The 143815-nt window shown below is 41.2% G+C and overlaps 6 protein-coding genes and 1 long non-coding RNA gene across 11 annotated transcripts in view; 3 read left to right on the top strand and 4 right to left on the bottom strand.

Moving 5' to 3' along the window:
- ddx11 (DEAD/H (Asp-Glu-Ala-Asp/His) box helicase 11) overlaps positions 1-4192 on the top strand; it is a 15655-nt gene extending 11463 nt beyond the window's left edge. For all 4 annotated transcript variants that reach the window (XM_080304716.1, XM_080304712.1, XM_080304714.1 and 1 more), the window contains exons 21-28: positions 100-203; positions 299-448; positions 563-631; positions 733-833; positions 1422-1506; positions 1615-1690; positions 1774-1928; positions 3567-4192. In XM_080304716.1, coding sequence (XP_080160842.1) covers positions 100-203; positions 299-448; positions 563-631; positions 733-833; positions 1422-1506; positions 1615-1690; positions 1774-1928; positions 3567-3599 — 773 coding nt within the window. In that variant the 3' untranslated portion in view covers positions 3600-4192. The remainder of the gene's footprint in view (positions 1-99; positions 204-298; positions 449-562; positions 632-732; positions 834-1421; positions 1507-1614; positions 1691-1773; positions 1929-3566) is intronic.
- Positions 3798-9831, bottom strand: wash1 (WAS protein family homolog 1). The gene is made up of 11 exons (XM_026176044.2): positions 9693-9831; positions 9056-9196; positions 7961-8072; positions 7717-7863; positions 6279-6415; positions 6041-6176; positions 5762-5957; positions 5453-5617; positions 5093-5251; positions 4537-4608; positions 3798-4450 (listed from the first exon to the last, which is right to left on the bottom strand). Exons 1-11 carry the CDS (start codon positions 9698-9700, stop codon positions 4305-4307), a joined length of 1419 nt encoding a protein of 472 aa, XP_026031829.1. The 5' UTR covers positions 9701-9831; the 3' UTR covers positions 3798-4304.
- A 4490-nt stretch (positions 9832-14321) lies between these two features.
- On the top strand, positions 14322-46474 carry iqsec3b (IQ motif and Sec7 domain ArfGEF 3b). 2 transcript variants are annotated; one of them, XM_026176042.2, is made up of 15 exons: positions 14322-15117; positions 20495-20569; positions 25065-25182; positions 26215-26649; positions 27658-28385; positions 29193-29354; positions 31576-31698; positions 40232-40398; positions 42355-42494; positions 42666-42797; positions 42906-43005; positions 43613-43771; positions 43869-43961; positions 44882-44925; positions 45901-46474. In XM_026176042.2, exons 1-15 carry the CDS (start codon positions 14594-14596, stop codon positions 46318-46320), a joined length of 3420 nt encoding a protein of 1139 aa, XP_026031827.2. In that variant the 5' UTR covers positions 14322-14593; the 3' UTR covers positions 46321-46474. The 2 variants fall into 2 exon arrangements, with proteins under 2 accessions (XP_026031827.2, XP_026031828.2); XM_026176043.2 differs by having other exon boundaries at positions 45918-46094.
- A 5171-nt stretch (positions 46475-51645) lies between these two features.
- On the bottom strand, positions 51646-96497 carry ptprq (protein tyrosine phosphatase receptor type Q). Its single transcript, XM_080303303.1, has 64 exons — positions 96478-96497; positions 96342-96426; positions 95498-95617; positions 95247-95391; positions 94866-95150; positions 94535-94752; positions 93739-93919; positions 93150-93518; positions 92759-93061; positions 91750-92046; positions 91343-91642; positions 89681-89811; positions 89254-89383; positions 89026-89179; positions 88797-88903; positions 86458-86555; positions 85907-86075; positions 85555-85815; positions 85266-85426; positions 83642-83753; positions 82853-82961; positions 81899-82013; positions 79718-79787; positions 79399-79598; positions 78987-79215; positions 78763-78891; positions 78518-78664; positions 78176-78333; positions 77228-77744; positions 76931-77092; positions 76638-76817; positions 76432-76539; positions 75420-75701; positions 75031-75312; positions 74467-74587; positions 74239-74393; positions 73964-74109; positions 73494-73665; positions 71904-72224; positions 71539-71814; positions 71299-71450; positions 70899-71040; positions 69029-69304; positions 68581-68949; positions 67628-67737; positions 67238-67424; positions 66910-67148; positions 66059-66128; positions 65567-65725; positions 65090-65351; positions 64908-64978; positions 64615-64720; positions 64336-64464; positions 60760-60804; positions 60068-60094; positions 59799-59880; positions 56916-57006; positions 56690-56766; positions 56461-56595; positions 56184-56309; positions 54588-54733; positions 54217-54352; positions 52276-52399; positions 51646-52194 (listed from the first exon to the last, which is right to left on the bottom strand). The coding sequence occupies exons 1-64, from the start codon at positions 96495-96497 to the stop codon at positions 52157-52159; spliced, it is 10824 nt and encodes a 3607-aa protein (XP_080159429.1). The 3' UTR covers positions 51646-52156.
- Positions 96498-96903: 406 nt separating this feature from the next.
- On the bottom strand, positions 96904-126687 carry otogl (otogelin-like). The gene is made up of 57 exons (XM_026176037.2): positions 125440-126687; positions 125091-125133; positions 124709-124754; positions 124367-124445; positions 124171-124263; positions 122912-123066; positions 122260-122381; positions 121848-122053; positions 121183-121307; positions 120911-121017; positions 120695-120801; positions 120451-120576; positions 120269-120377; positions 120143-120189; positions 119910-120055; positions 119686-119812; positions 119332-119509; positions 119132-119256; positions 118674-118883; positions 118323-118491; positions 118091-118165; positions 117810-117853; positions 117356-117521; positions 116539-116646; positions 116222-116360; positions 115290-115424; positions 115048-115194; positions 114849-114968; positions 114527-114643; positions 111482-111638; positions 111259-111285; positions 110981-111160; positions 110609-110887; positions 109713-109830; positions 109545-109624; positions 107978-108843; positions 106358-106535; positions 106127-106269; positions 106025-106048; positions 105828-105920; positions 105550-105739; positions 105042-105259; positions 103722-103863; positions 103449-103634; positions 103144-103356; positions 101853-101957; positions 101651-101758; positions 101450-101551; positions 101253-101357; positions 101023-101063; positions 100849-100912; positions 100498-100676; positions 99791-99895; positions 99595-99714; positions 99416-99461; positions 97754-97833; positions 96904-97633 (listed from the first exon to the last, which is right to left on the bottom strand). Exons 1-57 carry the CDS (start codon positions 125510-125512, stop codon positions 97433-97435), a joined length of 7794 nt encoding a protein of 2597 aa, XP_026031822.2. The 5' UTR covers positions 125513-126687; the 3' UTR covers positions 96904-97432.
- Positions 125556-132256, top strand: LOC113026846 (uncharacterized). The gene is made up of 4 exons (XR_013910617.1): positions 125556-125695; positions 130296-130342; positions 130968-131000; positions 131416-132256. It is a non-coding gene; the product is annotated as an uncharacterized LOC113026846 (long non-coding RNA).
- Positions 128963-137104, bottom strand: syt1b (synaptotagmin Ib). Its single transcript, XM_026176040.2, has 9 exons — positions 136833-137104; positions 135466-135624; positions 131317-131498; positions 130857-130970; positions 130546-130713; positions 130272-130439; positions 129951-130068; positions 129481-129614; positions 128963-129398 (listed from the first exon to the last, which is right to left on the bottom strand). Exons 2-9 carry the CDS (start codon positions 135599-135601, stop codon positions 129192-129194), a joined length of 1227 nt encoding a protein of 408 aa, XP_026031825.1. The 5' UTR covers positions 135602-135624; positions 136833-137104; the 3' UTR covers positions 128963-129191.
- Between the last annotated feature and the right edge of the window lie 6711 nt (positions 137105-143815).

Here is a 143815-nt window from a genome sequence, read left to right as displayed (position 1 = left end):
TAGGTTGACTGAAGTGTATTAGTGCACGAAAATAACATAAGAATATTAGTTTGCATTAATGCATTTAACATGATAAATAACAGAAATTTTGCCCTCTAGGTCACGTAATTCCTCCGGAGAACATCCTTCCCCTCGTGTTGTGTAGTGGCCCGTCTGGTCAGGAGCTCGAGTTCACTTTCCAAAACAGAGACACGCCTCGAATGGTAACTCACACATGCAGAATACTGAATGAAGTTTGCGTTGTTATTCATTGGTTACAGTGGTGTCATTTGACTGATGCACATTTGTTTGTTTGCAGATGGATGAGACCGGGCGCATTCTCTCCAACATTTGCAACGTGGTTCCCGGGGGCGTGGTGTGCTTCTTCCCTTCTTACGACTACTCGAAGAGGATCATTTCTCACTGGGAGGCCAGCGGTACACTTACTCGATTGGCTAATAAGAAGAAGGTACATTAGCTTTATATATTACTGGAAACTACTTAGTAAATACTCAAGTCACTAAAAAGAGTCAAAAGACATCTTGTCCTATAGTCTCTTAATTATCTAATCACACCTCTTCAGATCTTTCAGGAGCCAAAGAAGGCCAACCAGGTAGAGCAGGTGCTGAATGAGTTTTCCCGTTGTATCCAGGTAAAACTGCACTCTTGACACAACCGATCTCATAACTAAACTGATGATCATTAGGATTGTGTTTTACCACTGCCAAGCAATGATTGTCTTTTTTACTTTAGAGGTGTTCTGCGGACTGCAGTGGACTCACAGGAGCATTGTTGTTCTCTGTGGTTGGGGGAAAGATGAGTGAGGGAATCAATTTCTCCGATGATTTGGGCAGGTAATTGAAGGGCGCCGAACAAGCAGTTGTACACCGTTTTAAAGCAGGGAAAGTCAAAGTCATTTTACATCATGGGCCACATTCAGCCCATTTTGATCTCAAGTGGGCTGGACCATTGAAACTGGCCTTTCAGTCAGTGAAAAGAACTACACTTTTAGCTGAGATGTGTTAATATAAGAAAAAGACAGAATTATTTCCATTACCCAGACTGTGCTGTAATTATAAAACATGAAGTTTCTGTTCTCAGAAAAAATTTCCTATTTTTTTTAATTTTATTTTATTTAAAAAAAAAGACATTTCTAGCTGATAGTGGGGAAAAAAACAAGAACTTTTATGTCATTTAATTGTTTGTCTATTACTTAATTACTTCAATGTAGTTTGAATGGCCATGGGGGGAGGTCTTTATCAGCAAGAGAAGCAGGAAAATGTATTAAAATACAGTTAAAATATAAAATGTATTCCCTCCTTCACATTTTCTAAAACCGTGCAGTGAGCCAGATTGGAGTTTGGCCACTGGGTCTTAAATTTGAAACCCCTGGTTTAAAGTATATCACACTAATCAGTGTGGGTTTGTGCTTTTGATAACAGGTGTGTAGTGATGGTGGGAATGCCCTATCCAAACATCAAGTCCCCAGAGCTGCAAGAAAAGATGTCATATCTGGACAAACACCTGGTGAGACTCTTTACCAGCAGCTTCTACTGTGACTTCATTGTAAATAGAAGATTAGAGGGAAGGCGACATGCAGCTTAGTATCAAATCTCATCTTTTTTTCTATTTCAGCCTCACAGTCAGGGGAGGAGTCCAGGACAAGCTCTAATAGAAAACATCTGCATGAAGGCTGTCAATCAGTCTATAGGTACAGATAATGAAGTCATATTAATACATATCAATATCAAAATACAGTTTTATTAACTTGTGCGTGATATCCTCTGTTCAAAGGAAGAGCTATTCGTCATCGGGGCGATTATTCCTCCGTTGTGCTGTGTGACAGGCGTTACTCCCGGCCTGCTACGCTCTCTAAACTTCCCACATGGATTAAAGATCGCACTACCACGCACACGACGTTTGGGCCTGCTTTTGCTGCCTTACGAAAGGTGAGGAACATTACAGGGAGTGCAGAATTATTAGGCAAGTTGTATTTTTGAGGAATAATGTTATTATTGAACAACAACCATGTTCTCAATGAACCCAAAAAACTCATTAATATCAAATCTGAATGTTTTTGGAAGTAGTTTTTAGTTTGTTTTTAGTTGTAGCTATTTTAGGGGGATATCTGTGTGTGCAGGTGACTATTACTGTGCATAATTATTAGGCAACTTAACAAAAAACAAATATATACCCATTTCAATTATTTATTTTTACCAGTGAAACCAATATAACATCTCCACATTCACAAATATACATTTCTGACATTCAAAAACAAAACAAAAACAAAGCGACCAATATAGCCACCTTTCTTTGCAAGGACACTCAAAAGCCTGCCATCCATGGATTCTGTCAGTGTTTTGATCTGTTCACCATCAACATTGCGTGCAGCAGCAACCACAGCCTCCCAGACACTGTTCAGAGAGGTGTACTGTTTTCCCTCCTTGTAAATCTCACATTTGATGATGGACCACAGGTTCTCAATGGGGTTCAGATCAGGTGAACAAGGTGGCCATGTCATTAGTTTTTCTTCTTTTATACCCTTTCTTGCCAGCCACGCTGTGGAGTACTTGGATGCGTGTGATGGAGCATTGTCCTGCATGAAAATCATGTTTTTCTTGAAGGGTGCAGACTTCTTCCTGTACCACTGCTTGAAGAAGGTGTCTTCCAGGAACTGGCAGTAGGACTGGGAGTTGAGCTTGACTCCATCCTCAACCCGAAAAGGCCCCACAAGCTCATCTTTGATGATACCAGTACTCCACCTCCACCTTGCTGGCGTCTGAGTCGGACTGGAGCGCTCTGCCCTTTACCAATCCAGCCACGGGCCCATCCATCTGGCCCATCAAGACTCACTCTCATTTCATCAGTCCATAAAACCTTAGAAAAATCAGTCTTGAGATATTTCTTGGCCCAGTCTTGACGTTTCAGCTTGTGTGTCTTGTTCAGTGGTGGTCGTCTTTCAGCCTTTCTTACCTTGGCCCTGTCTCTGAGTATTGCACACCTTGTGCTTTTGGGCACTCCAGTGATGTTGCAGCTCTGAAATATGGCCAAACTGGTGGCAAGTGGCATCTTGGCAGCTGCACGCTTGACTTTTCTCAGTTCATGGGCAGTTATTTTGCGCCTTGGTTTTTCCACACGCTTCTTGCGACCCTGTTGACTATTTTGAATGAAACACTTGATTGTTCGATGATCACGCTTCAGAAGCTTTGCAATTTTGAGACTGCTGCATCCCTCTGCAAGATATCTCACTATTTTTTTACTTTTCTGTGCCTGTCAAGTCCTTCTTTTGACCCATTTTGCCAAAGGAAAGGACGTTGCCTAATAATTATGCACACCTGATATAGGGTGTTGATGTCATTAGACCACACCCCTTCTCATTACAGAGATGCACATCACCTAATATGCTTAATTGGTAGTAGGCTTTCGAGCCTATACAGCTTGGAGTAAGACAACATGCATGAAGAGGATGATGTGGACAAAATACTCATTTGCCTAATAATTCTGCGCTCCCTGTATTGTTAAAAACGTCCCCTTCATGATTGACATTTTAAATTTTCATATTGTGTCTGAATGTTCTTCTTTCCTAGTTCTTCCTGGAAAAGAAGCAGAAAAAAGCATAGTTCCTCTCCCAAAGGACCCAACTAACATCTCCCTAATATTCACGGAGACTTGTGTTAGGATGATAAGAAAATGATGTGCAACTGCAAGAGGGGAGGGGGGGGAAGAGACACAAAGTTCAATATCACACCACAGGCTTTTGAACATCTTGCACCCTTGTGAGTGCTGCTGGTTAAAAAAAAAAAAAATCAGTCAGGCAGTTTTTCAGTTTTCATATTTATTATATATTTCATTTTTTGTACACTCTCTACATCTCGTTTTATTTAATGGTTGGAGAATGATGAATTTGATGGCACGATGCAAACAAAGGCTAACGGGGCAATTAACACTTCTAGTCAGGGTTATCCGTCTGAATCTCATAAAAGAAAATAACTTCTCTATTTTTAAGTTTGGCTTGTTAAAAACTACTTACTGAACAGCTACCACACATATCAGGCACAGCGCTGGCATAGCAAATACATGTGACTGATTTACTCCTGAAGTTTGAAATATTCGTAGAATTCAAAGCAATGTGTTATGTAATGCAAAGCCTGCAGATCCGTTCCATCATCATCGTTTAACATGTTCTGCTTAAATTAAACATCAGTAAATTGTTTGATCATTTGCATTTTCCTTTTTTTTTTTTTTAAATAGTATTTCTGTGTTAGAAGGAAATTAAATCATTTTAAATAACTGTATCAAAGGGCATCGAATGTGGTGTTTGTCCATTACGCTTCCCAGTCGTCATCGTCTGTTGTCGCTGTATGTGGGGCAGGAAGTGGAGGGATGACATCTGACATCCTCGCAAATGCCCCAGAAGGACCGGCCGGAGCATCACCTGACTCTCCACCAGCTGGACCCTTACCAGATATTCCTGAACAGAGGATAGAAGACATTATGCAAATTCAATCACTAATATCAGTATTTTCAATTTCATTTGACATAAAACGGGCCTCTAACCTTTTCGTCGCATAGCAAGTTTGTTGAAGAGATCAGACATAAAGTCTCCACCACCGGCGGCCGCTCCCACTGCTATTTTAGAAGGAAAAAAAAGAGTAAATAAATAATCATGCTACCAGTATTTTTTTAAATTTGCAATTGGAAGAGATTATGGTCTCACTAATTCCCCAGTGCTGCACTTCAAAGTGAAGCATATAATTACAAGACTTTTTTTTTCTTAATCTAGTTATTCAGTCAAGGCAGTTCTCTTGAAAAAAGAAAGAAATGTAAGGTCATGACCTGGCGAGAAAATGAAAGGGCCAGAGATATGCTGTCTAATATTAGGTAAAACAGTTTTTAAGTACAATCGTTGGTTGGTATGAAACTGAAGTCACACAGTTAAGCATATGTGATAGTCAAAAACGATCTCATCTTAACATTCAGTGTGAAATACTGTATAAACTCCTGGTTGAATACTAATTAGGGGCTGGTCACGCTCCACTTTGCCTGGATGACTGCCGTGTGCTCATTAATAAAACATGGGCAGAACCACATCCACGCTCAAACCATCTGACACCTTGTTCTTGCTCCTTTTGTTTCTTCTTCTCCAGCTTGCGTTCCTTAACGTTGCGTAACTTGGCTTTGCCGATGCCCCCGGCGTTGCGGATAGACTCCAGCAGGCTGGCACGGCCATCTGACGGCTGGACCACCTCGCTGGGTGCACCCGACACAGGACCTGTATTTAGAGGAGCCAGTGAGTCAGTGTGGTCTGGGTTTACATCACTGAGGTCAATCTAATTTATGAGGACAAACATCATTTAGTCCGTGTGTGCGTGTGCATAACTGAGGGAACAGGCTTTAAGACACTGTCAGGTTCGCTCCAAGTCAGCAGTGTAGAGCCTGTACGAGACTACTGACGTGCATAAATGTGACAAACCTGAACTTGGCACTTGGGAAACTTCTGCGGAGCTGTCTGCAGGAGGGGGTGGTGGAGGTGGCGGAGGAGGAGCTGACGCCGGAGCTGCGGGAGGGAGGGAAGGCTCCGGAGGAGGGGGCGGGGGAGGTGGCGGAGGTGGTGTGCCATCAAGCTGGAGCTGAGTTCCTGAAACAAGCAGATGAAATACTGTATAACACTGGAAGAAAATTTGATCTATTTATGTAGCATCTTTTCAGATATCACAAAAAGCTTCACAGTAAAAGACAAATGGGCACAAAATGATTGAGGTTCACAACATAAGACATCTACCTGGTGCACTGCTCTCCTCAGAGAAGCAGGGCAGCTCGGGGATGTTGTGTGTGGGTCCCGAGGGGGCAAATCCAGGTCCGAGGTCTGCGCTGTAAGACAGGTCGTCTGCAATACCTGGCAGGTCTGGCAGGTAGGACGGCACATCTATCTCAGGCACTTGACCCAGGTCTGGCACATAGAAATAACTCTCTGCTATCTGTTAAGAGAAAAAGAAAACCATGATTAAGTTTTAACAGATCTGATCCTTCACAGAAAAAAAAAGGAAAAGTCAGAAGGTACCTGTCTCTCCAGTTGCTCTCTCTTTGTAATGGACAGAGGAGCATCGAATGGTTTATCTTCTTTTTCCGTCTCTAGTGTTGTGTGCGTTTTTGTCACTGCTCCCGCCAAAGGATCAAGAAACACATATTTCTTATATCTTTAAAAAAATAAGACACAAATTAAAACATACGAGAGAACATTGAAATCAGTCAGTGTTTACAATAAACATCTGTGTCTGTGCTGGCGTGTGCAGACTCACAGATTTTCTGTGGTATTAAAGAGCAAAAGAGAGCTGACAGATGAGATGTTACGCGGCAGACTGCCCAATCCTTCTTCTGTCTCATCCTCAGTCTTCTTCTTATTTCTCACGCACACAGGGAAATACATTAACTTCTCCTGAAAGGAAGAAAGCAGGACTTGGAGTGAGAAGGAGATCAAGAAAATGTTAACGAAATCTTTAGCAACGCATATCGTAAATGTCATCAAAGTGCTCCTGCGCATAGATGCACACAAACTACAACACCAAGTTATATGTTAGGGGGTATTGCTTCTATTGAGGGGGGTACTGAATAATGCATTTCTGCATCAGAGACAAATGCCAGCTCTATTTTCTTTTTTGTTCCCTTCCCAAGCCGACAAATACACACAGATACACAAACACGTGCAAGCACAGGCAGGAAAAAATATTATTTTTATATTTTTTCCTGTTAAGTTTTCTGTAACGGTGAAGGAAAAACAGTGGTGTTTGCTATAAATAATGCAGGAACTTGTGCTGAGCAGAGCATGTACACACAAGAACCACTTGGGGGAAAAAAAACACATCTCTTGTCACTGTGCGGTGACACAAATACAGCTGGGTTCTGATATCCCATTTACATACATCACATACAGTATGTGACAACTTCAACTGTGACTCATGTGTAGTTAAATCTACAGAAAAGAAGGGACATGCCTGTTGCGGCTTTCGATACATGATTGACAAGCTGCATTTGTCTACAAGTCTATGTTGTTTTCACCTCCATTTTACCTCCTGAATAAGTACTAAATTGCAAGTAAAAGCAACAGAGTGCACATACAATTGGCTGCTGTGTACTACTTTGCAGTATTTTTTAAACAGACAACATAACCTACTTGGCCTGAAAATGTTTACTTAGCAAAACAGGAAATACGCAGGCCGAGTGGAGATTTATGCATAAACATGTTTCACAAGGTTTACAGGGCATTCACATCCAGTCAAGCATTCACTTGAAATATCAAAGTTTTAAATCAGGTCAAAATAAAATGTGTGTAATTTAAGGTATTACCCACATCACTATGGATATATCCAAGACCAAGACTCCTGCAAATGCTCTAAAGCTTTAAAGTGGTTTGCCCAGCAGTCTGCATAAATATGACCAGTGTGCGCAGAGTCCCCATGCCCTCATTTGACTAGAACGTGAGGTGTGGATAAAAGCTATGTAAATAAAGTTAACCGTGTCCATATTCCTGTTTTCTACCTGCTGTTTTAGCAGCATGAGCTGAACAAAGAAGCAGCAACACTAACTAGTCAGCAAACTCTTTTAAGACATCAGCTTTGCGAAAATAAAATATGCAATGTGGCTCTTAGCAAGTCACAGTCATCATTTTCATAATTTTGAAAATTGCTTTTCAAAACCTTTGCTCTTTTCCCCCCCAACATTTTAATGTGTTGATCTCACCTGCAAAGCCTTTTCATCAAAGGGTCGCAGTTTATTCTGTATTCTGTGTCGGGGCCGTGTTTGTGAAGAGGGGTCTGTAGCTCCAGCGAAGATAGACAAGTAGTCCTGAAGTTGATCTGGGGCTGGGTACTTGGCACTGGAGAAAACCTATATGCACATAAAATAACATTTTTACTCTTTTTTTCTCCTATATTCTGTATCAGAACTTAAAAAGCTGCCTTCTAGGGTGAAGATTCAGTGTTACCTTGGTGGCTTTCTTGCTGCCTTTAATCTTGTCGACACGGGCCTGAGCTAGTCTGATCCGGTCAGTGATGCTCTTGAGCTGGTGACGGTTTTTCTCGACACTGTCTGACACCCTGCAAGCAACAACAACTGAATATGGGCATATGCACATCTACACACAAAGGATAACCGTATGTCAAGGATACTGCACAATCCAGTTCTTTATTATATATCCTGCAGAGTCCCGAAACCCCCCAAAAGGAACTGAAGACTCCTACAATTCATTGAGATTATGTATAAGTATCAAATGCCACTCTCATGTTTTATCAGTGATCTACTTATAAAAAGCTCATGTTTCAAAAGTTTACATGGCCAAAACTGTTCTGTTCATAAATGTTATTGTTTCCATGCTGTCACAGGCAACACCTCCTCTGTTTTCAGGGTGCCAGACAGGACCATCTGTCCTCAAGCAGCTGCTGTTTGTTAACGGTGCAATCTATTAAATATGACAAAGCTTTTTGGCCCATGAGCAAACTTGCAACAGCTGCTGTTATATCTGCTACCAATTCATTTTGTGCGTTATTAAAACCTGTTCTTTTGTTGTTAAACACTCTTTGCTACCTAGCCTGAGCAAATGCAGAGATCACTACTGTTGAGTTTTTTTAAAAACTCTGTAGCTTTAAAACTTTTTGCTATTTTGAAAATCTGATAAGCTAAAATTGATCAAAGTAACCTTTAAATAAATGACACTAAAAATGAAACAATCCCTGAAACAGGCTCTGGAATAACATCTGGCTCACTCCTACCCTGAATAAAATGTAGTGGTATAAACTGAAGGAATAAAACAATATCAATAATAATGAATTTGTATAATACATTGTATTACTACAATGTAACCACAAACAACAATGTAATTTCCCTATTAATTTCATATTCATCCCGTATTTGCAACCATGAAAATGTAAACAAAGAAAAAGACTGCAGACCCAGTGATTCAGTTTACAACCAAGAGTCAAACACTGCGAGACCAACCTGGAAACTGTAAACTGTGTGTGTGTGTGTGTGTGTGTGTGTGTGTGTGTGTGTGTGTGTGTGTGTGTGTGTGTGGTGGGCTTGCCTTCTGAAGATGTCTGTAGAAATGTTCTCCAAGTACATCAGTGCGTCTGCTATCTGATGAACAGCCTCCTCCCTCCTCAGGTCGGGCTGGATGAGAGGCACAGAGTACACCTGGCCCTCCAGGCAGTGCTTCTGTGTCATCCTGCAAAGCAAGAGAGCAACAAAGTTGAATCAAACTGTACCACTGTGTTGTAATGGCATATTCTCATAGTAAGGATTGCATTCCTGATAAACAATATTGTTAAAAATACCATGCTGAGTATCAAATTTATGAGGGCTTATGTCATATGGCAATCTCTCTCGCTGTCTCTGACTGACACTGACACACACACACACACACACACACACACTTCACGTCTGACTCTCACATGACGGCGCAGGAATATTATATCATTTCTTTAACCACAGCACTATGTGGACTCTTTTTATCGTCTTCAGCTGGTCAGAATTTTCTAAAAGCTAATAGCTCGAACGGTAAATAAATCTGCACCCAAATTGCTGAAGATATTATATTTCAAACAGCTGATCTCCGTAATGAAATAACCCGACATCTGACACCTCTTAATCCTAAATGCAGAATATCCGTGAGCATAGCCATACCCGTTTAAAGACTTGTTTTACTAGAAAGACAGTCTCACCTGACCATGAGTGTTGTTTACGACCACAAAAACAGTATAATGGGGAAAAAACGTGTCGACGATAGCCACTCGTTTAGCAAAACAACAGTTTCGCACTTCCGCATCCGTGTAGCACGTGACGACTCAGCAATTATTGTGTTGCTTTCAGGAACACTCGGAAATCTCTCGTTTAGTGCAGCCTACGCTTGAACTACGTCAGTAAACCGAAGTATTGGCTAAGAGCAGAAGTAAATGGCAAGAGCACTTCTCAGAAAATGTGTAGGCTTTCCTGCAGAATTCTAGAAAGAATTCTGGACGATTCTAGCACCAGTTTTTTACAGAACGTTGTTGGAAATCAAAGAAAAGGGCAGACTTCCATCAAATATGAATTCTGCAAACATTAATCTCCTGCTAAAACCAGGCAAAGACCCTGTATATCCCTCAAGCTATCGTCCAATATCCCTTATAAATGTAGACCTTAAAATAATCTGCAAAGCTCTCTCAAAGAGATTAGAGAAAATAACCCCCCTCTTAATTCATCCTGACCAAACTGGTTTCATAAAAGGTAGGCACTCATCAACAAATACACGTAGATTACTTAATTTGATGGACTACTTATACAGTAAAAACCTTGAAACGACAATATTTTCTTTAGATGCAGAAAAAGCATTTGACAGAGTAAATTGGAAATTTCTATTTGCAACTTTACACAAATTTGGTTTTGGAACCTCTTTCATTAACTGGTTAAAAATATTATACAATTTCCCAACAGCTTGTGTCAAAACAAATGACCAAGCATCCTCCAGCTTCTGTCTCCTGAGGGGCACCAGGCAAGATGCCCACTCTCTCCTTCACTGTTTGCAATTTTTATTGAACCACTAGCAGCAGCAGTTAGACAGAATTCAGTAATTAAGGGCATAAAATGCAAGAACGTGGAACATAAAATCAGCCTTTATGCGGATGATGTGTTACTTTTTCTCCAAAACTCACAAACCAATATCTCTGGGGTGATTGAATTGATAAACTCTTTTGCAAGAATATCAGATTACTCAATTAACTGATCAAAATCTACAGTCCTCCCGATTAATTGCTCCTTCCATAATTCTTCTTCTACACCACTGCAATTGGGAAATATAAAATATTTAGGTATTAATGTTTCTCCCAAGCTTGTAGATCTGACTAAATTAAACCATATCCCACTTTTAAAGACAGTAGAAGGCGATCTGGCTAGATGGAAATGTTTACCCATATTACTCATGGGAAGGGTTGCCGCTATAAAAATGATGGTCTTACCAAAAATAAATTATTTCTTCTCAATGATCACAACTACCAACTTTCAGCACTACTAGCCAAAAGGCTTCAGTTTATCTCAGGATGGCTAAAACATACCCTCTTAGATGAACCTTGGCTAGATGTAGAACAAGCACTTCGCAATAATCTAGAGATCTCAGACCTACCATTTATCAGCTCAAACATCCAACGACATCAATGCTTCAAAAGCATCAGCATCAGCTCTTCTCTGACAGCATGGTGGGAGTTTCTAAAATTGACGGAGTCTTCATTAATCCCATGCAAACGTACACCTATCTGGAACAACCCTGACATATTACAAAACAATAATATGATAAACTTTCCAGATTGGAGTGGTAAAGGAATCAAATACTTAGAACATATATTAGAAGGATCAGAATTTATTCCATTTGATAGACCAAAACTTCTGGACTCAGATTTGCTTAAAAACCTTTCATTTAATTAGAAATCCCAGTCTTCAATTAATTCAATACAAAATATTACATAGAGTGCACTATACAGGTCATTGGATGTTCAAGATGGGCTTTACGTCTACCAACAACTGCTCACACTGCCAAACCAATTCACCGGACAATTATATCCACGCTCTTTGGTTCTGTCCACCAGTTCAGAAGTTTTGGCGCGAGATATGTGAAGACTTATCGAAGTGTCTGAAATGTAACATTCCAACTTCCCCTTTAGTGAGTTTGTTGGGCAGCTTAGATAATGTCACTACAGAAAAGAATATAGCCCATATGGTTTTCACTGCCCTATGCATAGCCAAGAAAACAGTCCTCATGAACTGGAAAAATAAAAATAATCTTAATAATAATATAGAAATGATCTATTAGATTACATTAGTCTTGATACAGCCTCTGCCACCACATCAGATCAATTACTCTAGGCTCCTTTGATCAGCTCCATCACCTAGTGGGGGTGGGGGGTCATAGTTTGGTCCCACCTTTGCTGTTGTGATTGGTGTGGGGGCAGGGATAGGCTTGGGGCGTCGGGGGATTCCCCAGGAGCATCTTCCTTGGAGGGCTCAACCCGGGGTTGCGGTCATGGCCTATTAAGGGCTCTGTTGGCTCTTAGGTGACGGTTTCCTCGTGGTTGCGTGCAGCGGGGCTAGGGGAGGGTCTGTGCTGATGGACGCGGGTTACTGACTGGTAGCCTGGCTGCCCCTGGGTGGGTCCGGGACGGGCGTGGGGTTCTGGGGGTGCTCCGTCTTTGGGCTGGGGCCCTGGCTGGGCCTTGAGGGCTTGGGTCCTGGTTGGTGTGTTGCTGGGGTTGTGGGCGGGTGGGTGTATGGGGGCCAGTGCATCGAGCCACCTGGGGGGCTCTTCTACTGGTGGGGGAGGCTGTTACATCTTGCAGGAGGTCTCCTCTTCCTTCAGGAACTCACTCTGCAGGAGGGGGAGATACAGGAGAGGTGGAGGAAGATCTCAGCCTGGGCGTCTATTATCCTGTGTAGTCTGGAAGATGAGTGGATGACGGGGTGGGAGGAGGAGTTGGCCGTCTGATTGGGGTCTGGAATGTGGGGCCTCCCTGCTGCTGCCGAGTCGGGGCAGTCTGCTTCTCTCCACCCCAGGGAAAAGGGTAACACTACCTGGGTCTGGGTGCAGTTTCCCCCTCCAGGGGCAAGGGTACCTATGTCTGTCTCCACGTTGGATGAGTGTTGAGTAATTGCATATGAGAGCATGAGGGTGGGAATGGATGTCTGTATCTGTGTGTGCCTGTATGGCTGTGTCTATATGTCAGGTTGGGTATCAGACGCCACCTCTCTGGGGACATCTCAGGCCCTCCAAGGTATGGAGGCCTATCTCCCCCCACCACTTCCCCTGCCAGTAGCAGACGCCCTCAGACATCGGTGCGTTGGTGGTTCTTTGTGTCCGGGGGTGGGCGTCCAGGACACAAAGAACCTCACTTCTTGGTGGCTGCTTGTCGGGGCCTGGAGCCTGGGGCTCGCTCGGGCCACTTCGGGGGTGGGGTGCCCTCAGCCTCTCGGCCTGGGGCTCGGTCACTCTGGCACAGCTGGCTGCCGACGGAGCTCACGGGCGCGTCACTGCAACCCCCCCCCCCGGCTTCTGGCTGCCCCTCTGTTGGTCTTCCTTGGTCTCTTGTGTTCTGAGGGCCTCTGGATGTCTGGAGTTTTGATCTCTTCCATACCTGCTTCATGCCCTGGAGGACAGGGCTGTGGCCCCCCACACCCTCTTGCACTTCATTACATGAAGGAACCTTTTAAAAACAAGTGCGACCATGCTCACAGGTGTACACACGGGTTCTCACACACACACACTACACCCTTTTTGGCTCCTACCTCAAAGCACACTGTGTGCTGTCGATCTTACGTGCTGCACAATAATGTTTAACATTTAGTATTTACTGTTATATTCCCATAGATCATCGTGATGTTGTTTATTATGTTGCTCTTTTTTTTTCTTCTGCTTGTTTTCTCTTTTTTCTTTCTCAACAGGTGATCCAGGTGATTGATACATGTATTTTTTGTCTGCTTAATTCGTTGGTTTTTGTTTTTTGCCCTTTATCCCCGTCCCTCTTCCCCGCTGTTTTTCTTTCCCTCTTTTTTTCTCCCCTTTCTTTTCCCCAGTCAAGTCTGTCCCATATTTAGCAAGTGAAAATAAAATAAAATAAACAATAAAAGGTGAATCAAATAGACCATTACGGCAAGGCTGGGATGGTCCATTTGGCAAAGTAAATCCGTTGGGCATCTTTCTTCGCCTTTAGACAACAATTCTGATGGCAAAGAGACAAACGGGACAGGCCAAAAAAAAAAAAGTATAGGCAACGCAAACATAAATAAGCAAACAATAATATAAAAGTCTCTAAGTTTTGTATTATTTGACTTTTGTGAATGAGTGTTTAGGTCAAGGCACCATGAGACGTTCAATTGTCTTTGCATGTAATACATCCCCCCCCCCCCCCCCCCCTTTTTTTTTGTTCCGTATTGTTTATTTCTATATAGACAATTTCGTACGAACTAATTTCACATTCTGGAGCATTTATAGTTTTAACTTAGTTTTTATGGGCCTTTAAATTACATACAAAGCTCAGGGGCAAGATGCATCGTAAGATGCACATGCTACACAAATACACCGCCTTGCGATTGTTTAACCAAATTCTTAGATTTAAAAGAAAAAAGGATTTTGTGTGCAATAAATCAGCTTCACATACTAGTCCACAAACTAAAGATGCTCCGTAGAACTCCTTGTAGCTACCTATAGGGCGCGTGCTAGGACCGTGCTCGTGTCTGTGCGTGCAGTGACGCATCCATCCTCGAGCACCTCCCCTCCTCCCTGCTGTCACATCTGGAGCTGGCTGCTCTCATCAGCACCACTCAGCGCAGTGTATGTGTGTGTTTGAGAGAGAGCGAGAGCGAGTGAGAGAGAGTGAGGGAGGGAGTAAACGACTGGAGAAGTGGAGACTGACTTGGTCGGCGTAGCCTCATCCACAGCCGAACAGAATCAAGGAGAGGAGAGCGGAAGGACATCCCACGCCACCTTCTCATCCGCACTCACAAATAGGCTGTTTTGCATCTCCTCTGTCCTCCATCCGCGCGTCCAGGTTCTTTCCCCCCTCTCTCTCTTTCTCTTCCTTCCTCTTGCTGTGGGTAGCGTATGATGAGCTCCAGCCTGCTAGAAAACCCGGTGCAGGCGATTCTGTACCTGCGGGAGCTTACCACCATCGTCCAGAATCAGCAGAGTCTCATCCAGACCCAGCGTGCAAGAATAGAAGAGCTGGACCGGAGGGTAGATGAGCTGATCGGCGAGAACAGACACCTGCGGGACGTCAGGATACAACAACAGCATCCTTATCACCACCATCACCACCATCACCACCCCGACCCCAGCTGCCTTCATCATCACCACCACCATCCCCAGGACCCCCCGCTCAAGACTAGTCCGGGGTCTTTGCCAGATGCGGCTTCACCAGCACAAGTCGAGGCGGCTCCGGCTGTCCAGTCCTCGCCCACCCAACCTATGGACCCAGGAGACATGCAGCTGGTCCCAGCCGAGCCATCCACAATTTCGCCGGTTGAAAGTGAGTCCGAAAACGGTGGAAGTTGCCACAGCTGCCGCTCTTTGGTTCCGATGACCCCGACAACCCTTTGTCGGTCTCTGGCCCTGGCCAGGAAATCCGAGTGAGTAGAAAATATTAGAGCCTTTGATTGTTTGCATGTATGCGTGTGCGCCAAAACGCTCCAGATGCCTATATACATAGCCTAGTGGCTTTTCAAAAAGTAGCTCTATAGCCCATAATTTCAAACCTCTCGCGTTAACCTGACTTATTCGGCTGTATCAACTTCAAGCCAAAACAAATTTCATATCTTCCATATTACGGGCTAGCCTGTTGTCGAATCCAGCTTTTGTCTGAAACTGTGTAATTAGGCGCATCCACGTGTGCGTGCGCGTGCTCTGCAGATTGAGAGGCGTTTAATTAAAGAAGAGGGCGCTTGCAAATTTCCAATTTTCAGCTCTGTGTATGTGTGTGCCGACCAAGGACCGTGCCAGGAGAGGAAGAGGTGGATTATTTAAATGAGAAACTGGATCACGATCACTGGATCATTACATAACAAACAGCTGGAGGCCTGTACGTGTGTTCGTGCGCGGGCGCGCGTGTGTGAGCGAGAAACACACTCAGCGCAGCGGTCAGAGTCAGCAGGAGACAGAAGCAGCTTCACGTGTGACGATGACACACCTCGAGCCGCTGTCCGTGTTTGCTGGCTTTCCTTGTCAATTACCACCAGGGATCTACAAGCTCCCACGGGATCTCAATTCCTCTGATGTTCCCCTGGTAGATGAGATACACAGCTACACACCACAAACCACACACACACACACACACACACACACACACACACACACACACACACACACACACACACACACACACACACACACACACACACACACACACACACACACACACACACACACAGTACCGCCTCCTGCTTGTCACCAGAGCTTCACAGAATATCACCCTAATGAGGGAAGACCCATGTTTCTCTCTTTGCCAGAGTGTGTGTGGTGTTCTTTCTGTTCATAAGTTTTCTATCAGCAGGAGCCCTTATTGGTCTCTCTGGGACTCCACCCCCACTGAGGGGAGCAACACAGAATGAAGTTGTGATGAGAGGTGCAGAGGAGCACATATTAACATTAGTGATATTAATCCAAAAGTGCACATGATCATGCATCTTACAGTCGCAGCTCCATGTGCATGAGTGTGTGTGTGCAGAGTCCCTGTTGCTCCTCTGGACCCTGTTGCACTGCGTTGACCCCAAGTTGTTCCTGAACGTCTTACTCTGCAACGACAATTTATTGCTCAAGAAACAGTATTACACAGATTCTTAATTATAATTAAGAAGAGGGGAAGAAATTACAATAACAATAATTTTTTGTTATTAAAAGAGCTCAGAGCTTGGAGCAGAACATCCCCCAGATGAGCAGGCTGCTGCAGAGCAGTTGGCTAAATAGCCCTCTTGCTCCTGTGGGTACTGATGTATGTCCTTGAATGCAACCTTACGCCTCTGCTCCCTCAGTGATTTTAAGTCTTTTGGATTAGACCAGTAGCCTAACACCTAATGTCTACTTTTGCTTTTGGCAAGCCAAGCAGGAGAGGAGGAGAAAAGCTTTTCACCTCCCTGCTCCATCCTGTCTGCAGCTAACTGGAAATCAGATCTCTGCTCCATTAGTCCTGTTGCCAGCTAATTAACCTGTATAAGTTGTGTGATTGTGCATATGCATATGTGCTGGCATGCCTTCGTTCACACATCCCACTCTATCAGTTAATTTGAAGATTTATTTTAACTCACTATCGACTTTTGTGACAAACAGAGACATGTGGACTAGAGTTCTACATTGGGTTGGCTGTGAGTGTATTTATGTTTGCATTGTCATTGTTGCAGAAACCAATGGATATGCCTATGGGGGAGAGGCAGGATCCTCTCCTCCACTCATTCTCAGTCTTTCTTTCCAGCTGAGCCTTCTATCTGCCCCACTTAGCCCATGGAGCGAACAGTAATCAGCCATTCTCAGGAGAGGGAAAGGCAGAGAGATATAAAGAGAAAGAGAGACATGCATGCCCAGTTGTTGTCTTTGATGGAGCCCTTGGAGGTGTCTAGAGGAAGGAGCTTGAGGCTGACACTGTGAATGGACCACTGAAAGAGAGGGGAGTTGAGAGAGATGGGAGGGTGGTTAAAAGAGGAAGAGGAGGCAAAGAGAAGCACATTCATTGTACAAAAATTGAGACAGGTACAAAGAGAGAGTAAAACACACACAGAAAAAAAGAGCTGTCTCCACGATCTATCCGTCTGGCAAACAAATGCAAAGGCTGAACAACACTTTGCTATCCTGTGGCGGCATGAAATGTGCATACAAAGAACTGGTAATGTTTTTGAGTCCAAATGGAGCTGATCTTGTTGCATGCCAACCCTCCTCCATCGCTCCTCTCGCCTTACACTTTGTACTGGGTACTGGCTGATGAAAGGCATTGCGTTTTAAGTGCTCTTACAAAACAGGGAAGAGGAGAGGGGAGGTGCAAGAGAGAGGACAGAGCTCACAGAGAGAGAAAGAGAGAGAGCCAGAGAGAACATAGGCCAACAGCAGGAGGCATGTCCTGTTAAAATATTCACCTGTTCTCTTTGTAAGTGTTGTTGCAGACGAATGGCCGTTACGTGTGTGCCTTGTACAGACAGATGGACCCGCTGAGTGTTTGTGTGCGAGTGTGTATATGAGTAGCCTATGTGTGTCTGCTCAGGCTGGCCTCTTCTTCCCTGTATGACCAAATAAAACTGAGCAGAGCTGAACTGTTTTATATTAGCCTGACAAAAACTTCCAACTCTCATCATGATGGACAAACTGGAGTTGACTTTGGGAGTTGAGGTCTTACAACAACTGCCTGAACAGTCAGCTCCTATTTAAACCAGTATAGTTAAAAATAGGCTATATTGTATTTGCTTTCCTTTGGAGAGTTAGAGGATGAATGATCTTTATCTTATCATTTTGATACGTTAAACACGAAGCTATAGCCTAGCAGGAGTAGATGAAAAATAAAAGTGAAAAAGCAAACCCACCCCCCTGCATATTTTAAAGTTCCTAAATTAAAATGTCATATTGCTTTATTTAATCTGTGCAAACCCCAAAGTGCAAGCAAGAAAATTTGTAGTTTTACACTGTAGTATTTCTCGGCCAGATTAATTAATTCACTGGACTCAAAGCAAGTAGTCTGGGACAAAAAAATACCATGGTCAGCAACCCCTCTGCAATCTAGTCGTAACTTTAAACTCTTCTCGAGATGTGGCTTCGTGCTGTGCGTCTCCTCTTCTAAACTTGATGAAAGCGAATTAATTTACTTTCCAAAATGGAAAAAGGGTTCCATGTTTTCTTTCAATTGCTGATGTGGTAACAGTATCAGTCATATGGCTCTCCATTTCATCGAGGTTGTGGCCTCAGAAATAGTTTCACCCTGCAATTTAGTGTAAAGACACTCTTTTATATTTGATGACAAAGATCCGTGACTGAGCTGTGTCTTCCATAAACTCTGAGCTTTCACACAATTTCATTTTTCTGCTCACCTGTCAGTCAGATGTGCATTAGACAAAGTATATTTTGGCATCATCTCATCCAAAACCAAAATAGACGGTGAATGGCACAGGGAATGTAGTTTACAGGCTTACGGGGATGTTTAAACTCCTTCAGTTGTTGAGCCAGTGATCGATTCCTGGCTCCTCCAGTTCACGCACTGAAGAGCCTTTGAGCAAGACACTAAATCCCACATACGACCCGTTTACATCCATAACTGATAAAGCATCGTACCCGCAGAATAATACAGTCTACAGTATAAACAGATTTGAATCAGATTTTTAATGCAAAGCATTTTGAGTGCTTACTAAGATTAAGAAATACTAAGAAATTGGCTTTTTAAATGACAATTTACAGCATCAAAACCTCATCAAGTGTAAAATTAATAAAAAGCAGATCAAATTACTTTAAAAACATGGAAACGTCTCAAACTACAAAAAGGTTTGTGGCTATATAGAGTAGATCAGGTGTTAAAAAGTAAGATTTATTCAAGTGTGTAGACTTGTTTTAACCTGCAGGAAAACTAGAGGGGGACCGTGTTACTGTTTATTAAACATCTATCTGCGTACTAAAAAAAAGGGGGGAAAGGGAATATTCTTTGACAAGCATGTTTGAAAATTACTTGTTTCAGATGTATGACAGAGCAGTTTATGTTTTTAGCTCCAGTGATTTCAGAAAGTCCTCTTAGCTTGATATATTCCCTTTTTTGCCCCGCTTTACCTGATGTTTAAAGCGGATCAACGGCACAACAAAGACAACAACTACAATGGAAAAATTTATATTCAGATCTAACATGATTGTTTTGGAAATTTTTTGAACCTCCTGGGATCAAGCTGTTAACAGAAGAGTGTGAAAATTACTGCAAAACCTGCAAAACAAAACCCAAAAAAGATGAATCCAGGTATAATAACTAGTCTATAAATTCCACAAAAAGCAGTTCTTTGTGTCAGAGGTGTCACTGGGGGGCTTAGGTGTTGCAACAGATGAAGCAGTATTATTCATACCAAATAAATATGAATAATTTTTGCCATGCATCTTTTAAAAAAATGAAGACAAAAAACCCCACAGTGTCCCTTTATGTCTGTGGAAGTTGCTGTGAAACGATAGCTTTTTATAGCTCAGACTGTCATTCCTAGTCTTGCACTGACTCTGACTGCCTGTCACTGTGGGTCTGTGTCATGAGCAATATGCCCAGGTCAGAAGACTTGCTGTAGCGTAGCCAAGAAATTCACTGTCAGCCGAATCCTTTCAGCTCAGCATGAAAAGACCAATACTACACCAAGACCTCACAAAAACTTAGCTGGATGGACAGTGATGATCATGCTAATTTTCAAGCCTCTGGTAGTGGAAGGTGTCCAGCATTCGGAAGGTGAAAAGGTCGAACGGCAACAGCTTCCACGTGATGCATGGGATTTTTTTGTCCGTTGTTCTCCTCGGTTGTAATCTGCCCCAGATAAAAGGACTAGCAAAGTGCTTAAAATATGAATGTAAATGCAAAATGTATGAGAGAGAAATGAAAATGAGAACTTAAGAAAAACACAGGAAGCAGAGCCAGAATAACCATCTGTCCAGATTGGGTTAGGGGAATTCTGCTAAATCACCACTGATCTGCTGAATTGGAGAGGAGGGGAGAGGACGAGCACATCCGGATACACAAACACATAAGTGCTCCCACTCTATCTAAGCTTTCTCAGCCTTGAATTGACCTACATAGGGTATTTACCCCGGGATCAGTGGCAAGTTGTGTAATGCAATGTTACAATAATCCAGCATCCAAGAAGCACTTCTTCAGGATCTTTTGTGATGTCGGGAATGGGCGCAGAGAAGCGTATTAGCACAAGGCAATCCAACAACTGAACCAATAACAACCTGAAAGACATGCTTTCCCTTCAAGTCTATCCACCCCACTGCTTTCCTCACCTGTCTCTTCTGCTGCAGGAGCGAGACTGTGCTGCATCAGTTTTGCTGCCCCGCCCCTGAGCATCCAGAGACTGAGACCACTAGCTCGTCCAGGTAAGCCAAAGATACTTTAATGGACTTTTTTTTTTCTCTCACAGTGTGCTCTTGCAACAATGTAAAACATCCAGTCTGCATACATACACTCTGTGCATTAGTGCCAGCTGAGCCATTTCAACACCCAGGCCTTTAAGCATGCCTGATAGCCTGCTTGCTCTTTATTGAACCACATGTGAGTGTGAATTGGTGCATTTATAGACCTATTGTGCATGGATTTCATAAAGATAGTTAAATGTTCTGTGACTAAACTACACCTCTGACAGCCTCAAGGGTAACTCACATATTCATAGGCATATAAATGGGAAGTGTGGGTAACCGAACTGATATTCCCACTATGAAAGCGCCTATGGCAACTCTGACGCAACCCTCGCCACTACCATAGTAACTGGAGAATCTACTGTAGTGACTTTTACCGTGTGACTGTGCGTGGGCAGTGCTGTCTGTTTGTGATGTGAGTTGTTTGTGAGTATGTAGAAAGTATTGTGTATGAGGATGTGTGGGAATGCATGACATTTCACTTGGATTTTTGAATGAGCCGTTAAAACTGTGAAAAGCTGATTTTGTCATGTTTCTCAATGATTATTGTTTTTCCACCCTCCTCCCGAATGTCTCCCATCTTCTAATCCTCTGTGCTCTGTTTCTAAATCCAGTCGTTCCCGGTCTATTTCTTTTCCTCCAGTCTCTTCATCTGCTATGGCGTAGTTTTCCTCCCTGTGTTGTTTATTTCTTCTCATTATTTATCTGTCTGTTGGAAGACTCTTCTAATCAGCTCACTGCAATTATTTCTATCTCATCCCTCCTTATCAAGTCTCTCACTTATTCTGCTTTTATTAATATCACCATCTGTCTGTCTGGAATCCCTCTCTTCTCTCTGATCTGATGACTTTACTCCTACACCCACATATCCCTGATTGGATGGGCTAATGGCACAGCGGCAGTGGACAGCCAGCTGAGATGATGATGAGATGTAGCGGAGATGTGTAACACCGTAGCTCATTATTATCATCGTTACACAAAGTTTTGTGCTCTCGGTGGCTGCTAACCTGCACCCACGTCTACGCGCTGATGTTCACTGAATCCATCAGAACACACAAACCTCCCAAGAGATGCTACGAGATCTGCCTCTAGCTTAAACTGGTGTGCCTTTTCTCCTTTACTCAGCCTTTTCGCGTGTGAGCGAGTTCTCCCCTGGCTGTACAGTACTTTAGGTCTCCGTGGGACTGTGAGCAATGCGTTTTGACAGATGTTCAAATCTTGCCACCTTGTCACACAAAAGCAAAGGCAGGAGTCTATGTTTGCGAGCGTGTACGAGAGGAAGAGAGGGTGCCCATATCATTACAGAGGCTTTTGCTGTCCAGATGCATTAATAGCTGACTCTTGCTTTTAAATCCTCTAATGTATTCTAATGTACTCTAATGTATTCTGATGCAGTACTGGGGCATGGCAGTGTTTTAATAGAGTTTTTGATATAGACAGCCTCCAGCATGCACACCCCAACACACAGTCTCAACCTTCCTGTTTCCTCTCTATTTTCCTATCGCACTCTTTCCTCTGGTCCCACGCTCTCTTTTTCCATCTATTTTCGCTAACTTTATCTCATTTAATGATAAGAGCAAGCGTCTCTGGCCCTATCTGTGACTTTTAGCTCGGTACTCAGAATAGTTGCTTTCACAGCAATCAAAGAAAACAAAGAGGAAATTTAGTGATGCAGTCATTATTTAACCATGAGCGGGCTTTTTGTTCTCCCTGGTCCCGTTTAGCACTGGTCCTCTTCGTGTAAAAATTATTAGAGTAAGCCTTATCTGGGAGGAAGAAAGAGTGAACAAGCACACAACGTCATGCGCACACATTCAAGGAGGTTTCTGGTTTTGACTATGAGAAAAAAATTATTATAAAGAAATGGTGCTGCTAAATTCCAAACAGTATTTTCCATGAATATGTAGACAAAGTGTCTTAAAATGCCTGTTTGTGTATTTTGGACATTTTCTCATGACTTGTCTGGAAAAAGACATCTTATGGAAATAAAATAACCCAAAATTTCAAAATTGACCTCCGTATGAAAAAAAAAACATGCCTTCACCTGTAGTTTCTTTTCATAATCAATACACATACTCACCTGCTACTTTATTAGTTTTAGTAATTATCTAATCAGTCAATTACAATGCAGCAATTTAATGCATGTAAACATGGTGAAGATAACCTGCTGAAGTTTAACCTGAGCATCGTGGTTGTTTGTACCAGACTGGCCTGATTATGTCAAAAAACAGACAACGATCTGAAAAAGAGAAAACATTCCATGACAAAAATGCCTTGTTGTAATCAGAGGTCAGATGATAATTACAAGAGGCATCAGTAACTCAGAGAATGCAGAAGAGCATCTCTGGACAGGCTTATAGCAGCAGAAGACCACACCAGACTCCTCTCCTGTCAGCTTGGAACAGAAAATGGAGACAATTGTTCACACTGGCACAAAAAAAAAATTTGTTTGGTCTGATGAGTTTCATTTTCTGCTGCAATATTTGGCTCTAGGCTCTAAATTTGGCATAAACAACAGGAAAGTTTGGATCCACCCTGCCTTTTATTAACAGTTCAGGTTGTCGTTGGTGGAATAATCAATCATTTCTTGGTACACTGAGCCTCTTAGTGCCACTTGAGCATTGTTTAAATGTCACAGTATTGAGTATTGTTGCTGTCCATGTCCATCCCTTTATGACCAAACTGTATCCATCTTCAGGATGGATAGGATGGAGCAGGTCAGCCACTAATCAGAAGGTCGGTGGTTCGATCCCAGGCTGCCTCCTGGCTGCATGCCAAATATCCTTGGGCAAGATGCTAACCTCATGTTTGCCTACTGGTGGCGGTCAGAGGGCTCGGTGGCGCCAGTGTCTGGCAGCCTCGCCTCTGTCAGTGCGCCCCAGGGCAGCTGTGGCTACAATGTAGCTTGCCATCGCCAGTGTGTGAATGTGTGTGTGAATGGGTGAATGACTGAATGTAGTGTGAAGCGCTTTGGGGTCCTTAGGGACTAGAAAAGCGCTATACAAATGCAGGCCATTTACCATTCCAGCAGGATAATGTACCATGTCACAAAACTCAACATGACAATGGTCTCCAGAGTCCTCGGATCTCAATCTGATAGAGGATGTGCAGCCAACGAATCTGAAACGGGCGTGTGATGCTGTCATGTCAATATGGACCAAAATCTCAGAGGAATGTTTCCAGCACCTTTTTGAAGCTATGCCACAAATAATTAAGACAGTTCTGAAGGGAAAAGGGAAGTGAAGTGGTGGTGTCAGTCTGTTCATGCAATACTCTGGAACAAATCTGAGCAAACTTGACAAAATATGTCCCTCAGATCTCAGTACACAACATGTAATGAACATCAACAAATAAAAAGAAACATTCAAACTTCTCACATAGTAATAGAAGGAGGCCTGGAGAGATCGACAGATGTTTGGTAAATATGCATGAGCGGAGAATTGCTGAATATTTTGTCAGATGGTCATCAAGAAGACTTATAAGGAGGGCAAATATGAGAGTGGCTGCATGTCTAAACTAAACTAAACAATCTTCCATTTATATAACACTACAGTGCGAGCTAACCGCAAAGAGGTGATCATTTATGCTTTATATATAACATTTTAATTTACCGATTGAATAGGAGGAACAATCTATTGATAAACCAGTTACTGGTCAAGTGTGAGCTAGTCACCACTGAGGAATATAGGAAAACGTTCACTTCTATTACAGCTGATTCTTACCTCCTTAAGAGAGAGTCAGAGAATAAAGAATCAGTCTTTGACTGCTCACAGTTTATAGACATGCATCCTGCGATGATGGATCACAAGAAGATATTGATTCACATTACCGGCTCACAAGCAAAAAGGGTTGGGAACAACTGGATCAGCACACTAAAGGGAAATGAATCAATATTAACTGAATAGTAATTTAGGTTATTTTGGCTATTAATGGAAAAACAAAATGCTTTCACTGTTTGTCATAGTGTGAGGACTTGTGCATTTTCTCTATGTTGTATTATTGTGATAGAAATGAATATTGCTTGTGGATTGTTCATTTAATGAGTCATTTTTGGGTCCAAGAAATTATGATTTTTAAAAACATTTTTTTTTCATCACATTGACAAACAGCTGATGTGCTGTTTCTTTTCTGCAGAACACAATAAGAAAAAGCTGAGTTTTATGTTTGAAACAGCAAATAAGAGGTGGAGATTATAATTTTTACATAGTTTTACACTGTTACATATTCAGAGTTGCACACTTGCAACTTGCACTCGAGCCACAAATCTGACCAAATAGGACTGGGCACATAAAGCCAGTCAACCTCACCCTGGGCCGCCACAGCTACACATCACTGTCTGCGTGCTGCTCCCCTTATAAGTCTCTTCACATTTCACATACTTGATGACCAGCCACTGACATCAGAGTTTTACTCCGTCAGAAGGACTGATATCTTTCCGCTCTTATTTCTGTGTCAGTGGACAGATGCTGAGCCTGGAGGATGGCACCTCCTCTGGGGACAGACAGGAAACAGAGGGTACCAAAAGGGAGGGACCCAGTGAGTACGAGAGCACCCTGGAGAATAAAAACAAACAGGTATGTCTTTTAGCAGGTGTATGTGGGCTCATGAGCATATTTTGGGTGCTGAGGCAGAGCTGGTTGTTCTACCTGTCTTTGCACGAGAAGGTGTGCATGTGAAGGTTGCTCACTTGACACAGAGTTGGGTGACAAAAAAATAAAAACAGATTCCCATTCAGATCTATTTCTGTCTATGTTCACATGAAAAAAGAGCACCCAGGATACCACTGCCACAGAGACAGGAGCATGAACGATGCTAAGTTGTCATGGTAACAGCTAATAACTGCTTCTGGCGGCTGGAGATGTCTTTATTCCTCATAGGAAACTGCTGAAGGGTCCGCTGTTACTGCTAGCGCTGTTGCATGGATTCACTTATATGAGCGTGTCTGTGTGTACTTTTGGTATGATCAAATCCACGCACACACAGAAACACACACAAATGAGTGGCTGTCCTCCTTTTTCCCTCCCTTTTTGTCTCTTCTCCCCCTGCCTCCCACTTCTCCTTCGATTCCCTCTCGCCGAAAATGTAAGAGAGCAAAAAATTGTGGAGGACAGTGAGATTTTAAGCTGAGCTGCTCTGCCAACAAATGGAACAGAAATAAGCTTGTGCGGGTGTTTACTTTTCTATTCATTTTCTCAACAGCACCTTTGTCACAGCCCATCCATCCTCTTTTTCATGCCCCTTCAGCCAGTATTAGCAGCTGAATGATGATAGATGATGTTTACTTTGGTTCTAATAACACAAACACCCACCAGTTTTAAAAAGAGTGGACTGATAAGTAAGACCCAAGCGGGCGCTAGCAGACTCATGGACTAGTGGAAAGTATAATCAAGGCTTAAGAAGGGTGTGAGTGGGAATTTCATGATTCAAGTCAGCTCTTTTGATCTTTTGCAGGCATTGGCGCAAAATTGTAACATGTTTGCTTACTGCTGGATGAATAAGTATCTTTCATTAGATTTTGTGTGCTTTGCAGTACTATTCCTGAAATGTCTTAAAGTCTCAGAGTCCTGTCAACAAATTTAATATACTCGCTCTCTCCCTTTTCCCAGATAGAAGAGTTGGAGCAGAAGTATGGAGGCCATCTCATAGCAAGGCGGGCAGCCCGTCGTATCCAGACAGCCTTCCGTCAGTACCAGCTCAGCAAAAACTTCCAGAAGATCCGCAACTCATTGTCAGAAAGTAAGCTTCCTCGTCGGATCTCTCTACGGCATCCCAGCCCTTCGGGCAGAAACCGGAACGCAGCTCAGAGACACAGCTACACTCTGCATCCTGGAGGAGGACAGATACCTTTACGCTCTAAAACCCCCCCTCCACCCCCTTGCCGCTCCACGTCTCTGCCCCCATCGTCTCCTGCGTCAGCCCCGGCACCTCCCCCAACTCCTGCCCCAGGCTCAGGCCCAGGACCTGGACCAGGCCCAGCACCACCCACACCTCAAACCCCAGGACCCTCACTCACACAACTGGAAGACTGCTTCTCTGAACAAGTGAGGTTTTTGTTTTTTGTTTTAATCTTGTGTTGTAGGAATGCAAAACTGTATGATTTTATAAATGTTTTATAAACTTTTTATAAACTCCAGATAGCAATATCTGGAAAACCACTGAATGAATTATAACAATTTTTGGTACATTTTAGACATTGACCTTTCCATGACTGTGAATCCCAGTGACTTCTTTAACCCTCTAGTCAAATATTTTGACAGGTACAGAGCATATTACTATTAAATTCGATAGATACACCATGTCCTCATCATTCAGAAGATACATTTTTAACAACGTCTTGACTTTTGTGTCATTTTCTAGTAAATGTATTGGCAGAAAATTTGGTGTAGACATTCATAATCTCCTCGGGATCTTTTATAACTTTGATCATTCTTTGATGTCCTCAGGTCAAGATGTGAATGTGTCTGATACTGAGGTTTATGATGAAACATCTGCAAAACTGATGACATTCTTATTATTCTCTGACTTACTTTGTGTTTTAATGCAAATCAGCAAATGTCTGCATGGCATTATGACTTCATTAAAGCCAAGGAGCCCTACGAGCGTGTAGTCATGTTAAATAAGATTTTACCATATTCGTGAGGCACGCTGTCAGTATCAGTCTGTCCCATCATAAATCTACTGATCTCCGTGACAATATTCTCTTACCCTGACTGAACTTATCTTTAAATTCTCTTTAAATCTTGCACTACTTATCCAAGAACAGAGCTGACCCTCAGTGTCCTTGCATCTACACTTTATCTTACTTAGCTAAACTAAACTGACTGGCTCTAGTGACTTGATAGAAATGAGTTTAATCTTAATGCCAGTGGCCCACTCAGTAGTCCAGCTGCTGTCATTGTTAATTTAGTTCCACTAGTCTTACTAAAAGCCACTAATGAGCAACCCTGCGACTATCATAAGCTTTTACATACATGAATCATGGCCCTTGACCTGATTAAATCACGAGTTGTGATGTGAATTTTTATATTTTTTTGTGATCATACTTTCAGCTGCACTCCTTGGCGCAGTCAATTGATGAGGCCCTTCGTGGCTGGAGCTTGTCTGAGGGTGGAGAGGGCAAGGGACTGCTAATGGACCCCGGGGCGCTTCGTGCAGCTGCTGAGAGTGCTTGTCTGCCACGTAGTGCCAGCTCGCTGCTCATGGCGTTCAGGGATGTTACAGTTCATATTGACAGCAATAGCTCCTATACCATCTCCTCTGCCACCACCACAACCACCACCACCTCTTTGGGCAATGCAGGTGGGGGACAACCAGGTAGCAGGAAGACTTCTGTGAGTGGAATGGCTGGGGGAGGAGACAACCAGTCAGTGGAGGAGCCAGAGTTTCCTGCACCTCCGCCTAGTGAAGAGCTGGAAATGGTTGATCTAGGATCCAGGAGGGGTTCAGCAGTGCCAACTGCAGGGGGAGGAGGAATGGAAGGGGAGAACAGCACAGACAGACTGGGATCCTCCTCCACTTCTACCTCTACTTCCACTTCCATCTCCACCTCAGCCCAGACTAACCAACAGCCTGCCCAGATTTATACCCAGTACCAGCAGTACCACTACACTCATCCCCAGCAGATCTCCGGGGGGCCGAGCCCCGAGGCCCTGCAGGCTCTGGTCGTCTCTCTGCCGAGGGACCGCTGCCAGGATCCAGCCTCTTGCCGCTCACCCACCCTGTCTACTGACACACACCGCAAACGCCTCTATCGTATAGGACTCAACCTCTTCAATGTGTGAGTAGACCACCACACACACACACACACACACACACACACACACACACACACACACACACACACACACACACACACACACACACCGAGCACTCTCTCAGAAAATATATAATAAATATTTCTGCACCCTCTGGCTCAGGGTTCAAAGTACTCTTACTGCTGTTTGTGTCTCCAACACATCTCCAACAGCCATGCAAAACCGCTTTAGGCAGCTGCTCATTAGCGTTTGTGATTGTTGGGAGGAGCTGCCTGTTCAGTGTTATCTTCTGATGATCTGATGTCCATGGCAAAAAAAAGACATCAAGAGGAAGGCAGGGATGGGAATGAGAGAGAGAGACAGATGCAAAGAGAATAAATGCGGTGGAACATTAGAGGCAGTCAAGGAGGTCATGAACAATGCGAGAGCCACAGAGTTCCTACAAATAGTGTCCACGGTTGGACTGCACTTATTATTAGCTAATACAAATTAATGTAAATTAACCCATATGCATCAGTAACACTTGGTCTCTTTCTAAAGTCCACAGCTAACAGCTTTTGCGCACGGATGCGCCTCTCTTTTCCCTCTTTTTCCTAGTGCCTCCTCTGACACACACACACACACACACACACACACACACACACACACACACACACACACACACACACACACACACACACATATTAGGCACCCTTTCTCTTAAATATAGTGTAAGAGATTTTGTTTCGCGCTCAGCTCAACACACCTCTCTGCTTGAATGCACAAAACTTCTTACACGCACCATTCCCTCTAACGCTATGTGCTTTTCTCTATTTGTTATGTGCGGACAGGAATCCAGAGAGAGGCATCCACTTCCTGATTACGCGTGGTTTCGTCCCAGACACGGCCATCGGAGTGGCTCACTTTCTGCTGCAGAGGAAGGGCCTAAGTCGGCAGATGATTGGGGAGTTTCTGGGGAACAGCAAACTGCAGTTCAACAGAGATGTCCTTGAGTGAGTTCATGTCATTTCTCTGTCATCAGTCATCATTTAGGTTTATTTGATTAGGAAAAGATATAACTGACTTTATGGTGATAATAAGGCACCCCTTTTCTTATATTCTGATCATTCAAACGTTGTACTTCCAGTTAGAAATATAGGCTTCTTACAAATTTATAGCGTCAGTGCACAAACTTGTATGAACATGATGACATTTTGGGGGTTATTTTGTCAGATTTGACAAAGGTAATCCCCATAGTAATGAACCAATGACATTTATAAAACTGGTTTAAGTGCACCTCACTTTTTGAGTTTCCGATCATAAAATATTCTCTCACTCACTTTGACACTTTTTTCTTATCTTATGTCAAGCACCTTAGATCAGTGAAACAGAAACTGCGCTGCAGTCCAGCATCTGGACTGACAGCAATAGATCTTATTAACATTTACAGCTACATTGTTTAGGAGCGGATGTGAGTTAAGAGGTACAGTGGGTCATCTACCAACTGTAGGGTCAGTAGCTCAGCTACTGCTGTCTGCCTATTGAAGTACCCTTGGGCAAGATACTGAACCCCAAACTGCTCCTGAAGGATCCATGGGAGTATGAACATGTCCATGAATGTTAGACGAGGTGCTTAGGTATAGAAAAAAGTGCTTGTATGTCTGGGTGATTGAGGCTCGTAGAGCTTTGAGTGTTTAGTACCAGTCTATTTAGCATTTACTCATTATAAAGTGAAAAAGTTTTTTTTGCTATTTGCCTATTTAATTTTCTCAATTTGAGTTAATAATCTTAACACAGTATTCATTTTGAAAATTTAAACCTTATTACACGGTTCTCTTCACCAGATTTAGATTGCTTCGTTGCTGCAAAACTGTAAATGCTCACATTTTCAGTCGTTTCACTTCTCATTGAATCGGGCTTTAAGATTAGAATTCCTTCCTGACCTTGGAAAAAAACAAACTCATTCACATGTAGCTGAGGAGCTGACCCCGCTATTTGTGAGGGTGCCCCTATTTTGAGGAGACCTGAAAGAATCAGGCTGTATAGAGGCTTTTTTAGGCACTGAGTTCTTTGTGGTTTCTTTTTTTTCTGCCTCTACAAAGGTTTCAAGGACAAACTGGCTGCTTGTTGATATTGCAGAAAATCACTGTGATACCTTATTTGAGAAATGTCTGCAAATGATAACAATTTAATGATGATCAAAGCTCCTGCACATGTGTGCTTATCTCTCTTCTCCTTGCCAGTATTCTCACAGGAAAAGTCATTTCTATACATACTTTGCATCCATATGGACCTCTTTAAAGACTTTTTCTTTTTCAGGAAAACCTAATCTCACTAATATTCTCATTTAGGTCCTTTAGTAGAGTTTCAATCATACATCATAGTACAAAGTCCGATGGTACTGTTGCTTTATATGGCTAAGAAACTGAGGTAAATAAAGTAAAACATCTGTTAAATTTGGACTTTCAAACTTCAGTTATTTTAAAAGCTATCTCAAACTGAGCTGGTTTTCGAAAGCAATTACCTTATAAATGAGCATACGCGCAAAACTCACTTGACATGTGGCACCAGTTTGCGGAAATGGAAGACATCCATGAAAACATGCTTTTTCTTAATGCTTTGACACTCACCCCTTTTTGCATCCTCCCAGTGTAGGCTGCAGACTGAGAACCAGCGTAGCGAGGTTTTCTGCTGATGTTGTTGTACAGACTGTAGAAATAGGTCACTGCACTGAACACACACTTAAGCACACACCCTCACTTTCTTTCAAAGAGACACACTTGTATAGACACAAATACACCCATGCACCTAAATGTACATGCGCAATCTTGTACGTACTACTCCCATTACCGCAGTCTGTCCTCAGCCTTTCATGTTACCTCTCTCTTTCCCATTCCCTCTTTTCTTTTCATTTTTTGCCATCTCATCCCTCTTTTCCCACTATTTTCGGACTCTTTCTTCTCCACTGATATTTGCACAGCACGTGGGTATATGTGTGTGCACGTGCAAGCATGTTGTCTCTATGTGCAACATTCAGGTCAGTGGTTCTGTAATGGAACTATGACTGTAATGACGAGATTTGCCGTCAGCACTTGGGTACAGATAGTTTGTCTCAGATCCACTCGCACACTCACTCTGTTACCTTCTCACTACAGTGAAGTACTGAAACTAAACCCAGCTTCATTTTGCCTTTTTTTCTTGTCTTTCCCCCCCTCCCTCTCTGTCTCTTTATAGCTGTGTTGTGGACGAGATGGATTTCTCAGGCATGGAGCTTGACGAAGCCCTGAGAAAGTTCCAGGCCCATGTCCGTGTTCAGGGAGAAGCACAGAAAGTGGAGAGACTCATCGAAGCCTTTAGGTGAGACTGTCAGCTTGATCACAACCCAACCTCACTGACTAACGGGCTCTGGCTTTGATTTTTAACAATGTGCAACACAAAAACAGTGCATCATGTGACCGAGCAGGGCTGGGTAGTGCACTCTGAAGATTTTAACAGGAATGGGCCTTTTGCTTGTGGCCACCAATACAAATCAGAAAAACAATGGCACACAACCAAGAACACACACTTTGGAATAAAATTGAAGCAAAAAGCTTTTTCTGATCTCGCAGCCTTGGGGTAGCAGAATGCGTCCAAGATGGCATACTAATCAGCTCACTGTATAGACATAGAAGAATCGGCTGTTTTTGCTGGCTTACTGCGACAGGCTGTGATGACAGCAAAGCTCTGTGTCATTAATAAGTTACACTGATTTCCTGTAACCTTTGAATAAACTCAACAGTGTTTGATCATCAGCCAATCACAATAGGGATTTACACTGCAGCAAAATCAGCGTGTGTTCCATCAGGACAAGAATAGATGCTTTGTTTCGCAGCTCTCTTTTCACCAGATGACACTTCCCTGGCCAAATCATTTTCTTTTTAGGCTGCTGGTGCATGCTGGGTAGTTGCGTGTCCATCCCATTCAAAATCACACATGAATATGTAGAAGTTTGTTACTCACCAAGATCTGCCTCAGTTGGTTTTGTCCTCATTTTGTGTTGAATCCAGCCCTGAAGTCACGCTAGTGTATGCTGCTGATAAAGGTCTTGAAATGCCAAGTGGAACTTGTTAGACTTACTGCAGTTTGCAGACTACACTTATACCTTTCCTGCAAACTGTCTAGCTTTGCTTCTAACAAATACCTGGATGGAAACTGTTTTATTTTAAAATCATGCTATTTAACCTTTAACTGAGGCAATAAACAGATAGAAGCAACCAGACAAATAAAAGCTGCAACTTTGGTCCCCTGGCTGACCATGTCCTTGATAAGTCCTAAAGATATCCAAAGCGTCCCCTCAGGACTAAAAATGCAATAAAAATGCCCTTCATTGTTTTCTATTACAGAGAAATTGCTTGAATTGCTCTATACATTTAATGTCCTTCCCTTGATGTACTGCTCTTTCCCTCAGGAATGCCCACACTGTCACCAGCATGACACGGCTTGAGTCAGTGGCCTCTTTGAACTCATTAACCAAGACGTCATTTTCCCTGTTCACACCATAACAAATGTTCAGCTTGTTAGTAGGCTGCCAACAAATTTCTGCATCCTCATTCTGACAAATCTTATGACTGTTAATACAGTTTCCTCCTTCTTCTGTGACAAGGGCGGTTTGTCCCTCTGAAGACATTGAACAGCCCACAGGCCTGCTGCTTTAAGCTGAATACTATTGTCAGCATTCAAACATGTTCACAAAACCATTGTGTTTAGCAGGTAATGATCACCATGTTTACCATATCAGTTTGCATTGCTAAACAGCACGCAAGGCAAACAGCAGATGGAAGTACAGATGGTAGGAATGTCATTAGTTTCGCAGGTATTTGAGTTAAACCAAAATAATGGACAGATTAAAATGCTGCCTGACTGCACTACAAGTTTTGTCAGAGGCTCATCATCGACATTACAATTTAAATGTGAGGACCACACTGTTAAAAAAAAACATCTTAAAAAAACAGTAATATTCCGGCAGCTGGGGCGCCAAAATACTACCGTAAAATAACAGAAAATAACTTTCTCATGAAAATACAGTTATTTTCAGTAATGAAAATAGAGTTTGTTGCGCTAATTTTACATGGGATTCTGCCTTTTCCAGTAAAATACTTTTATATTAGGATTTTTTCCTACAGTGCAGCCATACCCGCGACCTTGTGGTTGTTAGTTCACATTCATTGGCCGATGTTTAGCGTCATGTTATTATGTGTCCCAACATCCATCCTAGATGACATGAAATTTTCAGCAAAATTATAATTCAAATACTCCTTTAATTATTATTGTTCTCATTAATTTTCAATTTTTCCATAGTATTACATTTGAATTTAACAGATCATTCTCTCACATAACAGACAAATATTTGTGAAATTATGATACATTTCTGAATGTATTTTTACAATCTAAATATGCATACAGTGGGGCAAAAAAGTATTTAGTCAGCCACCGATTGTGCAAGTTCCCCCACTTAAAATGATGACAGAGGTCAGTAATTTGCACCAGAGGTACACTTCAACTGTGAGAGACAGAATGTGAAAAAAAAATCCATGAATTCACATGGTAGGATTTGTAAATAATTTATTCGTAAATCAGGGTGGAAAATAAGTATTTGGTCACCTCAAACAAGGAAAATCTCTGGCTCTCACAGACCTGTAACGTCTTCTGTAAGACGCTTTTCTGTCCCCCACTCGTTACCTGTATGAATGGCACCTGTTTGAATTCATCATCTGTATAAAAGACACCTGTCCACAGCCTCAAACAGTCAGACTCCAAACTCCGCACGGGGGGACCTGGTGAATGACCTGCAGAGAGCTGGGACCAAAGTAACAAAGGTCACCATCAGTAACACACTACAACGGCAGGGAATCAAATCCCGCAGTGCCAGACGTGTTCCGCTGCTGAAGCCAGTGCATGTCCAGGCCCGTCTGAAGTTTGCCAGAGAGCACATGGATGATACAGCAGAGGATTGGGAGAATGTCATGTGGTCAGATGAAACCAAAGTAGAACTTTTTGGTATCAACTCAACTCGTCGTGTTTGGAGGAAGAAGAATACTGAGTTGCATCCCAAGAACACCATACCTACTGTGAAGCATGGGGGTGGAAACATCATGCTATGGGGCTGTTTTTCTGCCAAGGGGACAGGACGACTGATCCGTGTTAAGGACAGAATGAATGGGGCCATGTATCGTGAGATTTTGAGCTAAAACCTCCTTCCATCAGTGAGAACTTTGAAGATGAAACGAGGCTGGGTCTTCCAACATGACAATGATCCAAAACACACCGCCCGGGCAACAAAGGAGTGGCTCCGTAAGAAGCATTTGAAAGTCCTGGAGTGGCCTAGCCAGTCTCCAGACCTCAACCCCATAGAAAATCTGTGGCGGGAGTTGAAAGTCCGTGTTGCTCGGCGACAGCCCCAAAACATCACTGCTCTCGAGAAGATCTGCATGGAGGAATGGGCCAAAATACCAGCTACTGTGTGCGCAAACCTGGTAAAGACCTATAGTAAACGTTTGACCTCTGTTATTGCCAACAAAGGTTATGTTACAAAGTATTGAGTTGTATTTTTGTTATTGACCAAATACTTATTTTCCACCCTGATTTACGAATAAATTATTTACAAATCCTACCATGTGGATTCATGGATTTTTTTTTTCACATTCTGTCTCTCACAGTTGAAGTGTACCTCTGGTGCAAATTACTGACCTCTGTCATCATTTTAGGTGGGGGAACTTGCACAATCGGTGGCTGACTAAATACTTTTTTGCCCCACTGTATGTACAAAAAAATATATTTAAAAAAACAAGTAAATTATGTTTTACTATATTTACAGTTATTTTACCTTTGACATGTAAAATCACAGTGTACTTATGTAAATTTAATGATATTCTAGAAAGACAGTACAAAACTGTAAAATATACAGTAAGACACTTTGACATTACTATTTTTTGGAACAGCGCAGTTTCATGAAAACTGCTGATATACAATACTGCTAGCATGGCTAATGTAAGCATGCCAGAAATACAGCATGTCTTTCAGTGCAAGAACAAGTAAGTACAACTTCAATTAGCGATTTCTTTTCTTTCTTTCTTTTTTTAAAAAATATATTTTCTATCTGCCTGTTGTATAACATTTGTGCTGACAGATTCATTCCTCCTGGACACGGAGGATACCATTCTGTCCCAAATCTGTAGAGAACTGTTCTGCCATTTCTCACAAGTTATTTTTTTCAGCTCTCGTTGCTGGAGGGATTTTGCTGTGCTGCTATCCTTTGCAAAATATTCCAAATGAGTTATCCTACATTCAAGTTAGGGAAATATATATATATATATATATATATATATATATATATATATATATATATATATATATATATATATACATATATATATATATATATATATATATATAGCCATGCATTCACTTCTTCCTTTAAAACTGATCGTTTTTTCTCTGACCTGTCCTTTCAAGACTGCGAGTCGTCTTTTCTTTCAGTCTTTGGGTATATAAAGATGCATTCATAGAGCCATCTGTAAATGTCATCTCCCCTACAAGCTTGTGCACTCATGCATTCCCATATCAGCCTACGCCTACATCCATGTTTCACTGTTGGTGCTCTTCAGCCACTGTGGTATTTCTTGCCTTATTGACATCAGGCATGCAGGATCTATCTGTATCATCTACAAATGCATTTATTTTGCTTTTCTTTTAACCAAAGAATGTGCTAGAATTCATTGATGTTATTTTCTCAGTTTTGCTGTTTTTGTGCCATGTTGTCGACAGTGGTTTTCTTCTTCGAAACCATTCCTGTCTTGTATGTACTGTTTGGGCATTTTTGAAGAAGAGTTTTCCATAAATAGTGTTCTGGTTCAGAGCATATACACATGATCTTGACCCCATTGAAAAGATTTTAATATTCATTTAATACACAAGTGACTCCTGAGATTTAGAGCATCCTTTAAAGAGTGTTCTAGGCAGCATTTTTCAAAGAAAAGCTCTAACCGGATGCTCTGCTGTGAGGGGTAATATTTCTAACCTCATGTTGCACGAGACACAACCAAGGACAGAGCTGAGTCAGTTCCGGTTTTTACAGGGTAATTTGTGGGTGTGTTATTCAGTTAACCTGGAAATGAGATGAGTAATCACGTTTTTGATTTCTGTTTTTCAGTTTGTAATTTAAACGTACGCCTTCTTTTCTGTTTGTCTTTAATTATTTATACAAATTAACATCACATCAATGAAGAATATCATATTGTAAGTAGAAAAAATAGTACAGTTAACATAAGATGACTCACTGTTGAATTAATGCCCACGATTGTAAGTGAAGGAACATTTGATCCAGTGCAAAAATGTGGCTTGATCAAAGTGTCTTTAGCACATCTAGGGAAACACTGCATGTCTATGACACTGATTAAGACACTACTGTTTATGGGGGGTTTGGCTACACTGACAGCAAGCACCACTTATTTATTTATTTATTTTGGATTGAGACGTTTTATAGATTCTAGATTTTAGATAATGTGAAAAGTACAGAATCCCCGGCCTATCCATTAAGAAAAGTGTTCTTATTCCAAACAAGAGGTGGTGAGGGAAGAGAGGAAAGGGAGCAGTCATGACACTTCCCCTCTCTGATTCTGATTTGAGGGCCAATCAGAACACCCACTGCGGTCATCAGTTAATCACAGAAACACTCAATCATACATACTGAGCCTCTGGGTGCAGATTATAAAGTCATCAGTGATCTGAGACCACACTTTCTGGAGCTGGGAGTTTAGGTCAGAAATGAGCGGGCTTTATCGGGACTGCCAGACATCCACTACCATATCTGTTATGTAACACTTGTTATGTCATCTGTTTGAAGCGTGTTGTACTCTTGTCGAAAGCAGTTCTTTTATACAAAGTGGTATTTGTGCCAGCTGGCATGCAACTTTTATATGCAGATATGAAGATAAGCGATCAGAGCTAGTGTTTAAATAAACTGGTTACATAAGACGGAGATGTGTGGTTGAAAATGTGTGAATGAAACAGAAATACACGCTCATGCTTACCACTACCGATTTAGTCAACTGTTTGCTCACTCACTGAGAAAACATGCACACATATGCACTTTCACATCCATGCACATGCCCATTTGCATGCATACGCTCACAGATACAGCAGAGCTTGCCTTGAATTCAGTCTTTGATTAATTTTTTGCAGAAGTTGGCAAGTCTGCTGATACAGATTCATCTGTGAGTCTGTGGTTTTGTATCTATGTGCGGGTGCCTGTTCTATCTGCAAAAGAAGTTTGAGACGAGCAGGATCTAGTCTCTCTCAAACAAAGGCATTTCTTCTGAACTGTACAGCGTGATTAATACTCACTGACTCCTCTGACTTCAGTTCTGGTTTGGAATGTGAGAAATGGCTTTCTGGTTGCACCGGTCTCAGATGTGACCTCTTGATTGCATACGCTCTTCCAAGTGCATAGTCCTCTAGAGCAGAGCAGCCCCTCTCCGTGTCTGCATCGTGCCTGACTGCAAAGATAAAAGCCTCCCGCCACTGAAATGGCCCACTGTGTAAGTGTAAGTGACAGTAAGAAAGAGAAGGAAAGAGCTGTGGAAGAAGGAGGGGTGGAAGTGAGAGTTTGTGAAGGCTATGGGCACCAATGGGTCAAAGCAAGTCCAAATGCAGCATCTCTGGTTCCTAAACAAAATGGGGAGAATTTTCTTAGCTGTATTGCACTGTCAAATTTCTCTGCTGTCCTGTCTTTCATATATGGTGGAGTGACGGCTTTCACATTTGAGCTAAAGTTAATTAGTGAGATTAGAAAGAGAATTATCTATCTTCAAATTACAGCAGGAATCTACTGTCTTTACAACTAGATCAGTATGCAAGCATCTCTCTTAAAGATGTCCTGATTTTTTTTATATAGCATGAACTCACCAATCAGTTGTATGCGTGTGTGTGTGTGTGTGCGTGTGTGTGTGTGTGTGTGTGTGTGTGTGTGTGTGTGTGTGTGTGTTTGTGTGTTAGTGTGTGTGTAAATAACTGTGCCAAAGACTCAAGCCACCTTTTCCTTCTTCATATTTTGCTGCCAGGGAACCCAACCGCTTTTTAAATTTTTTTAAAGTGGTCTCGAGCTAGTCAATAGTTCCCCATGTTTTTAGAAGGTCTTTCAAAGTTTTTCTTTGAATATGAGTACTGCTTTTTCACTCATTTTCAGTTCAGTCCTTGTAAATGACCACTTTCATTTTCAGTCATTAAGCCATAAAAATGCACCTCAAGCACAAAACTCAAGGGATGAATCGGTTTTCTGTCTTCACATCACAGGTGACCTATCAAAGAACCAATTGATCAGTCTACAGCAACTGAACACTATCTGAAAGTTTTTTTTCCAGGAAATAGGAAAAATTCAGAAAAGAACTGACACAAGCCCTGAGCGGTGAACCTGACTGCTGAGCATCATTAGAAATGGTCTCAGTGGAAGGATGGCTGTCAAGAAGCCATTCTTAAGGAAGGAAAACAGGAAGAAAAGTTTGAGGTGTGGCAAATTACCCAAGAACTGGACTGAAAATCAGTGGCTGCAGGCCTTGTAGAGTGATGAATCCAAATTTGACATTTGGTTCATATTATTGTTAATTGTACAGAGGTCAGGAGAGAGATACAACTGCGAGCGTCTACAGCCATCTGTAAAACACGGTGGAGGCTCTGTCATGGTTTGTTTAGGATCTTCTAAAACTTGATGAAATTATAAACATAGAAAAGTACAATTAGATTTTCATCCACCATAAAATACTGTCTGGAAAGCATCTGACATACAATGTGTACTTTTCAGCCTGGCAGTGTTTCCAATTTCAATGCAATAAAAACATACCTGGGTAGAAAAACACAACATGTAACACTACCAGTCATGAATTAACAGCCTGCCCAGAGTGTGGTTCTCAACATTACTAAAGCAGTGTGGGATCATCTTGACAGAGAACAAAACAAGAGGCAGACAAAATCTAAAGAAGAGCTTCGAATATCCTTCAAGAAGCATGAAGCACTAATCTTGAAGACTACTTAAAGAAATTACAAGAAAGCTTGCCAAAGAGAGTGCGGCAATTTTGAAGAATAAAGGCGATTATTCTAAATATTGACCTTCAAGCTTGTCAGAAACCCTGTTTTTGAATCATGTGCTGTTTTTGCATTCGTGCTTGCCCATTTCACCTACACATATTTCCCATTTTCTTTGCACCAAAAGAAGAAATGAGGGGTGGCTCAAGACTTTTGCACAGCACCGTATTTGTAAGAAATCCACATACACAAATATATAAACACAGAGCATATATTTCTTATGTTGTTTGTTAATTTTACACTTGACGAGTGCACGATAGGCTCACCAAATCAAAAAGCCATGCATCGTATTACATTGCATGAATGCAAGTTAAAAATAGCCATAACAGGACTTTGACGTCATGCTGCATGAATATTATCCATGTGTATGTAATAACTTGGCATCTGAGTGTGATTTCACGTCATCATCATTATCATCTTGTTTTTTCATTTAGTTTTTCCATGTATTTCTGTGCTGCTAGGACATTTTTAACACACTGCAGTGAACACAAGTATTAAAATCTGGCATTACATTTTTGTGATGTTTTTGTTATGACAACAAAATTGTGGTGTCTTGCAAACACGTAGCAATGCCATTCTGTTAGAAAAAATTCACCTCAATCTATCCCGTCAAAAGAAATAATACTCCTCAGGATTCTGTCTGACTAATAAACAGGATTTCAGTATTGTTGCGTCAGCAATGCTTAATGTTCTCTGCTTTCAAATACATAACAGAGAAGTGTGTGACCTCCACTGAAAAAAATATAAAAATATAACTCCTTTTTGTCCTCCACAGTCAGAGGTACTGTATGTGTAATCCTGACGTGGTGCAGCAGTTTCACAATCCAGACACCATATTTATTCTGGCCTTTGCTGTCGTCCTCCTCAACACTGATATGTACTCGCCCAACATCAAACCCCAGCGAAAAATGGGCCTTGATGACTTCATACGCAACCTAAGAGGTAAGAATGTGCTCAAACTGCGAGGCAGAGAGTATTTTTCTACAGGTTTTATTCTACGTGCCATGTGAGAGCTAACTGCCCCTGTGGGCAGAGCTGGCATAATGAGCTGCAGACATGTTTCAACATTTATAGCAAGTGGTTTTATCAGAAGGGCACGAGCACTGGTTATAAATAGTAAACTTGTTTATACATACGTGCCCCTCTACTGTAGATCACTCACAGTGGATTGGTGTGGTGGAAAGAATGACGGTGAAGATGAAAAAGAGAGCAGATGGCAGGGGAAGTCAAAATTTTACAGCAGGCACTCTCTTATCGACCTCACTTCAACCTCACTATCAGGCCCGTGAGTGACAGCTTCTTGAACTGAAGTAAATTACTCAAAGAGGCTGTGGTTGGCTGCCTATGCTCGGTACCATCAAGGAAACCATCATCAGTGCGGGAAGAGATTCCTGATATCCTTGACTCGGAGCGCTGCCCCAGAGGCCGTGGCGGCGGCCCATTTAATTGAGGCTCACTTAGCGTGAGATTTAATGATTTGAGCTTGGTTTTCCAGAAGCAACTCATCGCCGCGGCTGAGCTTCCCATAGCTCTGAATGTTGTCTCCATCCAAAGGTTCAGCAGATTCATATATTAACGGCAACAATGGCCTAAGGAAAAAGGATTTCACTGTTATTTGTGCCTTTAGTTAACAGAAAAATCGATTTCTCAGTCATTACATATTTTTCCTTCATATTATCTTCTACAGCTGAGTGTGCTGCTCCACAGTGATAGTGGAACAACTGCCAGGATACAATGTCAGCACACACACGCTGCGATAACGGCACAAACTAATTTGGCATTAAAATGTTGGGTAAAAGTGATACAGTCACACAGTTTGAAATTCAGATTGTTAAGTTTACACTCAATCTCAAGACACCCATTAACTTCCTCTGTGTGTTTTTCCCTCTAATACTTCCATTAATTTGCACATTAGAATGAGTCACAGTCAAGTCTGTGAGTAATTAAAACTTTTGAGATGCTTATTTAATTTCCAGCCTAAAGAACTGTTATCTGGTATCTGATTTCAAGTATTGACTTCACTGTCTGAAATCAACCCAAAAATCAAAAAATGGATTTTTTCCCCCCATTCTCTGACTTTCTCTGTGCTCTTGATACTATTCCTGTGTTATCTCCTCTCGTACCATTTGTGGATATCTCCTCTTCAATCTGGATATCAAAGGTGATGTCACCTTTCTAATGTAATTTATTTTGTCACATTGACCAAGGACAATGTTCAGTTTTGCAGGAATAAACAAGGACTGTGTATATATTGTTTTAAACTATGGCCTTGAATGTACAAATGTGCAAAGCTGCATGCACAGTGCATGCAACAGTCAATAACTGTTGCAACGGTGGTGAGATATTTTACATATGATGTAAGTGTGCAAAAAAAGGGGGTAGAGAACGGCCAACCAAATTAACCCTTTCATACATGAGTTATGACAACCTCAGTGAGGGTTTTTTCTTAAGTATTTTTAGGCATGAAAAAAGATTTTTGAACTTCATTTTTTAAACATGTAATTTTCAAAGAGTTTTCTTTTACACATCCACTTAGTCAGCCCACTGGGTGACCAGTGGGTGGCAGGGTATGGAATGACACATCAGTGTCCAATGTAGTGGTTTATGTGCAAACATACCATAAACATTGATACAAATACAAGAAAACAGCCTTTGAATAGCTGTCCACTGTAGTGGCCACAATGCATGAAAGGGTTATATATTCATCTTTGGCCATCACATAAGCCAACCAACAAGTAAAGACAGTTTATAATAAAGACAGGTTATAATTTAGTCAGATTTGATGTTGTGTCTGAATCTGTTTTGCTGGCGGTGGTTGTGGGGGGAGGGGTTAAACCTATCTGTTAAAATGTGTATGGTGGCTACTCATGCATTGCATGAACCCTTCATTTCTTTCAGGTGTGGATGATGGAGCGGACATCCCCAGAGAGATGGTTGCAGGTATTTATGAAAGGATCCAGCAGAGAGAGCTCCGCTCAAATGAAGACCATGTCACCTATGTGAGCCGTGTGGAGCAGTCAATCCTGGGCCTAAAAACTGTGAGTAATAGCCACGTTTTTGTGCAAGTCCTGCATTTCCTTTTGTCTTTTGAGAGAGCTGTCTGCCCTTTTTTTGTACAATCTTCTTTATCTTATATCACGGATTATTTTTCTGCAGCCCATCCCCTGCTCTGTGCTAGCTGTCATCTTCATCTCTTTAACCTTGTCCAGATTCTCGCCGTGCCCCACAGACGTCTAGTGTGCTGCTGTCGTCTGTTTGAGGTGCCTGATGCCAACAAACCTCACAAACAGAAACTGTCTCAGCTCCAGAGAGAGGTCTTCCTTTTCAATGACCTACTGTTGGTAAGATTTTAACATTTAAAAACCATTAAAAAGCACTAGAAACCATTTCAGAACATGTAGTATGTGCCCAAATGCAACCAACCATATTTCCGTGTTGTATGTCTCTAGATCCTGAAGCTATGTCCCAAGAAGAAAAGCTCTGCTTCATACACCTTCTGTAAAGCTATGGGTCTCCTAGGAATGCAGTTTCACCTCTTCAGCAATGAATGTAAGCTGCCATTTTACACTGCAGCAATTTATTGCCAGTGCAGTTTCACCCTGTGCTGAAAAATGCTGAGCCATCCACAGCACTGTTGTCTGTCAATGTCAGTGTCAGGATCCATACTTTAAGGAACTGCCAAGCACTCACCAGTATACCAGTGTTAACACGCTGTTGTCAGTGTTACAGCAGATATCCTGAAGGATATATTTTTATTCTTTTTAAGATTTAGTCTTTTTAAGTTTTTAAAGAAAGAGCATTTTGCTTGTACATTCATCAAGATGTTGTCTATGTTCTACAAGAGCATCTTACTGTCAATCTCTTATGTGTGCTGTCAATCTCCTATCAACATTTGAGTCCTCGGGTGCATCATCGAGTAAGGTTTGTGAACTTGGTGAAGCTCTGAGAATCTATAAACACAAATAATTCACTAAATCCATCTGAAAAGATAATAGAAAAGGTGTGTGAACTGAGAGAGCTTATGGGTTACTGGAAGGAAGAAAGAAAGGCTGAGATTATCTGTGTTAGGTATTGATTATTGGATTATCCATTCGTTTTTCCAGTCACAGTTATGGTAAAAACACTTCTGTTTCTCTTTGTTGGGGTTTCTCATCAGTCTATGCCCATGGTGTCACCATGATGAGCCCGTTTACTTCAGAGAAGAAGCAGCTGGTGAGTTTCTGCTCTCCAAGTGGAGAAGAGCTCAGGAAGTTTGCGGAAGAGCTCAGAGAGTCAATCGCAGAGGTCAACGAGATGGAACAGATTCACATCCAGTGTAAGGAGGAAAATCCTCAAAATCTGCAAAATCTATGTAAACAAATACTGATCAACCTGTGTACGGCTCACTGAACTTTCCCTTTCTCATGCTGTAGGGGAACTGGAGAGGCAACAAGGCATCCAGCCACATGGCTTACACACTAACGGTGGGCAAATGGATGCACATACAGGACACGGCTCTCCCTCAGGTGCTGGTTTTGCTTGTGCAGCATAACACAGAATATATTACTCATAATAATGCAAACATTGCTCAGGGGAATATAGGAAATAGAACAAGTTCTTGGAGAAAAGGTACATGAAAAAGCTGGTGAGAAAGCCATCACTGTCACTTTTGAAATATTAAAGAAAGACAGAGAAATAGCTTCAAAAAGATTGTCCAGTTGTCATTTTTACATTGTACACAGGTGTTAGAGACTTTCAGATCTGATACAGTCTCTAATTCAATAAATAATTATAATACACGGTCCTTTTTCAGAGAGAGGATGGATACCAATGTCATATGTTAATGATGAGGCTAGAGTGCCAATTACAGTTGTGGAAAAAATTTTCAGATGATCTGCAGTCATATGAAAAACTTAGTACACCCCATGATTCATTATCTTGAAGAACTATATTTTACAGAAATATGTTAAAGTTATGTGTTATCTGCAGTCTGGAATTTGACTGGGTTAGCCAATGTGTTGTAGATTTGCTGACGTGCTTTCTTTTGCATGTCCCAGTTTTGGCTGTTGGAGAGATAGCCTCATAGCAACTCTAGAAACTTTGGTATACAGAGAAGTTCATGCTTTACTCAGTGACGGCAAGGTCCCAGATCCTGTGGCTGCAAAAAAAAGCCCACATCATAACATGTCCACTGCTGTGATTGAGCACAAATGCCTCAGACGTTTGTGCTGATACGGTGTATTTGGATATTACCAGTTATGAGAAAACTGTAGTATTAAAATATGAAAACATGACATGTTCAGTTGATTCTGTGCAAAATGTATTTTAAAAAAAATATTCAAGAACCATTTTTTAACTGAATGACAGTTGCCTGTATGAGAGTCTGTTTCTGACATTTTCGAAATTCTGTATGTGAAGCTGAAATCTGCCTGTTTTTCCCCCACAGGCCAGGATGCGTACGATAAAACCGGCAACAACAACACAGTAGAGGTGAGTGCCAAAGCTACTCTTGTCTCCCTCAGGTAAGTATCTGCGTCTGCAGCTCTGTGGGTGTGGTTTTTATATGTGTGTGTGCGTGTGTGTGGTTGGACAAGGGCTGTGCCTCATCCTGACAAGAAAGTGTGCTTTATGCTTTGCTTTAAAAGAGCTCCACCTGAGGCACATCCTGACTATGCAGCCATAGATACAAAGGATGCTGAGAGGACTCTGGTGTAGTGGTGCTACAAACTGTCTCTCACTGTGCCTCATGAGTAGATGAGCAGCCACTCTACTCGCTATATAGCATTCCTTCTCTCATCAATTGCTGCTTGCCAGCCTTACTGTATAAGCCACTGCAAGCCACCATAAGCCTGGCTGGCTCCAAGAATACATCTACAAAGCCAGATAAGCTTGATACTGTTAAAGGTCTGTTGTGTGTGTGGGTACGTGTGTGCATGTCTGTACAACCAGCCCTTCCTGTAAGTAGGCGAAGTGAAAGAAGATGTTTTCTCTGTTTTATTCCTTTGCCCGTACTCCCAGCCCCCTTCTCCTCCCTTTCAATCAGTCCCTTAGATTTGTAAGTCACTGTGTTAGGGAGACACCACGCCCTCGGTGTCACCTCTTTCCTCGTCTGGCACTCCCTTATCTTTCAGCCTATCAGTCTGCCACTCAATGACCACTCCCTGTGTCGCACTCCGACACTCATAAAATCCAAAGGGTTCCCACCATAATTCCTTAAGAAAATCTCGTCTTACCCAGCAACCCTCTTCTCTTCCTAGGCTGGTGCGTGTAAATATGTGAACTCAAGTTTAAATCATCGAAGAGATGATCAAGAGAAAATGAGAGTGTGTGTTTTGCATGCGCTCGCTCTACATACTACCTACCTGCATGCCTGCATGCCCATGTGCGTAACACACCAGAGGGCTGCGTAGAGGCTGCGTTCAGGCTGGTAACTCCTCATGCGTTCTCTGACTGTTCCTAAACTAGGTGTCAATTCACAACAGGCTGCAGACCTATCAGCTGAGCCAGCCCAGCATTGAGTCAACGCCACTGGCTCTGGCTGCGCCACCTGCCCTGCTCAGCCCAGTCCAGGCCGGAGATCTCCGCCCAGAAACACTCATCCAGTGCCAGCAGATTGTCAAGGTGATTGTCATGGACCAGAGTGGGCGAGGACGGATGGAGGCATTCCTCAGCCAAGGCCCGGCCACCCATCAGCTCATCCAGTCGGCCCTGTCAACACCTGCGCGTGTCAGAGAGGGAGATGGGCCTCAACCCCCTTTGCCACCACCTCCTCCACCTTACAACCATCCCCACCAATTCTGTCCACCCGACTCACCCATGCCCCTTCACCACACCATGCCTCTTACCCGCAGGCGCAACTCCAGCGGCTCCCGCAGCATCGTTTAGGTCATCAGCTGCGTAACAAACTCCCTGCGCCAGACAAGATCCGCACACTCACACTCAACAAACACATGCTGGAGCACAAGTTAGCTTACTTTGAATAGTAAGACAAAAGAAGTGCAAAAAAAAGTAAAGTAAAGATTATATTGTGTGACTTAAATGCATTCCTCAGAATTTATTTATAGTCTTAACTTGGCTGTGTGCTTTTTAAACATGGAGTAGCTTTGATGGTATTTCTGAAAGACTTTTCTTCTTTCTTTTCTCTTCAGCCTGTCACCTGGTAGCAGCTGTTGTTGTCTGTCTGGATTTCACGCTGTTGGGTGTATGGTGACTTAGCATTTTTAAATGTCGCCTATCCAACAAGTGTACGTGAGCTTGGAGTGTCAGAAAAAAGCACCCTGAAAAGACATGACATATCTTAAAAAAAAGGGGAAGATTCTGTTTTCTTTGAGGATATTGATGTTCATGGCATCTCCCTGTTTTCAGTATTACCACACTCAGTGAGGGATCGTTTTGCAGCTAATCTAACTACTTTAAACCATAATCATTTTCCTTCATCTCTGCATAATGTGAAGAAACAAGAGCACCAGCTTATTTGTTTCTCCATTTTCTAGGGAACTCATAATCAGTGTGTGTGAAAAAAGGCAAAGAAGATAAATTGCCGTACCGTCTCTACCACCTACGAGTTAGTGTAGTAAGCAAGGATGCTGCTACTAACTAAACTATCCTAAATTAATATCCTGATGACAATCATGATTCGGTGCTTCACTGTTGCATGATTTTCTAAAATTGAACAGATAGCAGATATCCTCACAGTATCTGTATGCTGTGATTCTGAAGTTGTGCTCTCACACAGCTCAGGAAAGAGTCTGCTGCATTGCAACATGTAACACTTTATCTGCACCTCTGAGTTGTACTGAGGGGAGAGTGCTTCTGTACTGTTTGTTCAGCCTGCTTACCCATGGGCAACAGGGAGCCAGGCTGGTAATTTATCCTAACCAAGGCTAAAAGAAGCCTTTCTCCTCCTGTCTATTTACTCCAAACAGGTTGCCTTGTGCATAGGGATGTTACCTTTGGATTTAGGGAAACCTAAAAAGAAAACGTTATCCAAAAATCAAATATACATGTTTTTCTTATGCTTTGTAGTGCTGTTTTTACATCTAGATTTTTTTTTCTTCTGGTTTGAGTTGCTCAGTTGTGGACATGCCTGCCTTCTTTTGAATGTAATGGAGTTACTGTAGATAGCACTTGCCTTGCACTGCTAAAAGTAGAAAAAATGGCAGAAGGAAGCATCTATGACAAGAGGCATAACCATGATAGGATGTAAATAAGAGGTCCCGGTGCTGAGCTGTAATGTTTTGTACCTGAACACTTTTTTGGTTGGATGTACAACTCAACCCCCCCCCAAAAAATTAATAAAAACATAATGCAACAGTTTGCAGATCACACAATCCCATATGATTATCTACAATATAACATAGAAAACATACTAAATGTTCAAATTGAGGGAACCCCCCCCCCCCCCCCCCCCGATAATGTAAAGATAAGGAATTCAATGGCAGCAATCCATCTAAAAAAAATGTTGTGACATGGCCGTGTTTACCTCCGTGTCAGCAAAGCCGTGTTGTTGTAATATTTCTGCAGTTTAGTGCACCTGCTGTAGCACTGTCTTGTTGATAGACGTGGTGGTGTCCTATCCTCTTTAAACCAGAGGATGCAGCGTCACTGTGCCTTAGTCCATTTTAAATGATCCAGAGAAGACTACACATTTTCTAGATCATCTTTACATTATGGTTGTTTAACCTGCATTTGTGGATGGCAATTTGTGTTCACAGAGAGTGATTTCTGGAAGTATTTGTGAGCCCATGCAGTGATATTTACTGTATGACAGAATCATGCCTGTTTTCAAAGCAGTGCTGCGTGAAGGCCCATTGTGCTGTTAATGATGAGATATTGACAATCTTTACAATTTTACATTAAGGAACAATATTCTGAAAGTGTTCCACAATTTGTAGATGTTGTTTTTTGCAGGTCGGTGAACCTCTGCCATCGTTGCTTCTTAGAAACTCCGCCTCACTAAGATGCCAGCCATGTTACTGACCAATTAACCTTTATTTAGTATTATATTTACACGCTGTTCCTCCCCTTTTGTTGATCCCATCCTAACTTTTTTGAGATGGGTTGCTGCCATCAAATTATAAATAAGCGTAATATTGTTCCTAGAATAATAAAATATCTCAGATTAAACATTTGTTTACACGTTTTTTTAATGTGCTTATGAGATTTTCAAATCACTGCATTGTGTTTTTATTGACATTTTCCACATTGTCCGAACTTTCCTGGAGTTTGAGTTGTAGGCATCCATCCATTATTATATTCAGGATCAAGGGTGAGAGGCAGGGCACACCGCACAGGCAGCCAGTCCATTAAAGGGTGGACACATTAAAACTGCTCACAACAAGATTTGAATCGATCCGAAGTGAATTTTTTATTTACTTTATTTATTTATTTTTTGATAAATTGGATTTTGATTTCTAGAAATCACATTGCTACTAATTTTCTGATGTGTATTTTTTGGTGCTTTGAGCACCACAAGACAAAGTGCCATCTGCTACCATCATACTCAAGAGAAGGCTTGATTTCCTACAGCTATACCTCCAAAACTATATTAAAATGAAGTAAAATGCTCTACACAGGGTTGACCCAAATCACCTCACTAGACCACGTCTCCCCTCTCACCTATTTATATTCTCCTTACGCAATGAAAATATTATATAAGCAGACATGCACATGTGTACTGAATGTTAAATCAGGGGGAAAACTGAAGATGTCCGTGGAATAATAACTGATTTCCTCACGTGTCGTCTGTCTTGATGGTTTCGAGCCAGTTTGTACAGCACATCACGAATCATCCGACTGAGACATACCAAACACGTCTTGTACCTTTTTGCACCACAGAATATACTGGATATATTGTAAATAGATAATATAGATTTATTCTGAAAAAAGTGATTGCTTTGCCCAGTGTGTGTATCTACGTATGTATTTGTACAGAGAAAATCTAGTTTAAAAGAAAAAAAGAATATTATAGTTATTATAGTTACTATTATTCACATTTAATATCGGGGGGAGTCCTATATGTGATAAGAGACAGAAAACAGGCAGCTTTTATAGAATACGTGACATTATTACAGATCTACACTTGCCATTAAATTACCATGTCATGTTACTACAGGATTATTAAGAGATGGCTGCGTGTCATCTGTAAAGGTATGCAAAGGGCTATGCTGTATTGGTGAATACGTACAGTACACCACAAGTCACGCCACACACACACACATGCACGCACTAGCATAACAAACAGCTGCACATGTGATCACACAAACACGCAAACATGCACATGGCTGCCAAAGCAACAACAAATTTAAGCTTAGACTTACCTTTGAAACTGCTTGATTTCTCAAGTCAGTAACCCCACTTTGTTTACTGTAAACTCTGACTTGTACTATACCGCATGACACATTTTTTTGTTTGCTTTTTTTGTTCGCTTTGTTTTTTTCATTTACAGTACACAGGAGGAGTTTGAGTCTACGTTTTCGTTATTATTGTCAGGGCATGTTTGCTTTGTTGATGTCATTTTCTCCTTTCTCTCTCTTGCTCTACTCCCTCTCCCCCCTTCTCTTTTCTACCCTTACCCCTTGCCTTCTCCGTGGTTGTCATGGAGATGCACCAATCTGCATCCTCACTGTGGAGCACTGTCATTAATCTCTGCACCGTCACAATATTTCTATAAAGGAGATTTCTTAAAGATCAACATGTTTACTAAAAGAATTTCTAATTTTTCTGTTTGAAGAGAATGAAAGAATAAAGTAGTTTTTACTCTCAGTCTTGCGTCTCCACGGTGTCTGTGTATGAAGCACTCTCTGCCTTTCTAATGAATTAATTTGCAGCAGGTGTGCAGGGAGGATGGTGGAATGAAGGAGCTTATGGGAAATCAGTCTGACCGGTGTTTCGCTGTCATTCCAGCACACCTGGTCTGAACTCATTCATTAGAGGTCCTTCCACCAAACCCCCTGCCCCCAAAGTAACACTGAATCTGAGGTGTCTGAATGTCATATGCGTCTGCTGTAGTGGTTCTCAAAGATGGGTCCAATGACTTGTGCAGGTACCTGATCCATATGCACAAACCTGTCCATAAAAACTGCTCTAAATTGTGCTGTAGTAATAAAAGACGCATATCTACAGATGGGGACCATTTACAGAAATAATGCTATCATTTGGCCAATAGTAATCTCTTAAAAGCGTCCTTTTGCATTCCTCAGACATCATGGTTCATATTGACATGATATCATTGCATAGTCGCTGCAGATTTGTCAGTTGAAGATCCATGATAAGAATCACCAAACCCCAAATGAGCTCTACACGATTGAAATCTGATGACTGTGGAGGCCATCTGAGTAGAGTGAACTCATTGTCATTGTCAAGAAAGCAGTTTGAGATGATATGAGCTTTGTGACACACACATACACATGGTGCTCAGCTGATACTAAGAGGCTGAAAGTGTCCCAAGAAAATATCCCTCATACCATTACGAGACACGAACTTGAGCTGTAAATACAATACAGGATGGACCAATGTTTTCAAGTTGTTTTTGCTAAATTTGAACTCTACAGCAGGAGAAGCGGACACTCATTAAACAAAGTATTTTCCAGTTTTCTATTGCCCAGTCTTTGTGAGCATGTGCCCTCAGTTTCTGCTGCTGTAGCCTCAAGGCTTGACATCAAGATTTGACATGTGGTGCATTCATAGATGCTCCACTGCACACTTTGATTGTTAAGAGTGGCTATTTGAGTTATTCTCCTGAACGCCTGGTAACAGCAAGGCCTTTTCTCCCAAAGAACTGCTGCTCAGTGGATATTTCTTCTTTTTCAGACCATCCTCTGCAAACCCACAGAGATGGGCTGTGCAGGAAAATTCAAGCAGATCAGCAGTTTTTATCAGACAGGCCCGTCTGGCACCAACAATTATGCCACATTCAAAGTCATTTAAACCATCCCTCTTCCCCGTTCTGATGTTCAGTTTGAACCTCCGCAGGTCGTCTCAAGCCGAATGCTTAAATGTTTCTGATGTGTGTGCTAATATGCAGCTGAAATGATGCATCCAACAAAGTGCTTAGTGAATATATAACCACAGCCTTGGATTTAACGGTTATGTTAGCTATTAAGCTACTGCAGACTTCCCTTGTTGAAACAGCAAGACTCACTAATTTGTAACTCCCTACTGCAACGTCAAAGTGCAGACATTTGATGAAACAGTCAAGTGGAGAAAGTCTTGATTGTTTCTTTTATTTTGCAAATCACTCTTGAGAAAGGATAACGAACATCTCAACACAGTTATAAAGAGACTGAAAAGCCCCAACACTACTTTGGCTGAAAACAATTACCTTAAAAAAACACAGATGATATGAACATAATACATAATAATAATAAGACAGTGAAATCGATTTGTGCAAATACCTGTAGGCTTACACTTGTGATAGAGCTCTCACGATCAGCTCACAATGTCTCATTTATTCCTGTCCTTTCTGAACTTCTTTGTCCCTGCTCTTCACTTTTTTCCCTCGCAGTGTCTTTGGAAACAAGTGTTCAAAATTCAGATTTTGAAGTGGACTGAGTGGAGTTCTTCAGACAGATCGTTGAGTGTAGATATTCATCTCCTGTTGCTCTTACTTTGGTTTGTGGGGATGGACCTCTCCATCTCCAGGATCTGCCCACAGGTCATGTGACAGTGACGCACAAAACCCCCCAAAGAAATCTCACAGATGTTCCTTAGTCAGTTTTTTTTACATAGTGGTCTCCTCCCATTCCAGTTCAACATCACCTGAAGAGCAATACAACCTTGTGAGGTGAGCACTGAGCTGCATGTTTGTTTGTTTTTTTAAGTATGACCTCATATATTTACCTTCCATGGCATCCAGGGAGTCCATCTTCTCCAGAGCAGAGTAGCTAACAAACCATATCGACTGGCTGTTGCCTTTGTTGTTTAGAAGTTCCAGCGTACTTTGGTGCAGGAAGATGTACTGGGCCTGACAGCACACATATGCATAGACATATTTCTGCTTATTCAGACCATATGTTCTTTTGCATTAATCACACAAAGAACAGATGTTGATATGAACAATGATATAGTCCTAACAAAAGAGTGGGAAAAGCAGATTAAGTTTGAATTGCTGTGGTACGAAGATTGTACCACTTGATTTATTTTTCAGAACTAAAACTTAACAGAGGTGATTTAAAGCCAGAGACATGTAAATTGGCTGCGCGTGAAAGGCTTTGCATCTCTGTGAGAAGCCATATAATGAACTGGTGACCTGTCCGGCCAACCCTCCTCAAAATTTCTTGCTGCTTTACGTGGCGATTAAGTGGTTAAAATAATGAATGAATAGATGGATGATCTGAGATGTGCAAAAATACTTTGGTATCTTAATGGCTGTGACGACAACACCTCTTGGTGGTTTTTGCTTTGGACGTTTTATTTAGTTTCATTACTTCCAAATAAAGGATTTTGAAAGAAAACTTCAAGCACTCAGCAGTGCAGAAAAACTGGTTCTGGGTTGTCGCTCTGTCTTCCAAGATGACAACCAAAAACATGGTGAAAAACTACGTCCAGAAGATCAAAGTGAACTGGCCTGAAATTGAATCCATCGAAAATCTTTGGGGTGAACTGAAATTTGAGAGATTAGTCAAAGCAAAGCTGGCTGGGATTGCTCAGGGAACATGATTGTAAATGACTGTAAGCTGTTATCCAGCACAAAACACAGCTGTCTATTAGCAATAGTCAAACTAGGATGTTTGGAAATGTGTTAAAAACTCCTTATTCTGTTTAACAGGACTTGAAATACTTCCCAACTATATTTCCAAATAATTCTATCCTTATCTCTATAGTTTGAACTGACAGCAGTTGTGTAATTCATGAATACTCAACTAAAGGCACCAGAATGATAGAGCCTATTAGCCAGTACAGGCCCAGTCTTTGACATTTCAAGTGTATTGTTTAGTCCTATGTGTGGTTTGAGTACTTGTGGCTTGTGTAATTAATAATAATTGTCATTCATGGTCTTTTTATTTCAGTAGGAAACTGGAACTACGTTTGCAAAATCTGATGGACTTTTACAACAACATCAACCCTTTGATGCCATAAACACATAAGTAGCTCAAATCAATGACTGTAGAAAACTTTTAAAGTGTCTTTTTAAAGCCGTCTGAAAAAGGCACTCTGCTTCAGAGTCTCAGCAAGGACATTTATGAGTTTGTAAAATAATCAATATGAATGATGTCCTCAGGCATTGCACTAATAGCTAGCCTGGCACACTGAAAACTGAACTCTCAAAGAATCATGCCTTCAGCAAGCACAGCTCTCGTAGCTGCAGACACTACAGGCTCAAATCCCACAGCCAGATAATGTTCACAAAGACGTGGAGAAAGTCTAGCAACAAGAAAACAATTACACAGAAAAAGCACAGTAACCACAGCAGGCAGAGAGTCTATACAGGCACTGACAGACAAATCAGCAGTCCAAAAGTAAACACTAGGGTAAATATAGGAAAGGTTCAAGCTGTTTCAAAAGAGGGAATCCTGCTCAGCGCTTGCTTTTAATCCACCGCCAGATCATTCCCTTTGTCAATACTAAAATTTTCCGAATATCTTCTGATGGGGATGAGATCACAGCAGGGTACAAAGTAAAAAGTAGGGCAGCTGCATTTCCATTTGTCAGTCTTTGATGATTCTTAAGTTTATTGGAAGAACTTAGGATAAATAAATTTAAAAAAATCATATTTATTCTATTTACCATGAAGCTCACATGCAAAAGGATAACATACTGCTGCACTTATGGTAAACTTACCAGATTCTGTACCATACACATCCGCTCGCTGCGCAGTTCAGCCACCAGCCCATAAATATCGACAAAGTCATGATCTCTGACATGCTGAATAAGATGATCCAAAGCAATAAACACACCTGTTCTTCCTACGCCAGCGCTAAAGAAAATACAAGAGAGCAAATGCCATTATACTTTCAGCTGCACTGTTATACCACACAAAAGGATTTAGGTCTTATTTGTAGGTGTAATACAAAAGAGGATATGAAATTACTGACAGTGAAGCATTTATTGATAATCTGTTGATATGAGACTCAATTTTAATGACCAAAAATTAAATATTTTGCTATAGTTCATGCAATGTTAGTCTCCCTTACACGAAGCTGATAGCGTACCTGCAGTGGACAACAATAGTGCTATTGTCCTGCCTGTGCATTCGGACAGCTTTGACAAACTTAATGAGCGTACTGCAAGACTCTGGAACGCCGTGCTCAGGCCACGATGTATAATTGAAGTGGCGGACCAAAATGTAGTGCCCATGCTGCAGGACAGGAACACACATAACAGGAAGTCAATTATAAACTCTGTTTTTATGGCAGATGTTTTTCAGTGATAACAGAGATAACATTTATTATTTTTCTAACAATAAACAAATTTAATTAAAAGGATGTAGGCTCTCTCAAGCCATCAAACTACTGATGGAGAAACGTCAAAACAAAACTTTCTTAATGTAATCAGAAATGTAATTCCAAACTAAAAGGTTGTGTGACCATCCTCAATATGCCTGCACGTCTTACTACCAAAACAAGATGGTTAGTAGGCCTACCCTCTGTTTCCTATGAAACACATGTAGTTCTACAAAGATGTAAAGCCTCCCCTATCATTCAGCTTTATTACATAGAGTTTACAAGATTTTTTTTATTTTTATATTTTTTCTTATATAACATAAAATTCTGATAATTGTGATAATTTATCACCCCAAAATTGGGCAGTGCCACCATTACTTTTAAAATTCATATTACGGGTTCTACTAAGAAACCAGTGCTTTTGACACCAAGAGTCTCAAAAGACAAGTCTGAACTTAGTCTGAGCTCTCCTTATTGGCTGTAGGAAAAATTATTTACTGCTCCCAAATTCCAATAAAACTGGAAGAGCTCGACATAAATACCAGTTTAGCTTGAAAAGGGTAGCCGGACAGCCTAGAGTCCCAACATTACTTTACATTCAACAGTGTCTTCTGATGGCTACCTTATGCACATCACTGAATCACTTTTTCCACCTGCACCCCTTAATAAAGCAAACATATTGTCTTTGCAGTCAGTGGATGATGCTGTTTCATCCATACTTAATCAGTTTAATGCCTTTTTGTTCTTCATCAAGTTTTTCCATGTTATTCGCTCATCAATAATCCAGTAAACCTGTACTTTAGTTTGCCAGAAGTGTAAATTGTTCAGCCTGTTTTAATAAACCAAACTATATTCTTTGAAAAGGTTTTTTAAAGCAAACCTTTTCAAAGGTTCATTCATTAGAGGAGCTGGAGAAGTGGGGGCATATTAGCAGATGTTTTTTTTATTTTTTTATTCTTTTAAATCTTATTAGTTATTTTTGAAGAAAAGAGAAGTTGCTTTTTCTTTTTTAATTGTAAAAAATAAAAGAACTAAACTAAACAAAAAAAGCCAATTTATCCTCATAAAATAATAATAATAAAATGGCACCATGTTGCCTAGCAACCACTTATCAAAGAATTAAAATAACACTGATATAGTAGAGCAGAACCTGAGCATTGCAGGTGACTTGTAAAAACATGCAATTTTTTTAAGTATCTCCACTTTCCAGGTGCACAAATAGACCAAACAATACTGTATCATTGACATGAACTAATATTACTATTGCATGCACACATATATTTCAAGTCATGTGTGCACTGTAAGTGTGCATGTGTGCGTGGTAGCCGGTGAATGCTCACTTGACGGAGGTTATTAGCGCCATACCTTTTCTACTTTCAGAGTTCTGATAGTCCAGTCAGGAAAGACTTCCTCTGACACCTTTGAGATGAGAATGTCACTAAACACTGACATCGGCTTGTTGTCTTCAGGCCAGTACTTGTGACATCGAATCTGAAATGTCACACACACCCACACACACATACATCAGCTCTTTAGAGCAGACATAAGCATCCAGGGAATGAAGCCCAAATACTGGCTTGTACTCTGAATGCTAATAGCGGTGATGTTTTTTTTCTAACAGTGACAAATCTCTCATACGCACTCTGCCTTTCTCATAACACTGAGTGAGCATGGCGATAGTGCGGGTTCCCGTTTCCCAGATCATCCTCCAAAAATCAGCCACAGTGCCCGGCAGAGGGCCCTGGGTGGCTATGAACTCATTGGGACACAAATAACCCTACAGACACAGAAAAAAGGAGACGGGGAGGCTTACATCTACCCTTATGTATGTGGATGTCTATCTGACAGAATCGTGACTAACTGGTACTCACTGAGACAAAGCTGGCATTGATGTAGTCTGAGCCTGCAGTGCCAGGTTCAGACAGCAGTTTCACTCGGTTGTTATTATCTAAAAACAGTACAGGGATAATAATACAGCTGAATTTAAATATATGAAATGCGACCACAGTGAAGCAAACAGCAATGAGAGATAGGAACAATTCTGGTACGTTGTAGGCGCAACGGCCTTGAAAAACTAATTTCAGCCTGGCAACATACAAGGTTTGATGTTTGGGAAACGATTTTTGGACTTGTTCCACGGCAGGTCAGCGTCTGTAGTGGCCAGGTCCTGCAGCAGCTTTGGGAGTTCCTGGATGGACAAAATATAACACATCAGTATTCACAGAAACACACAAAGGTCAAGGCTACAATTTTTGCCAAAGTAAAATCAAGGGCCACGAGTGAGTGAAAGATAAAAGTAAAAGCAGGTGACTACTCACCCAGTTCCTGCTGGCAAACTCAAAAATAAAACTCACAGTCCTTTTGACTTCAGAAAATATTATCTAGTATGTATGTAAATGGTAGAACAGGTTTAGTTTTAAAATTATGCATTACTGAAACATCTAAGGTCAAACATTAGTGAATTATCTAATGTATTAAATGTAATATAAACCACTAGTTTTTCATTTTCTTCTGTATTTATTTATCATTGTATTCATTCATTTTCCATGTATATCTTAAGATTTTCATCTACTGTATTAACACTGCTTTACAAATCTACTATCGAAATCATTTTGTATGCTTCTGTATGGTTAAAACAACCAGTACCCCCAAGTTCTTTTAAAAAAATTATATTTTAATGCTAAAATATAATTATTGTTATTATCATTGAAAAGCTGAATAAAAATAAAGCAAGTTTGATTAGAGTGACAAATTACAGTTATTTATTTGCATTCCTAAAGAGAGAAAAATTGTTCTAGTGGTTGAATATTATGATTCTCTGAGAGATCAAACTTAGAATAAAAACCTGAGTTTGTTATTTTGTTGCTTTGCCTTTGTATTTCTCGACAAATACATCAAATCCTGTAACCCAGTAACCCAGAGATATCACATACATACTCATTTTATGTATTCACGTGAAGATGTAAACAGAATTATTGACCAACTATTATTAAAAAAACAGTATTTTTAAAGTATTTAAAGTATCAGCAGCATTTCTGAAGAACCTAGGCATTTACCATCTAGCTGGTGTTGATCAACTAATAGGTGAAATCTGGATCTAATTACAGAATGACATATTTGCATGAAGAAGCACAGATGTATAAAAAAAATGCAAAAAGACTTGTAATTAATAAGGACAACTTAATTGAAGGCAAAATTGGGGTAACTTTATAAAATGTTCTCTATATTAATTTTTTAATAATCTGTTAATAATCTACATTTAATGGCATATGAATGTATATACAGTGGGGCAAAAAAGTATTTAGTCAGCCACCGATTGTGCAAGTTCCCCCACTTAAAATGATGACAGAGGTCAGTAATTTGCACCAGAGGTACACTTCAACTGTGAGAGACAGAATGTGAAAAAAAAAATCCATGAATTCACATGGTAGGATTTGTAAAGAATTTATTCGTAAATTAGGGTGGAAAATAAGTATTTGGTCACCTCAAACAAGGAAAATCTCTGGCTCTCACAGACCTGTAACGTCTTCTGTAAGAAGCTTTTCTGTCCCCCACTCGTTACCTGTATGAATGGCACCTGTTTGAACTCATCATCTGTATAAAAGACACCTGTCCACAGCCTCAAACAGTCAGACTCCAAACTCCGCCATGGCCAAGACCAAAGAGCTTTCGAAGGACACCAGGAAAAGTATTGTAGACCTGCACCAGACTGGGAAGAGTGAATCTACAATAGGCAAGCAGCTTGGTGTGAAAAAATCAACTGTGGGAGCAATCATCAGAAAATGGAAGACATACAAGACCACTGATAATCTCCCTCGATCTGGGGCTCCACGCAAGATCTCATCCCGTGGGGTCAAAATGATCATGAGAACGGTGAGCAAAGATCCCAGAACCACACGGGGGGACCTGGTGAATGACCTGCAGAGAGCTGGGACCAAAGTAACAAAGGTCACCATCAGTAACACACTACAACGGCAGGGAATCAAATCCCGCAGTGCCAGACGTGTTCCGCTGCTGAAGCCAGTGCATGTCCAGGCCCGTCTGAAGTTTGCCAGAGAGCACATGGATGATACAGCAGAGGATTGGGAGAATGTCATGTGGTCAGATGAAACCAAAGTAGAACTTTTTGGTATCAACTCAACTCGTCGTGTTTGGAGGAAGAAGAATACTGAGTTGCATCCCAAGAACACCATACCTACTGTGAAGCATGGGGGTGGAAACATCATGCTATGGGGCTGTTTTTCTGCCAAGGGGACAGGACGACTGATCCGTGTTAAGGACAGAATGAATGGGGCCATGTATCGTGAGATTTTGAGCTAAAACCTCCTTCCATCAGTGAGAACTTTGAAGATGAAACGAGCCTGGGTCTTCCAACATGACAATGATCCAAAACACACCGCCCGGGCAACAAAGGAGTGGCACCGTAAGAAGCATTTGAAAGTCCTGGAGTGGCCTAGCCAATCTCCAGACCTCAAGCCCATAGAAAATCTGTGGCGGGAGTTGAAAGTCCGTGTTGCTCGGCGACAGCCCCAAAACATCACTGCTCTCGAGAAGATCTGCATGGAGGAATGGGCCAAAATACCAGCTACTGTGTGTGCAAACCTGGTAAAGACCTATAGTAAACGTTTGACCTCTGTTATTGCCAACAAAGGTTATGTTACAAAGTATTGAGTTGTATTTTTGTTATTGACCAAATACTTATTTTCCACCCTGATTTACGAATAAATTATTTACAAATCCTACCATGTGAATTCATGGATTTGTTTTTCACATTCTGTCTCTCACAGTTGAAGTGTACCTCTGGTGCAAATTACTGACCTCTGTCATCATTTTAGGTGGGGGAACTTGCACAATCGGTGGCTGACTAAATACTTTTTTGCCCCACTGTATTTAACTTTATCTAATTTACCTCTGTTTTTGTATTTATAGTTTATTTATTGGTGTGGTATGCACAGGGGAAGGTTGTAAAGAAAAACGTACAGAAAACTCCTCCTGGAACTTGGAATTGTCATTGGCACACAGATCCTCTACATGCTGCAGAAAAGACTTCTTGTTGACAGGCCTGTCGGTGAGGGCGGGGGAGAAATGCACTGAATGTGAGAAGCAGAAGAGGATGCACAGTAACTCTATGCCTATATGTGATTTTCTTTAAACACATTCAAGGATACAAGCAAGACTAAGCAGTACAGGGCAGACTCTTTCATGCTGCACTGTGTGCATATTTGAAATATTTACACAGGACGACTTACTTGAGTGATTTCCTGTAGCTGAGCAGCCTGGATAAAAATAGACAGTAAAAATCAACCAATATAAACAAATTAACTCAGTAATCACAGCCCACACGACAGCATTTTCTGTCCACGACAGAACTGAACTGATCCCCGCTTCAGACAGAATATGGCGATGTGTTGAAGGCAGGGACGGTTAACCATTTTTTAATCGCTTTGGTTAAACATCGACACAGACTTTGATGTTTTGTTCTAAAGGAATATGTGAACATCAGTAGCATCAATTGAATGCAGCTATTCCCCCGAGGAAGCCTTCTTGTTGCAGCGCTGTGACATGCAGCTACGCAGATCCTCAGCCATCGATAAAGCTTACACATTAGTACCCTACAAGAGTGCTAAGCCTTCCGAGCAATTTTTAGATAACAAGTTGGCAAACAAATTAAAATGGTCTTAAGCAGAGGTCTGTCAGCAACTCTCCAGCTTCCCTGACATTGATGGAGAATAGGGAGCAGTTTGTAGGTAATACATTGATGTCACTGATTTGTTCAACTTTTGATCTCCACTGAAGGTTTACTAAGCAGCACAGATGGATTATTTAATGAAAGCTTAATGAGTAACACTGTGATGACACACATGCATGCAAAGCAGACTACAGCTTACAAACAGATATATGCAACAAAATGTGCCACACACATGCTAAAAGCCCAACTTACTGGATCACATAAATCTCTTTCCGTCGAAAGAAGAATGAAGAATACCTGGTGGGAGAGAAGTGCTCAGTGAGAGAAAAACAAAAGCCTAAGCGAGCAAATGCAGGTGCTTAAGTTGTGCGGAAGAAATCTGGCTAAATACAATGGAATGTGTGTTATTTTAATATGAAACTCAGCAAAGCATTAGTGCAGGCATACCACAGAGTCAAGGACAGTCCTCATTTAATGTAGATCTGCTGAAAATAGATGACCTCAGTGCAAGGGCACATCAGCTAAGGACTTAGCTGGTACCCTTCTATGCATCTAACTGGAAAATATATTTTAAGTTGCTTGAACTTGTCTCCTGTTGCTGCTGCACCTGCAGCTCCCTTTGCAACCCATCTCCAGTCTATCTCCTCCCTTTAATGCTCTGCCTGACCATATTGCCAAATATAAATTGTTGTAAACTGCAAATAATGTTGAAAATTAAGCTGCCAGGCAAGAGGAAAAAAAGAAGTTTGTGGATGTAGTGATGGAGGACATACAGAGGTTGGAAGTGACAGAGGAGAGGATGCTATGGATAGAGTGACATGGAGGCATTGAGCAGCCAAAAGAAGAAGATGGATATTCTTGTGAGAGAGGTAGCGTGTATAGAGACCTCGTTTCATCACCTAACTTGGGAAGAGAGTCTGGTTACAACAAAGCATGGAAAAGAATCTGTCCTAATGACCGCAATGTGAACTGCGTATGGATATTTTGGTTCACATTTTTTTGCTTGTTTGAAACTTAAAAAGAGTGGTTGACAAACTGTCCTCAGGAACTGCATCCTTTATCAATTGCCTAATTAGAAGAGATAAGTAGCAATTATCCTCTGCAGGGAAGAACTTGTATTTATCTTCTTGTAATTAGGTTCTGTGTTTTAATACTCGTACACGGTCAACTTTTCCTGAAGACAGACACATTTACTCACCTACATGGACCTCTTTATTTTTGTTTTCTGTTGTGTTTTGTCAGTGTGTGGCTGACAGTATTCTTTAAATGTTGTGGAAGGAAGGGGTTCACTTAGAGGTTGTTTAAATGGCAAAATCTATTTATGCATCGTTAATGGCTACACTGTAAAAAAAACATCTTAAAAAAACGGTAATATTCCGGCAGCTGGAGCGCCAAAATACTACCGTAAAATAACAGAAAATAACTTCCTCGTAAAAATACGGCTATTTCCAGTAATGACAATACAGTTTGTTGCGCTAATTTTACATGGGATTTTGTCTTTTCAAGTGATTTTAAACATTAAATTAGGAACATGTTAATGTGATTAAACAATGAAATTATCTATAAATAGGAAAAAAAAAACAAATCTTAAAAAAACGGTAATATTCCAGCAGCTGGGGCGCCAAAATACTACCGTAAAATAACAGAAAATAATTTTCTCATGAAAATACAGTTATTTTCAGTAATGAAAATAGAGTTTGTTGCGCTAATTTTACATGGGATTCTGCCTTTTCCAAGTGCTTTTAAACATTAAATTAGGAACATTTTAACGTGATGAAATAATGAAATTACCTATAAACAAGGTCACTGAATGAGGCAATATGAATCATAATACGTAAATGTACAGAAATATACGGTTAACAGTTGGTTTAAATAATAATGGATTGCATGCCCTGGGACAGACTGACAGAGGCGAGGCTGCCATATCGCACCATCGACCCCTCTGGCCATCACCAGTAGGCGAAGAGTCTTGACCACGGACACAATACCGAGAGTGTCCGAGCCGGGGCTCGAACTGGCAACCTTCTGATTACAAGGCAAACTGCCAACTCTTGAGCCACGATCGCCCTAAACAGCAATGATAATAATACTTGTGTGATGTAACACAAGCTTATAGGGATCATGTTATATACTTTTCCATAGCATTAAATTTGAATTCAACAGTTCAATCTTTCAAATAACAGACAGATATTTGTGAGATCATGATACATTTGTGAATGTATTTTAACAATCTAAATATGCATATGTACAAACAGATACATTTAATAATCATGAAAATTATGTTTTATTACATTACAGTGAAATGTGAAATTTAAAATGTGAAAGAACAAAACTGTAAAATGCACAGTAAAAAAATTTTATATTAGGATTTTTTCCTACAGTGCAGCCATACCCGCGACCTTGTGGTTGTTAGTTCACATTCATTGGACGATGCGTCATGTTATTATGTGTCCCAACATCCAATGGCATGTCACATTGTTTTCATGGCCACACCCTCACCCCAGGTGCAGAGGCCTATTTCTGTTCAGGAATGTTGTGAATACTTTGAGATTCATATTAATTGCAATTCCTACCTCTACATTTATTTTTTAAAATATATAATTAGCACAGCGTGGCCGTGCAATGTTTTATATGGTTGTTTTTTTTTTATTCCTATTAATTATATTTTCACTTGTTACCTCTGAATTATTGAATCAGACCTAGATGACATGAAATTTTCAGCAACATTATAATTCAAATACTCCTTTAATTATTGATTATTCTCATTAATTTTCGATCATTTTATATATTTTCCCATAGTATTACATTTGAATTTAACAGATCATTCTCTCACATGACAGACAAATATTTGTGAAATTATGATACATTTCTGAATGTATTTTTACAATCTAAATATGCATATGTACAAAACAATATATTTAAAAAACAAGTAAAGTGTGCTTTTAGTATTTAATACTAAATACTAAATACTAAGTAAAGTGTGTTTTACTATGTTTACAGTGATGTTATGTTATTTTACCTTTGACATGTAAAATCACAGTCTACTTATGTAAATTTCATGATATTCTAGAAAGACAGTACAAAACTGTAAAATATACAGTAAGATACTTTGACATTACTATTTTTTGGAACAGTGTAGATATATATATAGAGGATCTACTATTACAAAGCATTTGGCAGTATAGTATATACAGTAACATTTCTGCTTAGTGGACAATCTGCTCTACCTATTAGCTGCTGATTAATGAATCAGATTATAAACCAGTGTTTATACTGACGTACATATTTTTTTTCCTCAAGTTTACTGCTATAGTCGAACCATCGGTGGCACTCATAAATCATAAACAACAACTAAACCTGAGTTTGATTCTCACCAGATTCAAAATTGCAGCTTGTAAAGGAAGAGCAGCTTGCACCACTTAGTGTCTGCACTCTTGTTTGTGCCAAAGACAAAAAAAACCAAAGTAAAGCTAGATGCTAAATTTGTCTGTGAGGATGGTGGGAGAAAGGAGACAGGAAGACTTGTCTGTTCTGCAGAGAACTGAAGATAAATTATAAAGCCACTTTAGTGCTGCATTGTGTCTCTGTGCTGCTGCTATTTTCTGCACAAACTCTACAACACTAGAAGATTTTGTGCTGACAGGAGCGCACATCAAGTTGGCTGCAGCAAAGGCATTTTTTGTCTTGTTGACTGAGATTTAAGATCGTGTTTGGAGAAGCTAAATTAAGCCTGAAGTCACGTAGTACGCACCCTAATTCAGTTGCCTGAAATGTGCATGTTATATTCGTCAAAGTGACGCTTTTAGATTAAAACTAGCACAAACTTACTGGTTGAGTTTTTCTTGTTTTAGCTCCATATCTGCTACGGCGATCAGCTGATCCAGCTTACACTTAGTCTCTATGATCTCTGCCTCTCTGGGCGAATACGTCCCACCTTCCTTTTTACGCTGGTGGATCCTGACATGTCAATAAATCAAACAGGTAAATAATGATACAAATACATGTGTAAAATGAGTGAAGTTTTGTTTTCAAATGATGTAATGCTCAACTAGCCACGATTAAGACTATTAATATATGCAAATGAGTGAGTGTCTATCGCCATTTTACTTGACTGAGCCACAGATGATGATGATGAGTAACACAGCCAAGAAGAAGGAGAGCAGAACGCCCAGAATTATCTGCTCTTCTCTGGTCAACAGCCCATCGCCTGGAGCTGGAGGGTCACAGAAATGGCAATGAAGCAACCCATGCATTGGTAATTAATTTGACAATAAAATGATGCATTAGTAAATTTCCCCATACTCCTTAACAGAGAAGAATTCACAGAATGATAAACATTAATTCAAAAAAAGAAGAGGGCTTTGCCACACAGGTTACCCCTTTCCTTAGTACAGCAGTACCTGTTTTGATATGCTCCGAGTATTCAGAGTCTGTGTATTCCCCGTTGACGTTAGTGGCTCTGAACTTAAACCTGGTAAATATAAGACAACACACAAGACTTTGCATTAGCTTTTACCAAAAATAAACATTAAAAAAAAGTGTTTTTTTATTTTTTATTTGACTGTGTCTGTGGCGCACTCACACATAGACAGAGTTAGGCTTCAAAGGTCCATTGCAGAAATACTCAGTGTTGTTGCCCGTGCAGTCATTGCTCTTGCCGATCACATATTCTGCAGCAGTTTGGTTGTACCTCTGTGACCAACCATCTCTAAACACACCTCTGAGATGTGCATTCATACTTGAGTCACTGCACGGGGGGTTGGGGAACCCTGAGTCAGTAAAGTAAGGGGCGGGATGATCATAGTACGCGCTCTTCCAGTTGGTCACGTTCTTGTTGTCCTTCACTGTGGCAAGATAAAAGTTAGAGAGGAGAAGAAGTGCAAAGAGGCCAAGTCAAATTTCAGCTGCTTAAGTTTTGACTTGCTTTTTTCTTTGAGGTAGGGACAAAGTAACATAGTGTAAACTCTGATTTAAAACACACACACATACAAAGACAGACACCCGAGTCGAGTGTATCCAACTAAAAGTGATGGCTGTCAATGTTTTTTAAGAGTCATACCCCCTGACTCGGCCACGATGACCTGAATTTTTGTGATTGGTCCATTGTCGTCACTATAGAAACATGCAGGCATGTGGATGGTGATACTCCTGTGGGTAACCATGGCAACCCCTCCATAGCTCAGCATTGCCTGAGGTTTTTGGGTTGGCTTGGATGGGGCTGAAACACACACACACACACAACCACACACATGAGCACACCCAGAAACACACGCACACGTGTGTGCGTAGAAGTTGCGACTGTGTGAGAAGATGTACTTTTAATCTGCCACATTTACATATATAACACGACAAACAGGCTGGAATAAATGCATAATTAGCACCCATCTAATAATACTACCAAGATACATTTACTGTATCAGAGCGGCCCTGAATGCCGAGCAATAATACTGTGCAGTGGTAGTTTTCTGTCTCACACTATGCTGCACTGCTGCATCAAGAAAGAAAGACTCTGGAGCATTGCAGAGCACAGACAAGACAGACAGGCTTGTACCTTTGATCCCTGTAGTAATCAGGACACGTGAGCTGAGTGGGCTCTTGCCAGCCCCGTTCTTTGCTGAAATCTGCAGTCAGACAAGCACAAGAGAGAAGGGAATACAAAAGTAAGAAAGACCAGCACAGAAAGGAACTAAAGCATTGAAAAGTTTAACAAGTCCAAGCTTTTGGTTGATGGTAGGCTTGGTTGTTTGGCTAGTATAGGTGCGCTGGTGTTGTGTAAAAGGAGATGAGATCATAAAGTTCTATAACTGAAGTTTCCCCTTCAGTTGTCTCCTTGTGCAGCTTTGAACTGCTCTTAAAGCTTTAAGTTGCTCCATGGAAGCCTTGTTCTGGCCAATTGTGCTTTTACTTCACCTACAACCTCAAACTTACAGAGCAAGAACCAACTTCTATCTCAAGCTGATCCAAATTTCATTTCGAGAATTATCACCAGTGCTCAGAGTTCCAGCTACAATTTAGAGATGAAGCTGCAGTTATTTAGAGACAGAGCCCACAGTTTCATAGCCAGGGAGTACATTATCAGTGAGTTACGAGGCCTGTTACATTTTTCCACTGGGAATTTTCCAGGAATCGGAGGGAAAACTTTTAGAAGAACTGCGGTGTATGCCAACATGAGTCTGCACCTAAGGGAATGAAAAGACACTTTTGGTCGCAAGTATACTTACTTCACTACAACCATGATGTTGGATAATCTGAGCCATCTGATGAACCATTTGCACAATACTGTATATTTGTTTTATAATTTTTTGGGGACATTGTTTTTCTTACATGGAGAACTTACACACCGAATCTCAAGTTTGCAATGAAAAGAAAAGAATTCACTTCACACAGCGGTGTGTTTTTTACCTGTAAACTGTAGGTCCGTCCTCCCTTTAGCCCTTCTATTACAGCATCCATCGTGTTATTCTCTTTTTGGATGATGTTAAGGCTAATGTTTCTGACCAGCTGGTCCTTCTCATAGATGTATACAATGTATTCTGTGATGTTTCCATTGGGCTCCTCTGGAGGGTTAAAGGTCAACTTCACAGCACGCACTTCCTCTGGGATTACTGAAACTGTCACATTCTTTGGAGGGTCTTTAGGTTCTGGGGTCAGATACAAGACAACAGTATTAATTTGGTCAACTCTAAAGGTGGGCAGAAGGTGGTGCAGACACTACAATGTGAAGACGTACCCTCCTCCTTTGTTTGAAAGTAAATGGGTCCAATGGCTTTCCCATCACTGCTAGCGTGCTCCAAGTCACCAGTGAAGGCAGTGATAGTCACAGAGTAACGACTGAAAGCCGTCAAGTTAGTAACAACAATGGTCATCAACTCCCCTGGAGCCCTGACTATTGAGATATTCACCCCGGGACCATCCACCTGGCATTACAGGACATTATGTAGAAAAGTTATTAAGTTATACTGGATTGCTTTTATAGCCTTGTACTTAAATTGCTACTGCTTTTTGAGAAAGCCTGAACAACATAATAGCCTGTTGAGCTGTTCTAAGAATAGCCAACTTTGTTCTACAGTTCATTGGTGACATGCTCATATTTGTGACAAACACAGTCTAACGAGATGACCTGCACAAGATAAGAAGTCAGTCCAGAGAGAACAGCTGGAGCGTCCCACGCAATGTGAAAGCTGTTGGAGGTGGAAGTCACTTTCAGGTCACGGGGAGGAGCATCGGGGTCTGAGGAAGGAAATGAGAGAAACACTGAAAACTGAGTGGCTCCGGTTATATGAATCAAACAAGACTAAACAAGATAAGGTAATTAATCTTTTCTTTGTTCTAAATACTGAATTAATGAGCTGAAGACTTTCCTGCATACATTAGTTGTACTTGGCAGGGGAGGTCGAGTATTTAATTTGGCCGGAACATATTAGATAATAAAATTACTGCAGCAATGCAGGACATGTCATTGCAAATGTATTAGGTATTATAGATTATTGGCATGACTAACAATTTTAATACTTTAATTGCTAAATCTTAACATGTTTACATGAATAAAAAGGTACTTTTGTTGCATTAGTGTTAACTGATCATTCTTTGGGATTAGCAGGGATCACTTGGTCCACCTCACTTTAAATGCCTTTCCTGTAGTTTTGCAGTTGTTAGATGTCATCATATGTTGTCTTTTAGATTGGCATATAGATTCATTACATGTGCAGTCCAATAAATATCAGTATAATTTCTTATTCAGCTTCTATTTCTTTTTTCTCTTTCATTTGTCAAACACGTGTAATAATGATGTTACAACAGCCTTAGTATTTTGGTAATTACTACTTAATTACGCACTGCTAAACTATAATGATATAACATCTAAAGACATCTTTCAGAATAAAACAACTGACCATGCCTGTGTTTGCTCAAGTTGCTAATGAAACATCAGACAAGCTGTGTAATTTTGCTGGTATGTCTGAAAACAAATAAGTAATTATTTGTCAAATATTGGTCATGAAGGTCTGACTAAGCGGGAAATCTCTCTGGCTATCTGGCAACACAAAAAGGTCACGTCGTCAGTGTCATTCCTACTTCCTGCCATGGTGCGTTTATATTTCCACTGTGTATAGTCTCCGACTCCAGCGTTGGTCACAGCAGCAACTTTGAAGCGGTAGTGTCTGTATTTAGCCACGGGATGGATTGTGAAGCTTTGTTTCTGTTCTGCATCTGAAGCATTTATCGACACTGTCACATTATGTTCAATGCAATGCAGGGCCAGGTCGTCCTTCGGGGTTGACTGAGCTTTAACTGATATGCTTGGTTCACAGTTAGCTGAAATCAGCTGTGCAACGATGTGATACTCTTTAAGCAGGCCTGGAACAGAATGTGGTGGAGCCCACCGAAGTGTCACATTGTTAGGTGTGACCTGAGAGATGGTGAGGAATCGAGGGGCAGCAGGAACTGTCAGGAGACAACAAGGTTTAATCAATTATTCACTTGTGGTGGTTATGTAAAATGCAGTACAAGAAGATTTGACTACCTGATTCTGAAAGGGTGGAAGCTGTACAGTTTAATCTGTCTCCTGGTCCTGCAGAGTTTACAGCAGCTACAGAGAGAGCATATTCCTGGTCTGGCGACAGCCCAGTCACTGTGTGCTCTGGTGTATGGGCCTCATGTTTATAGGATTGCTGGTCTACCTCCAATTGAATCTCATAAAAAATGATCTGCCCATTAGGATTGGCAGGAATTTCCCAAGACAAAAGAATTGAATCCCAGCTCACTCCTGAGCAAGACAGATTCCCTACAGCGTCAGACACTGCAGACAGAGAAAGACACGAGACAGTGATGTTGTTAACCCAAATCTTAGCTTTCGGTTGATTTTCTTACTAAAGAACTCACAAAATTAACTGTTTATTATTTAATTGAACTTAAAAAGGTTGCAGGTTTTTGGACAGAACACTGAATTATTACTAACGTGCAAATATCTGTATTGACTAACTGCGTCTTTTTTCTTCACTATTAAAGATCTAGAAACATACTCGGTCCAAAAAAAGTGACACTACACGACACAACACAACAAATCAAACCTGTCTAATTATCACATTTCATTAATTATTTTAGTTTCTGTTTGGTAGAATAGCCAGAATTCTTGTTCCAGCTTAACCCATTAACTTCATTAGACGTAGGTTCTGGTCTAGAGACCCCAAAGATCCATAACCAGGGGTCTTGGAAATGTTTTCTTCCCCGTAAGTGGTCCTTGGCCCCAAAAAGTAAAGAAAATCCTACAGATTTTAAGCCCGAAAGCTGTTCTTAAGATGCCATCTGATGAATCCAGGGCTTTATTCTTTTGTTCACTACCCAGAGCTCATGACCATAAGTAATGGTAGGAATGTAGATCAACTATACACTCTCTCCTCACTTGTGAACAGGACCCTGAGATACTTAAACTCCGCCACTTGGGGTGGAGTCCCAGACTCGCTAGGCACTCCACCCTTTTCCAGCTAACTACCATGGTCTCAGACAGAGTTGCTGATTCTCATTAGAGCCGCTTCACACTTGGCTTCAAACCATCTTACAGCATGCTGGAGGGGCCCACATGATGAGCCCCAAAGAACCACATCATCTGCAAAGAGCAGAGATGCAAGTCTGAGGCCAATAAAGTGGAAACCCTTTGCAATTTGGCCATTTCCAGAATTTCTATCCATCCCTTTCATGAAAGTTATAAACAGAATTGGTAAGAAAGAGGAGTCCTGGTTGTAAAGGCAATGAGCTACTGGACAGAGTCTCCTCTTCAGCTCTCTGACTTAGACCTTTGGTGAGAGACTGAGGAATGTATTCCTTTTGAAACTAAGGACCACCACCCTGATCTGCCAATCCAGAGGCACTGTGTCTAACATCCATGTGATGCTGCAGAGGCAATGTCAACCAAGACAGCCTTACAACATCCAGGACGAATTACATCCATCCAGGGGCTGAAGTAGTCAAAAACTGTCCAGTGGCCACACTGGACAGTTTTTGACTACTTCAGTGGCCTCAGCCACAGTGATGGGCAAGTCACTAGACTCTGCTTCCACTACAGTGTGTCACTGAGATTGAGAAGGTCCTTAAAGCATTCTTTCTACTTCCTGACTATCCGCAGGCAAGGTTAGCAGCACTCCATCACCACTGTATACAAGAAGCTGGGTCCCCTTCCTGAGTCGCCTAACGGGTTGCCAGAATTGCCCCAAGGCCTACTGAAAGCCTTGCTGTATGGCCTCATTTTCTTTTTGCTACTTCTACAGTCACACTCCACTTGGCATCCTGATACAAATCTTATCATCCCAAAAAAACATTCCAAAGTTTTAATTGAGAAAGGAAACCTATATCTGTGTTTACATGTGTCCCTTGTTTGTATACAGTGTATATTTTACCTGACTCATTGGTTGTGAAGGACACAGGGCTGCTGAACTGATTCCCATGGCCCACTCTGGTGAAACTGTTCACACTGATTTCATAGGAGCTGTGGGGCTTGAAGCCTGAGAGATACTCTGTGGTTGATGAACCAGAGGAATTCTGCATTTGTTCCCAGACAAACAAACAAACAAACAGGAAATACATACGATATTAAATCTGACTGCTGGAGTGGATAATATGTCTATATCAGCACATATGTGATGGTGAGTTTAAGTATCATGTTATTGCTCAGTAGCATCTGGAGTGTGAAATTAGCTCCCGCCCATGTGTACTCTTACTGAGTGGGTCCTTGGAGTATGTGTAGGTGTGTGTTATTGTTGTTGTGAGGCTGCTTTCAGTGTGTGAAATTAACAGTACCCGATGTGTGACGGTTTGTGTGATGAGGTCTTGGATCCGAAATCCGTACTTTATCACCACTCCGTTGGGCTCTAGAGGAGGCTCCCAGCTCAGCCACACAGAGACTGCCGTGTGGTTATATATAGTCAGGTTACGGGGAGGAGAGGTGGGACCTGGATCATAAAGTTGGGCAGATAGAAAAGAGAATATTAAGTTTCTGCCATCCCACTATAATCATTTAAACTCTTCTTTCAAACTAACCACTTTCATCGCTGTGCAGCTGCAGCAGCAGACTAGGCCCCGAGCCTTTACGAGTTGCGGCCGTAATCGTGAGATTGTAAGCTGTGTATGGAAGTAGGTTAGTGAGGACGAACGAGGTGTTGGGGGTATGTGTTGTGTTGGTGCCCTCCAGGCCAACAAGAATCAGGGTATACTCTGTTATCTCCCCATTGGCCTCCAGAGGGCGTTGCCAGACCACACCGATGGAAGACGAAGACAGGTTCTTGGTGGACACCAACAACGGAGCAGAACTAGGAACTAAGGGGAAACAAGCCCGCACATATGTCAGTGCCACAACAAATGCATAAAGACATATTGCATGGGTGAATATCTGTGAATAAACTCACTGTCATCATCCGTTCTCAGGTACATTGTGCTTGTATGGTTGTAGGCAGGGCCAGCAGTAGTTGCTGGGGTAACAGTCAGCACATAAGGGAAATATTTCCTGAGTTTGGTGAACAGGAAGATGTTGTCAGTTGTGGTGTGCTTTATGGTCTTGTTGACAGCTGGAGCCCTTTGGTTGGAGATGTTTGGAACGATGCCTGCCTCCTGTAAGGTGAGCAGGTAGTAGGGGCGTCCGTTTGGCTCCAGAGGAGGGTCCCAGCTCACTATGATTACCGTGGAGCTGAAGATCTGTGCCGTCAAGTTTTGGACCGAGTCACCTGGCACTAAAGAATGAGACAAGAAGAATAGTGTTACTATTATTAATCTCCACTGGCACGAGTGATTGAAACTCTATGCCCTTACTGTGAGTTTACGTTTGAGTGCGGAATCAAATTGGGCATCAATCAATGCCCTGAGACTTAAAAATGAAGTCATCACAATGATCATCATCATCATCAACTTTCAGGGTGATTGTAATTAGCAAAGAAATAGCACATCAAGAACAATACAGCATAACATTAATTTGGCAGCACAGGAAAACAGGAACAAAGCAAAATCAAACAGTAAACATACACAAAACAATGCACGATTAACAAGACTTCATTTTGAAATACAGAGGCTCTTAGAAAAGAAATTTACAAACTGAAAATTAAGGAATGAAAGGGAGAGAGATGAAGTGATACTCATCCTGCTTATGGTGTCAGGTCCTCTAGAAAGAGTAAAAAGAAAAAAGGGGTGGGGAGACAGAGGACAGAAAAAAAACAGAGAGATCTGCAAGATGAATGAGTGGATGTTAGGGGCCGGATGTGTGTGAGGGTCTGAGCCCAGGGGAGTAAACCCCTGCTGGGCTTAGCTGTGCGGGACAGACAAGGTGCCCTGGAGGTCCGGCGACTGGCTGAGAGTGGAGCAGCTAGAGCATAGGCAGAGATACAGAGTCAGTGTGAGCAGTGATTATTCAGAGGCACAGAATACACGACAAGCAAAATTGAACAAAACAAAAAGTGCCAAAATGCAGTCAGTTTGTGAATAAGTCTGTAGTTGCTGTCTGCACCGTTTTTTTTGAAAATCACATAAAAACAAAGAGCTTTAAAAGGCTAAAATGCTAAAATGCAACAAAATATTTGCATATGCATAAATGCAAATTCAAGGACTGTAGTGTGAATTAATATGAACTTCCTCAAAGCTCATCAAACTCAGTTGAATCTCTGTGCCAACAAATTTTAAGTGTTTCTGCGTTCCTCCCTTTTTATAATCCCTAACATTTTTCATCATGCTGTCATAACTGGCTGTCTTCAAAGCGCAGTGTCACAGGTGGTCATTTTTTTTTAATCTCCTTTCACGGATACTGAAAGCTATTTTCAATCACAGCGTTTTTATGTAATTTTTTTTCAAGTTGAAGAGCTCTGAAAAAAAGAGTGCAGACCTGCCCTCCGGTGAGACTCTTAATCATCGCATGCAATTATTATCCAGCTTCCCGAGTAGTATTTTATGTGTATGTGTATTTACTTTATCCTCGTTTGTACTGCGTTTGTGTGTGCGTGTGTCTGACTGACCGTCCTCTGGTAATAACAGGATTAAGGGCTCGGAATGGACCCCTCCATCACCCTGCACAGTGCTGGATGCCATCCAGAAGGTGTAGTTATTGCCCCCAATCAGCCCAGTCAGAGTGTAGGAGAGACGTGAGTCAGGAGAGGTGTGGGAATATAAGTCTGAAACAGGAACTGTCTGTGGAGAAAAAGATGTGTCAGGCTTAATTTCACAGCCTGAAAAATGCATTTCAGCGAGAGCAAAATATATACTGTTACAAATCAGGTGCAATACATTGCATCAGGAAGCAAGTTTCTCTTTCCTTATCATTCAATCTGTCCTTATCAGGGTCGTGCGGGGGGAGTGTGTGTGTGTGTGTGTGTGCTGGAGCTAAAATGCTATAAAGGAATCTGGGACTTTGCCGTGATTACTACATTCAGCACCTTTCATCCGACTTATTGACTCAATTAATCTGTCTTCAGTATTTTTGTCTCACCTTCGCAGTCACAGTGTTGTTAAATGAGTAGTAAATAGTGTAGTGTACAATGATCCCGTTGGGTTCAGTGGGTGGATACCACATCAAGGTAACAGAGGAGGCGTCTGTATTAACAACAGTCACATTCTGCGGGGGGTCAAATGGCTCTGAAAGGAGACAGTTTAAAAGGACAAAAACTCAAGTTGTGCGATAAAACATCACTTAAGAGGAAATGTTATTTTTTATGTGAGGATAACACGATAATGTTTAAAGATTGCATAACATGTATCCAGCACCTGCATCAGTTGTGGTAAAGCTGATGTAGATCAGCACTCCTCCATCCCCCAGTCTGGTCCAGCTGGAGACAGAGGCATTGTAGCGACTCTCTGAGTCCACGTTAATAACCACCGAAGTCTTTGTCACATTCTGCCGCAGGTCAGTCGTTTCATTCCTAACACATAGATGCTGAATTATTTGTGTTTTCTTTTAAGGTTATTACATGGAAGTAGAGTTCAAAACCTTACCAGACTCTGACAATGTAGTAGAGTATGTCTGAATTGGCCTCGAGTGGTGGCTGCCATGATAACTCTACCTCATAGTCTGACAACTTCCTGGCATGGAGAAACTGAGGAGGTGTGCCTGGAGCTGAGACGCACGAGAAAGACTTTCCAATAACGTAGCACAAACCTGCATTGGTGGTGAACTTACAAGTAAACGGAAATGAATTTCTAAAATATTTATCGTTGTGGAAATCAGGGACTCAAAAGGCACACAGGAAGACACTAGAAAAAATAGAACATTTCCCTGAAAAGAAAAAAACTGATTAGTTGTAATGAATCTGTTGTTTGTGCTTCCCAGTCGTGGTGGAAAACACGAGTGTCACGTGGCATCGGATATCTGTGATGTAACATCATTAGCATGAGCTGAAACAGAGACGTGAGGAGGAAAAGACTAGAGGAAAGTCAGATTTAATCAGATGCCCTTCGAACTTGTCAGCCTGTGATGATGTAATGGTGGAGTGTCCTGGAACTGAAAAGAACCCCCACACCACCCCCATTTTTTCCTCTTGTCACTCACGCCCCTCTCACCATCCTCAAGTGTTGTGATGTTGAGCGGCTCGCTGCTGTAGTTTCCCGCTCCGACTCTTGTGTGTGCTTGAACTACGATGCGGTAGTGTGCGTACTTCCTCAGATGCGTGATGTGGATGTAGTTGGTTCGCGAGGTCAGGTTCAGGTAGTGACTGGAGTTCCAAATCTCTAAGCTGTAGTGAATAATGACGCCGTTAGGCAGCAGAGGAGGCATCCACGTCACATTCACCTCACTGGGACTAACTGATTCATAGGAGAGCCCATATGGAGGACTGCCCGGGACTGGAGAAGGAATAAAACATCATAACGTGTTGGTTAAACAGTTGGTATTCACTCTAAAGCCTTTCATATGAATGTATCTGTGAAGGTGGGCACATCCTTCAACGCACCATCTTCTCCAGATAACAGGTATAAAGTGTCTGATGTCTGGTTGCCATTTCCGTAACGCGTGTACGCGCTCACAGACACATTGTAAAAGGAGAATGGTTTCAGACTGAACAGGGTGACTTTGTTAGAAGACGTGTTCACCAGCGCAGAGTAGGATTCATTCTCATACAGGACCTCATACTGCTGGATCGCCCCATTAGCTTTCTCTGGTGCAGACCAGGCTATTGTGGCAGTAGAGGGGGTGGTGTTTACCACAGTGAGGTTTACAGGAGGGGAGTCGGGCTCTAAGAGGGAGAAGAAAAAAAACAGAGAACTTGTCAGTATTTGCAGTAGGTAGTTAATAAAAAAGTTACATTTTCAAGCAATTTATAAAGAATACAGTAATAGTTATTATGCAAAGCTCATGATTAATTAATTTAAAAAACTTAACACTGGATATTCATTAATCATTGATAACATATAGTTGATCCAAGCATTATAAACAGAATTCAGACAAAGTTTAGATTTTTGCATTTGCACATACAGGCAGCACGATCCTAAAGTTTTGCAACCAGCAAAAATAATAAATTCTTGACTTAAATTTGGCCGACCCTCCATTCAAGCTCATTTCCTTGTGCACCTCCTGAATGCTTCCAGTTCGGCTGCATTCACACGTCTGCCTCAAACTTGCTGTGAGAGCAGGAATGAGCTTCTGCATCAAACTGAATGAGCAGTTAATGAGAGTTCAGAAGCACAAGCAAGAGAAATCTGTTGTTGTTTTTTTTATTCTACATTCATCGCACATTTTATTTTTTAAAATGCAGTTTTGTTTTGTTTTTTCAATTTATGCCAAGTGGTCAGGAACGGGCCCTCGAGGGACTGACTGAAAAGTAGCAGCTCTACAGGAAGACCTTGAAGGAGATATCGGCCAAATTGTATTCAGGTAAGGATTTTTATTTTTATGGGAAAAGTTACAGAAATGTATGATGGCATCTTGTATTTGTGAATGTATAAATTCAAAAGTCCAACACGTACCATCCTCTAAAGTGAAAACAAAAATGTCATCTTCCTCAGAAAGTGAGCTCTCCCCCACAACTGTGGATGCAGCTACACGAAGCTTATAAGGAGTGTACTTGTCCAGATCTATACATAACAAGAGGGAAAAGTGATACTTTACATTGTAGTGGCAGTTATACTTAACGGCTTAAGAAAATGTCAGCTGAAGAGAATGAAGACGCTACCTGTTATCAATATGCTGGTAGTGTTAGTAACCCATTTCAGGCCTTGATTACTGGGCAGTTTGAGACCATAAACAGTGTAATGTGTGATCCGCCCATTGGGATTGATGGGTGGGGTCCAGCTCACTAGAATGGAGGTAGAGCTGATATTCTGATAGGATACCTCAAGCACGGAGCTAGGAACTAAAAGATACAGACGCACAAGATGTTAAAATTGGGCACCTTTAACAGCTCTATTAACATTTTTTCTTGTTAATATTTATTACAATTATTAAACGTGTACCATAAGCACCCACCCTGCTCCCTGGTCTTCTCTGTGATATTTGCAGCAGGGCCCTCTCCTACAGTGGTGGAAGCAGTGACCCTGAATGTATACTCAGTGAAGGGAACTAGATCTGACACCAAGTAGGACAACTCCTCAGACAGAACGTCCATTACCTCCTGTCTCACTGTTACCCCTGCAGATTCATGCAGACACATGCACAGAGGATTTATGAATAGTCAAGGTTTTTTTTTTAATAATAATTCTGGTTAAAGCGAAGCAAAGCAAAGCAAAGTTAAAAAAATGCAGTGTTTACAGTTAGCTCTCCCACCTGTGGTACCTGACACAGCACCGCTGCGTGTTGAAAAGTGTTCTGTAATTGAAGCATCAAGTGTAGACAAGCGAAGCTGGCCTGGGGTCAGGGCCAAGGGGGCAGAGCCTGAGGTCACTTCCCCGGCATGTAATTGCTTCGTAAGCCAGGGTGGAAGTGTAACAGATGGCACAGAGGTAAGAGAAAGTGCAGACGTTCCAGAGACTGCAGAGTCAGAAGACTGCATATTTGGGTTGTCAGAGCGTGAGGCAGTGTCATAATCAGGGCTGGGCCTGTTGGTGGCCATGGGGTAAGTGGTTGGCTGAGCATTCGTGTTAGTGATGTAATCAGTGCTTCTAAGTCCAGAGTGTGTGAAACTGGAAGCAGTAGCACTAGTGTGCAGCGTGCGGTCTGAAATAGTAGCTGTAAAAGTTGGTGGAGATGTGATCAGACCAAGCTCAGCAGTTCTTTTATGCCTCTTTGAACTGTTATGGACATCAGGTGGACGTGTTTCATTTTCATAAAAACCAGTTGTATTCTGAAAGGAGACAAAAAAAACACCTTATATATGGATATATGAGACTCATCATCCCTTAATGTGATTTCTAATAAAATCAGTAAGCATCAGTAGATAGCACTCATTATTAAAGGGGCTCCGATATAAAGTAGGTGGTTTTTTTTTAAAATTATTCCTATAATAGGATACAGCAGCACACAGTCCATTGTAATCCACCAGACTAGTGGTTTAAAAAAGCCGATAATCCACTGTAGACTATTGCAGAGTGTTGCTGAACCATATTGATCTTTGAGAGTGTAGTGGTCTTACATCCGACCGTAAAACGACGACAGTGTATCATCAGCTGTAATGGATTGTACAAGTATTCATGACACAGCAACATATCACATGTCTTTAACTGTGTTTTTTAAGCTGGAAGCATAGAGCGGTAGAGATAATATCATCTGGCTTACTGCTGTCATCGTGATGTTCTGGAGCAGAGTTTCCTCAACCAGCACCAGAAGTCTGTATTGGATTATGGGACCGTTGGGCTGGGCAGGGCTTTTCCAACTTACACGAATTGAAACTGAATCCTCAGCAATTGCCATCAGGTGCTGCACTGCACTGGGTGCTATCCTCACAAACACACACACGCACATAGATAAACAGAAGCACAAAAACTAAATTTGCTCTTGTATTTTGTATGTATTTATTTTATTTGCTACCAATGTGTGCGTCTGTATTAAAAGTGAAACTACACTAAACTAACTAAACTGAACTTTTTCATTTATACTTCAATCTTGTAACTGCCTCACCTTCCGCAGGTGTAACGATGTCTCCCTTCGCTGCAGGACCCACCTCACCAGCTGCTTTTGCTCGGACGTCTACTATGTACCTCGTGTAGGGTTTCAAACCGGTAAAAGCAAAACGGGTATCTCCTGTGCTGTTCTCATACATAAAACCTTAAAAAAAAAACACAACAAAATTTAAAACTGCATTGATTTTTGCGTGTATTATGTGTGCATGTAGCTGTGTTTGCTCTGAGTCAACATTTATCCACCTGTGGGTCCATGAAGGTAGAGTACGTAGGAGAACTTTCCTGTCGTGATGCTGGGAGGGCTCCAGGACACAGAGAATGATCGAGACGTCATGCTGAATACAGAGAAGTTTTGTGGCGGGTCTTCTGGAGCTGCACAAGCAGGAATATTTGTTTTCATACCTCAGTGCTAATATGAATACGAGCTTAATTAGTGCTAAAGTGTTTGCACGCTTCTTTTTCCACACCTGATTCTGGCATGCGAACCATAGTGGAGGCTACCTGTCCCTCTCCTTCAGAGGTGAAGGCGGACACCTCAAATAGATAGGCAATATAAGGTCGTAGCTGATCAACTCCTACTGATATGGGTACGTTCCAAGAGGCTGCAGGGGGCACAGCAGAGAGGGTGATGGGTGGCGATGATGCTGTTATCTCCAAGGGACTGAGAGTCGCACTGGACAGGATATCGGCTGCATCCTAGACACATGAAATCATGCGGGATAAAAAGAGAGAGTGCATTTAAGAAAAAAAGGAAAGAGAAAAGACGGTCGGCCTTGTGCATTTGAGCTATTTATCATCTTGACAGGAAAGTAGTATAGAACAAAAACACTTGGCAATAACAGCACAGTTTAGAAGGAGGGAGAAGGAAAAACACAGTACATTGCAGTGAGGCAGGGCTACAGTCATGATGTCCACTGCATTGACCTCCAGCAAACGGACAATCTGCCCAGTACGAGCAAATTTGGCCTTGACGGCGAACTTTGTGATGAGGCCATTGATGCGGTGTGGCAAGAACCAGGTAAGGACGACGAAGGTGTGGTTATGAGCATACGCTGTGAGATTGGTCACCAGGCCAGGGGCTGCAGGATGTGAATACACATGCAAATTCAGTGAAATATACATGCACATGTTATTTTTTTATGATGTTGAGACGCTTGGATCGGAGTGCAAGGCTGTGTGCTTGTGCATGAATACCCACGGGACTCTGCTGTCTTTATGTATAAAGGTTTGCTGAATGCTCCTACTCCAAATGGAGATATAGCTGCTACCTAAAGAGAAACAGAGAGAGAGAGAGAGGAAGTGTTGGTAGGCATAATGATTAATTCATGTTCCTGTCAGTTATCATCTCCCAGTCATGTGCTAATCTCAGGCTGCTGGAACAAGCTGCCGTAGCAGAGTTTATTCAGAGATCCCAGAGATATATATTCTACAAAAATATATCTCATTATATAGCGTAGATGTAAACAGATCACAACACAGTCTCAAGTCTTTGAATTTTTTCCAGTAATTTAAGGTTGGATCAAAATTAAATAGCAATTTATCAGGTCAACTGTGGAGTCACTTAAATGGATTTTAGTTTTGTACTGGAGTAGTATGGGAACTGACATGTTATCTTAAAAAAGAACAAAGAAAAAATGTATTTCGTTCCTGCCTGAGATCAGAAAACAGCGCGCGCCGTTCAGCTATTTGTTTCTACCTTGTTGCCACGAAACGGTTAGCAGTGGGGCGCTGCAGGCGTTTCTCTGGTTCGTGTCAGTGTCATCCAATCAGCAGCCAAGCACATACAGGGTAACCCCAGAATAATTAAACAAGCAATGGACATAATGGATCAGTTGATCTAGGTGCAACACTACAATACAGGTGAGCTAAACATAACCCTCATGTCCTCAGATTTTCTCAGTGTTTCCTGTCACCTAACTCTCACACCTGCTTCACCTGTTCTTGACTAAACCTTCCTCCTTTATTCATATCTGAAATCACGCCGTTGTTCTCTGTCAGTTCCTTACACATCAAATGGGTTCCAGTTGTTTTTTGTTTTTTTTCACTTTTTCTGTTTACCACTTGCCTACATGCAAGATTGTTCTTTATTATTCGACTTCCATTCTTTATGCCAACATGACAAATGGCTGTATCCGTGCCTTTCTAAACTGAATGCTTTCAGCTTCACATCAGAAATAGGTAAGCTGAGGAAAAACTATCTCATATTCAGCTTTAGAGAAAAACTCAATGGGCTTTACTTTGAGGAATTACTATTGAAAAAGACAGAGCAGAAGAGATTTTTGCCCTTGTAAAAATACAGTGCAACAATGCAGCTTTCATTAGAATAGAATAGAATAGAATTCAACTTTATTGTCATTGCACATGCACAGGTACAGGGCAACGAAATGCAGTTTGCATCCATCCAGAAGTGCTTTAGTGATATAGATATATTACAATATATATTAGCAATAATATAGATATGTGAGTATTAAAACGCTAATCTGTGGCACAAATGCTTTTTCTATTTGTTTATTGAGAAATCTGTGGGGAAATAATAGCCCTTATACACTTGGTGACAAGAGTATAAGGGCTATTACAGGCTGAGGAAGAAATACGAATTTGCTTATGGGCTCAGCTGTGCGTAGGGTCTAGAGGTCTAGCAAACTCAGAGGTAAAATTTAGTAACATTATACGTGCAAACACACACAGATAAATGCAGTATGTGCAGCTATAATCTGTAAGTGTGTCACGTCCATTTGTGTGAAGGTCATAGCGGGTTAATGAATTCTGAAAACCTTTAAGCATGATCGCATTCAAGCTCACTGACAACAGATAGTGGAAAGAGCCAAGACTCATCCATAGATCTGTTTACCTGTTTAATAATGCAATCAGGATCAATTACCAGTATTCAGCCAGATCAACAGAATAATCTGATCCTCTGTCACATAGTTACACACTCACATGCTGGGAGGGGGGCAGTTTCAAGGAGGTCTGTTAAGAGGGACAATGATCACAGTTCCCAGAAGTATATCTATTAATCAATTCATTTTAACATAATAAAAACTCATATTCAAAAGCTCTTTTATGTGCAGTATCCCTGCAGGACAGCTTGTTCTGTTTTGATTCAATCTGGGACTTTTTAAACAAAATTTGCTAGGTCAGCCTTTATTTGATAAGACTCCAGAGACTAGACAGGTAAAGGGGGAAAGAGACGAAAGAAATGGTGTGGAGCAGACTTGAACCCCTGCCACTGTAGCTCCTTTGGGCCACGGCTTTGTAGTCAAAACAGGTAAGTTGGAGCAGTTCCCGAGAATGAGTTTTATTTTGTTTTATTGTTTATAGTGAATTCACCAAACAATCTGACTGTAAACTTAATTTAATTCTGACTATTATATTCTACCTGAATGTGGTAGGTAGATCCTGAAGTAAAGTCAGTGATCAGGGTCTCTGGTATATCCAGGTATTTTGTCACCTGTGTGAAAGCGGGGTCAGGATAAGGACACACCTCCTTGTACCTGCAGTAAGAAACCAGGTAGTTAAGATCATCATATCTCAACTTCACACTTATGAAATTTATCCAACTGAATGAAAATACAATATATGGTCAGATGCAAAACTGTCGAACTGTACTCAACTACACTTAATATTTCTTGTTTACTTATCTTATTGACCTTATAGTGCCGTATCAACCCACTTTGCTCTCGCACTGCAGGTTTACCTGTTGTTCCTAGATTATTTAAAAGTACAACAGGAGGCAGAGCCTTCAGTTTTCAGGCCCCTCTTCTATGGAACCAGCTATACAGCTGCTTCATGAGGTGAATATTTCACTGATCTACATTAATCCAAAAACTGGTAACTAGCTCTGTGCTGATCTTTGAATTTTTAACATATAGTAATAAGGTCTTGTTGTAATATATTTTTAACATTAAAAATAATCCCTAGGAAAGTATTTCAAACCATTTTTGCACAAAAAAGCCAGGTTGTACTGTAGACATGTATCTCGAACACCTCAAATGCCAATTTCTGGCTATTTGCTGCTAATATTGGCATCTGCATTTATAACAGTCAATAAATGAAAATTGTAAAAGTGAAGAAGTGATCATTGTTGATGTTGTATAGGTTGTCCAGCAGAAGGTATTCTGCGACATCCCTTTTGGCAACATGTGTAAACGTGACAGAAAAACTACATAGAAGAGATATAGATAGATCAATAAGTATTTAGCACTTGTTTAGTACATGTTGCTGATTATACTGCACTTTTACATAAGATGTGAGATCAAAACTTTTGACTATACTAAACTATGATAGTGTATGTATCTTAGACAGTTTTCCAAAGAAGATCTTGAAAAACTACCTTATGACATATCCATCTATATCTTTGGCATTAGACAGTATATTCCAGGAAAGCAGGATGCCATTAGAGCCGACAGCTTCTCCCTCTAGGCCTGAAGGTGGACCAGGAACTGATGAAGATGAGGGCAGCCGTGTGAAGGAGATAGATGATGTAAACATAAGCAGAACACAAGTAAAGTAAAAATATCTAAAAATTACACAAATAGCTGTATATTACATGTCTGTTAATCATCTGTACTTGAGCCAACTGGCGCCTCAGTGGGCTCAAATATGTAATCTCTTATCTAATCCCCTCGGCTTCTCCTGTGTAAAACATCACCAACAAAACAAACTCAGTACACTTGTTTTGATTAATAACTTTTGTATTATCTACCCGACAGACTACTGTGTCGTCTGAAGAATGGTGTTGTTATCTGTTGTAGACTGATCCTCTGAGTGTGTGTGGGTGTGTGTGTGTTGGGTCTGCATGAAGGGTGTTTTAGGCTGAACCCTGATGAATAAGGCTTCACACAGCAGTGGCATTTCACTGACATTCACTGCAGACCCATTCATCCTGTGGTTCAAAAACCCAGGCTTAAGTTACCTAAAAGGAATTAAACAGCAAAGTAGGCACACACACACATTTATACACACACCTCCACTGTGCCAATCCCTTTTCCTCAGTGTGTATGTGTGTGTGTAATATATATATATAGAGTGAGCAAATACAAAACGAGTTCCTGATGGTGCTTTAACATCTGAAAAAACAAAACGTACACAAACAACACCAAACTGTGTGTGTGTGTCTTACCGCTCCCATTCCTGTTGATCATGCGGCTGACTCCACGGCTGATGTTCGAGGAGGAGGCTGCTGTGACTGTTACAGTGTATTGTGTCTTGGGGCTGACATTTACCACATCGGCCTGTGGGAGCAGAAAAATAAATAAATCTACTTGCTCATCAGCAATGTAACGTGCTACTTCCCAATTATTTCTCTTTTAAAACCTAAATGTATTTTTGTTTGATGGATTTTAAACTGGATTTTATGCAAAATCATTATTGCTTAAAATTATAGACAGCTGAAAAATTGCTTAAACATTTTTAGACAACACATGCAGCAGTAATCCCTTTATTGTCTTTTCATTTGTCTTTTATTGTCTTTTTTCTTCAGTTTTTTTGCAGTAATATTCATCTAAATGACAAAATACATGCAATTTTCACTCCATTATTTTACTCCATTATGCTGCCTATGACAGAATTACCAGACCTCTCCTCATCCATCTAAATCAATTTGAAGGTGGGTATTAGTGAATGGATGACAGCTTGTGGTTGCACTTGTTTGCATTTTAACATCTGTGAGACAGACGAGCTCTGCTTCCCACATCACTGCTTTTTTGCTTCAGTGCATGTTGTAGCATCTGTGACATCAAGGTGTTGGATAGTGTGTTACCTTTCAGAAAAATGACTAAACACTCAGACACGGTAAGAAAGGGTGCTTTAAAATTGATCTTACTGCATGTGCATTCATTTATAAAGCTAAAACGTGACTCTGAATGGTTAGTGTATTACTGTTACACATACATAACATATCTATGTGCGCAGTTTAGAAATAACTGTGTGCACCAGAGCCATGTAACCATTGTCTAATTCTTACCTGTGAATGCACCTGGCCCAGGCACAGTGTGAGCAGTAGGATGTCTGAGAAGAAGGCCATGCTGGGTTTTCGAGTTAGCTTTAGTTTAGTCACAGCAGGTTAGAGGCCTCACCAGTATACCTGTTTCCAGAATTAGTGCACAAATGTTAGCAGTGGGCTACAGGTAATCCAGTGAGCCGGACAGGGATGACTCCGAGTCTAGAAGCTGCTGGTTAATGGCATTAATGAAGGTTACAGGGTTAGTCATCCAGGCATTAAATACTGAAAGATCCTGCTCTTGAGGTAGTCCAAAATGTTTGGAATTTTACAAGGAAGGGCAGTGGGTCCTTTCATTAGCACAAGGCTAACAGTCTCCCACTGGTCTCTCCCTCCAGGAGAGCTGCTTAAGCAAATGAATGATTCAGGGTTGAGCTCAAGAGGGCAACTTAACAAATAATGAGATCTATTACTCAACTCTCTGTACTGTCTATGTGTGTGGTTTGAGGTGTGTCAGGTTACATTTTGGGGGGTAACTGACACCTGGCTGCCGGTAGAAGCCGGAATGTGACTGGTCAAGAGATCTATGTGTGTATGTGTGTGTACTTTTTTCACTTTAATATTACAACACTACTGCAACTCTGAGTTTGTTCCTTTTACTCAAACACTGCTTTGGTGAAATGACAAAGGCTTTGATGATACTTAGGTGAACTTTTTACACGCTTGTTGTCCCAGCGTCTACAATTATGGTACATTTCTTAACTTAACCTTTAAACAGTATGCGTCTAACTAAGTATGTGTGTACCTGAATGTATCCGTCACGTGCGGGGTGCATGGTGATATTTCCTTGGTTTGGTAGCAGATTTACTTGGTAATGATCCACACACCCTACTGCCTGTTCCCAACGCAACGAGAAGGCACATGCAGATAGGTTTGTGATATGTAATCCTTGCACAGGGGCTGGCACTCAAGAAGAACATGAAAGGGAAAAACAATGTTAGCAGAGAGTTTCTAACATTTATGAAGACATGATCAAGGCTGGTGATAAGAACGGGGTGGAGGTGCTGACCAGCATCATTTGTGATATCATTTACCTGTAGTTACAGTCAGAAACGCAGAGCGTCCTGCTGTCACTCCTTTCACTCTTTCAACAGTCACGTTGTAGCTGCAGCCACCCAGCAACCCTGTAACCACAGCAACCTGCTTCTCCTTGGGTATGGTGAGTGTGGACGTGACTAAAGTGTTGGTCACAGTCACTCGGTGGAAGTCAAACTCTCCATGTGTACTGTCCCAGCTCACAGACGCAGAAGAAGAGGTCAGGTGATCTAAATAGAGATGGTGTATTCCTGCTGGGCCTGAAACACAATTTAGAATTTTTGCCTCTTGTTTTGGAAAGTGCTCTTGTTTCGGTGCGTCTCTGTTTCTAGATGCTTTTGCGTCACTCACGTGTGCTGAACCTTTTGTGGACCGCATGACTGGAGTCTGAGCCCAGTACGCTCTGAACGCTAACCCCATAATCTGATCCGGGGATCAGATCCTTCACCTCACAACTTGTGCCTTGGACAAGCACCTCGGTCCATGACTTCCTGTCTACAGACAGCAGGCCAAAAAGAAGCTGAGAAAAAAAACAAAAAACAACTAATATAACAGATTATATTTCTGTCTATTTTTATTCAACATTTTAAATATTGCTCATATTTTCTGCTTTAAATAATAACTCAGTGAGCACTTTTGTTGTGTGTCGGCAATGTGCTTGGTCATTCTTCCTGGATGTAGCTCTGTGGAGGTCATATTTCTCTGAAGTAACCAAATCCGTGGCGTGCCAACAGCAGTTGCTTAGTAACAACGGGTGAGTGTAGAACCTGACCCAGGTGATGTACTTTTATCTATCAATCATATCAATCAATATTTTGGGGGTATGAATCAGTATACCAATATACCATGGCATCTCGTACTGCCTCTACCTCTGGACTTGTGCATTGCTGTGCATGTCTTACCTTGTACTGCATCACCTGTCCTGGTGGCGGTCTCCAGGTGACAGACACAGACGTCACTGCGTTTTCTGAAAGAGTCACTTCCTGTGGCACCTCAGGAACTTGAGACAAGGTGCTTGTTAGCATTTGACACCACATACTCACACCTAAAAAGTTAAACTTTCTGTGTTCTTTACTGGTTCAGTTCATTCTAAACCAGCAGGGGGCGACACTGGATACGACCGAGCACCAGTGGTGGAGGGTGTATTGAGACTCTAGTGCAAGTAGCAATACTGCAGTATAAAAACAGTCTTTTAAAAGTAAAAGTCATGCATTTGAACACAAGGCAATCAAAAGATGGGCTAAATTTACCAAAAGTATCAATTACTTTAATGTTTACTGTAGCTAATAAGCATTACAATGGTTAATTATTACAGACTGGTGATTGAAAAATGGGGACTATGTATAAAAATGTCTGTAATTCCAAAACAATTAATGCAGTGCTTTTGTTAAACCTCTTGAATGAAAGCTCAGAGTCTGTACTTCAATCACATCTTGACTTTATTTATAATCCACTTTAATGGTATACAGAGACAAAGCTACAAAAAAAATGTATCTTTGTCCAGCAAATTATGGACCTAATTCTATATGCAACATAACTAATTATAGTATTACATTATTAAATATATTTTCTGTACTTTTTTGGATATTTTTATTGGTTTAAGTTCCTTGTTCCATTGCTTAGTATATTTTTTTTTACCTTTCCAATATATTTTGTTTTGTATGAATTTATTTTACTTTAATGAGCTAAATCATTTTTGATGCATTGGTTGCTGTAACACAGCGATTTCAAAATGTTTAATTTTTACACAGTTTTACCCAAATTTGCTGTAGAAATGCTGTTATTGTCGTGTGGTTTTGTGATTATTCTGAGTTGCTGTTTTCTGTTGTATTCAGTTTTGATTTTGCGGTTGTTTTAGTAATTTCGAGTTTTTGTGACATTATTAAGTTTATGTTTCCTGCTTCTGCTTTAGGGTTGTTCTAATGATGAATTAGATTGTTGTGATAACGTTTTGTTAAACTGATAATTAACTAACTGAAATTGAGTTTCAGCTCTGGCCCCAGATGTCAGCCTAATGCATACCTTAATCAAGGCATGTAATAACAACATGTGCCAGAACATGCAAAACAGTGCAAAAATAACAGACGAAACTCTGTTCAGACAGTGAATGGATTGATTCTTATATAATGCTTTTCTAGTCTCTCAGATTACTCAAAGTGGTCTATCCAACATGCCACATTCACCCTATCACACACACTCTTCTTAACTGAGTGCTTTCTAACTACACTGATACACATTCACACTCTTGACATGCAAACTAGAGAAACCAGGGATCGAACCACTAACCTTCCGATCAGTAGGTGACCCACTCTACCTCCTGAGCTACAGCCACCCACTGGCAGAGATGACTAAACCGTTACTAGGTTTTGGATAAAGTGTACACTCACAAACCTGTCAAATCTGTATTTGAAACATTGGCTACCATAGCAGTATAGTATTGCAACATGGCATTTGGGTCTTCTAACTAAAATAGGAACATAAATAGTTCCATTATTTCCAGATCTGGCCCACATCTGGTTGACATACACTCTGCCATGAAACCAGACAGTCAGAAGTGCCAGCTTGGTGCCAGATCTGGGCCAGACCTGTTTTCTATGGGCCTGGGCCACATAAACCAAACCACAATCGAGCCAGATATGGCATGCCATCACGTAGACAGTGCCATCTATGTCAGGCCTGGCCCATATCTGGATGACATATGTCTTATCATGCCAGAAGTCCGCCAGCAGTGCCGGCTTGATACCAGATCTGGGCCGGGCCTGCTTGCTATGTGGGTTTAGTTTCTGTGTTTACGCCTTTATGTTAGTCTGAGTCTTGTTGTCTCCATCTCTTTTGGATTGTTTCCTGCTTTACTTTGATAGTTGGTTTTCTATGGTGTCTTGTTTTGTGTTTTACTTCCAGTCTGACTGTCTTGATTACTTGCCTGTGCTTCATTCCTCTTCCATCGGCGATGCCCTGTTAGTCTTCAGTGTAAATATAGTCCGGCCTTCTGCTCTGTTTGGCTGTCTATTGTGTGTTTTGCTGTTTTTATAGACTCTGATGATCAGTTTTTAGATAAAGTTCACTCTTGATTTTACTCTGTCTGCATTCAGGTCTACCTTTGAAGTGAACCTTAACAAATGCAGATAGAAGTAATTTTGCTTCTCTTCTTTATCTAATACGTGCTATTTCTGAATACATTTGAATTTATTTGCGCTCATCTATTTTGTACTTCATCAACATTATTCGATTGAACACTTACTAGTACAGAGGGTCATAGTAGCAGGTTTACTTCTTCTGTCCCCACTGATGGTAATAACTTCAACTGTGTACTGGCTTCCAGAAGCGAGGCACTTGAAGCAGAATAATCTGTGTACACACACTCAGCTTTAGCACTCGGTGTTTTTAAGTAGTTTCGATCTGATGATTGAAACGCCAGGCTCATAAACCCGCAGTAATTTGTGTACTGGCTGAGAAGAACGGAGACTGACCTGGGCTCCTGATAAGATGTGATCCGCTCCTGAGTGCTTGTTCTGTTTTTGATCGACAGGATGAGTGTAGTCACCAATCCCCTCAACATACTCCAACTAATGCATATGGATGATGTGGTTTTATTGACAAGAGAGACCTCCACTGGGCTGGAAGCTGGCACAGCAGAAAGTGATAGTTATTAGGAAAGAGAGACAGAGACGTGCTTGTACTTGTGTGTCTGTATTTACCTGCAGTGATATTAATCGTAACTGGTGAACTGTCAGTAAAGGACTGCTTCTCTGTCCGTACTTCGAATCGGTAAAGCGAGCCTGGAGTAAGACCTGAAAATACTGCACTCTGACTCAACACCTTCTGCACCTGCAGCACACAAATCAGATAACCAGCAAAGCTGACCAAGACCCTTATTATAATTGTATATATTTATACTGAATACATTAAAAACATGCCAATTATTGTTTACCATAAGTCTCCCCTGAAGCTACTTCTGATTAGTGAAACACTTGAGGAAATTTATTTCAGTGGGTGTGAAAACTTCTGATTTAATTATCAAACCAGACACTGAAAAGTTGTCGGGGAAATCAAATAAAGGCTTCTGTTGATATGCTTCCTAAACAGGTGAATTTTTGGGAGCTTTTTTAGTTGTTGTATTTTTACCTTCTGTGAGCTTTCACAGTTGAGACAGATGACCTCGTAGCTGTGATCCTGGCCTGGTGCAGGATCCCAAAGCAGCTCAATGGATGTATCTGTCACCTGACCCTCCCTTACTCTGCTAGGAGGAGCCAGACCTAAAGTTACAAAGCATATATCACATCCCATTAAGTGTAACGATTATTAAAAGTTCTAATAATTTATGCAAACAATGTTTTAGAAACAGATTTAAAGATTTTATTCATTTAGAAAATCCAAACTCCACAGAAAATTTGTGTTATAGTTTGATATGAAGTTTCAAACAAAGGGATCAAAATACAGTATCTATCATACAGTTCTGAGCACGGCCTCTGTGATCTGTGATGCATCTTTTTAAAACATTAAATGTTATCACTAAAAATCTAAAAAAAAAGAGAGAGAAACAGTGAAGTCGTGCCAAGATTAGGATGGATTACATTTGAAATTGAATTACTGCTATCTCCATGACATGATGAAGATGCACAATCTGCTTTTAAGTGAAGCCAAATGAGCAGCGCAAAAGAAAATAAGCCCTCTCCAGATTACGGTAACGCAACCACCATCCACAAACAGTAAACAAGAAAAGAGATTGGGGAATACATCTGCTACCGCCTCAGGAATACTTAGATGGCTAACCTCTATCATGGGCCATTCAACAATTTGTTACAGAGCGAGGATACACAGCAAGTAGTAGCTTGACTTTTTTTGCACGACTCTCATCATACAATCCATCTGTAAGAATTAGGACAGTTACAATAAATGAATAGAAATAGTGTTCAGAATATCGGCAGTCATACATTAATTTTGTTTTCTTGCGTTTCTGATGTGTAATGTGGCTTTTCTGTCATTTGGGTTGAACAGCAGTTTCTTGTGTTTCGGGGGGGTCTTATGATGAGGTCTTCTCTTAACCTTTGACAAAGGTATTTGAGAGCATTTGTGATGTTTTGTACAGACATAGAGTGTTTGGGCGTTTTTTTACATGTATTTACAATTGCCTGAAAAATGTTTTTCAGCTCATCCATAACACATTTTTCTTTGTGTTTCTCCAGTTTTGTGCACATGCATTAAAAAAAAAAGCATAATTTCTTTTGTCTTTGTTTGAGCTTCATTGCTCGCTTAATCACTTTCCTCATCATATTTACAGACTACTCCACCTCTGCCTGAGGGGCAGCTCTCTCAGTCAGCCCTGACCTACTTTGGTCATCATCTGTTAATACTGCAGTTTCAACTTAACCCACTAATAAAACAGGAACTTTTGATCAAAGAGATGCACTGTAGCTCACTGAGTTCTTTTTATACTTGAATAAGCTTTCTCAAATTAAATCTGTGACTTGACATTTTAGTGGCCTTATCCATTATTTGATTCAAATTGAATTTGCTGAAGCATAGAGCTCGAAGAACAAAACATGTATATCTACCCAATTACTTACCATCTGGACTCTATGTGCCTATCTTAGTTATGTGAAATAGGATGATATGATCAGCTCCACTGCAGTCAAGGGTTGCACTAAGCTATCTTAATTAAAGTGGCCTTAAATCTCTGTGTTTGTGTTGGCACCTCTCAGTTAGGAGCAGTTTAAGTGCAGCTGTTACGCGCACTCTGAAGAGTGCATGCATTTGTATGTGCTGGTAGTGACAGAGGTAACTCACTTGTTCTAAAGAGGCGGCTGTAGTATGGTGGTCCCAACTGCTCTCGGCTCGTGCTGTGCACTCTGAGCTGGTACGGTGACCCCGGACTGAGGTTGCTGAGTTTTATGAGATGAACTTGAGCAGTGAGGGAGTACCAGTCACACAGATAGTTGCCCAAACCCTTGCAAACAGTATCCCAGTCTCCAGGACACGCACACACTTTTACGCCATCCATCACACCCAGTTGTGGATGCTGGATGTACAGTTGTGCATAGTTTGTACCCACCGAGACAGGCACTGCTACCTGCACTGGCATAGGAGCTATATACACAAAGACAAACAAAACGAGTCAAAGACAGATAGTGGAGTATCTTAGATAATAAAAAATTGCAATACATCTATTTGGACACTTTTATTATTTCTCTTACCTGTGGTGTGTATGACGCTAGACCTCTTGCTCCTGTCATTTCCCTTCAGAGCAACAACTCCAACTTCATACGTCTGACCAGGAGTAAATGTGCCCAAATTAAAACACATGGATCCATTTATCAAGTGTCCATATGCGCTGGAGTGGTTTAGCCACAACAAAGGAGCAGTAGGATTGTCAAGAGGTTGGGATGTGATAAAGTAACCGTCTGGAGGATCGCTGGGTGGTTGGGTGCCACAGACAGTCAGATTTCTGCTCCTAGTGCTTATCACTACCAGACCACTGAGAGCCTTCACCACTAAGAAGTACAAACCAGCATTATTTGAAAGTCAGAGGTTAAAAAGCTACATGATTACTTATGCATACCTGCACATAACCATTTCATTTAATATTGTACTGAAAAAAAATCTATACTGCCCATATTATTTAGGAGAGCATTGCAAAGCAGTCAGAAACACATCTATGAAATCATATTTGCCAACAGGATCATCAGTGAATACTGATGAGTAGATGTAAACACATGCAAAAAATTAATAACCTCTCAAGTAATGTTGGAATGGCAGTAAAAATCAAACTGAAACTAGCCCACTTGGATGTGAAGCGATTTAGCTGCTTAATAAGATGCATATTTTGAGAAGGCAATAGTCTGCGTTCATGCCATCTGCACTTGTGACACTTTGCGCCTTTTACTCTGGTGAAATGAATCACCCTGGCATCACAATACTGTCTTCCACTTCACAGCAATGCTTAAGTGCACTGGACAGACTTAAAGGTTGCTTACATGAGCAACTAATGTGTAGAATAACTTCAATTTTCTGTAAAGTTTCCATTTGCATTTACCTTATCTTGTCAGTATTTGCAGAGATTTCAAATAAGCCATGCGATTGTTAAAAAGTACAAGATAATTACTAGAATATAATTTAAAAATAGGTAGAGCATAGCACCAGACAGTACTTACTGGACAACAAGCTTTTAGAAATTGTTCATGAATCTAACATTTACATGCTTACCAGTTTTTACAGTTAGAGTTGCCTGTCCACAGCTCCCTATCCCATGCTCGGTAACTGTGTATACTTCAATCCTGTATTTCCTGTGAGATTCCAGCCCTCCAATTACTGCAGTATAGGACCTCAACCCAGATGACCTGGAGATGTTTGCCATGCCAACTACACCATCCTGTTTCGAAGACATGTCTTCATATAGTACAACAAAAGTCCAACCAGCCACAAATGACACATCTGGCAGCATCCAATGAACGCTAATGTGACTGGCTGTAATGGGACCAACAGTGATATTTTGAGCAGGGTGAGGTCCTGTAAGAAAGGCAGTGTAAATATTAAAAGTCAGCCTCTATTAATATAATGTCCTTTGAATTGTGTAAGTGGTTATCAATACACTCACTAGTATATGCAATTTGTGTTTGTCCCAAGCTCCAAGCGAAGCCAGGAGGGTGAGACGCTTGAAGGGTGAAGGAGTAGATGCTTCCTGGAGATAAACCTGCTAAAGTTACGCCTCTAGAAGAGATCGAAATGGGGACCCTTACAATTTTTTTAGGCGTGCTCTGGTTCTTTGTGCCCATTTGGTCCTCTTGCTTCCTTTCTTCTTCACTTGGATCCCACTCTCCGTATTCTTCCTCTTGGTACTGCAGGAATACCTCAAATGATGAAAGAGCAGGTGAGTTACAGAGTGAGAGATCACTCCAACGAAGCTCTACCAGGTCCTCTGTCACCTGAACCAGGTCGAATGAGAATGAGGCAGGAACTAAACGTGCTGTAAAGAAGGAAAAAAGCAATATCTTAGCACCCTGAAAAGATAAATAAGTGGCAGAAGTGCTCACAAATTGCATGGTTTGAATCTGTAAGTGCTGTGCAATATCACAAACGAAATGTGGTGATACTCCCAAATTATATATTGCATATGACTTATACATTACAACTACTGTTAAATATTATATGCTGGCTAATAAACAGCTCGTGCACAAGTTATTTACTTTGATATTGGCAGATAAAGGGTAAGGGGATGTTACAGAAGAATGAAGTGAGAAAGAATCCCGGCCCCGTGGCATTCCTCTGGAAAGCGAAGCAGTCCGTCTGGTTGGCTGGTAACAGAGTCTTCATAGTGTTTGTTCGGTTATATGATGAGCCATCAGACCAGAGAGGTCGGCCCTCTTCCTGTAGGGCAAGAAAGAGGCAGACATCACGAGTCGAATGCCATTTAAGTATGAAAAACAAACTTTCCCTCTGAAGGTTACGTGCTGCGGTGAAGCATTGTCAAAGTGAACAACGTTTTGTGAAAAACCTCCCCTTGCGATATCCAGCACTTCAGCGATGGCTTGCAGAGTTTTTCTAACTAAATTATTTTAACAAAACTTTAGAAAAATCCTACCAGGAATATTTTTGAACAGTTTGGACCTCCCTTGTTAGGCATATTTTGCTTTTTGTCATAAAAACATATTCATAATTACCTAAATGCAAAACCTGTTTTTTTCCTCACAAGGTTTGTGTTTGATTTCAAGTGTGAAAAACTTTTATGCAAAGAAATTGTATTTATGCAGAAAAAAAAGTTTAAATATAATGTCATGCAGCACACGTTCCACAACCACCTAACCCTGGAAGTATATTTAAGTGCATGTTTTTCAATATATTTAATCAAAATGTTGTTTTGTTTTTAGAAAATCCTCTCTAAAGTACTAAGTGCTCAGTTATTCATGACAAAAATGAAAAATTAAAGTCATTATAAATGCTGCTTTTTAGAATTAAAGTGATTTAAAATATGTTTGTGCATACCTGCTGGTCATTAAGTCCCGTCCATAGCAGCAGCAAGTTGTTCTGGGACAGGAGGTAAGAAGATATAAAAAACAGATCTTCCAGGCTCTTCAGGTTAGCCAGATGACTTCCTGCTGCAAGGTCTGAACATCTGTGCAGTGCATCACTCCAGGTCAACCCTGTTCTTCTCACAATGTAGCAGCTTCCCCCAATGGCAATCCAGCCAGGTGGGCACTGAGCTGCAGAAACATATTACAATCAGCTTACAGTACAAATTCCTGACTGCAGTCACTAAAAGGTTAATAATTGAGCTGTGGTCATGCGATCACAGGATTACTAATGTTCACAATACCTGTTTCCAGACGAATTCTGAGTCTCTGCTTCAAGGTCATATTAAACTGTTTGAGGTATGTAGTCACTGTGACTTTGGCCTTGAAGCGTGTGCCCGGCTGCAAACCTTTCATTGTATACTGGGATTTTACTTCTGAAGAGTTTATGTTGAAGATGTGCACGACAGTTTCTGTGTGTGTGTTGTACAGGCTTATGGAGGACAGGGTCTGCAGCCTGTGAAGTTTCCATGTCAGAAGGGCGGTGGTGGTTGTGCTGTATACATTAAAGGAGGACGTGGACACTGGAACTGTTGAGACACAAAAAGGGGATGAGGTGTTAACGTTATTAAACATGATAGAAATACAACATGTGGTGTTTGGATTCAGACTTCACAGACACTCACGGAAGTGAAAGGTCTTTGTCTCGAGCACCGCATCACACCTGCTGGCTCTCAGCGTGATGTTATACCCCTTCTGATCCTCAACCATTCTCAATAATATCCTGCAGTGATGGGAGCATGCTGAGTTATTGAAGCTCTTCACATATACCTGCAAAGATGTGACAGAAAGTGAGAACAGAGTAAACTTTATAAAAAAACGAACAAAACTTAATAAGACTTTCACAGCTTTTTTTCACCATTACTAATGTTCTTACCAGATGGTTACTTGCAGGTCTGGAGGTGACCCTGTAGCTGTCTGGATCTTGACTAAAGGGCTGAAAAAGAACTTCAACCTCAACAGTGTTTGAATGTTTTTCACAGGTTAGCAAGACCACCTGTGGAAAGAGAAAGGGATTAAATGTCTGCTGAATAATTGAATGCCCCCCAAATCGCTATGTAATATTTAAATCTTACTGATACAGGAAAATAACTGAGCCTAAAAGACCCAGAATGCAGTTTTACCTTATTTACAGATAACTGCTACGTGCAGGGTTACCTTACCTGACATAAACTTGCTAGTAGCCACAGGCGCTGTGTTTGACCCATTGGGAATCTCAATCCATCTCATTTAGCACACCTTCCAGGAGTGTCACTGATCCACATGGGTACATGCAGTCACTTCCACGCCCAGACACAACAGATCCTTCCTCTCGTCAGCCATTGGTTGCACAAAAAGAAAATCCAAGCCAGCTGTGCGTAAACATCAGTTGTGGAAAGTCCCAAACTATTTTGGTCGCTGACGTAAAACTGAAGAACAAGAAAAGTGAACGGGTTGAAACTTTTTCATTTTTTTCGTGAAACCTTTCAGCTTTTACTTAGTTCAGTTACAGCTGCCTCGACGTGTTAATGCCTGGGGGGAGTCTCTTAGTTTTACTTCACATTTACGCAGAGCCAAGACTTTGAATTTAGCGCGCACTCGAAGCCAAAGTTCCCTCGAGAAGCAAGCCTCAAGTGAAGAAGGAGGCAGTCTTCCTGGGTTTGTAGGAGGAGAGAGAGATTGCGTGTGCATTAGTTCAACCCAATTTGTTCTGCCTCCTTGTCGGGATAAGAGCACTTTACCATGACAACCATGGGCACACGGCCACTCCAGTGCTGGGCTCCTGAGGAGGGGGATAAGTAGAGAGAGATGAACATGTGGGGCATACTGAGGGGAAAAGATGTGGTGGGATTTTATGAGCAATTGAGATGTCCTCACTGGGCAAAGCCGCCCGCCATGCTTCACACCTCTAGAGTAACGGTCAACCACTCGGTTAGAGCAGACAGTTCATGACTGTTTTCACGACTTTATTTAACCTCTAAAATAAGCATGTGCTGCAAATTGCTCCGAGCATTGCAGTGGTAAGAATGGTTTGGCTCTGAGGTGGGGTGTGGTGGGAGCGCTGGCCCATGTGGAATGACAGGAATGTGAAAGGGAGAAATGATTGACAGGCAAAGAGCTGACTTTACTAAGGGCGTCTGTTGTCAAGAGGTGACTCCCACTCAGCAATAACCTCTGAAAAGTGAGACATAAATATGTGTCAGCACTATTAATGCTGAACCAGAATGAGTATGTGTGTAATAAAGGTTTAATGAAAGAGAAAGTGGAGGGAGTATAAAAACATAGCAGGTCATGAGGACACAGTTTTAGACAACAGCACTGTTAAATCTTTTATTAAACTACTGTAAAAACTAAAAGGAAGACAAAATAACATTTGAGAAAGAAATTCAACTTTTCTAAGACAACAAAGCATAAAGGCTAAATGAATCTTATAAGACAAACCAAAATTCATATACAGTGTTTAAACACAACTGCTATTTAAAAACGCAACAACGTGTTCATATACTGTAGGCTCAAAAGCTTAGGGTACCATCAGCTGAAAGCACTAGAAGCTGAATGGGTTGGCACTGCAGGACTTACAGAAAATAAGGCTAAAGTGCGAGAAAACTATCTGGAAAACAATCCGCCTCTTAAATCGGTTATTCTCATATCTTTTAGTTACAACTATGACTCAAAGTCAGTGTTGTAAAGTGTATTAAGACAACGACAACAAAAAAAAAGACATGGCTGGTTTTCATGTTTGTCCATTAGTAAAACAATATTCAGATATCCCCCTACCCCACCCTGTTATTTAGACGTTCTCTTCACTTGTCTTGCTCTCATTCAGCCGTTTTTAGTTCCACTGGCACGAACAGTCCAGAGGCTCTTGGAAGTTGTACTCCACGACTGTGGCATTGCGAGAGCAGTAGAGTGCGACGGAGCGGGTCTGCAGTCCACTCTCACGGCAGCATTTACAGAATCTGGCGTGACTGTTGATGTTAAAGTTGAATATGGTGGCTGATGGACATTTCCCGTCGCAGGAATATACTGTAACCTGCCAAATGAAAAACATATATTTACTAAACAAAACACAACCACAACTACTAAATGTGTTTAAAATTCTGCTTTCACAGACTCCTCATTTTCACAAGTGAATGTCTCTTTTCTCTCTCACCGGTGCATTGCTCCTGCAATCATCTTTTCTAATGGTAGTCCGGATGGCCACCCGCTTACATGTCTTGCCGTCCTCTTTACCTGCAGAGATTTTCACACAGACTAACACTCAGGAAGAAATATAGGATCCTCAGAGTAATCATAGATCCTTAACACACCAGATATTTTTAGAGAAGCCTATATACACCAAACTGATGTTTGGTGTTTGGCACACAGTAATGATAATATGCTCACTTTCAAATGCACTTTAATCATTACACTACAGAGACTTCACATACACACTGAAATGCCTATTCACTTTGGCTCTTTGTTGCTGAGCAGTAGGCGCTTACTTTGATTGACAGCTGGGTGATGGGTGGGGGTGTGGGATACAGGTCCCCCAGCACAGTTCCACTGAATGGCTACTGACCTAAATTTAACCTTACTTTTAAACCAATCAAAGTTTCAAAGAATTCTGTGTGGGCCTGAAATTCATGAAAAAAAACAGAAGTGCTTCTTCTAAACATTTGTGTGTGCATTACTGAAGCTTATATTATTTCACAAGAAGTGCAATTTTTATTTTATTAAGGTCTTTCTGTTACAAATAACCTAAAATGCTTTGCAGGTTATATTGTGTTTTAAGGATCTGACCAAAAGTGGAGAGAGGAAATGAAACGATAAGACACACAGACACTGAAAAAGACATAAAAAACCGCATTTACACCGTACACATTCAGAATTTGAAAACACAAGGGAATGAGTCACTGAGAGCAAGGATGCCAAAGAAGTCGGAATAGTGCAAGATGGTGGTACCTGTGTCACAGTTTGTACTACCAGTAGGTGTTACAGGATTAACGGTAAATGGTAAAACACCCACTCCAGAACCTGGAAACATCGTTGGCACCGCAGCCGTCCGGTTCAAAGAACGTCAGGAGAACACAAGGTTATGTTTTGTTCAGAAAGCACAGTTTAATGTCACACACAAACACACAGCGGATGGAATCATTGCAGCCGGCATGCACATGGATGTCGCATCTTTTTTGGGTCACTCCGGGCAGCCAGCCAAGGAACGCAGTTATTTGATGTACTACAAAGCTCAGCAGGGCGAATGCTAACCCCTGCACCATCTCACATCTTCAGCGGTAAAACGCTCACTGTGAACACCTCAACTGGCCAAACAGCAAGAACAACTGCTTAAGCAGGCAAGCGGGCAAGGCTGCAACGCTGAATCCAAAGAGAGAGGAAATCTCACCACTGTATGTTTATTACAAATTTCATCCACATAGCTCAGAAGATACTTTAACTCAAACTTTTTCCAAACATCAAGATAGTTCAGTTATGTTCACCCTTAAAGTACAGTTTCAGGAGGTTGTGAGTGTAGTGTAGTATATCCCTTTGAATGTATTGGTTAGTTAATTACTTGAGGTTTTCAGCAAGTATTTCTTCAGTTTATGCTGTGGTAGCTCTTAAATATGTCAACAGAAGGTTTTGGGGACACCAGGGAAAGCAAGGGACTGTGAAATGTACTCATAGGCCAACAGGCTTTATGTTCACCGTCTACAAAAGGCCACACCCCCAACCAGTCAGCCAATAAGCCCATCCACTGCCAAGCAACAAGGCGCTCACCCCTCTAATTGACTGCTCAAAGCGACACCAGAAGCCCTGAATAAATTTAAAGACTCACATGTCCTGCAACAGCCATCCACATAGCTCTGAACAACACCGCCATTCTGCAAAGAAGATAGGAAAGAAATACTAAAAGTTTAATATATAAGAAAAAATATCAAACTGAGCAACTTTAGATAAAAAATTAGGCATCGTTAAACTCATACTTAGATATAGATTATAAGTAGCGGTCCTAACCTGAATACATTCTGTATCATTGAAAGGTGGGCAAACCACCCCAGAGGCAAGTATCACCGCTCCCACTGCAGTTTCCATGCAGTCGTAACGTGTGCAGTTCTCCACCCAGGAACTCCCTGCCTGCACACACAGTCAGAATTAGCACTGTTAAAGATTTGCTTTAATTGCACTTGGATGTGGATCTGTTCATTCTTACAGTGAAAAGCTCCGTTGTCCCGTTTTCATTAGTGAAAGTACAGGAGATATTTTTACAGGAACCACAGCACACCTGAGGGTCTGTAGATGGTACATACACCTGATGCTGAAAAGTTAAAGGAAAGGAGGACCAACAGAAAAAAGAATATAACAGGATGAGATGTGGCGCAAATGCCTCAGTTGAGATAAAACTTCAGGATTTTGCTCACATTTAAATACACTGAATACAGAGACAGTAGTCAAATGAAAATCTTGGTAATCTCCTCTTCAACCAAACTATAAATTGGAGATTGGGAGGGAAAGGAAAGCCTAACTCAAATAAAATATAGCTGTGATATGCAAACTGCTGAAAAGTTTTCACATAACTTCTTTTGCCATCTGTTTTAACTCTATTAGGCCACACATGAGATGCTATTAATTACTTTGGAGCTGACTCTTAGTAAAAGTTCAGTAAATGTAAAGGTTAATTATGGTAGCAATCAACTTCTGGTTTCAGTGAGTTCCCAGCTGAGAGAATAAGGGGCTATTTTTCACAGAGAGTCTGTTACTACCACTGTCAAATCAATACTTACAGGCTTTTCATGTAGTGCTTTTCTCCTTATGAAACTAACACAGGAAATTGCCTGATCAACGATTGATTGGATAAGAGAATATTGACCAATCAAGTGACCAGTCAAACCTGAGATTAAAGCTCCATTGGATACATACTGGTCCACATTTTTGGGAGCAGTTGACAGAGGTGATTTCCATGGCATAATAACCCGAGTCTGGATCTTTATGATGCAGGCACTGGACAGTGTAGCACAGTTCTCCCTCAAAGTACTGAACCAGAGACTGGCCTGGGCCCAGCACTGTCACCCCTTGGAAAAGACACACCTCTGCCTTCTCTGCACACACACAAACATAGAAGAAAAGATTACGCCGCATGCAAAAAGGTAACTATTAAAGCTGCTGAGCATTTTGGAAATAAAGTAGTGTTAAACAGAAAGGATTTCTGCAGAGACTCTGTTGTCACACTATTATCAGGTGTCTGTGTGCTTTCAGTCACGTTACACATACGGCATGTACGCTGAGGACAGCCACAGTTGGTGTTGCTGTCTGGAACCTCCATCAGCACCTCCCCCTGAGAGAAAAACAGATTGCTGACTTAACTGAATTTGCTCACTTTTTCCTCTTCCTTGCAGAAAAACCCGATTAGACAGTGACTTCTGATTCAGCTTTTTGCTGACTTACCACCTGACAGATGGGGAAAGAACTGTCCTCACATTGGCATTCTGGACGTGAAAGAAAAAAGTTGAAGAGGAAGGTAGTGTGAGGTTTACGCAAAGGGCATGACAGGCTTAGCAACTTCTGAGTTTACTGCAGTCATCAACACAGCAGTGAATTGACAAGTAATTATTTGGATGAGTGTGCATACGCGGGTGTGCATGTGAATGAATATGTGTGTGTTGTCGATTGTGTACCACAGTGATGCTGGGGGCAGCAATGCCCGGGAATGGCAGTTTGGACAAGAGAGAGACCAGGTGCACAGCTCACAGATGATTGAGGGCACAGATTGACATCACAGACTGCAATAAAAGGAACAAAATATGAATATTACTTGAAAGTCAGACAAAAACATACACACACACACACACATGAGCCTGCTCATGTAGTTTACCACAGTGGTACTGTGGACAGCAGCTGCTGGTGGTGTTCAGATCCACAGCCAGAATTTCTCCGTTCGAGCAAGTTGGAATGGGCTCGATACATGACTCACACACTGCTCAGAGAGAAAACAAACAAGAACATTCACAGATTTACTGCTGTAATTAAAGGGACCTCAAACTAGGCAGGCCTGTACACAGCAATTTAAACTCACCACACAGGTAAGAGTAGCAGCAGGACTTTTGCCCCCTGACCTCAACTAGAAACTGATCTTCCCTGCACTCTGGGGTAGACACAGGAGGGCACGCCATGGGGTCACACTCTGAGGAAGACCATTTAGTGAATGAAACTGTTTAATCCAAATGTTATATCTGACAGAAAGTTTATAAAATGTAATGATGAAAGTTTGTTCTTACCACAGCGGTACTCTGGACAGCAGGAAAGAGCGCTGTAACCGATCACTAGCCTGTTCCCATTATCACAAGGTGGAGCTTCACTATCACAGATGGTCATGTTGCAGTCTAACAAGTAGTGAAGGATTGCTCATTTAATGGGTATTACTTTATACTGATGAAAATGATTTTTGGTCTCTGAAATTGGTGTAAATTATGGTGGTATACTTTGCGAACTATTTGAGGACACACTTTTATTAAGCTAAACTCATTCATTCATTCATTCATTTATTTATTGTCATTGTCAGAGAACAATGAAATTGCGTTTGGGGCTTCCGTACAACCCATAAATAAAACAAAGAAGAAAATAATAAATACCCCTTAAAACCCAAGTGTAAATATTTAACCCAGTGTGACTCCAGTGCAATAAGACAATCCTTAACAACAACATGAGAACATGACAAGTAATGTTCATAAGAAATTCAGACAAAGACCTGAGAAACATGACAAAGTACAACAATGCAACCCGTTCAATATTATTGTACTGTGAGATATGATGTCAGATATGATAGTTATCTAAACATCTGGTGAAACATCATCAATGTCGTATCTCACTATAATAATATGCAAAATCTCTGTCTATGTGTTTGTTTGTTCCTTTGTCCACAAAGTCCTCGTAAAACATATGAAGTTGAGCAACCAGATTTGGCTCAGAGGTGGATTTTAGGCCTGTGGATTGTTTTTTTTATATCAGATATTATGATGTTGTCATATAAAAATGATACATTTTTATTTGTTTATTTATTTATTTTATTTCTGCACTTCTAACACCTTATTAAACACATCATTGAATTTCCATTTAAGAACAATAACAGGTTCAAAAGGAGAATTATGCATGATATGCTATGATGCCATCTCGTTGCCTGGCAACCCTCTAGGCTAAATTTACCGGTACCTGCTTTAGCCTTTCATAATACTTTATGCACCTACTGTTGTAGGTGCATAAAGTATTATGAAAGCATGCTATCCTATCAACAATAATAACTCATTTATATCCACAAAAAGCTTAATTATACGCCTAGCAACCATGTAGCAACTGATAATATTGCCCCATTTTATCATTTATAAAACATCTCCCACAACTAGTTTTTTACTTTTCTCAATGTGATTAAGTATATCTGCTAGCCAACAGTACAACCAGACAAAACAATACTGTAGCATGGTCATGTACTAGTTAGTTACTAGTAAAAAAGAAAAAGGTAAAACCTAAAGATGAATCAAAGATAAAAGATAAACGGGGACAGTTGCAACTCACCACAGATCTTCTTTGGGCAGCAGGCTCCTTCTTCCAGCACATCCAGCACATACTCTCCCTCTCTCTCACACAGTGGAGTAGGCACGGCGCTGCAGTCTGGTTCCACAGCCACCACAGAGCCATTTTCCATACACTTGTAGAGACAGCAGCTCCGAGCAGAGCCATTCCACACCTCGCCTGGGGCCCGGGGGTTACCCTCATTATCTGTGCACACTGGATACAGCAGAACCAAACAAAAACAATAACAAACTTACGCAGCATCTTAGACATTGCAGTGTTCATCACAAGGGCAAGTAATAACTCACCACAACGGTCCTCGGTTACACAGTAAGGTGAATCAGCACGGTGCAGGATAGTTCCACTGCGGCACACACACTCTTCTCTGATGAAGGAACAGGTAGTCTCCTCGTAGTAATCTCTGTTTAGACAAGTGCGGCTGGTGCAAGTGCTCACACATGGCTGATACTCCTTACCAGGGGGACACCGGAGTGCTGCAAGATTACAATGCATGAGAAAACAAAAACCATGAATGAGTTCATCTGAGTGAGTATGTCATTTTTTATGCTGTGTCTCCTTACGGCAGAAGTTGTGTCGTCTCCAGTTGATGCAGACTTGATGTGTGTAGCAGACCGCCACGTAGGCTGCCAAGAAGTCACACTGGTGGTCCTTGTAATGAAGGTCACCTGCCCAAATGATGTCACAGAACTGCTCCGGAGGCACCTGAAAAAAACACAAGCAGGGCATGAAAGGGTGAGTGGGTTTTTAATCAACAAACCACATATCGTGTCACGGCACTGGGTCTGTTGACCCAGTGTTTGGGTTTTTGGTTTAACTTATACTCCTTGAATGGTGGTTTTCTGTTTGTATTGTATTTATAGTTCTTAGTTTTGGGTTTCTGTTCTGTTTCTGTGCCTCCTCTGTGTTCTTGGTGAAGGTTTAATTCTGTTCTCCGTATGTTGTATGTTTAGTATTAGTTATCTGTCTTTATGTCTTCCCTGTGTCCCATGTCTTGTTACTTTTGTCTCTGTTCTTCATGTTCCCTCTGTTCCAGAGTCTGTCATGTTTCCACGTCTGTGTAGTCTGCGTCTTTGGCTCGTGCTTCCTGTTTTACTTTGACAGTCTATGTCCTATGTCAGTGTATTCTTCGTTGTTTCTGTTGTCTCATTATGTCACATTCCCTCGTTACTCCCTGGTGTATTTAAGCCCTGTGTTTTCCTCTGTTGGTTGTCGCGTTGTACTCGTACCCTCACAATGCTGTGTGCGGTCTCAGTGCTACCGGTTTCCTAGTTTTTTCAGTTCCTTGTTTCCATGTTCAGGGTTTTGGTTGGCTTTCATGAGTTTATTTAATGGAGTGTTTTTCCCAGCAATAAAGCTGCCGTTTTAAGTTATGTTTCCATGTTCCAGTCCTGCATTTGTGTCTTCCCTTTTGCCTGCCACAGCACACACCTTGGCATATCCTCACATTTGGTATTTTTGCATGATGAATACTTGAAATAACAAAGCTTTTTCAAAATTGCCTTAGCTTTTCCTTTTGACCAGCAAATCAGCAAATGGACTGGTTCTTACATAGCACTTTTCTACTCCTCATTCAAAGCACAAGAAGTCTCATTCAGCCATTCATACAAGCAGCTTTTTCTAAGTCTAAGTGCTTTCACACTCCAGTGACCGTATCAGAAGCAACTTCAGGTTCACTATCTTGCCAAAAGACACTTTGGGATGCTGACTTGAGCAACCAGGAATCGAACAACCATCTTTCCAATTAGTAGATGACCTGCTCTGCTTCATGGGCCACTGCAACCCCATTTACTCTCCTGCTACCGTTTTTAATGCAAAAGGCAAATGACAAAGTAACTTAGCACATTCACTACAGTCAAGGTTTTGAAAGCACTGCTGGTTACCTTGCCGTGGCATGGTGTGAAAGCGCTTTGGTAAAGCATAGAGAGACAGGTGGAGCAGTCGCCAGTGGTGCAGTTGTCTCCGACCCTGCGTGTGTGTTCGGTCTCATCGGTGGTGTGGACTCTCCATGCCTGTAGGAAGATCATCATGTCTCCCAACTCTCTCACCACTGTGCCATTGGGCAGTTTCAGGTCATCTTCTGGGTTCCCATCGCAGCAACCTGGCATAGTGGACAGACAGGTTTGTGTGTGTATGTATGTGTGTGTGTGTACAGCAAATGAGCAATAAAAATGTCAAGTGACATGGTGTCTGCCTAATTAAACCAAATAGCTCTCGACATCTCAAATTGTCATATCCCATAATGATTCAAGTCAAAAAATGCTGCAGTTTAGACATTAAACCTTAAAGGGCCTAAAGATGGCACTTAGATAAAAGAGGCTGATGTTGGTGCTGATGTAGTCAAAGCCAGTGGGTATGTGTGTGTATGGGTGCATGTATATGACTGCTCACCACACAGGCCTCGAGTGGGCACAGATGTATTATTAGGAGCAATATACTGTAGCACCATAATGCCCGTGCTATGATACCACTGTATACTGATCCCGCCAGGTGTGTGGATAAGGTACATGCTTCCTGTATCTTCCACATAAAGGGACTGACGTGAGAACGGAAGTCTAGCAGGTCTGTAATTTACTGTAACCTAGAGACCAATATAAAGAATGCAAGCATATTATTTATGTAGGCTAAATTGAATATGTCTTGGGATTAAAGCTGGTAAAAATAATGACCTTCCGATCGAGTCGGTTGATTATAATTCTGTAGAAAGAGGTAGTAATGTTCAGCTTCTTAAAACAAAGTCCAGATGTTCCACCTGTAGGGCTCTGCAGGAAACATTAAAGAGTAGTCATAATGAGATAATAATACAACAGCTTTGATGCAAGTATAACTGCAGGGAATAACACGGAAGAATTGAAGCTGTACTCACAGTTCGTCTGATGGAATTCACACTCTGAAAAAACGTCAATGTAAGCCATTAACATCTGCTTTTTAGTATATTAGACTTAATTGCATTTACTTTATATAATACCTGACTAGTTGGACATTTCTCCACAGTGCCAATAATAGTCTCTCTGGGCAGGTTAACCAAGATGTAGGAGCCATTGTCGTACAAGGCTACATTATTACCATCAAATGTGATCACACGCAGGTCTGACATTACAGTGCAGCGACCTGTGAAAGCCAAACAGATTATCAAGGCAAAAGAAAACTTTCATACCATTTCATACCAAGTTATTTTAGTGCATATAGAAAAACTTACACGGGCACTGCCACTGCGGACAGCAGGGGTCTGTGTTAACCAGGATAGGCATGCCCAGCAGACTGCACTGAGGTTGGGTGGTGTTGTAGCGACAGTGAAGAGAAGAGTTGTGAAGCAGCAGCTCTCCATTAAAACAGATCAGCTCAACACACTCATCAATGCGATAGGAGTATGGGGGCTGTGGATGCAAATATACACGTTCTGTTTTTAAAAGCTGAGCTGGCTTAAACTTCATTATCATCATCAAACACACATATTTAATTTCTACATAATGATTTATCTGTTTTTTCTTTCAGCCCAACCCATTATTGCTTAGAATACAGTATGTGTATGCAGATTAACTATGCATTATTCTGCATAGCAGGCAGCACTGTGGCACGGTGGTTAGCACTGTGGCACGGTGGTTAGCACTGTGGCACGGTGGTTAGCACTGTGGCACGGTGGTTAGCACTGTGGCACGGTGGTTAGCACTGTGGCACGGTGGTTAGCACTGTGGCACGGTGGTTAGCACTGTGGCACGGTGGTTAGCACTGTGGCACGGTGGTTAGCACTGTTGCTGCACAGCAAGAAGGTCCTGAGTTCAATTCCACCATCAGGCCAGGGTCTTTCTGTGTGGAGTTTGCATGTTCTCCCTGGGTGCTCTGGCTTCCTCCCACAGTCCAAACACATGCACTTACCATGTCTTAGGTTAATCGATCAATCAAAATTGCTCATAGGTGTGAATGTGAGTGCAAATGGTTGTCTGTCCCTGTGTGTTAGCCCAGCAACAGACTGGGCCTGCGACCCTGAAAAGGGCAGAAGTGAATGGATATTCTGCATAGCAATAATGATGAAAATGAGTTTTCAGTAGTCATTTAAAAGAAATAATGGAGTGAGCCGACCTGACCGACTAAGGAAGACTGTTCCACGGTTGGGCCCAACAACCTCAAAAGCACGATCACCTCCAGTTTTAAAATCAGAGCGAGGGACAGTTAGGAGGCTCTGGTTAGAGGATCAGAGAGGCCGGCAGCTCTGATAAGGTTTCAGAAGCTCTGCTATATAAGCAGGGACTTCTCCATGTAAAGCTTTATATGCTAGTAATAGAATTTTAAAGCTGATTCTGAGTTTCACTGGAAGTCAGTGAAAGGCCACAAGAATAGGTGTGATATGTGACTGGCGCACAGGTAATGCAGAAATGTTGCCTTTATGGTACGAGGACCGATCAAGCCTTTCTGAAATGAAAGGCTCATTGTGAGTCAGAAAGCATTTCTTAATTTTTAATAGTAGGTATAATTTGTTTTGACACATAACGGTATGAACAGTAGCACCAGCATCAATTTAAAAAAACACGACTGAATTTCACTGGTTTTAGAGAGCTAGTATTGTGGATGCTTACTGTGACACTTATTTTACTACAAGATTACAACAGAACTATTAAAGATGTCAACAGCAACCTGGACTCTTCGTAGCATTTTGCTTATATTTTAAAGCCTATTCATACTAAATAATCATGTAAGGAATCTATGATGATTTAAGTAATCATTTAAATTGCTACCATGATTTCTAAAGTTTAACAAGGATGGGTATTTTCATGCACGTTTATATTTGTGCATATATAATAAACTAAAACAAAAGACTTACTGTACAGGGAATAGTGGGCAAAAGGAAAGGGTGAGTGGTTGATGTTTCCTCTGTTACAGGAATGGTTGCAGGACTTGTGACTATCTCTGTAGTTACAGGCTCAGTGGTGGGCTCGATGGTTGTTGGAGGGGGTGCTGTAGTTGTTGGAGTGTCTGTTGGAGTGGTGGCCTCTGTGGCGACAGTCGTATCTGCTGGAGGAGGTTGAGGAGTGGTTGTGGATTTGGTAGTGGTTTCAGGTTCAAAAGTAGCTGAGGTGGAGGTAGTTGTAACAACTGTAGTGGGTGGTAAGGTGGGGGATGTTGGATGAGGCGGGGATGTGGATGGTGCGGTAATGGTGGTGGAGGTAGGAATTGAGGGTGAGGTATGGGAGGGACGAGAAGTAGTGGAGGGGGCTGTAGTGGCTCCAGTGGGTACAGTGGAAGGCGTTGCAGAGGTAACTGTTGTAGTCACCGTAGTAGTTTGCGTTTGAGTGGGGGTTGTTTCAGTTGTCCTGAGAGTGGTGCTTTCTGTCGGGGTTGTGGGAGTGAGAGTAGTTGAAACAATAGTGGTGGGAGTAGCAGATGGAGACGTGGATGAAGTTGGGGTGAGCAGAGTGGTGACACGCTCAGTGGCTAATGTTGTGCTGGGAGTAGTAGCAGGAGTGGTGGTGGTAGAAGTGGCAGTGGTTGTTGTGGACCTGATAGTAGTGGAGGTGGTAGTGGTGGCTCTAGTAGTGGTGGTGGTTGTTGTCGGCCTTGTGGTGGTAGTGGTGGTGGTGGTAGTAGAAGTTGTTGTTGTAGTCGTAGGTATTGGCAGTGGTGCTGTAGTAGTCCTGTTAGACCGCGTCACATATGCAAACGGGGTTGGAGTTGGGGGAAGAGACACACCTGGAGAAGACGTTTATTATAACAGGCAAATATTTTCAATTGAAAATGATTAAAACCATCGTCATATACAGAGCAAACCAAGAAAAAATATAAACTTGGCACAAAAGTAAGGACATTTATGTCTGATTGATTATTTCTTTGTCATAATCCTGCTTCTTGGCAATAAACCTTACACTGTTGAATTGCTTGTTTATTTCCACTTAAATGGTGCCACAAAATGCATTTTTGAGTTGAGTAGCAGTGTTGAGTATGTCGGTTCAAAAACTTTGGTGTGGTTTATTTTATTGGGTGTTTGAAGTGTGAAGTAATAAGACATATTGGCAATTTAACCATTTTTTCAGTAGCATGTGGAAGAACCATATACAGCCAAGTAATGCTGCAGCTTGGTTGTTGTCTTATGGCATGGGACCAATCCAGATCAGTCAAACATGGCATGCTTGCAGTAGACACCAACTGACAGCTGTAGTACGGTCCATGCTGCTGCTCAATTCACAAATGTATTTTCCTTACAATTAAGAGAAATAAAAAGGCTTTCCAAAATATAAGATTTTTTATAAGTGCTGTTACAGCTAAGCAATAACTTACCAAACATAAATCTCCTTGCTTTTTGTACTAAGTTTATTTTTTGGTATATGAGAAAACCATATCTTTTTTCTTTCTTTTTTTTTACAGCAACTTAAAATAAAAATGGCTGTACTCACAGTCCTCTGTGTAGACACATCTTCTAGTGACTTCATCAAGGACCATGTTCTTTGGACATCGTGGAAAGCAACCTTCTACACTGTAAAATACAAAACTACTTCAATACTTGCGTCGAGCACACATTATGCTGATTTTATTATTGCTTTTTAATTAGCCAAGCCTCTTACGGAGGAAGAAACTGGCAGCGTGTAGCATCTGGGTCACTGCACGTGGGGACACAAGGACTTGCACAGGACTGGTAGCGCCACTCACACATCATACGGTAAGGTATTACAAAAGTGCTCTCTGCAAGAAGAGAGGAAACATACCTTATTAGTCAGCATTTGTATGTACAGCATGCATCTATAAAAGGTATACAGTGGCTCCAAAAAGTTATTTGGACAAGTAAAAAGAGCTAAATTCATACGGAAAATATGGATTTACATCACATTACGGGCTCAGGCAAGTTCAGGTACAGCTGTCTTGATTTTTAGCTTATGAATGGTTTCTATTCATAAGATAATATTTAAGCTGAGTTGTCCTTGCTGCTTTTTATCACCTGTTTCTGATTTGATTTTGCACAGAGCCATGCAGACCAATCTGCAGCTGGTGTTCCTGTGTCTGCTTCTCTTCTCACGGATGTTTAACAATATATATTCAAAGTGTTCCTGTGTGCAAGCAAATGATGCTTGAATTTTTCTTCACATTTTAATTGATGTTCAACCAACAAGTTTCAAGGTGATTTTGAAATGTAACAAATTTATTAAGTCAGTTGCTCATCAGTTCAAACATATGCCTCTAGCAATGCAACCAATGGTGGAGTTTAGCTCATCACATTAGGAATGGGCATGGTCCACTAAGTTTAACAATCAGAACCTGTCCAGCTTGCCATTTAGAGCACTGTGTTCATGCTTTCTCCCTCCTTGTGATTTATTTATTTATTTTAATAGAAACCTTCTCGTTAAATTGTCCTAAATGCATTTTATGGTTTAAATACTAGTTTATCTAACATTTTATAAAAAAAAAGAACTGGGTCATTCTGATATGTTTTTGGGGCCACTGTATATATGCGTGTGTTTCTGACCCTCCAGTGTGAAGCTGCTGCTGGCTTTGAAGCCCTGTGAGGTGTCGTATCTCTGGGCTCGTGCAGCAGTGCGTGTGAGTGTCAAAAAAACTCCGGGCTGGGCCACAAGCTCAAATGATGTGTGACCTGGGAGAATCAGCCCCTGGTGCTGGATAAAGGTTGCTCTACGACTGAACTCCACCCCTCGACTCCACTGCTCCAACTGCAGACGGCTGCGCCCTGACACAACAAGGAAGTAGTTGGGTCTCTCTGCAGACTCCAGCGACACCATGGGAACACCTACAAATAGTCGTAATCATAATCAAAGTAATTTATGCAGAAAATAAACACATATCAATGTATAATAATAATAATAATAATGCAGATGCTCACGTGATGTTCTGTCCTTCTGCAATCCTGCTGTGATCATGAAGTTGAACAGTAGACCTGGGGCAGGCAACTGCCCTGGTCTTTCTCTTACCAGGGGAAAAACAGAGCTGCTGGTACGATTCACTCCAAACATGGTGTCTTTATAGACTGCACTCACCAAGGAAAATGGGCCATCGCCTAGCTCTGTGATGTGAGAGAGCGAAAGAGGAAATGAATGATAAGATGGCAGGGAATAAGAGTAAGGTTTACAAATCTGGTAGAAGATTCTCAGTTAAACATACCTTGATTGTAGTACTCGCAATCATAGGCTGAAAGACAGTCCAGAAGAGTAAAATGTAAGATATAACAGAAGAATTATTTAATCTTGTGAAAAATGGCAAAATATTGACTGATGCAAAGAGTGACTACAGAAAATGGGTCAAAGAGGTAAGCAAAGGTCACGTCCCTGACCCACACAGCAGAAGCCTGTATTGTATTTGTCTGTCTGTGTATGTATGTACTCACGACAGACAGAAGGTGATCTCCAGTGAATTGTGACCCCCTGCTGACAGCATTTGTATGCGTATGCAGCGATGGACGTGCAGAGACACTCACAGTCTCCCCCACGGTTACAATTGCAAGTGTCTGTTAGGCAGTTCCTGTAGAACCAGGCCACATCAACCTGAAAGGGTACACACAGAAAGATATCCACACAAACAATCATGAAATGAACGAGGCCAAATCTCGCTGGGAGAAACTGAGGGAGGTCTTATTTTTCGGGGGGGGGGGGGGGGGGGGGGGGGGGGGGGAGTTGTTTTAAATAATTCAGACAGGAAAGACCGATGATATCGGGACAAAGAAATGTGGGTCAACCTCTGGTGCAGAAGGTATCAGATGAACTCTATGACAAACTATGCATCAGCAATGAGTTGGTGTGGCCAAAGGGAAGGTTAACTCTGTCTTTGACACTGGCTACTATGATGTACATGAACAGGAGCAAATAATACTTTTCTGTATTACTATAATTTTAGAAAATATAACAAGTAGAGACGTGTGCTGCAACCAGGTTGGAGCAACAAGGTTACAATTAATATTCAGATGTTAGCATTTTACTAGAATGTTATTATGAAACACATTTAATAAGCCCTTTCTGTGCCCCTGATGCATATTATTATTTCTCTTCTTGTAAAATTTTATTTTCAACAACACTAACAACAATAAATTTGTCACTTTTACCCCAGTGCTTGTCAGAGGCTAATAACAAGCAGGTACATGTTTAACAGGACATGTGAATCATATTTTGTCCTATAATTTGTAAACATCTGTCACATTATCAGCGTAGACAGAGACAGATTTCAAAGTTGTGAATGGTTATTGTTATATTCTGGAACTGATAAGGTATTGATACCACTGATTGGTATCAAACCTCCAGGAACTGCCTGCATTCTCTAATCACATGATGCCGGGCATGCTTTTGCACCGGAGGAACCCAGGACCCACTGCACCAGCGTAACGTCGGACGATATCAAGGATTTCACCTTGATATCTTATGGCAGTCAGGATGCCATTGCTTAGCCTGTAGAGGTATGTGTGTCTCTCCTAATTCTGGTATTCTATGGCAAATCAGGCTCCACATTGCCAGGCCGTGAGCACATGGCCAACTAGACAAGGTTAGGGTGTTAGGCATAAAAGTGTTCCTTTTTTCGGAATTTTAAAGAGCAGTATATTTACTTCGTATCTGTCCCAGTGATGAGGGTTTTTTTTGTTTTTGTTTGTATTTTAGTTGTTGTCTATTTTTAGAATTGTTTGTAGAAGTGGTCTCGACAGTGTTTGTGTTATGCATTCCTGTCTTATACCACGTTTATGCTTTGGTCCCTTTTGTCTCCTTGTCTCCTATTATCTCCTATATTGTTTAGTGTTGGTAAGAGCATCTGATTTCCTGTTTTACATTGAACGTTTTTGTTTCCTCTGTGTTTTATCCGCCTTTCCTTGATTCCTTGATTGTTTTCATCCATTGTTAATTGTGTTCACCTGTGTCCCTCTAACCCCTGTTGATTAGATGTCTTTACTCTTTGGGATTGTTATTGTTTGGTTTCTACTTGCATCAGCCAATAAAATGCTCATTTTCATATAATTAGTGGTTTCGTGTGTCTACATTTGGGTACTGCACACTACATCAACAGACCAGCTGTGACAGCCTTACTATTAAAGACTGAATGCTAGCTCAACACTAACATGAGTTAAAACTCACTGGGCCTGGATCTAGCTGTACAGAAATATTTCCAAAGTTAGCTCAGTACTGCCTTGGGATATTAATGTTTTTATTTATCCTTGCCTTAATTACTGCAAATCTAGATTTGTATCTTAAAGCATTTACTGAAAATCATTTGGTTCAGAATGAGGCAGTGAGGCACATATATGATACTAAATGAGAAGAACACATTACCCTATTCTTGCTGAATTGCACAGACTGACATGCTTTATATGAATATATGCTTCATAATTTAGTTCAGTTCTGCTTTTAACATTAAAAGCATGCCATGGCATAGCAGAGTCTTGTATATCTGAACTCATCACCCTGTATTCTCCACTACGACCACTCATATCTTTTGACCGACTGCACTTAATTATCCCACCATCGAAACTGAGAACAAAGAGGAACTGTGCTTCTGACATTTTAAATCCTGCTCTGTGGGATTGCCTCCTGCTTATTATCAGGTCTGCTGTGTCTGTACCATATTTAAAAATGTATTGATTTACATTTTTATAGTCTTCTGTCTGCAAGCATGATTCTTTTTCTGTTGAGAATTCGTTGTAATCTATATTTTTTGCTTTTGATCAATTAATACATTAAACTGTTGTTTCCTCAAATAAATCTGTTTTAGTGCAAAAGAATACAAACATACTTTAAATAAGTGCTAAAAAAAAGTAGCAGGAATTCAGAAATATCTCAAAGGAATATACTACTAAATGATGTTCCTCTAAAGGTTGCTTCAAGGGAACGTATTTGTCTTCACTGGACAACTATGGCAAACAGAACATGACAAGAACGTGAATCAGATCAGATCAAAGAGGGCACATTAAGTTTAATAAGAAAAATGAATTTATTGCAAAGAATATAAGACAGAGAGAAATTTGTTTGAATACAGACATGTTCAAAGATTGACTTTTGCTTTTTTATGATAATCTCTACTGAACCTCTTAGTTAATTCTAAATGTATGTATTTTCTGAAATGTAGTTTAAGCAATGAAGTGAAATGGACTCTCCACTGGTTGATAGTGATGGCTAAAAAACTGTACATAAAAACATGGCTCCATCTACTGGTCATAAATTGAAATATAACACTATAATAAACACTAGGTGTGCCCTATTTGAATTTGAGTGGCAAGCTTGTGAATCTCTTTAAAGAGTGTGTTTACCAGGATTAGTTAAGAGTTGTTCCTATAACCCCTTATTAATCCCTATAGCTCCCTTTTTCAAATGATATAACCTTTTCATAGCTGCAGTCTCTCTGTACACAGGTTTCTGTGTTTGTGTGTGTTTATATGTGTCACTTGAATGGCACTTACAACATTGTGACAAGGTGCAAAGACATCGCTGTAGAGGAGAGCGCACTCTCTTTTGGCGTACGGCTGTCTCCCTAAGTCCCCTTCACATGGTCGCTCAAGTACATAGTCGCTTTCACACTAAAATACAGAAAACACACACACACAGAAAGCGATCAAGTGTCTGATTACTCTTAAATATCACGGTGTACTCGAGGGAGACGGGCACAGGGAGCAGGGAGGTAGAGAGGTAGTGAGTTTGAGGGTGATGGACAAAGACAGAAAGAGAAAAGAGGGCAAAAGAAGAATCAATGAAGGGGAGTAGAGGAAATGAGCTGACTCATACCTGTCCCAGGGCCCAGCTATCGCCGAATGTCTGTGCATTACTGACTTCCATGTGGCTGGAGGTGGTCATATCATTCGCTGTCACACTGTCAAAATTTCCACATAACCCACTGAGAAGACCCTGGAGCGAAAAAGCAGACAACTTGTCATATTTTTCTTATAACAACACTTCGAATTTCAGATGTGCTACTAGTACATGCCTTCCACTGAGGTCCAGCTCTGATGTGCACAGTCGTCTTGCGGTCCCAAAGGATGGTCAGGTCCTGATTTGAGAAGTGGATGACAGTGTAGTAGCCGGCTTTCCAGAGCTCAAACTCTGACCCTCGACCAACAACAGTGGAAGGGCTCTAACACAAAATAAACCAGGTAGCGTGACATCAGCAGGATTCACTGGATTTTACTGAAATATTTCAGCTTGTTACTGTGTTTGTATTATCCATACAAGGTTGCCAGAATTGTCAGTGAAGTAGATCTTGGTAAGTCCCACGTGAATGACCAGGATTTTCATGCACACAATGCCGCTCTCATAGCAGTCTTTGTTTTGGGCAACAATGGATACCTCGGTCTCTCCTGCACTCTGATGAGAGGAGAAGGCAAAATATTACTACTGTAAGGAAAGTTGTGTTTTTTTTAGCAAACACAACAAAATACTTTTGTTGTGTTTTTTGTCTGTTCAAAATTTTCCTCACTAAAGCCACAGCAGTCAGAAAGCAAATATCTAAACACCACGTGCTAGACTCAGAGATGGAATCTCATTCTACCTGTTCAGGAAACATCATCATCCTGGACACATGAGAAGTGACAAAAAGAGGAAACAACTGTAGACTATTAAAGTACAGTTTTGACCAACTTCCCCATTCTTTTCAGGTCTGCATGGTGGCAGGCGGCCTGCGAGCTCTGAATGTCTGTTCTGCTAATTCTAATTCTATATCCCTGGGAGCGCAGGAGCCCTGGGGTTTGAAGTGAACACTGGTCTCTTTGTGTCACTACAGCTTTGCGCAGCGTCTGCTAGCATTACAGTGGTCCCAACCCACCGACACAAACACACACATACATGCCTTAATCGGCTCTAATTAAAACCCAAACTCCAAGATTAGAAACCAGCTTGGATCTTCTTTCCCAGATCCATATCAGTGTTGGCTAGGAATTGTTAAGGATGCTCCTCCTTTGCCCTTAAACGCAATCAATCACACAAACTTCTCTGGCACAGGTTAGCACAGTCTCTATCAGACAATCCCCACTGACATTCCAGTGCCAAAAATGAATCCATAAATTTGTCACTGGAAGCAAATTATATAATTTTACACCTTTATTAGTTTTTTTTTGTGCTAACTAGAAAGTTGTTATATAAATCCACACAGCCAGCCTACTCACTTTGAGCAAGTAGACCTGACAGTCAGAGTGGTAGTCATACTCGAGGCCATCAAAGGTGTGGTAGTGCCTGTCGCTGTAAACAGTACACACAGCTGGACACGGGGAGTAGCTGCAGTTAAAATAGCCACGGTGACACACGCTAAAGGGATGGACAGGTGGGTGCATAAGAGAAGAGCAAAAACAAAGCAGAGGTGGGACAAAAGACAAACTTTCTTTTGTAACTGCTTTGAGAATCAGTTGTTTGGAGATGATTGACAACCTTATAAGGAACCTCATTATTACTTTGTAAATAATACAGAGGCAGGAAAGGTGTTTACCATTTGTAGCATGGTGTTTCCACAGTTTCTCCAGGCAGGTACTCAAGTCCAAGCCAGGAACAAGGGCAATTTTCTGGATAATAACATTCCCCCTGGTGCAGCACCAGCCTTCATGGGTAAAACAAAAGTAGGTGGTACAAAGCATGCGAACACTTAAACACTCAAACCCCATATCTGTGTTTGTCTCTGTGTTGCAATTAACACTTTAGCTTTTAGGCCTGGAGATCAAATCTCTTTTTGGAAAAAATGGTGGAGAAAATACATAAACACAAGATTCAACAGTTCAAACACAAACTCAAAACAATCAGTCATCTCCCCACTAATTAAAACAGTCACAATTATTAGAAATATAAACTCTAACAGGAATTAGTGTTCCTAAATTTAAGCTGCATTGAAGGTTTTTTTCCAGTATTATGGTGACAGTACTGAAAACCAGTCTTTCCCTGGACATGAGCTTTCAGAGTACTTTGTGCTCTGGTTGCTGAATATCGGCAAAAATCTTGTAAGTGAAATTAAGACACATATATGCTGATGCCTGCAAGATGCTTCTTTTCACACAGTCCACAGTGGTGAGTGCAACCCATGCCAATGGCAAATGGTCCTGGGGTAGGTGAAAGGTGTTTTAACTACGTTAAGGTACCACTTTTTGTGTTTCAATGTAACTATCCTAACACGGGTAAAGCAGGGATTACAATTAGTATTAAAATTAACAAAAAAAAGTGACTGACTAACAGGTAGGAGGCCACTAAAAACAAACGAACAAATACCTATACATTCTCATGTTATTTTGAAAATAGTCACTAAGTCTTTGTATTACCCAGAAGGGCAGACACAGCCAGGTATGCATGGTGTACTGGGTGGGCACGTCAGGTTCAACATCAGGTTGCGGCAGGTTGGTGCACAGGCCACTCCTCCCCTCTGCTCAGTGCAGCTGTGGTACACTTTCCCCTCTGCACACTCCCCGACTTCTATACTATCTGGCTCTATGATGTTGATGCACGCGCGCGCACACACACACACACACACACACACACACACACACACACACACACACACACACACACACACACACACACACACACACACAAGAAAATCGATGCCCTAGTTGCCATAAACACCAATTGCAACATCAAGTCATGGGAAACAAGCCACAGCTACAGACATAAGGCTCTTGATTTCAGCAAGAGGGACATAGCCTGAAATGCCACTTTGTTACTGGAACGGATGAAAGCAGGAACTGAAGGGAGGAGGGGGGAGTGCAGAGAGGTTACCTTTTTCCTCTGGCACACACTCCATCTTCCCATTTCTGCACAGGCTGATGGTGGAGACAGGAAGGGAGAGAAAAAGGGGCGAGTGTTTGGGAAAGAGAATAATGTTATCAAACACAAGGTCAGTTTAAGTGCTCTACATCTCATTTGACAATCACTCAAGCTTAAACTGCTTTCTCAAATGGATCATGGTGTGTGCCAGTATGTTGCACTGTGTGCAGTTTGAAGAGCAAGAAGAGTGGGTTTTCAATTTTCAGTGCAGCTTACGGTCAGCTGTGACTCACCAGGGCCCAGAGGCACTGAAGGTCACCTCTCCTGGTTGTGACACCCCACCCATGGAATAACAGTGACACTGCGACCTGAGGAGAAAGTCATGAGAATATTTTGATTACATTTTTTAATGATGATGCTTTTTGTGTTTAAGTGCTTTGTGTGCCATTGTATGTCCTTTCTGGCCAAATGGCAACTGATACCCATTAGTAAGTAAGGATGATGTATGAGGTGCTTAAGGCTTACAGCTGCACACAGCGCTGGCGCACATCATCATAAAAACTGCCGTCTGGACAGCCGCATCCCTCGGCACAATCATCAGGGGTACATGTCTCATTGCTGGACATTGCCCGACAGGACCGGCCACAAGACGACACGCACGAGTGGTACATCATTCCACCAAGACACACCACTCCTGTATATCACACACAGAGAATAGTACAAATTTGTTTTTCTGGGGTAAATTACAGTCTTCTGCAATCCCTTTACAATGCCTACATTTTGGGGCAGTGTACACTTAAATCTCATATCAATAAGAAGAAAAATCACAAAGGCACAAATTAATGTCTAAAAAAAATCCAGACTATGGAAACTTACCACACTCAGAGACTTGTGATCTGAAATTAATGTTGACTCCATGTTTGGAGCAAAGGTAAGCGTAATGAGCCAGTGCAGTGCACAAACAGCTGCTCCCACAGCGGCAGGCCTGATAGCGGCACTGCTGCTGGTAGATGTTTGGACTGATGTAGCCATGGCACGGAGCAAACACAGTGCCCAAAAGCACCTCACACTGGGATGCGTAGAATACTACAAGACACATAAGCCCACACGAAACTTAACACATCCTCATAGTTCCTTTGACAAGATAGATTGCCTGCAGCTAACACTTGAGCAATTCATAATTCAAACCAGAAAGCAGTAATGTTAGAATGCATAGTACAATCTGGGATTCAAACCCCTAAAGTTTTGCCTTAATCCTTTTCTTTCTTCATATTTTTTCATTAAGGCTAAAATGAAAGAATAATAACCAAATCCACAGTAATTGAAACTATTACCGTTGTGCTGATTCATCTCACATGGGTCTGTAATAGGTAGATTAACTGGAGCAACACAGGCAGATGACACCTTCCAAGCACTGGCATGAAGCTGCGGAGTGCCCTCTATCATACCCGCTGGAGACCTACCCCCCACAAAAATATTCTCAGCAAAAGTCACATTTTCAACACTGATGTATAAGTGGGAAGTACATGCTCACAGGAAATCATCTCGTAGATTTCCATTGTAGGTTCCACAGAGTCCCAGCGTCTGTCCGCGCCACTGGCTGTCAAGCTGCACATAGACCCTTCCGCCTCGACCGTCATAATGCAGCCTGAAACCAATCCCAGTCTTCAGCTGTGTGAACACAGAGGTCAGCTTCCGCACCTCGACTGCATCTGTATGTCAGGAAGAAGTTTTAAAATCGAATCAATTGGTTGTTTTTTTTTAACTATTTCTAGCAATGTATTTACATGTACCATTTGATATTGTGTGTGTGTGTGTGTGTGTGTGTGTGTGTGTGTGTGTGTGTGTGTGTGTGTGTGTGTGTGTGTGTGCATCGTGTGATTCCTACCATCGACATATGGCAGGGCAGGCGCTGGGTTTACACCAATTATCACCTCCCCCTCTCTTGTCAAAGTGATTTGGCGACTTACATCTTCATCCAGCACTACTGTCACTGACTGAATACACACCTGCTGCTGTTGACACACATTTATACGGAAGGGGCAGTTATATCTGGATTAAAGGAACACTGCAGGCTTGTTAGGTGTGTGCAAAAGTAGTTGTGTGTGCTACCTCTGCACAAGTAGTATATTGTAGTGTGATGGTGAATCTGCTGCTGCTGCGGCTCTTTGCCAGGACATACTGACACGCCCCTGGCTGGAGAAACATCCTTCCGTCAAACGTCGTCACAAACACGTCCCCAACCACTGAACATTCAACTAAGAAGAGACAAAGAGAAGAGTGTTTTTGTTTTTTAAATCTGGATGCATTATTTCTTCTTTGGCTGTCTTCGATGGGATTCTCACCTGTGCAGTTATTCTCAGTGCAGTTCCACACACCACCCATGCACACACTGAAAAAACAAAACAGAAACAGTTAGCAACACGTTGGCTGTGCTATATTCTCACACAGTAACAGTTTTCCACACTCACCAGACACTGCATCCCTGTTGTAGCACCTGTCCTTGTACATATGACGTTCCATGATAAACACATGGACACTGAGAGGCAGCAATGCATGTTCCATTCTGCAGGATGAGACCTGCATGCAAGGATCTGAGATCAGTCAACAATTTCAGAGACATTAAAAAAATTTGGGGGGGTTCTTTGAATACCATCAGGACAGTAGCAGCCATCCAGACAATGCAGGTTGGTTCCCAGGCATTCTTTCTCAAATGTACAGGTAGGTGGACAGCAGCTGATACAGTCTCTATACACAAAACTCTCCTCACAGCCGTCATCTGAGCATAAACACAAACAACTGGCTTAACAATAAAAGTAGAACACAAGTGTGCACTAAATACATTATACAAGTTTTCATGTTTCCGCTGAAATCGTAGAGCAGCAGCCATTACTTACTGCAAGAAGGGAAGCTGTCTCTCCACTCTCTTACGGGATATCCAACATGGGAGCATGCTCGGGTGTACTCCACCAAGGCTCGACAAAAAGTTTCCTCATCATCAGAGCTGAAAACATGCATCAAATGTTTTCGGGGAACTGCTTTCTATGCAAAAAGTTTCAACTCAAGCAAAAGGTTGAATGTATCTACTCGACAGTGTGCTTGCTTTTACTTACACACAAAGGTCAGAGACACAACTGGCAACAAAGGGATTGGGATCGATGTTTTCATGACAGGACAAAAAGGGGAAAAAGAGAAGCGCACTGCATTTTTCTATAGCATCCTGCATACAAATAAAGTATGGTATGAATATATGCAACATAATATACCACCAGAAGTAAACAAAAATTAACACTGCTAAAAAAGGTTTTATTATGGTGCACTTTGGTGGGCCTGATTTGTCTTTGCACATGTTATTAAGTGGAAATATTGCTTCTGTGGTTCTTACATCCATGTCTGACTCAGACTGGCAGGGCCCACTAAAGTCAAGATCCACTGAGGGACAGGCTCGTTCATGAGCAAGGTCCACTGCCCAGCTGTTAGCAAACAGTGCAGGTTCATCAGTCCGAATACCTAAAGTAAACACATATGTGCAGCTGTATGTGGTATACCCAGCATGACGTAGGTACAGACAAAAGATAAAAATGTATAAAAACACATACACAGAGTAAAAATGGAGTAGATTTTCCATTCAAACATACATTAAATTATTTCTTTAATTCATTAAACACAATAACATGAGACATAAAAAAGAGGGCTGATTATAAGAGGCACTAAGAGGAAATATGTGCGTGTAGAAATGCGCTGTAGTTGGTTCCTTTTTGTCTGTTGTCTTTCCTTGGGCTCATCTCCACATTACTGGTCATCTCTCCTCCCAAACAAGCGGGGCACCGTAGTTCATGTTACTAGGTCATATGAGGAAAGTCCATGCTTCTTCCAGCTATTCAAATCAAAACTACCAGTTCTCCCCTGTCCTTCCACTCTAGACTCCCCAGGTCCCACTGCTACTATAATTGGCCAGAATCAGTGTTGAGTGTATAATAACAATAATTATGATGAGTGGGTGCTGAGAGAAGGGATAAGAGGATGAGTCGCCAGTCAGGCCGGTCTTACCGCGAGCAGTGGTGAGGTCATCACCAGCAACATTGTTGAAGTTTCCACACAGGCCACAAGGGGCGCCTTGGTGCTCCTCGCTCATCTTCAGGTAGACGCCCGAGCCTCCATCCCAGGCCAAAGAGAAGCCAAACACGCTCTTCACGAGCAGGTAATCAGCCAGTCGTTCAATAAAGACACCGCCCACGGTCTGTGGTAAACTTAACCTGACATTATACAGAGACAGAAACATCATGAGATCATTGGATGACGTCAGGTCTTTGAAAATCTTACTCATAGTCTTCTATCGATTTTACAGTAGGTTTAGATGGGATGGCGAGCAAATGCTTTCTTTCTTTCTTCCTTTTTAGTTTTTATTTTGACACCTCTGCAGTTAACAAACACACACATACATGCACACACTCATATGCACCTGCGACCTCCCTGGTGGACCCGATATCCCGAGATGTGGATCTCCTCCTCGTTTGGGAAGAACAGACTGAGAGCTCTCGGACATAAATACACACTCCCCTCACACACTCTGCTGTTGTGAACCTGACAAACACCAGAAAATGATAGAAGTGGAATAAGAGCCACAGAGGGAAAAGCATACCGATTTATGAACAAGGGCTCATTAAAGCTACAACTCAAATTTTGCAGACTATCATTATCTAATAATATATGGCTGCAAGGATAAAGACATAATTAGAATGACTTTGGCACCTTTTTTGAAAAGGTTAATCATAATTAAAAACATTTTTTTGTCCTTAGTAAGGCAATTTTTTTGTTGAGTTTTTAGAAAACAATGGCACAAAGAAATATGCCACATCGGTGTTGTGCTGACAGCAGATAGTTGTTAATAATGTATGCTAAACACAGACACTTTAAGACCTTGCCACATGACTGTTTTATAGCCTTTACAGATCTCCTATTTCCTGTTATTTTATTCAGTACAAGCAGTCAGATGCCACTGCAGTTTAGCTTATTTAAGAAACTTCCGTATTGCTTTGTTTTAACAGCAAACATGGCAATGTAGCAAGAAGCTAATATATAGACATAGAGTAAAGACTGATTACTAGCCTTACCCACACTGTGTACTGCGGTGTAGTTGAGTGACAATCCTGGGCCAAAATGTAAGAGCAGGTTCCAGGGAAGTAGAAATATATTCCATCAAATGTTTCATAGTGGTGCTGACCCCATGACCTGCAGATCCCATCTCTATCCTGGCCCTGGTTAGGTACTGAGAGGAAAAATGGGCACTTCAGTCAGACAAGATTCTTGTAATGATAGTGACACAAATGAACTGACCTATCATCGTTATGCCTTTCATCATGTTCTATTTCATTGCACTTATCAGAGGAAAATGAACTTCTGAATTTTCTAAAAGCTCTTTGTTAGAGGAAATCCCCATAGCAGGATATGCCAAGATGCTGCCGAGGGCCATTCCCAAAAATCTGAGGAGGTGGGTTGCGCTGACAGCAAACACATCTTCTGATTTTAATACTCTGACATGAATGACTCATTTTACATATCTTCAATTTCAGACATTAATGCTTAAAAAATATAATTTTCAAATTTTATTCAGTACTTTTCAAAGAATAGCTCAGTTGCCTCAATTATTATAATCTGTTACGGTGGGAGAGCTTGATATTTCTCTTGGGTGAAGCTTTTATTACCTTCATGACAAACCTGCACTCATGACATTCTTTCATATTTTCTTTCTGTAGTGGTGTTTTATTTTTAAAATTCATATTTTTTATCTTGTCAGTGCCATTTCAGGGTTTCTCCTCAAGTCTCAGCTGAGTCACAGGTGGTCTCTAAAGAACTGCATTGCCTTCGACCATTTGTCAACACTAAATTAGTTTTTATTGAAATGAAAAATGTCTTTACAATCACTGTGACCTCAGATCTCCTGATATGCTGTATAAGGAGCCTGTTCACAATATAGAAACCAGAAACTCCATCACTCAGCCCTTACCCTATTACCTAAGTTCAAGTGACTTTATATCAGCTCCTCTAGGGAGTAAAGTCTTTGTGTGCGTGTGTGTGTATGGGTGGGTGGTTTTAGTAGAGATGGAGGTTGGTGGATTTGTATCAACAAAGGAGAGACAGAGAGAAAGAGATCTGGGAAAATCTGATAATTAATGCTGGAGTGTGTACAGCTAATTAACATTTGTTGAATGATTGTGGAGCACATTCACAAATTCTTGAAGACTGACTATGTTATGTTATTAAAAAAGGATATTGTTACCAAAGATGCTAGCCAGCTGGTTTATTGCATACCAAAAATGTGTGGTTATAAGACAAATCTGAAGGAAGACATGTAGATGGGTGGATTACTCACTGATCTGGCAGCGGTCTCCCAATGCCTGGAACTGGGCACAGTCACACACCCCACCTTCCTGACACCAGCCGCCATTGAGGCAGCCGCAGTATTCTGGGAAAGACAAAATCAAGGGTAATCATTCCAGCCTGCCCAGGTAAAGAGTGTTAAGTTTCCGTGAATGCATTTGGAATCACTTCACAGGCGGAGTATTTACCTGAAGAGGAATCTCTGGCTGTGTAGTTGTGCAAAATACTGCGTGACAGAGTACCCTCTGACAGCAATGGTCTGTACGTCTTGGAAAAGAGTAAACAACAGATGCTAAGAGTAGTTCCTTAAATAACTCTTAAGCTTTAACAATATCGCTGACACTGATGTTTCTGTACCACTGCTCTAACTGCTCCTGTAAGATAACAGTTGCGTCAAGTTGAGTGGGAGAAAGTGTACAAGTTAGTGAGTGTGTCTCATTCTCTACAAAGACAGCTTTGTGCCGCTTAGGGTGTTGTGCGCATGTGGGTGCCCTGACCTCCTCTGGTTCTCTTAGGTGTAGTGTACAAACCTCCTCCCCGAGGAGATCCCGTTTCCTCCGGAGTGCATTAGCTCTTCTGCACACACACACAAACATGCACATTAGTGGGAAGAAACAGTCAGAGGGGAGACTTAAGTGCACTTTACACCACTTGAATTTAGACTTGAAACCTCTCTGTACTGAACTCTCACACGCACATGTGCAGGCACACACAGACACACACTCTCATACACTGTCTCTGTCATATACACCATACAGGAAGTGTAAATGCATTTATCATGTTCACCCTAGAGCAATGTGTAAGAATGACATATGAAAAAAATGACTTTTCATTTGTATCATCTAATGTATTAATACTGTATTAATATTATTAGTAGACAGCAACATGTTTAGTATTCTTTCTTTTATTTACCTCTGTGGTCTTCCTTCTGCCACTGAAAGTCGACTCTGAACTCCTAAATGCAAAGTTATAAAATCAGCATTAAGGTTTCTGCCTTACTCATCTCAGTCAAAGGTATCTTATAGGTGTAAAATCAAAATACATCTCAAAGTGTACATCGTGTTAAGCAGACAGTTGTAAAATTGTATTACCATCTGTCAGTGCTAATACTGATAAAAGAAAGGAGAGATGAGTCGAAAATAACTTGTAAGACCTCAAGGATTTTGTGGCTTATTTATGTAAATATTGTCTCATACTTGTAATACATCATATAATATCAATAATATTAACATCTACAGAAGTCTGGATGTGTCTGACTTACCCTCAAGTAACAGCAAGTGGGAGACTGAAAACGACATAAGAAGAAATCGTTTCACTGTCCACTTTAAGTTCATCTCAGAGTCCGAAAGGAAGTCTCGCCGAAACGTTAACGGTGCATCTCAACTGTCCCGAGAGGAAAGAGTTCAGGGTGTTTGTTGAGCCGGTACGATGCCTGGTTGTACCTCTAAAACGTACCTGGTGGAGACAGCCCCCCCCCCCCCTGACCAGCTGACGAGTAGCCTACACCTGTTGCGCAGGTAAGCCTGTTGCTTTGCTCTCTATCACTGCATCTTCAGCCAGCAGGCTGACGTTGGCTTGACCGTTTGCCACCGTGTGAGCCTACAAAGCTGCCCCTCCATAACAGAGGTTTTCACCTGAATGTACCGTAAAATCACTTGTGGGGTGGGACCCTTGTCAGAGACACAAACAGAGAAACAAGCAGGGGGGAAATGAACTAGAGAGCTTCGAATTAAGAGTCCAGTTCACAAAAGTTGGTTATATAGACATTATTAGCCAAAACAAACCATAAAAACAACAAACATATATTTGAAAAAGAAAACAACAGGAGTAAAAGCCCTTCTGGAAGACAGCCCTGAAGTAAACTTAGTCCATTAGCTAACAGAAAAGTATGTTAGCTAGCTAAAAAAGAATACGAACACTGATGCAAAGATGTGTGAAAATCATTAAAGCTACCATATGTAAAGGTAGCAAAGCAAAAAAAATAAAATAAATAATAATAATAATAATAAAATGAATACATAAATACAAACAAATAAAAAAAAACATTTTCTTTTGTTTCTTGCATGTTTAAGATATTTGAACTAATTTCAATTAGACAAATTAGACAAAGATAACCTAATTAAATGCTAAATGCAGTTTTTAAAAATTATAATTTGATTTATTAACAGGCATAAATTGCCCCTTAAACCTAACAACTGGTTGTGCCACCCTTGGCAGCAAGGATTGCAATCAGGTGTTTGCAGTAACTGGCAATGAGTCTTTCTTATCACTTTGAGAAGTGTTGTTCCACTCTTGTTTGAGGAATTGTTTTAATTCAGCCACACCGGAAGATGTTACACCAGTAAATACTGGTGTATATTACTGCACTGCTTACTGGACTATTAGTGCAGGAATAACTTTCTCTTGCTACACATAACAAAGAATCTGTGCTTTCACGTTAACTTTATTTCAACCTACACTTAACACAGACAAAGCTATGTTATTGCACAGCACTTGCCACCACACTTCGCCAGTGTCATCTGGTGTCAGCTGTGATCTTTTTACTACATTTAGTAAGTATGCATGTTTTTGGACTGTGGAAGGAAGCTATAAAGACCCAGATGGAGCCAGAGCAGAACATGTAAACAAAAAGTCCCAGCCTGCCTTGCTGTGGGGTGACAGTCATAATCTGCGCCATTGTTCCATTCTCAACATGGACCTGTGAATCATTCAAGAAAAAAAATATTATTAAGTCATTAACATGGGATGGACCATTGTTGTTTGTACACATAGCAGACAATTAAGCAAATAACCTATTTTAAATTGTATCTTTCAGCACTTTGTTGCTTGCTGCCTGTAAAAAAAAAAACATATCATGTCACCATTACATAGTTGACTCCATGAAAAATGCCAAAGGTAGGCCTGTCCATGATTTTAAGTTCTGATCAAAATGCCTCTACAGCGACATCTGCAGTTTACAGAGTTAGTGTGAGGACAAAAAGGAGGACGTCGCAAGTCTCAGCACCTCCAGATGGGATCTCTCACAATAATTTAATACACTTCAGCTTTTTTCATGCTGATGCATGTTGTAGCAGCCCCAAAGGACTGTTAAATGAGGAGAGAAAGGATTTAGAAGGAGGGGATTCAGCAGTGATGGAGCCCTGCTGGGGACAGGATAGAAAGTTTTGCTTCGCTGGCACACTTACAGGTCTCTCTGCCACACCACTAGCACTGGATGGACTGCTTCATAAGCTATAGCCTTACAGAATCCAAACAAAACTTGCTCTTAATGCACTGGCTGCAAAATCACTCATTACAGCTATGAAATCACCAAACATTAGTGTAAATCTCCTACAGGGAACAGAACTGATAACACACTAAATGTTTTATTAATTTCAGGTAACATCCTGTGGGTTTTGCACATGCTAAAACTTAATTATCCAGTTAGTTCTGCATAGACAGGATAAGTCAGGGTCTCCTCAGGCAGCTGAGATGTCGAACTCAGAGTTTTACACTTGAATCTTTTGTTATACAGAAGCAGTCTTATCAAAGCAATCTGAACATTTTTTTTATTATTACTTTTAAAGTCAGATCCCTAAAAACTGAAACCAAAAATAGATTTGTTGTGAGGTTGTCCTGAGCTTTCCCACCTAAAGTCAGTAACTGCAGTAGCGATTATGGTATCATTATTGTTCACATGCCTGTTTACTATAATGGATGTAACCTCTCTAAACACAGCAAAATGCAGCATGGCAATGAATTAATTATTTGAGAAAAAATATTATTTTTCTGTGGGGCTTTAGGCTTTGTAGCATACACAGAGGCCTTTCCCTCTGAGCTGTTTAAAGGACCAGTTTATTAAAATAATTAAAGCTGCATATATTAGGATAGCTATTATCTACACTTATAATAATGCACCCTTGTTGTTCCTCAATGAAAATGAACTTCCTCCATAATTTTTTCATGGAATTCCTATTTGTCTGTCTATGTGTACATGAGGACAAAACACTACAGCGCTCACTATGTGCACATTATTACTTTACACTATATCGTGCGGCCATCTGCACTTCACAGATATATTTTTTAATCAAAGAAAAAAAAATGTGTGTACACCTATATCCCCAAAATGAGAAAGGATGGGTCATGGTTTAATGCAATTTTATGCACAATTAGGATTAACAAATACTGTTTCCCACCGGTTAAAATTTAGAAATAAAGTCCTGTCATTAAAGAGTGAAGTGGGGTTTTTTTGTGTTATTTTGCAGAAATTGCCACTTTGTGGCTTATGCAATTACGAGCTTAAAACAATTTATTTGCTTTAGTTTCTTTTAGCATTCTGCATGGCTATACAAAGTCTGTGTTCATCACTAGTCCCTGTTAGAAATGCCCATGGTTTACTTTTGTGGCAAAACAAGAAAGGCAAATGTGACAAATTCCTATTTTCAAATTCTGTCAAGACAGGAAAAATAAAATATTCCTGTTGAGATTTGGGCCTGTTCCCACTCTCCACTTTGGCTAGAGCAAAGGAACAAGTCTGTAAGTGCCGCCTAGAAATTATCTTGGCTTCTCTTTCTTGGCTCCTCAGTCACAGTGCACTATATTAACCTTTAATGATATTATTTTTCTTGTAAAATGTTACAGTGGAATACAATAGAAATTTAACGTACCTAAATGAATTTCAAAAGAATGAATCAGGCACTTAATAGCAGCCATACAAGTGCCTATTTTCAGCCCTTTGGCTTGTCTATTGCGTAAGTGTAATTTTCTTGGTGGACATCATAGAACAGATGACACTTACAAGTAAAAAAATGTAATTTGCTTTAATAACACTGTACATAGTGATGCATCTTTGATAAGGCAGAAGCAGGAGGAGGGAATGAAAAGCTTGCAGCCTGTTTTAAAGACTTGGATATTGTCATGGCTAAAGCAAGTTATCATTGAGTAGAATTAGTCAGTTAAGCTGCTTAACATTCTAAAGGAACAAAAATTAGAAGTATTTGAGGTAAATGCTGAGTTTTATATCCCTCCAGGCTTTCATTTCTTGTTGGAAATTAGTGCATTGACTTCATCTTCTGGTTGAAGGCTATGCCACTGGGCTATTGGCCGCCGGGGGTTGGCCAGCATGTCTGACCAATGGCGTTGCTCAGTTCCAGTGCTGTTCCCGCCCAGCAACACCTTCCCAATAGCGTCGTTCTTCCCAATCTTGTCATAGTCGAGCACGGTCACTGCTACCTGCACCTTCTACAAATGAAAATACAGATGCACAAATATCAGTGCTGATTATTGTATTTGTGTGCTTGTATTTGCAATTAAAAATGTGTACCTCTATCTGTTCACAAGGTACTTCAAAGCTGAAGGATTCATTGTAGTAAGGGTTCAAAGTGTTTTTCTTAATTGTTGTTTTCTTTTTCTTGAGTCTTTTCCCATTCTGCATTAAGTGGATCTTCACATATGGGTCTGGAAATGAGAACAGGGAGTTTTTATGTCACAGAGCAGACCAACGGCCTGGCATGGATGCAGTAACTCCATCAATGAAGCACAACATCAATTGTCCTCTTTTTGAAGGCATTTAGAAGACCAAAACTGAGCCAGCACTACCAAATCTGGAGTTTGAAGAGAGCACCTGGTGAAATCATCAATTACACAGAGAGACATATGTTTAGATGTTTAGATTTTGTATTAATTGGTTTGCACTGAATCATGAAAATTATCAGTACTAAAAAAAGGTCAAAAAGATTATTGCCAAAGGCTTTAAATCTGAGATGATTTCAAAGTTTTTGCTGCTTAACTCACCTGATAATCCACCCACATCCATTTTCTTCAGATTTTTGGCCTCCAAAATCACCACTGTCAGCTTCCCTGCCGTAGGGACATACCTCAAGGACAAACATATGTCTCCAAGCCGTTCACTCTAATACACACAAGGAGTAGTGAAAAAGAAGAGTATCACATTCGATGAATGTTTAATAAATTTTAATGCATAAATTATTAATTAGTAAAAGAAGCTGGAGTTCCTAAGACTGAAATGCTTTGTGTAGTATTTAAAAAGCTAAACGCATTCATCTTCTGTGCTCCTCCCTTCTTCACCCTCCCCCTGTCATAATATTCTCCTACCTCCTCCTTCTCTGCCTTCTGCAGGTCCCTCCACTCTTGCAGAGACTGGCTGAAGTCCACACTGCTCATGGGTATCTTCACAGCGCCAATAGCATCATGTTTTGAGAAACGGTCAAAGTCATACACAGTCATCACAAGGCTCTTCCCGCCCAGCTCAGTGTATGGTACCTGCAGAGCAGAGAACATGATTAAAGGCAGTCATTTTGCACATATATTAACAGAGCTGCTAGTCAGGGGAAATGACCTTTATTTATGTTGGTGTATTACAATTTACCTTAAATGTGAAAGTCTCATTGAAGTTGGGTTCTAAGGTCTTTCTATGAACTTTGGTTTCAAACTTTTTCTTTTTGTCTGGTAGCAGATAGAGTTTAACGTAAGGGTCAGAACTTCCTCCCACATCCATCGCAGGTAGCTCTGCAGCCTGCAAGATGCCTACCACCAGCTGGAACATGATAACAGGGGAATGTAAGGGGGAGAAAAGAGACTCTGGCTAATTGACAGGGAGAAGAAAAGTATTCAAATGTGACATTTTGAGAGCTGGCAGATGGTGGGCAAAACGCATCATAGTGAATAGCTGGGACTCACCGTATTATCTGTGAAATTGTAGTCTAATGTGAAATGTAGTCTGCCCAGCTTCTCGTCTTCCTCGGGCTCGTTATCTGACAGCTCTGTTTCTTTGTCACATTCATCTTTCAGGGACTGCATGCAGACAGACATGCATCACATCAGGTAATCTGTGCTACAACTTGTGAGGATGTTCCTTCTGTATGTTGTGTACCCTCACACAACCAGACACAGAAATAGATGATACATGAGCAATGTGTGACACACAGCTTTGATTAAAGTCCAGAACAAGTTATCTCACACCATAGTTCAACTCTTATTACAACATGAAGGAGTACAAAACATCCATATGTCTGAACACACACTGACAGTTTTAGTAGTCCTGGATGACCCGGATGTCAGGACTGTGATACATTGCAAGGACAATGCGTCTGCAGGCGGGAGAGGGGGGGGAGACAGACTGTGTGTTTTTACAGCTTACCTCATTGTAACCTCCATCCATTTCAGTGTCACAACCTCCCTTACTCTTCTCTTTCCCCTTTTTCTTGTCCTTTTCTTTGCCCTTGTCCCCCTTTTTTAGGAACTTCTTCCATACGCACACAGCGCAGGACAGCACCATACACAGGCTCACAATACAAAGGGCAGCGACAGCCCATGATGGCACTGCAAATCCACAAAGCACAGAGATTAATCATACATAAATGTTTGACAAAAAATTTAGTTCTTGTTGTTTTCTCTTAAAATCGTTTTAAGGCAAAATGAAATAAAACAAATTTCTACATTGTCTGAATTAAGAGTACATAAAGTGAACACTGGGAAATAGTGCAATGAACCCTAATGTTCCTGTATTATTTGTTGAATAGCTGATAATTCAAGTCTTTATGGAATTTTGCATTTATTGTAAATCAACTGTACAGCTCTACAGTGTTATCTATGAGGGCACAATCCATGGAAATTTTAGACCATAATTTGGAGTTATGTTAATCCAGATTAAAACATATTGCAAGGTGTTGTCATCTGTCATGTCATGGTATTATCACAGCATAGTTCAAGTGCTTGTTCTGAAGTGTCGTTTCAAGGGACATCACCATCTCCAAGATTACATTTTTGTCATTTGGCATGCAATTTTAAATTTTCCAAAAAATGTGCATGCATATGGCTGTCCAAGCGGTACGCATGTATAACTCAAGTTAGTTTCTTTCATTTAAGGAACATTTCTAAATTGCAAGCTATAATCTTCTCTGAACTAGAGAAAATTGTTCATGTGTTTGTGTCATTGCGCCTACATTATTCTAATGCCTTATTTACTGGCTTAGATCAATCATTTCTGTCACGCCTCCAAGCAATACAAAACGCTGCAGCTAGACTCCTAATGCACTCTGGCAAGTGATCTTACATCACCCTTGTTTTATCCTCTTTACATTGGCTCCCAGTTGATTTTAGAATTTGTTTTAAAATTCTCACACTTCCCTACAGAGCACTAAATGGAAAAGCTCCAGACTACATATCTCAAAATCTATTATTTGTCCCTCATACAAGACTGAAGAATAGGGGGGGCAGAGTCTTTCAGTCTGTGGCACCAAGGCTCTGGAACAGTTTATCTCTGTGAAATCTTTTTTTGAAAAGAATACTGTTAAATTGGGCGTTCAGTTGACATTCTTCTTCTTTTTAAGTTTTTATTCTGTTTTAATGTTGTTGTCTATTGGTATTGTCTCTTAATTGTTGTAGCATAATGCAACATATATCTGTAAACAGTGCTATATAAATACATTTGACTTACTTAATCTGAAGTACAACAACAAAAATATAAGGCCGCTTCTAACAGCTTGGACGAGTTTACGGACACTGTCACCTCCTATATCCACTTCTGTGAGGACAGCATTGTGCCATCACGCACCAGGGTGAGTTATAACAATGACAAACCCTGGTTTACCCCTAAACTCAAAAAGCTGTGGCTGGAAAAGAGTAAGGCGTTCAGAAGCGGAGACAGGGACTGCTACAGAGAGGCCAAGTACAGGTTCACTAAGGAAGTGGACATTGCCAAACATCAGCACTCTGAGAAGATGCAGCAGCAGATCTCAGAGAATGACTCGGCCTCTGTGTGGAAAGGTTTTAGGAATATTACAAACTACAAGTCTAAAACCCCCCACTCCACTGACGACTTGCTCTTAGCCAACACCCTTAACGACTTCTACTGTCGTTTTGACGAGCCATCAGGCAGCCTTCACACCTCCAACGACCCCAACAATAGAGGCACTTTGGACACTCATTCCCCCACCTCTCCCCCCTCCATAGAGCCATCACCACCTTCAAACTGTTCACCTGCAACACCCGCCCCCTCACCCCACACAAAAGAGGATTTCACACCACCTCCTCCGACCACAACTCTTCATATTCATGAAGCAGATGTGAGGAAGCAGTTTAGGAGTCTGAATGCTCGGAAAGCTCCCGGCCCAGACGGTGTGTCTCCTGCCACCCTCAGACACTGTGCAAACGAGCTGGCCCCAGTGTTTTCTGGCATCTTCAACTCCTCACTGCAGGCATGTCATGTGCCTGCCTGCTTCAAGTCCTCCACCATAATCCCTGTCCCCAAGAAACCTAGGATCACTGGACTAAATGACTACAGACCCGTGGCTCTGACATCTGTGGTCATGAAGTCATTTGAGCGCCTAGTTCTCTCCCATCTCAAGACCCTCACGGCCCCCCTCCTGGACCTCCTGCAGTTTGCATATAGAGCCAACAGGTCTGTAGACGACGCCATCAACATGGCCCTACACTTCATCCTGCAGCATCTGGACTCCCCAGGAACCTACGCCAGGATCCTGTTTGTGGACTTCAGCTCTGCCTTCAACACCATCCTTCCAGACCATCTCCGAGGCAAGCTTTCCCAGATGAATGTGCCTGATCCCATCTGCCGGTGGATCACTGACTTCCTGACGGACAGGAAGCAGCACGTGAGGCTGGGGAAGAATGTCTCGGACTCCCGGACCATCAGCACCGGCTCCCCTCAGGGCTGTGTTCTTTCTCCTCTGCTCTTCTCCCTGTACACCAACTGCTGCACCTCCACCCACCAGTCTGTCAAGCTAATCAAGTTCGCAGATGACACCACCGTCATTGGGCTCATCTCTGACGGGGATGAGTCTGCCTACAGGAGGGAGGTTGAACGTCTGGTGTCTTGGTGCAGCCACAACAACCTGGTGCTGAATGCCCAGAAGACAGTGGAGATTATTGTGGACTTCAGGAAGCACACAGCCCCACTCCCCCCCATCATCCTGACTGACACCCCCATCACCTCTGTGGACTCATTCCGCTTCCTGGGTACCACCATCACCCAGGACCTGAAGTGGGAGCCCACCATCACCTCCGTCATCAAGAAAGCCCAGCAGAGGATGTACTTCCTGAGGCAGCTGAAGAAATTCAACCTGCCAACACGGACGATGATGCAATTCTACACTGCAATCATCGAGTCCATCCTCACCTCCTCCATCACCGTGTGGTACGCTGGAGCCACTATCAGGGACAAACAGAGACTGCAGCGTGTTGTGCGCTCTGCTGAGAAGGTGATTGGCTGCAGACTCCCATCTTTGCAGGACCTGTACACCTCCAGGACTCTGCGGCGTGCAGCCCGGATCTCAGCTGACCCTTCTCACCCTGGACACAGTCTGTTTGACCTGCTCCCCTCAGGCAGGAGGCTCCGGTCCATTCGCACCAGAACCTCTCGCCACAAGAACAGTTTCTTCCCCTCTGCTGTTGGACACATGAACAATAACCACATGACTGTCCCCGCCACTAACACATGACCCTACGCTGTGTCACTGCATCATTTCATGTCTGGCACTGATCACCACCTGCACTCATGTATATATCTTTCTACGTAGCACTCATAATTCTTATTCTCATGTATATATGTTTGGCACTGATCACCACCTGCACTCATGTATATATCTTTCTACGTAGCACTCATAATTCTTATTCTCATGTATATATCTCATGTATATCTCATGCATATATCTTTCTTTCTACATAGCACTTTAATTCTTATTGTCTGCACTGAAGCACCGCAGCAATTTCCTAATGTTGTAAACCTCAACATCTGGCAATAAACCCATTCTGATTCTGATAAAAAGAATGATTTCCAACTATGATTGTCACACAAACTTGTAATGCACTACTACCAGGGAGGGTATTTTAAAATTAAATCTATATCATTTAAAATATGTCTATATGTTTAATGTGGGATATTTGCTCCATAAAAGCAAATGTGTCAAATATGGCATTTTAGATGTTGTTCTGTGCTTTGGCCTTCAAAAATATTTATTGAAATTATATCACTTGCATTACTGTTTGCTGTTAGGGGATAATATCTGACTGAATCATTGCAGCTATCCGATCCCAGTCCTCCAGCTGACTGGGAAAACACCGATAATACTAATAGGAAATGTGAGATGTTCAAATTTCTTAATAGTGCACAAGTTTCTTAATTTCTTCATATACTTTACCAAATCCCCGTAGCAGCTAGAAAAAAATGTAACTTGCTCACATTCATAATTTTTATAATCCTTTTTCCTAATTTTCCTGGTTACAAATGTTAATTCATACATTTTATCATTAAGTCATTTCTCAAACTCACTGTGGATGCTGTGAAGTTCACTCATGAACTTATTAAGACTGTGGCCTCCAGATTTTTGGTCTGGCGTGGTAGTTGCATTTGGCAGATGGGTAGGGGTAGCTGAGGTGCTTGGTTCAACTCGGCGGTTCCCAGTCATTATTAGAAGAGTGACGACAGAAACTGGTGAGATGAAGAAAAAAGATTGCTCAGCCCTAAAAACATCACAGCACGTGCAATAAAGCGAACATTATACTTCCATAAAATAGAAGACTGTTGCAAACTTTCCGTAGAACCATCCAAACAAGCAATATCAACACGGATACACACAAAGGAGAGTTTCCATATTTGTTATTGATCAGATAGCAGTAATGTGCTTATAGATGCTGTACCATCAGTGAGAAATGACTTCTCTTGTTTCTGCTGGCCTGGCAAAAACACTTGAAAACAGGATGTGAAAGCTGCTCTCTCTCTCTCTCTCTTTCTGCCAAACTGCTGACATGGAGGTGTTTGGTGAGGTGGGAGGTTGAAGCGTCATGCGTGGACCTCTGCTGTTCCACAATGAGCTGCCAAAGGTGAAAATCATGTGCCAAGGTGATGTTTAACAAAGGCAAACAAACTAAGTGAGGGGAAGTTAATTTGCCAAAAGTTGGCTCCCAAATGCAAAACTGTTTTGGTACGTTATATTCTATTCTGCAGACATCGCGAGGATTGAGTATCTGAGGCTGAATCAGCAGATGGGATCACACACAGATACTGATCTCATTTTATGTCTGCATTTTCAGGATCATACACCAATTTTGTCTGAAAAGATACACCACTGTTACTAAGAGTTGCAGGAGCAAGCAGAATTAAAGGGATACCCAAAGGAATCAGGAGTTCTTCCAAACACTATATCTACAATATTACAGAGCTCTGACACTGGTGATATTATCGTGTATTCTAAACAGCATTGCTCAAAATACATGATAAAATGTTCAGCTGTCCATGTCCTATGACAGATTCTACAACATTTAGAAAAAAGAGCTAATTTGATGCAAGACACTTAATCAACATGTATGACTCTATTCCAAAACAGAAGGTAATATGTAATATGTAACAATATGTATAAAAGGTGTCAAATTCACCTAAATGTTTAGACAATATACAGCTTAGCATATATATCAACCTCCAAAGGTTTGTTCCTTCAGAGGAAGTTCCCTTTGCTAGTTATGATTTTACATATTATTAAATGACCAAGACTGTATCCAGTAGACAATATAATAAATATTTACCATTGTGTATTCATGAGTCTTCACATAGTTAATATTTAGGTTCACCACAGTCAGGACAGAAAAAGACATTTCAACTGATGAAACAACATTTGAAATTAATAGAAAATAGAGACATACCTGTATTAAAGCGTCCCAGCAGCAATATTCGGACTTGCGGGCAATTCTTTTCCTTACACAAAAATGCAGGAGGAAGATAAAAGATGACAGAACACGAGACGCAGATGAGAACGGTGAGGTAAGGACCACCACGCTGGCCGTTGTCCTTTTGTTTTTGTGTCTTGTGCGTTCTTAGACATAAAGAAGAACAGTGCAGGTGTGCGAGAGCTGGATCAGGAGCGAGCGCGAGAGAAAGGGTGGGGTGGGTATAGGTGAAATGGCAGCTCAGTCATCTTGTGTTGCTTCCCTCTGTGTGTGTGTGTGTGTGTGTGTGTGTGTGTGTGTGTGTGTGTGTGTGTGTGTGTGTGTGTGTGTGTGTGTGTGTGTGTGTGTGTTCTGGTGAATTTGTTCTGTGCATTCAGGTCTCATGGGAGCACTGGTCCTGATTTCTGCCACCCCACCTCTTGTGACCTCTGTCCCATCCCCGCAGGTCACCCTCACCAGGCCACTGATGTATATTCATTAGTGTAGTGACATGGCATTTTAACAGCTCGTTAGCATACTGAGACTTCAGCAATAGAGGACATTTACATTCAGCGTGGACGGCTCGATATGCGTGCGTGTTTGTGTGCATGCGCGCATCTGTACATCTGGCAGTAGCTGCAGAACTGTCTCATACTATCTATGGACGATGTTGCCTGATTTAGAAACTTAGGATGTGGTTTCTGCAGCAACACTGAGATCAGGTTCCTGCCCCGCCTCATTCACCTTGAGGACCTAGAGATACTGTACAGAAGGAGGGATGAGACAGAGGGAAAAGAGAGGGTTTGGGGGATGGGCTGGGAAACATGGAGATCAATGTAAGTTGCTGTTTGTGACATGTAGAAAATAGTAGCACTGTATTTTATTTGGTCACTACAAACTGTTTTAAATGCTTTAAGTGAATTAATCATAGAGAAGGCCTGCAGGCCAGAGATGTGCTGCTAATCCTGCGTTCACCTGTGAGAAATCACAATTATTGGCCTTGTTTTAGTAAATAAGCTTAATTTTAGGACAAGAAGCTGTATAATCAACTTTTACCAGAGACACATTACAACAAAATACAAATATCCAACATTTATCATATATAGATTTCATGAGTATGACCTTTGACCTTTTTCAGGTTGAAAACAATATATGTTAAGAGTATAATCATTATTTACTCAGAAATCATTAATTAATCAGTAAATTTATGATCATAACTCATTTATATATAAAAAACTCCCAATGAAACAGTATGTAACACTGAAGAGTGTAATGTTATCTCAAGTTGAACTATAAGTCATGAAGGTTGGCACCATGTGACACTTCGTTACATTTCTCATTTAATGTTTCATGTACTCTATTTTGGAAGTCCTGCATTTATCTAACAACACATAGGGTGGTCTGAGCCCAAGTAATCAATATAGTAAGATTTGTGTTTGGATGCCATGTCTTGCACAGCATCAAAGGTTTTATAGTGCAAGACAGATGGTACCTGTGCCCTAAAGTCTTTCAGGTCAGAGTGACCTGCTAATGGTGGTGAACAAAGGAACTGGAATTTACTGACTTTTCAGAGTTCACCACCTGCCAGAGATGAGATCAAGAATGGAAATTTAGAGAGGATGGGTGTAGTAGACCACTACCTATAAAAGTAGGGGCCCCAGAAGGTCCTGTGGGCTTGCCTTTAGTTGAGCTTAACCTCAGCATGGGGCACTTTTTGTCCATTTTTCATCTATGCTCCAATTAGTATGCTCTTGACACGTCTGGTGAGGGAAAGAAAAACTGACAAATGAACCAAAACTGGGGAAAAGCTAAGGAAAACAAATAACCTGTGGATGGAAACATGGGCAAGAAATGAGGAACCAGCAGACATGGGGAAAAAGGGCAGAAGAAACACAGAGACACACAAGGAACAACACGCAGACAGACCAGCAAGGAGCAGAAGGAAGCACACACTAAATATACACACAAGGTAAAGAGTAGACAACAGGAGGGAGACAGCTGAACCTAATTAGACATGACGACGCAGGGAGGAAGCAAAACAGATACGCTGACAAAGGACAAGGACTATCAAAATAAAACAGGAAGCTTGACAGCAAATTAAAAAAAAAACCTAGAGGTAGGACTCAGGGAACACGTAGTGACAGAGGACACCAACTCTAGACGTATAAGCTAAAGCGCAGTGACTGGGGAGACATAGGCAACAGAGACTTAACACAGGCAAGGATAAATACCAAGGGAAGAAGAACTAAGATCACTAAGACTTAAGAAATAAGGATAACCAAACCCAGGAATACAATACTTAAACATATTAACAATGAACTTGAAACACAACCGTGGCAGCTTTCCCTCCTAAACCACAGCCTTCCCTTACTGTCTTAAATAATCTATTCCTGTAATTTCTGTCATGAAGCTGTGTCTCCATGTTTTTTGCATGTTGTGGCTCAGAAAATACTTGAGTTTATTCTAATGTACTAATATAATTCTATTATTATGATATAGCAAGTTTAGCTTTGCACAAAAATAGCGGGTAGAAATGTCATTGAAATATCAAATTTTACTGTCTTTACTATTTTGAGTATATGGCAGAGCCTGTACTTTTCACCTTTACATAAGTAAACAAGTTGAATCAGTACTTCAGAGTTTACTGGAGTATTTTTAATACTAGTATCTGCAATCTGCTGCTCAGGTAAATAAAAAACTAAAATTGACTTTCCTTTTTTACCTGACCTGTATTCTCTTTTCCACTAAATATTTCTTATTACTTGTTGTAGTGTGTACTAGAAATAAAGGCTGGGTGATGTGAGGAAAATCTATTATCACAATATTTTTTTGGCTATATCATGTCTGATCTCTCTTGTTCTCTTCTTCATCTCTAGGTTGGTGCTCCCTGCTCCGACTTTCTCCTCCTCTTTCTCACACGCTGCTGAATTTATCCTTGTGTGTCAGAGGTGCAAAGCCATAAGAATGAACAATAAATAGAACTGAAACTTTTTGGGTTGTTATTTAATTATTGAATTCTGTGAAGTGGAGGCGTAAAAAGAGCTCAGGTTATTTAATTAAGTGGTACTAGCAAACATAGGGAACATACATACATCTGCAGCCATGCAGCTGCACTGCTTTTTTAAGGTTGAGTGAGGATGGGAAGAACAGACAAAGAAACCACATGCTCAAAAATAAACAATAAATTGACCTCCCCAAAGGGATTAATAAAGTTCTATTCTATGCTCTACGTTAAGAGACCTGTTTTAATTCGGATAAGTCCCTCTGAGAGTAAAGGCAATCTCCAGCAGGCCTGAGCTAAGGAAACAAAGTACACTAATGTAGTTATAACGTAATGAGTCGTTATAGATATATACGTAATTATACACTGTATTGAGCAGGCTACTGCCCACACTAAACTGTGACTATCACCAGGCAATCTGGGGGTGTTTCCTAAATCACTAGCAGGCGCCAAACTTCTGACAGAGTGAACAGGATGTATGCAGGTAAACTCCAGATTGACACGAGCTGATTGGTGGAGTCATGGGGAAAATATTGGCTCGTGATCTACCTTACAGAAAGACAGAGAGAGGTACAACACCAGATGGAAGGTATTTTATTTACACACTAAACTAATCTGATATCCCATTTTCAGCAAATGAAATGAAACAACACAAAATGTATTTTTATTTCATTTTATTTTTTATTTTTTTTATTTATTTTGGTGTGGCACTGTTTCTTAACTTAAAATGTCCTGTTGTAATTGGACATTTTAAGTTAAGAAACGGTGCCAAACCACCCCCCTCCACTTCCCTCAAGGTGTATTATTGCAAGGTCAAGACCATGCAATAATACATAGAAACTCCAACCCCCAAGAGCATGCACTTTGGCGACAGTGGGAAGGAAAAACCCCCTTTTACAAGGGGGAAACCTCCAGCAGAACCAGGCTCAGGAATGGGGTGGCCATCTGCCTTGGCCAGTTGGGGATGAGGGAAGGAAGGCAGGAGAAAAAGAGTGGTTATTTTAACCACTCTTTTTTTTTTTTTGCCAATTAAAATTGGTCCATCTCATCTAAACTTGGTTTTAAAACTAAGTTTAGATGAGATGGACCAATTTAAATAAATATTTTAAGACAAGCACGTGTGCTTGTCTTAAAATAGCACACCTTTTTCTCATTTGCACTCATTTAGTGTGCACATGAGAAAATCCTAGAGATGATACTTTGTCTCTTCAGCTTGGCATGCTTTTTGAAAGTGTTGACAATTATTTCGTCAACCGTTGGGTTGCTTAACTTCATGAACTGTCCTGGAGAATGCCACTTTTCATGGAGATCATTGTATACTGTCAAGCTGAGTTCTTCAATGTTCTCTAGGGAGATTTTATATTTTTTGGACAAAATTTTGTTCCAGATCTTTTGGCTAAGCCTCTGTACAATGAAGTCAGTTGTTCCTGAATGCCATGTCGTCGTCTCATTTAGTTCGGCCATACTGTGTATTACCAGATCTCTAGTGAATTTTTCCACAAGCTCCCAGTACTCGTCCCAGTTTTTAGATACACTGAGTACTCTTTTTGGTAATCCCAGCAGGTGTTTGGTGAAGATTGGAACAGTAATGTTATCAAGCTGCTCCCTCAGACTAAAAATCAAATATTTTTCCTTGCATTTGTGTGTTTTGCAAAGATCCTTTAAAATGGCCTCGTGGATATTTTTTAGGCTTTTTGGAGATAGATCCAAATGTTTGTCATTAATTTCTGGCCACATTTTCTCAAGCAGGCGATCACCAATGCGGTCAGGAGTGAGGCGCTCTGTGAAGAGCTTGTGTTTAGAGGCGACGTTGTCTATGGCCTTTGAAACCACCATCTGAATAACTTTGTTGACACACAACTTTTCCTCGCTCAGAGAATCAGATAGTGGACTGATCTGACAAGAAGTTAAAGACTCACTGTCACTGAGGAATCCCTGAAATCTGGGGGTTGCCTCATCTTTCAGTCCTCGACTTTCTGTTTCATCTCTGTAGCTTGAGTTGTCTACAGATATGCAGCCTACAACTGGTTGAGCCTCCAATCCCTGGTCTTCTACAGAGCTTTCACTTAGAGAATCAGACAGCAGACTGATACTAGAAAAAGTTAAAGACTCAGTGTCAGACTCAGGTACTTCTAGCTTCACATTGTTTTCCAGGAGACAAGATTCTGTTTTGTCAAAGTCTTTTGTATCAGCTGTGAAGTTTTTCTTCATACAGCTCTTTTTTGGCTTTGCTGTGTCTATTGTTTCGAGTTGTGTGTTTGAATTACCCACAGATATGCAGTCTAGGGCTGCTTCAGCCTCCAGTCCTGGAGTTTCTAAGTTTTCATTATCACTGTGGTCATCCACAGAGCTTTCATTCAGGATGCTGTCCTTTGCTCCTGTATCCTCTGTTTTCTCGGGGCAGTCTGTGCCCATGGACTGAAGACAGACCTCAGAGGTCTGCATGGAGGTTGGATCTCCATTCTCTGTGGGTTCCCTAGTTGATCTCACTAACATTTTACAAAACTTCAGCATGTCTGTTAACAAAGTGGAAAGCAGATGAAAGTCACAGTACTCTGGTTTGAACGGTACCAGAGATTGCCACTGTGGTACAATTGTACCAAAAAAGTGGTTGATGAGTAACTCCCAAGTTTCCACTGAGGTGTAAGTGAGTGGAGTATTCATGTTAAAGTCTGTACTATTTAAACTCTGAATTGGAGAAGTGGGATTCATTTGATGTGTAGTTGCAGTTGTGCTAGACATGTGTGCTGTTTGTAAACTAAATGCGCTTAAATTACACTCGCTGCTCTGATGCATAAATGCTTTGTGAACTGAGCTTTACTGGCATTGCTCTTGGCTATTTATAGCCTCGCATGTCAGAAGCCACGCCCACCCCGAAGAACGCATTGATAGGTCACAGCAGGTAGCCAGTGTGACGTCACACGCAGTTCTTGGCCCGAAGAAAACTGTTTAAAGTTAAATAATAATAATAATAAATTCTGTTTAAAGTAAGTAACAGCTCTCATGTGGCTCATTTATCAATAACAAAGAACCTTAAACGTTTTTTTTTTTAGGTTAATAGCGATAATATATCCATAAGCACCCCAAGGTGAAGAAATACAGACAGGCTTTGAATGCTGCCTTGTTTTCATTGTCGCTAATAAAGTCTCGTACAAACATCAGCTAACGACAGGAGCGAGAACAGCCTGGAAAGCCTTAAGAGAGATAAAATAAATATAACTTTGATATGAACTAAAGTCTTTTTGTTGTTATTTCGTTATTGTATTTTGTGGCGTGGTGGCGGGGAAAGAACTCAACTAAGTATATCTGGTATACTTATCCGGCAGTATTTCCTAAATGTATATTAAATTGCAAACCATTGGAAAGAGATCAACAAATGTCGTGTAGCTGTGATCATTTTTGGCTGGATACACTAGGTGGAAGCAGCGATTTCTAATCCAAGGTACCTCAACCAAAGAAGAAGCACAGAGGCGAGCGATCCTTTCTAACTAATGGTGAGCAAAGTCCTGAAAAATCAAGCCGCGTTTTATTTTATTTTTTAGAAATCAGAGAAGGTATATTTCAAGATATTCTAAAACACACCCGGATTTTTTAAATGAAATAGGCTATTATCACAATATTTTTTTGGCTATCATGTCTGATCTCTCTTGTTCTCTTCTTCATCTCTAGGTTGGTGCTCCCTGCTCCGACTTTCTCCTCCTCTTTCTCACACGCTGCTGAATTTATCCTTGTGTGTCAGAGGTGCAAAGCCATAAGAATGAACAATAAATAGAACTGAAACTTTTTGGGTTGTTATTTAATTATTGAATTCTGTGAAGTGGAGGCGTAAAAAGAGCTCAGGTTATTTAATTAAGTGGTACTAGCAAACATAGGGAACATACATACATCTGCAGCCATGCAGCTGCACTGCTTTTTTAAGGTTGAGTGAGGATGGGAAGAACAGACAAAGAAACCACATGCTCAAAAATAAACAATAAAT

The sequence above is a fragment of the Astatotilapia calliptera genome, chromosome 7, assembly GCF_964374335.1.
Source record: "Astatotilapia calliptera chromosome 7, fAstCal68.1, whole genome shotgun sequence".
NCBI lineage: Eukaryota > Metazoa > Chordata > Actinopteri > Cichliformes > Cichlidae > Astatotilapia > Astatotilapia calliptera.
This window is presented reverse-complemented; position numbering and strand designations above follow the sequence as displayed.

Bases quoted from the DNA above. Each gene is read 5' to 3' on its own strand.
- ptprq (XM_080303303.1), bottom strand. From the start codon at position 96,497: ATGGCGGGCGGCTTTGCCCA. The intron at 82,014-82,852 runs GTAGTTTTTCAA...TTCTTACTGCAG, and splicing joins ATAGATGGATATGTCATAAG to GTACAAGGAGGTGTGTCCTT. The intron at 71,815-71,903 runs GTGAGTTTATTC...GTTTCCCCTTAG, and splicing joins CCTGAGAACGGATGATGACA to TTCCTAGTTCTGCTCCGTTG.
- otogl (XM_026176037.2), bottom strand. From the start codon at position 125,512: ATGAACTTAAAGTGGACAGTGAAACGATTTCTTCTTATGTCGTTTTCA. The intron at 117,522-117,809 runs GTAACCTCTCTG...TCAACATCATAG, and splicing joins GTGTGTGCCAGAGGAAAAAG to AGCCAGATAGTATAGAAGTC. The intron at 114,969-115,047 runs GCATGTACTAGT...TTTTCGCTCCAG, and splicing joins GAGCTGGACCTCAGTGGAAG to GGTCTTCTCAGTGGGTTATG.
- syt1b (XM_026176040.2), bottom strand. From the start codon at position 135,601: ATGACTGGGAACCGCCGAGTTGAACCAAGCACCTCAGCTACCCCTACC. The intron at 130,971-131,316 runs GTAAGCTGTAAA...GTCTGCATGCAG, and splicing joins TGGATGGAGGTTACAATGAG to TCCCTGAAAGATGAATGTGA. The intron at 130,069-130,271 runs GTAGGAGAATAT...TGTGTGTATTAG, and splicing joins AGAAGGCAGAGAAGGAGGAG to AGTGAACGGCTTGGAGACAT.
- iqsec3b (XM_026176042.2), top strand. From the start codon at position 14,594: ATGATGAGCTCCAGCCTGCTAGAAAACCCGGTGCAGGCGATTCTGTAC. The intron at 29,355-31,575 runs GTGAGTTCATGT...GTCTCTTTATAG, and splicing joins TTCAACAGAGATGTCCTTGA to CTGTGTTGTGGACGAGATGG. The intron at 43,006-43,612 runs GTAAGCTGCCAT...GTTTCTCATCAG, and splicing joins TCACCTCTTCAGCAATGAAT to TCTATGCCCATGGTGTCACC.
- wash1 (XM_026176044.2), bottom strand. The intron at 6,177-6,278 runs GTGAGTCTGCAC...ATTTTTTTAAAG, and splicing joins TTTAATACCACAGAAAATCT to ATATAAGAAATATGTGTTTC. The intron at 4,451-4,536 runs GTTAGAGGCCCG...TCCTCTGTTCAG, and splicing joins ACTTGCTATGCGACGAAAAG to GAATATCTGGTAAGGGTCCA.